At 40.3% G+C, this 144,179-nt stretch overlaps 2 protein-coding genes and 4 pseudogenes across 3 annotated transcripts; 1 reads left to right on the top strand and 5 right to left on the bottom strand.

Moving 5' to 3' along the window:
- Window positions 1-26,804: 26,804 nt before the first annotated feature.
- On the bottom strand, window positions 26,805-37,731 carry LOC139458722 (mucin-22-like). The gene is made up of 3 exons (XM_071240130.1): window positions 37,647-37,731; window positions 36,521-36,754; window positions 26,805-28,297 (listed from the first exon to the last, which is right to left on the bottom strand). Exons 1-3 carry the CDS (start codon window positions 37,729-37,731, stop codon window positions 26,805-26,807), a joined length of 1,812 nt encoding a protein of 603 aa, XP_071096231.1.
- Window positions 37,732-56,302: 18,571 nt separating this feature from the next.
- On the bottom strand, window positions 56,303-61,399 carry LOC139459941 (homeobox-like protein HDP1; annotated as a pseudogene).
- Window positions 61,400-63,062: 1,663 nt separating this feature from the next.
- Window positions 63,063-135,955, bottom strand: LOC139459940 (G-protein-signaling modulator 2-like). 2 transcript variants are annotated; one of them, XM_071241676.1, is made up of 15 exons: window positions 135,752-135,955; window positions 121,221-121,484; window positions 113,698-113,921; window positions 104,214-104,349; window positions 90,825-90,967; window positions 88,412-88,535; window positions 88,098-88,213; window positions 83,667-83,931; window positions 81,641-81,738; window positions 77,668-77,732; window positions 77,476-77,552; window positions 76,273-76,422; window positions 74,635-74,800; window positions 72,239-72,432; window positions 63,064-65,270 (listed from the first exon to the last, which is right to left on the bottom strand). In XM_071241676.1, exons 2-15 carry the CDS (start codon window positions 121,224-121,226, stop codon window positions 65,085-65,087), a joined length of 1,950 nt encoding a protein of 649 aa, XP_071097777.1. In that variant the 5' UTR covers window positions 121,227-121,484; window positions 135,752-135,955; the 3' UTR covers window positions 63,064-65,084. The 2 variants fall into 2 exon arrangements, with proteins under 2 accessions (XP_071097778.1, XP_071097777.1); XM_071241677.1 differs by lacking the exon at window positions 121,221-121,484 and having other exon boundaries at window positions 63,063-65,270.
- Window positions 66,861-69,181, top strand: LOC139459390 (E3 SUMO-protein ligase ZBED1-like; annotated as a pseudogene).
- On the bottom strand, window positions 77,845-79,008 carry LOC139459389 (mucin-4-like; annotated as a pseudogene).
- Window positions 79,039-80,076, bottom strand: LOC139459387 (NAD(+) hydrolase ApTIR-like; annotated as a pseudogene).
- Window positions 135,956-144,179: the final 8,224 nt, after the last annotated feature.

The following is a 144,179-nucleotide window of genomic DNA, read 5'->3' as shown; positions in this document are numbered from 1 at the left end:
ATTGATATACATATTCCCTCCATCTGCTGTACATATTCCGCAATGATATACATATTAAATACATCTGTGGTACATATTCCGTATTCATATACATATACACTCCATCTGTTGTACATATTCCGTATTGATATACATATTCCCTTCATCTGTTGTACATATTCCGTGTTGATATACATATTCCTTCCATCTGTTGTACATATTCCGCATTGATGTACATATTCCCTCCATCTGTTGTACATATTCCGCATTGATATACATATTCCCTCCATCTGTTGTACATATTCCGTATTGATATACATATTCCCTCCATCTGTTGTACATAATCCGCATTGATATACATATTAAATACATCTGTTGTACATATTCCGCATTGATATACATAGTCCCTCAATGTGTTGTACATATTCCGCATTAATATTCATATTCCCTACACCTGTTGTACATACACCGTATTGATATACATATTCCCCCCATCTGTTGTACATATTCCGTATTGATATACATATTCCCTCCATCTGTTGTACATATTCCGTATTGATATACATATTCCATACATCTGTTGTACATATTCCGTATTGATATACATATTAAATACATCTGTTGTACATATTCCGCATTGATATACATATTCCCTCCATCTGTTGTACATATTCCGTATTGATATACGTATTCCCTCCATCTGTTGTACATATTCCGTATTGATATACATATTCCCTCCATCTGTTGTACATATTCCGTATTGATATACATATTCCATACATCTGTTGTACATATTCCGTATTGATATACATATTAAATACATCTGTTGTACATATTCCGCATTGATATACATATTCCCTCCATCTGTTGTACATATTCCGTATTGATATACATATTCCCTCCATCTGTTGTACATATTCCGTATTGATATACATATTCCCTCCATCTGTTGTACATATTCCGTATTGATATACATATTCCCTCCATCTGTTGTACATATTCCGCATTGATATACATATTCCCTACATCTGTTGTACATATTCCGTATTGACATACATATTCCATACACTTGTTGTACATATTCCAGATTGAATACATATTAAATCAATCTGTTGAACATTTTCCGTATTGATATACATATAAGATCCATCTGTTGTACATATTCCGTATTCATATAAATATTCTATAAACCTGATGTACAAATTCCGTATTGAAATACATATTCCCTTCATCTGTTGTACAAATTCCGTATTGAAATACATATTCCTTCCATCTGTTGTACATATTCCGTATTGATATACATATTCCCTCCATCTGTTGTACATATTCCGCATTGATATACATGTTCCATACTAAATACATATTCCCTCCATCTGTTGTACATATTCCGTATTGATATACATATACGCTCCATCTGTTGTACATATTCCTTATTGATATACATATTCCATACTAAATACATATTAAATACATCTGTTGTACATATTCCGTATTGATATACATATACGCTCCATCTTTTGTACATATTCCGTATTGATATACATATTAGATACATCTGTTGTACATATTCCGTATTGATATACATATTCCCTCCATCTGTTGTACATATTCCGCATTGATATACATATTAAATACATTTTTTGTACACATTCCGTTTTGATATACATATTCCATACTCCTGTTGTACCTATTCCGTGATGATATACATATTCCCTCCATCTTTTGTACATATTCCGCATTGATATACATATTAAATACATCTGTTGTACATATTTCGTATTAATATACATATCCCATACATCTGTTGTACATATTCCGTATTGATATACATATCCCATACATCTGTTGTACATATTCCGCATTGATATACATATTCCCTCCATCTGTTGTACATATTCCGTATTGATATACATATCCCATACATCTGTTGTACATATTCCGTTTTGATATACATATTCCCTCCATCTATTGTACATATTCCGTGTTGATATACATATTCCCTCCATCTGTTGTACATATTCCGTGTTGATATACATATTCCCTCCATCTGTTGTACATATTCCGCATTGATATACATATTCCCTCCATCTGTTGTACATATTCCGTGTTGATATACATATTCCCTCCATCTGTTGTACATATTCCGCATTGATATACATATTCCCTCCATCTGTTGTACGTATTCCGCATTGATATACATATTCCATACATCTATGGTACATAATGCGTATTGATATACATATTCCATACATCTGTTGTACATATTCCGTGTTGATATACATATTCCCTCCATCTGTTGTACATATTCCGTGTTGATATACATATTCCCTCCATCTGTTGTACATATTCCGTGTTGATATACATATTCCCTCCATCTGTTGTACATATTCCGTGTTGATATACATATTCCCTCCATCTGTTGTACATATTCCGCATTGATATACATATTCCCTCCATCTGTTGTACATATTCCGTGTTGATATACATATTCCCTCCATCTGTTGTACATATTCCGTGTTGATATACACATTCCCTCCATCTGTTGTACATATTCCGCATTGATATACATATTCCATACATCTATGGTACATAATGCGTATTGATATACATATTCCCTCCATCTGTTGTACATATTCCGTCTTGATATACATATTCCCTCCATCTGTTGTACATATTCCGTATTGATATACATATACGCTCCATCTTTTGTACATATTCCGTATTGATATACATATTAAATACATCTGTTGTACATATTCCGTTTTGATATACATATTCCCTCCCTCTTTTGTACATATTCCGTATTGATATACATATTAAATACATCTGTTGTACATATTCCGTATTGATATACATATTCCCTCAATGTGTTGTACATATTCCGCATTGATATACATATTCCCTCCATCTGTTGTACATATTCCGTATTGATATACATATTCCATACATCTGTTGTACATATTCCGTATTGATATACATATTCCATACATCTGTTGTACATATTCCGTACTGATATCACACATATTCCATACATGTTATAAAGTCCATTACACCTTTTTTCTCCGAAAGGTGTCAAACTGATACTGTCTTGATATCACGTCGTCCTCTGAAGATATTCTATAAATTTGATACAGACATCATACACATTTTATGACGACGTTATGAATAATCAACATCGAGTAACATTTTTCCCCATAAAGCGTCCCTTTGCTGTATATTCCGTGTGTATAACCTAACGCTGGACTCATACAACCCCATGATCCTGCTACAAGTTATATTAGACTTACATGAGATACACTATTTTACGAGTAGAAATATAAATATTATGTTAGGCTTACATTAGATACATTATGTTAGACTTGCATTACATATTTCTGGTAAGAGTAACATTAGAGATATCATGTTTGACATACACATATTCGCCACAGCGATCCGCGTCAGTGGTTAGTCAACATAGTCTTGACAGCAGCGAAGAAAGCGAGGTTGATCTAACGAGTGGTGACGATCAGTCTAATGTCAACATGGAAACACCAGGAAAATAGTCTTGACAGCAGCGAAGAAAGCGAGGTTGATCTAACGAGTGACGACGATCAGTCTAATGTCAACATGGAAACACCAGGAAAATAGTCTTGACAGCAGCGATGAAAGCGAGGTTGATCTAACGAGTGTCGACAATCAGTCTAATGTCAACACGGAAACACCAGGAAAATAGTCTTGACAGCAGCGAAGAAAGCGAAATTGATCTAACGAGTGACGACGATCAGTCTAATGTCAACATGGAAACACCAGGAAAATAGTCTTGACAGCAGCGAAGAAAGCGAGGTTGATCTAACGAGTGATGACGATCAGTCTTATGTCAACATGGAAACACCAGGAAAATAGTCTTGACAGCAGCGAAGAAAGCGAGGTTGATCTAACGAGTGACGACGATCAGTCTAATGTCAACACGGTAACACCAGGGAACACAAGCTGATGTTAAACGGTATCCTGACATGTTTAAATAAAATGGATGTTTATCAATAATAAAATTCACGAGACCATTACTTGTGCCAGATATAGATTGACTCTTAGCATTGTCTTTATAATAAACCAAAAGCATGGGACTATTTCAGCTAACTTTGTTTTATGTATTTCATTAATAGGTATAGACAATGATGGTTCTACCGCAACCCCACTGCAGCCAGATTTATATACCTATACTGCTACTACAGAGGGAATTTTTTACTCGAAAATGATTATGTTAATTTACTAGAGCGCATTTTTGGTTAGGGCTACCCAATTTTCGGCTACTTTTCTTCTCCAACGAGTCCAAAAAACATTTCCTCTCGTATCTACAAAATAGGCAGGTTTAAAAGCAATGTATAGTGAAAAACAGACTACAATCACAATACTACGAAGAAAAAAGCTAGAGCAAACCCCAAAATAGAAGCAACAAGTAGCAATTTAAACATTTGGTAGCCCAAAGTATATAGAGCAACAAATTTCGAACACACACAATGGAGCAAAAAACAATGGAGACAACATACCAAAGTATGGGCCTACGAGCCGCAAAATCTGTAGCACCCCACCTATTGCTAGAACATGCGTACCAGAGCAATCTAGTACCAGATATCGCCAATGTCGACTATTTGGTAGGAAATCTTGGTAGAACAAATCTACAACCGCTAGAAGGCCTACCAACATTTGTAGACGATTTGTACACGTTTGGCTATCTACATCGCAAAGAATGTGTATACAGAAGGGGGAAATTGCTATGTAGGGAGAAAAACTGGATCTGTCTCTGATTATCAATGATCGATAATAAATATATATATCCAATAAGAGTTACACGCAGATACTTATTTTTACATTGACATGTATCGTAAAATCATTCCCAAAGCAAATACATGAACTTGATTTATATTTTTTCATTTTGCATGACTAAGACATCTTGATACATATCATCTATCCTGTTGTCATATAAAAAAGGGGTATGTAACGTACGTGGGTGTGTGTATTAACGTGTTTTATATTCTTTTTTTTAAATTTGGACTCAAATAATTTCAGGACTAACCGATACTGTGCATACAGAATATTCTCAACTTCAAGTCTTATTTATTACAGGCGTTCCAAATTAAGGCTGCTAACCCCTTGTTGGTGCGCACGATTCAGGGGTTTATTTATAGTTGCATTAGATATATTATGCTAGACTTCCATTCGATATACTTTGTTTAGAGTTGCAATATATATGTCATGTTAAGAGTTGCATTAGATATATTATGTTTGACTTGCATGAGATATATTATGTTAAGAGCTACATTAGATATAATATAAGAGTAGCATTAGATATATTATGCTAGACTTGCATTAGATATATTATGTTAAGAGTTACACTAGATATAAGAGGCGGTCGGGTAGCCTAGTGGTTAAAGCGGGTTAAGACCCGGGTTCGATTCCCGACATGGGTACAATGTGTGAAGCCCATTTCTGGTGTCCCCCGCCGTGATATTGCTGGAATATTGCTAAAAGCGGCGTAAAACCATACTCACTCACTCACTAGATATAATGTAAGAGTTGCAGGAGATATATTATGTTAAGAGTTTCATTAGGTATATTATGTTAAGAGTTGCATTATATATATAATGTTAGACTTGCATGAGGTATATTATTTTAAGAGTTACATTAGATATATTATGTTAGACTTGCATTAGGTATATTATTTTAAGAGTTACATTAGATATAATATAAGAGTTGCATTAGATATAATATGTTAGACTTTCATTAGGTATATATGTTAAGAGTTGCATTGTATATATTATCTTAGGAGTTGCATAATGTATATTAATTTTAGAGCTGTTTTAGATATATTATGTTACGGGTTACAATAGATATATAATGTTAAGAGTTCCATCATGTATATTATGCTAAGAGTTGCATTATCAATATATTGTTAAGAGTTACATTAGTTATATTTTGTTAAGGGTTGCATTAGATATATAATGTTAAGAGTTACATTAGATATATTGTCTTAAGAGTTACATTAGATATATAGTCTTAAGAGATGCATCATATATATTATGTAAAGCGTTACATTTGACATCATATCTTTGACTTACAGTGGATACATTATGTTAGACTTGCATAACATATGTTATGTTTCGAGCTCTTTACATATTTTATGTTAAGTGTTGCAATAGATATATATTGTTAAGAGTTACAGTAGATACACATTTGATTTGAAGACATGAACAGACACAGTTGATGTGAAGACACGAACAGACACAGTTCATGTGAAGACATAAACAGACACAGTTCATGTGAAGACAATTAACAGACACAGTTCATGTGAGTACATGAACAGACACAGTTCATGTGAAGACATAAACACAAACAGTTCATGTGAGGACATGCACACATACAGTTGATGTGATGACATGAAAACACACAGTTCATGTGGAGATATTAAATCACACAGATCATTTGAGGACATGAGACGATGGATTCGGGGACATGAACAGAAACAATTGATGTGAATACATGATCACACAGTTGATGTGAAGACATGAAAACACACAGTTCATGTGGAGATATGAACTCACACAGTTTACACAGACGATGGATTCAGGGACATGAACAGAAACAATTGATGCAAAGACGTGAACGCACACAGTTGATGTGAAGACATGAGCACACATGGTTGATATGATGACATTAACACAAATAGTTGATGTGAACACATGGACACACACAGTTCATGTGAAGACAAAAACAAACACATTTGATGTGAAGACATAAACACACACAGTTGATATGAAGACATGAACACACACAGTCCATGTGAAGACATTATCACACAGTCCATGTGAAGACATGAACACTTACAGTCCATGTGAAGACATGAACACTTACAGTACATGTGAAGACATGAACACACACAGTCCATGTGAAGACATGATCACACAGTCCATGTGAAGACATGAACACTTACAGTCCATGTGAAGACATGAACACTTACAGTACATGTGAAGACATGAACACACACAGTCCATGTGAAGACATTATCACACAGTCCATGTGAAGACATGAACACTTACAGTCCATGTGAAGACATGAACACTTACAGTCCATGTGAAGACATGAACACACACAGTCCATGTGAAGACATGAACACACACAGTCCATGTGAAGACATGAACACACACAGTTCATGTGAAGACAAAAACAAACACATTTAATGTGAAGACATAAACACACACAGTTGATATAAAGACATGAACACACACAGTCCATGTGAAGACATGAACACACACAGTTGATGTCAGGACATGAACACGCAGGGTTGATGTGAAGACATGAACACATACAGTTTATTTGCAGACTTGAACACACAGTTGATGTGAAGACATGAACACTTACAGTCCATGTGAAGACAAGAACACACACAGTACATGTGAAGACATGAACACTTACAGTACATGTGAAGACATGAACACTTACAGTACATGTGAAGACATGAACACTTACAGTCCATGTGAAGACATGAACACTTACAGTACATGTGAAGACATGAACACTTACAGTCCATGTGAAGACATGAACACTTACAGTCCATGTGAAGACATGAACACTTACAGTCCATGTGAAGACATGAACACACACAGTCCATGTGAAGACATGAACAGACACAGTCCATGTGAAGACATGAACACACTCAGTCCATGTGAAGACATGAACACACACAGTCCATGTGAAGACATGAACACACACAGTTCATGTGAAGACAAAAACAAACACATTTGATATGAAGACATAAACACACACAGTTGATATGAAGACATGAACACACACAGTCCATGTGAAGATATGAACACACACAGTTGATGTCAGGACATGAACACGCAGGGTTGATGTGAAGACATGAACACATACAGTTTATTTGCAGACTTGAACACACAGTTGATGTGAAGACATGAACACACACAGTTGATGTGAAGACATGAACACACACAGTTGACGTGAAGACATGAACACACATAGTTGATGTGAAGACATGAACACACAGTTGACGTGAAGACATGAACACACATAGTTGATGTGAAGACATGAACACACACAGTTGACGTGAAGACATGAACACACATAGTTGATGTGAAGACATGAACACACACAGTTGACGTGAAGACATGAACACACAGAGTACACGTGAAGACATGAACACTTACAGTCCATGTGAAGACATGAACACTTACAGTCCATGTGAAGACATGAACACTTACAGTCCATGTGAAGACATGAACACTTACAGTACATGTGAAGACATGAACACTTACAGTACATGTGAAGACATGAACACTTACAGTCCATGTGAAGACATGAACACACACAGTCCATGTGAAGACATGAACACTTACAGTCCATGTGAAGACATGAACACTTACAGTCCATGTGAAGACATGCACACTTACAGTACATGTGAAGACAAGAACACACACAGTACATGTGAAGACATGAACACTTACAGTACATGTGAAGACATGAACACTTACAGTACATGTGAAGACGAGAACACATAAGTCCATGTGAAGACATGAACACTTACAGTCCATGTGAAGACATGAACACTTACAGTCCATGTAAAGACATGAACACTTACAGTACATGTGAAGACAAGAACACATAAGTCCATGTGAAGACATGAACACTTACAGTATGTGTGAAGACATGAACACTTACAGTACATGTGAAGACAGGAACACTTACAGTACATGTGAAGACATGAACACTTACAGTACATGTGAAGACATGAACACACACAGTACATGTGAAGACATGAACACACACAGTACATGTGAAGACATGAACACACTCAGTACATGTGAAGACATGAACACACTCAGTACATGTGAAGACATGAACACAAAGTTGATGTCATGACATGAACACACTCAGTTCATTTGAGAACATGAAACCTTAGGAAACTATGTATCCTGAAACCTTTTATTGTCATTCTGTTATGAATACCTCCAGCAGCCATAACAGCACGAAACAGTAGCATTTACTTGAAGTGGTGGTATTTTGATTTTTGATATACTATTTTTGACTTGGAAACCCAATCTCTGTTGTGATATGCCTTCGCCAATAAGCAAGGTATGTGTTGATTGCATGCCGGGGAGCACTACACCGATCTGCTCACACATATGATGTGATGACACGATACTCTGCAACACAACTGACTGCTATTGTCCACACTTAATCGCTGTAACTGTACACCAAAAACATAGTACGCCAGTCCGACTGAACAGCGGCCTTCGACACTGGTTATGGTGTTGTTAATGGCAATTCAAAGGTTCAAGTATGCAGTAGTTAATGAAAAGCAAATTCATTAAGCTTTGACTTTGAGAGTAAGTTGTGGTTAGAGATGAGATCTTGCCACTAGGGGGCGCCTGGAGTTGTGGAATGTCGAATAGGGTAGCAGCATGGAGATTGCAGATAGCGGGCAAACGTCACTCTAGCACGGCTTGCCTTGAACACTGACACAGGAATATGGGGGTTTGGTTACAGAGCCCCTCCCCCTCATCCTGCCCAGAGTGAGTCATGACAGAGATGCCCCCCCCCCCCCCCCCCCCCCCCATCTCCTGCCTTGGAAGGGTGCTTTTAGGAGATGGGTGGGGGTTTATTCACACCTCCCCTCAGCCCCGACCCCTTCCTTTGTTTCTACCCGTATTGTGATTTGCAGCACACCTATTACCCCTCACAGGTATTTGTCGTGCATTGAAGCTGAAAACAGTCCGTCGGTCTCATTTGATGGCGCGCTGAAACGCTGGTCAGGATAGCGGGCTGCTTAAGGTTTGTAATTATGTAATCTAACGAAGCGAGCCTGGGAGATAAGCAATATGTTTATCTGTCCATCGGCGTTTCTGGTAGATCAGCATGCCATTGAGGGCTGGGAGGGAGTGAATAGCGGAGAGCAGACGAGCCTAGCACCAGGCGTCTGAACGGGTTCATTTCTTAAGCGTTAAAAGGCGGTTTTCAAGATCCTTTGTTACCAACAATGCCCTGCTTGTGGTCTAAGTATGTATAAGTTGGCCGTGACATCCACACTGACGGTGTCGTCACGCAACGTGGTAGCGCGCGGGGAAGGTGGGGAGTCGGGGAGGGGAGGGGCGGTTGTGGTGTTGAGTTAACTGTTTATTGAAACTAAACAAATAGTGTTGGATAGCTCCAGATCATCCGTGAAGACCCTTCAAGGTCTAGATGTCCGATCTGAGAGAATGCTTTAGGCCCTAGAAACTCTACCACATCTACCACGACCATCACGTCTACCACTTCTACCTTGTCTATATCGTCTACCACGATCACCACGTCTACCACGATCACCACGTCTACCACGTTCAACACGACCACTACGCCAACAACGTTTACCACGTATACGTCGTCTCCTCACCTCCTCACTGCTCCTAACGTTCTCTCTTTTCCGACTTTTGAAGTCTGAAGTCCTCTCCCTTGTCTGACGTCCCCCCACGTCTGGTGTTGCTCCTCATCCCGGCTCCTGACGTCCTTTCTCCCTGGTGTAGCTCCTCACTCCGATAGCTGACGCCCTGTCCCCCTGATGTAGCTTCTCACTCCGACTTCTGACGCCCTGTCCCCCTGATGTAGCTTCTCACTCCGACTTCTGACGTCCTGCATTCCTGGTGTAGCTTCTCACTCCGACTTCTGACGTCCTGCATTCCTGGTGTAGCTCCTCACTCCGACTTCTGACGTCCCCCCTTCCTGGTGTAGCTTCTCACTCCGACTTCTGACGTCCTGCATTCCTGGTGTAGCTTCTCACTCCGACTTCTGACGTCCTGCATTCCTGGTGTAGCTCCTCACTCCGACTTCTGACGTCCTGCATTCCTGGTGTAGCTCCTCACACCGACTTCTGGCGTCCTGCATTCCTGGTGTAGCTCCTCACTCCGACTTCTGACGTCCCCCCTTCCTGGTGTAGCTCCTCACTCCAACTTCTGATGTCCTGCATTCCTGGTGTAGCTACTCACTCTGACGTCCTGCATTCCTGGTGTAGCTCCTCACTCCGACTTCTGACGTCCCCCCTTCCTGGTGTAGCTCCTCACACCGACTTCTGACGTCCCCCCTTCCTGGAATCGCTCCTCACACCGACCTCTGACGTCCTCCTTTCCTGATGTAGCTGATCACACCGACTTCTGACGTCCTGCATTCCTCGTGTAGCTCCTCACACCGACTTCTGGCGTCCTGCATTCCTGGTGTAGCTCTTCACTCTGACGTCCTCCCCGTCTGGAGTAGCTCCTCACACCGACTTCTGACGTCCCCCCTTCCTGGTGTAGCTCCTCACACCGACTTCTGACGTCCCTCCTTCCTGGAGTAGCTCCTCACACCGACCTCTGACGTCCTCCTTTCCTGGTGTAGCTGATCACACCGACTTCTGACGTCCTGCATTCCTCGTGTAGCTCCTCACACCGACTTCTGGCGTCCTGCATTCCTGGTGTAGCTCTTCACTCTGACGTCCTCCCCGTCTGGAGTAGCTCCTCACACCGACTTCTGACGTCCTCCCTTCCTGGTGTAGCTCCTCACACCGACTTCTGACGTCCTGCATTCCTCGTGTAGCTCCTCACACCGACTTCTGGCGTCCTGCATTCCTGGTGTAGCTCTTCACTCTGACGTCCTCCCCGTCTGGAGTAGCTCCTCACACCGACTTCTGACGTCCCCCCTTCCTGGTGTAGCTCCTCACACCGACCTCTGACGTCCTCCTTTCCTGGTGTAGCTGATCACACCGACTTCTGACGTCCTGCATTCCTCGTGTAGCTCCTCACACCGACTTCTGTCGTCCTGCATTCCTGGTGTAGCTCCTCACACCGACTTCTGGCGTCCTGCATTCCTGGTGTAGCTCTTCACTCTGACGTCCTCCCCGTCTGGAGTAGCTCCTCACACCGACCTCTGACGTCCTCCCTTCCTGGTGTAGCTCCTCACACCGACTTCTGACGTCCTGCATTCCTCCTGTAGCTCCTCACACCGACTTCTGGCGTCCTGCATTCCTGGTGTAGCTCTTCACTCTGACGTCCTCCCCGTCTGGAGTAGCTCCTCACACCGACTTCTGACGTCCTCCCTTCCTGGTGTAGCTAATCACACCGACTTCTGACGTCCTCCCTTCCTGGTGTAGCCCCTCACACCGACTTCTGACGTCCTCCCTTCCTGGTGTAGCTCCTCACACCGACCTCTGAAGTCCTCCCTTCCTGGTGTAGCTGATCACACCGACTTCTGACGTCCTCCCTTCCTGGTGTAGCTCCTCACACCGACGTCTGACGTCCTCCCTTCCTGGTGTAGCTGATCACACCGACTTCTGACGTCCTGCATTCCTCGTGTAGCTCCTCACACCGACTTCTGTCGTCCTGCATTCCTGGTGTAGCTCCTCACACCGACCTCTGACGTCCTCCCTTCCTGGTGTAGCTCTTCACTTTGACGTCCTCCCTTCCTGGTGTAGCTCCTAACACCGACCTCTGACGTCCTCCCTTCCTGGTGTAGCTCCTCACACCGACTTCTGACGTCCTCCCTTCCTGGTCTAGCTCCTCACACCGACCTCTGACGTCCTCCCTTCCTGGTCTAGCTCCTCACACCGACCTCTGACGTCCTCCCTTCCAGGTGTAGCTCCTCACACCGACCTCTGACGTCCTCCCTTCCTGGTGTAGCTCCTCACACCGACCTCTGACGTCCTCCCTTCCTCGTATAGGTATCACCCTGACTTCTGACTTCCTCCCTTCCTCGTATAGCTATCACCCTGACTTCGTGCGGCCCACCCTGCCTGGAGCTGCGACCGGCTTGGTTTCATCACGTCCGCGATAACATCGAACTGTCCCGTACCTCTGTCTGGCCAGTCGAGTCGACGTGAGTAACGACGTCCCCTCACGGAGACGTTACTATGAGTCACTGGTGTGACATGCTTCACACTTACAAGGCTTTTGTCTCTTGTCTTGCTATACAGAAAACGCTGTATCATTATGTGATCATCAGTGCCTTTGTAACGTGACTTGTAAATTCCTCCAATATGACGGCTATGTGACTAACGCCAACGAAGCATTTGCAACCATTAAGTCAGGCAGATATTTCACTTAAAACTGCAAGATAATATTTCAACGTATCAAATGTGTAAATAACTGCCAGAAATACATTACCTGTGAATTGGTGAATTGTTGTTCAATGAGGTACTTAACCAAGTCGGCAATAACAGATTTAGAAGGCGGGGAGAACATGGGTTTGTTCATCATCCATATAAACAGCCACCAGAGTAACAAGACACCACCCCCACCCCCCCACCCCCCACCCACCCCCCCACCACCCCCAGTACAGAGGTAGGATATAGCGTGATAAACTATAACTCATTAGACATATCAATGATTTTCGGCGACATATATACGATATGTTAGGATAGTTCATATTTATCGAGACAGTGAAATAATAAAGTTATAAGTCATCTTGCCATAGAAGCCCATTTCCAGACATGAACTCAAACACGTGGGGAACAGAAACATGGCGTCACACTAGAGCGCCATGGATGACGTCACGCTCCCTTGATAACTTATATGCACATTGTGGAGAGACAAATGACAATATAATTGATGACCCTTCATAATTTATTTACGTGCTATCCGTTTGACCATCCCGAATAGCACGGATGTAATTACATTTTGGAATGAAAACAACCATAGTTATCAAGAAAAGTATTTTTACGCAGTGAATGATCGGAAGGTTTTCAGAAAACAGCCACTTCAGCAACGTGTTTCATCCAATCAGATTGCCAGACGCATCCCATTCATTTTACAATCCGTAATAGCCTATAATTTATGATGCATAATAATCTATCAGTGTATATTGGGAGTGTAATCTTCCATAAACTCGCATATATAGTCATGATTCTCGGTGACATATATTGTATAGTTGTAAAGTGCATTGAGGTCTGTGTTAGAGATTAGTATAATTGATCTCAGATATAAGTCAATGTGGTGAATGTAGAGAGGGTCACCAGAGGGTCTTGTCATATCAAATACAAGTGTATCAACACAGGTTGGTTAGATCAGGAACACTCTTTGTTGAAGATGTTTTCTCACTTGAATCGATGATTTCATTTATTCTACAACATCCTACTGAATCAATATTTACTGAACATTTAATTTTACCACAATCTCAAAGGGCACTTCTTCCATTCGAAATTTGATGTGGCCAAACCATTGAAGTACCATGTACGAAATCAATGTGAAACGTTATTAATATGTTTCGAAAACATAATCACTTGTACAAGATTCCTTTTGACTTTATTTTTGTGGTCTATCCGTGTCATTGAAATTGAAAGATCAATATAAATGCCAACTTGAATGTTGTGTTTGTGATTACTATACACACAGGTTGCACGCAATTCTTCGCATTTGTTCTGTACATATGGTGGCGTATCCTTCAACTCGCTGTCACGTTGTTACGTTCCTATGACGTCACAACTATATAGCGTTTGGCTCGTGCACTCACTAACCAACAAGTTTGAAATTCAATCATTATTATATTTCGTACGAAGGCCAAACACTCAAACACATCAAACACATCAAACAGGTACCGGTCACGACATCAATGAAATGTAAATTAATCTTTACAATGATATGTACATTTCAAGTTGTCTGGTGGCTCTAAATGAAATAATATGTCTAAAATCAATAACATTTACATCATAAATTTCTTTGGAATAGACCTTATTCTAAATTAATTGCATAGGACACGACAACAAGAAGTGGTTCTTGTCGTCTCGTCCTCAGTTCCACTATGGACGACACCTTCTAAGCACATCTCGATGCTATACATTGTGGATACTTGGAAGTCAGTATTGAATAACAACATTAAATGCATAGCTCCGAAATATACAGCCTACAAATGTTAAATGGAACAACCAGATACAGACGACAAATGTTAATTGTAACAACCAGATACAGCCTACAAATGTTAATTGTAACAACCAAATACAGACGACAAATGTTAATTGTAAAAACAAGATACAGACGAAAAATGTTAATAGGAACAACAAAATACAGCTGACAAATGTTAATTGGAACAACCAGATACAGCTGACAAATGTTAATTGGAACAACCACATACAGCCGACAAATGTTTATTGGAACAACCAGATACAGCCGACAAATGTTAAATGGAACAACCAGATACAGCATACAAATCTTAATTGGAACAACCAGATACAGCATAAAAACGTTAATTGTAACAACCAGATACAGCATACACATGTTAATTGGAACAACCAGATACCGACGACAAATGTTTATTGGGACAACCAGATACAGACGACAAATGTCAATTGTTACAACCAGATACAGACGACAAATGTTAATTGGAACATCCAGATACAGCCGACAAATGTTAATTGTAACAACCAGATACAGCATACACATGTTAATTGGAACAACCAGATACCGACGACAAATGTTTATTGGGACAACCAGATACAGACGACAAATGTCAATTGTTACAACCAGATACAGACGACAAATGTTAATTGGAACAACCAGATACAGCATACAATCTTAATTGGAACAACCAGATACAGCATACACATGTTAATTGGAACAACAAGATACCGACGACAAATGTTTGCTGGAACAACCAGCTACATACGACAAATGTCAATTGTTACAACCAGATACAGCATACACATGTTAATTGGAACAACCACATACAGCCGAAAATTGTTAATTGGAACAACCAGATACAGCATGCAAATCTTAATTGGAAAAACCAGAGACAGACGACAAATGTAAATTGGAACAACCACATACAGACGACAAATGTTAATTGTAACAACCAGATACAGCATACACATGTTAATAGGAACAACCAGATACCGACGACAAATGTTTATTTGAACAACCAGATACAGCATACACATGTTAATTAGAACAACCAGATACAGCATACAAATGTTAATTGGAACAACCAGATACAGACGACAAATGTTAATTGTTACAACCAGATGCAGCATGCAATCTTAATTGGAACAACCAGATACAGAAGACAAATGTTAATTTGAACAACCAGATACAGACGACAAATGTTAATTGGAACAACCAGATACAGACGACAAATCTTAATTGGAACAACCAAATACAGACGACAAACGTTAATTGTTACAACCAGATACAGCATACAAATCTTAATTGGAACAACCAGATACAGACGACAAATGTTAATTCGAACATCCAGATACAGAAGACAAATCTTAATTGGAACAACCAGATACAGACGACAAATCTTAATTGGAACAACCAGATACAGACGACAAATGTTAATTGTAACAATCAGAAGCAGCATAAAAATGTTAATTCATAAAACCAGATACATTCGACAAATCTTAATTGGAACAACCAGATACGGACGACAAATGTTTATTGGAACAACCAAATACAGCATACAAATCTTAATTTGAACAACCAGATACAGACGACAAATGTTAATTGAAACAACCAGATACAGACGACAAATGTTAATTCGAACATCCAGATACAGAAGACAAATCTTAATTGGAACAACCAGATACAGACGACAAATCTTAATTGGAACAACCAGATACAGACGACAAATGTTAATTGTAACAATCAGAAGCAGCATAAAAATGTTAATTCATAAAACCAGATACATTCGACAAATCTTAATTGGAACAACCAGATACGGACGACAAATGTTTATTGGAACAACCAAATACAGCATACAAATCTTAATTTGAACAACCAGATACAGACGACAAATGTTAATTGAAACAACCAGATATAGAAGACAAATGTTAATTGTAACAACCAGATACAGCATACACATGTTAATTGGAACAACTAGATACAGACGACAAATATTTTTTGGAACATCCAGATACAGACAAACAAAAGTTAATTGTTACAACCAGATACAGCATAAAAATCTTAATTGGAACAACCAGATACGGACGACAAATGTTAATTAGAACAATCAGATACAGACGGCAAAAGTTAATTGTTACAACCAGATACAGCCGACAAATCTTAATTGGAACAACCACATACAGACGACAAATGTTAAGTGATACAACCAGAAACAGAAGACAATTGTTAATTGGAGCAGCCAGATACAGACGGCAAATGTTAATTGGAACAACCAGATACAGACGACAAATGTTAATTGGAACAACCACATACAGACGACAAATGTTTATTAAAACAACCAGATACAGACGACAAATGGTAATTGTTACAACCAGATACAGCATACAAATGTTAATTGGAACAACCACATACAGACGACAAATGTTAATTGTAACAACCAGATACAGCATACACATGTTAATTGGAACAACTAGATACAGACGACAAATATTTATTGGAACAACCAGATACAGACAAACAAATGTTAATTGTTACAACCAGATACAGAAGACAAATGTTATTTGGAACAACTAGATACATTCGACAAATGTTAATTGGAACAACTAGATACATTCGACAAATGTTAATTGGAACAACCAGATACATTCGACAAATGTTAATTGGAACAACCAGATACAGACGACAAATGTTAATTGCAACAACCAAATACAGACGACAAATGTTAATTGGAACAACCAGATACAGACATCAAATGTTAATTGGAACAACCAGATACAGAAGACAAATGTTAATTGGAACAACCAGATACAGACGATAAATGTTAAGTGTAACAACCAGATCCGGACGACAAATGTTAATTGCAACAACCAAATACAGACGACAAACGTTAATTGTTACAACCAGATACAGCATACAAATCTTAATTGGGACAACCAGATAGAGACATCAAATGTTAATTGGAACAACCAGATGCAGAAGACAAATGTTAATTGGAACAACCAGATACAGACGACAAATGTTAATTGCAACAACCAAATACAGACGACAAACGTTAATTGTTACAACCAGATACAGCATACAAATCTTAATTGGAACAACCAGATAGAGACATCAAATGTTAATTGGAACAACCAGATACATTCGACAAATGTTAATTGGAACAACCAGATACAGACGACAAATGTTAATTGCAACAACCAAATACAGACGACAAACGTTAATTGTTACAACCAGATACAGCATACAAATCTTAATTGGAACAACCAGATACAGACATCAAATGTTAATTGGAACAACCAAATACAGAAGACAAATGTTAATTGGATCAACCAGATACAGCATACTAATGTTAATTGGAACAACCAGATAGAGACATCAAATGTTAATTGGAACAACCAGATACAGAAGACAAATGTTAATTGGATCAACCAGATACAGCCGATAAATGTTAAGTGTAACAACCAGATACAGCATACACATGTTAATTGGAAGAACCAGATACAGACGACAAATGTTATTTGTTACAACCAGATACAGCATACAAATCTTAAATGGAACAACCACATATAGCCGACAAATGTAAATTGTAACAACCAGATACAGCATACACATGTTAATTCGATTAACCAGATACAGACGACAAATGTTAATTGGAACAACCAGATACAGACGATAAATGTTAATTGTTACAACCTGATACCGCATAAAAATCTTAATTGGAACAATCAGATACAGCCGACAAATGTTTATTGGAACAACGAGATACAGCCGACAAATGTTAATTGTTACAACCAGATGCAGCATACAAATCTTAATTGGAACAACCAGATACAGATGAGAAATGTTAATTGGAACAACCGGATACAGCCGACGAATGTTAATTGTAACAACCAGATACAGCATACAAATCTTAATTGGAACAACCAGATACAGATGAGAAATGTTAATTGGAACAACCGGATACAGCCGACAAATGTTAATTGTAACGACCAGATACAGCATACACATGTTAATTGGAACAACCAGATACATTCGACAAATGTTAATTTGAACAAACAAATACAGACGACAAATGTTAATTGTTAGAACCAGATACAGCCGACAAATGTTAATTGTAACAACCAGATACAGACGACAAATGTTAATTGTAACAACCAGATAAGCCTACAAATGTTAATTGTAACAACCAGATACAGCCTACAAATGATAATTGGAAAAACCAAATACAGACGACAAATGTTAATTGTAACAACCACATACAGCCGACAAATGTTAATTGGAACAACCAAATACAGTTTATAATGTTACTGGTAACAAAGAACCAGAAACAAATGTGAAGAAACCATAGATCATTTTACGTTAAATTTGAATCAATTTTCAATTTTCATTTCTTTTGTCCAATCTCAAAATTTGGTGACAATTGGGCAGATGATAAACAAAACATAATGCCAACTGGGGAAGTTTCCCACAGGTTCACAAAACGCTGTTCATTTGTGTTTGGCGTATTACGTCATCAGTGTTGTGTTTAGATGGGACACAGGCTTATCAGTTTCAGTAGGAACACTATCACCCTCAGCCGATTGTTACTCCTTCAGTTGTTAGGGGGATATTATTAACTTTATGTGTGCTTCTGAACACGTGGTAGCAGTTCTACGACACACAACTGCTACCTTAAATTGCAATTTAACAACAATAGAGACGTAAATTTAAAGAAAATAATTATGCGGTGTATCTTGAAGGACAAACTATCTGCAGGACCATGTTTATTGTGTTAATGACACCATTGTAGGGCGGGGCGAGTCGACAACAGGAAGAACTAACATGTGTAAAACAGGCTGGAACGAATGCTTTAAAAGCCGCCTTTGTAACAGATGTTTCCAAATCACGACCAATCAACACTGCTTTTTAATGACTTAATTGAAGCTTTCGTCTCATTGTAATGGCCAAGGCCTTCTCAACGGTGTGTGCTTGACCTCTTAACGGCTCTCATCAGCGATATAAAACCTTCCAATGTGATGGTTTGGCAGCGGGCAGTAGAAAATTGATCTGATTAAAATCTTAAGAAAAACTTTCTTTAGATTGAAACTGTCAACACGCGGTGTAAAGATTAGGTTGGGAGACCGGATAACACTATTTTATCCCCTTGTTAGTGGCCGCATGATTGCCCAGTGGTCATCGCCAGAGTGGACTTGGGTGCGAGCTGGTCAAGCGTGGGTAGCCTGCGGACACGGCGAGAGAGGAGGGGTGGGGGGGATAACTCTGTTGACCGTGACGTCATCAACTGATTTGTTTATGCGGCACACACCGAGCACCTGACGCACTCGCGGGAGTCGTATATAGATAGCATGCACTGGTTTATATAGATAGCATGCACTGGTGTGTATAGATAGCATGCACTGGTTTATATAGATAGCATGCACTGGTGTGTATAGATAGCATGCACTGATTTATATAGATAGCATGCACTCGTGTGTATGCATAGCATGCACTGGTGTTTATACACAGCATGCACTGGTGTTCATATATAGAATACACTGAGGTTTACATAGCATGCACTGGTATTCATATATAGCATGCACTAGTATTCATATATAGCATGCACTGGTGTTTATACATAGCATTCACTGGTGTTCATACATAGCAAGCACTGGTGTTCATACATAGCATGCACTGGTGTTCATACAATAGCATGCACTGATGTTCATACATAGCATGCACTGGTGTTTATACATAGCATGCACTGGTGTTTATATACCATGCACTGGTATTCATATATAGCACGCACTGGTATTCATATATATCATGCACTGGTGTTAATACATAGCATGCACTGGTATTGTGAAACAAGTAAGATCTGAACAAATCAGCAGTTAGATGTATTCAGTTCAGTGTTGGGAGATTTGAGGATATCAACGTCGCATCATTTACCACCAAAAGGTAAACACATCTTTTATTCTTCGGCTTTTGTTATGTATGCCTGGAAACTGCAACATATATAAGTAACACTAATAACTTCATTCTGACTTTATTCTATAATAAAAAGCCTTTTTGAGAAATAAGCAGCCGATCATTAAATTAAAAATCATGTATAAATTCATCAGTGAAAATAAATTCTTGCTAAGAACTCTATTTGAAAAAAAGTATCCATTTGTAAATAGAGGACTGCACTTCCTCAGTTGAGATGTTGTTCCACCAGGACGATATATAAAGATATGAAAACATCACAGATTTGGTTTATTTGGTAAACAAAGTATTGTTGAAGATGAATATCTTTTTGTTCTTGTTTGTAATGGTTACTATCATCTAAGATGTAAATATATTCCACGGAAATACCATCTTTTCCCTAACTACATAGGCTTGATATGTTTATGCCATAAAATAATGTATTCATTAAACAAAACGGAGCTATGTACACTTATAAAGCAATGCGCCAGCGCTACTTTTATGTGAATGGATGTATTGCGAATGTTCTCTTTCGCCATGTAATTCTGTAATGTGGAATGGGCCTGAGGCCGACACTGCGAAATGAACCGAGATTGACGATTGATTGATTGGCCACCATCAAGGAACAGAAGGGCTGAACACAAGTAGTTGGGATTAATTATTCATAATATTCTAACTTGGCCAGTTACTCATATTTTTCAATGTTATACTGAACTGTGATATCTTTATCAACAAACAACACGCAAGTAAATGTTTTGTTTGTGAACTTGTAGTTTGCTGTACACTGTAGTGGTTGGAGTTTGGGGATAAACTCAATCAATCGATCGGATTTATATTTTTTTTAAACACAACACCACGATTTATTGATATAAACAATACCATGATTAATAGATATAAGTAATACTATGATTTATTGATATAAACAACACTATGATTTATTGGTATAAAGAATACCATGATTTATTGATAAAGACAATATAATGATTTATTGGTATAAAGAATACCATGATTTATGAATTTTAACAATACCATGATTTATTGATAAAAACAATATCATGATTTATTGGTATAAAGAATACTATGATTTATATATATAAACACTATTATGATTTATTGATGTAAACAATACCACTTTTGTATCATATCATAAAATGTATTTCTTATATCACAATAATTATTTCCACCCAAAAACTGAAAGAGATGTTGTTAAGACATCATATACGGATTACTGATAAATATATTCGATAGTAAAATAGCTCCGATTGCTTGTTATGGAAGTGAAATTTGGGGATTTACATTTAGAGAAAGTATAGAAAAAGTCCAAAGTTATTTTTTAAGAGATATTTGTCAATCAGTAATAAAGCATTATCTAATGCTGCTCTTGGTGAAGTTGGCCGTTATCATCTAAGTGTTATTGAGATAGATTGATGACCATGAATTCAAATAGACCCCACATGCTTGTTATAAAATGCTGAAAGTACAAGATGATAATGGTAGTGTTAATTGGGCATCTCATGTAAGAATGCGTTTGTTTGAATCTGGTTTTAGTTATGCGTGGATATCGAAGGAATGTGGACATATACATTGTTTTATGGAATTATTCAAGAGAAGATGTATTGACATTGTTGTGCAAAACTGGAGTCAAAAGAATAACAATTTCGATGTTTGGTACATGGTTTAAAAGTAATAAAACAGCTATCGTACTCATTTTATATGAAAGAAATTGTACTCTTGGCCACGAAGCCTTCAATACTGAATAAACTCTATCTCAGTGAATCAGAGGTTTGGAATCACTATAACTAACAAAATCAGTTTAAAACAGCTGATTTGACCTCCGCATCACCGCGGAAGCTAATATGTACAGAATTTGTTTCTAAATTCTCAATTATTATCGGAAGGCATTTTGAATCATGATTTTGCACCACTATGGGTTCGAAAATGAAGCGTTCACATTACTACAATATTAATCCTAATTGTAAACACGGATCAAATTGTAAAACATGAGACGTTTGACACTTGCTGACAGACTGAACCTTTGATCCACACGTGTAGCCGTCCTAATCAGATGTTAAGCATGTATCAATGTGGATGACAGGAGGATGGGCGTGTGTCTACCACACAGCTGCTGAAACCATTGACAGGCACAACCGGCAGACTGACGCCAAGCATGGGTATTTTACGCCCGCTTCGTGTACCCCCTTTCCAGCCACCACCACCACCACATCTACGACCTCCACCACCACTACCACCACGACAATAATCTCACACCGCCAAAGGTAAAAGCACCACTACGACTCCCGCCAGCCATGGTCCTTTTACGTCCGCTTTGTGTACATTCCCAGTTCCCGCCAACAGATCTTTTGTTTTGTTTGTTTGTTGTTTAACGTAGCATTCAGCTTTATTCCAGTTTTATGACGGCGGTGTGTAAATAATCGAGTCTGGATCCGACAATCCAGTCATGATTGTTGCTAGAACATAGATTGTTGCTCACAATATCACTCGACTAGTTAGAGGCCGCCGTCATAGAGTTGGATTATTAGTCTGTCGTTAAACAAAAAACAAAACTAAATCATGTAATTTTTATATCGAATTTATTCTGAACAATAAACACAAAACTATAGTTGTACATTGACGTGATAGTGACATGGGCTGACAAATGACATATGACATATACACCCATGAACTCACACATGGGAAATACATGACTTTCATGACTTGAATATCAAAGAAAGTAATCATGGGAATATCATGGGAATATCATGGGAATATCATGGGAATATTTACTATCAAGGCTGAACATGGGTCGAGATATATCAAAACAATTTCAACTGAAGGATTAATGTTGCCTGTTCAGCAATTATTATTACTGTGGATTGGGCAAGGTGCTTAGACCCGGGACATATAATGTTCCCTGACTTCCGGAATGCCTGACAAATCAATGCTCCCTGACACATCAATGTTCCCTAAGTTCCGGTAAAATAGACACTTCAATGTATCCTGACTTCTGGTATGATAGACACATCACTGTTTCCTGACTTCCGGTATGATAGATCGCATCACTGTATCCTGACTTCCGGTATGATAGACACATCAATGTATCCTGACTTCCTGTATGATAGACGCATCACTGTATCATGACTTCTGGTATGATAGACACATCAATGTATCCTGACTTCCGGTATGATAGACACATTGATGTATCCTGACTTCTGGAATGATAGATGCATCACTGTATCCTGACTTCCGGTATGATAGATCGCATCATTGTATCCTGACTTCCGGTATGATAGACACATCAATGTATCCTGACTTCTGGTATGATAGACGCATCACTGTATCCTGACTTCTGGTATGATAGACACATCAATGTATCCTGACTTCCGGTATGATAGACACATCGATGTATCCTGACTTCTGGAATGATAGATGCATCACTGTATCCTGACTTCCGGTATGATAGACGCATCACTGTATCCTGTCTTCCGGTATGATAGACACATCAATATATCCTGACGTCCGGTATGATAGACGCATCACTGTATCCTGTCTTCCGGTATGATAGACGCATCACTGTATCCTGACGTCTGGTATGATAGACGCATCACTGTATCCTGACTTCCGGTATGATAGACACATCGATGTATCCTGACGTCTGGTATGATAGATACATAAATGTATCCTGACTTCTGGTATGATAGACACATCAATGTATCCTGACGTCCGGTATGATAGACGCATCACTGTATCCTGTCTTCCGGTATGATAGACGCATCACTGTATCCTGACTTCTGGTATGATAGACACATCAATATATCCTGACTTCCGGTATGATAGACACATCACTGTATCCTGACGTCCGGTATGATAGACACATCACTGTATCCTGAATTCCAGTATGATAAACACATCGATGTATCCTGACTACTGGTATGATAGACGCATCACTGTATCCTGTCTTCCGGTATGATAGATCGCATCAATGTATCCTGACTTCCGGTATGATGGACACATCGATGTATCCTGACTTCCTGTATGATAGACGCATCACTATATCCTGACGTCCGGTATGATAGACGCATCACTGTATCCTGTTTTCAGGTATGATAGACACTTCAATGTATCCTGACTTCTGGTATGATAGACACATCAATGTTCCCTGACGTCCGGTATGATAGACGCAGTAATGTATCCTGACTTCCTGTATGATAGACACATCAATGTTCACTGACGTCCGGTATGATAGATACATCAATGTATCCGAATTTCCGATATGATGGACACAGCAATGTATCCTGACTTCCGGTATGATAGACGCATCAATGTATCCTGACTTCCAGTATGATAGACGCAGCAATGTATCCTGACTTCTGGTATGACAGACATATCAATGTATCCTGACGTCTGATGTGATAGACCCATCTATGTATCCTGACGTCCGGTATGATAGACGCATCACTGTATCCTGTCTTCCGGTATGATAGACACATCAATGTATCGTGACGTCTGATGTGATAGACCCATCTATGTATCCTGACGTCCGGTATGATAGACGCATCAATGAATGCTTACTTCCAGTATTAAAGACTCATCGATGTATCCTAACTTCCTGTATGATAGATCGCATCACTGTTTCCTGACGTCCGGTATGATAGACGCATCACTGTATCCTGTCTTCCGGTATAATAGACACTTCAATGTATCCTGACTTCCTGTATGATAGACACATCAATGTTCCCTGACGTCCGGTATGATAGACGCATCACTGTTTCCTGACGTCCGGTATGATAGATACATCAATGTATCCGAATTTCCGGTATGATGGACACAGCAATGTATCCTGACTTCCGGTATGATAGACATATCAATGAATGCTTACTTTCAGTATGATAGACACATCAATATATCCTGACTTAGAGTATGATAAACGCATCAATATATCCTGACTTCCGGTATGATAGACACATCATCTTGACTTCCGGCATTATAGACACATCAATGTATCCTGACTTCGCTTGAAATACACATTAATGTATACTGACTTCCAGTATGAAAGATACATCCATGTTCACTGACTTCAGGTATGATGGACGCATCAATGTGGCCTGCCTTCCAGTGTGCCTGATATATTGATGTTCCCTGACTCCCGGTACGCCTGATGTATCGATGTTCCCTGACTCCCGGTACGCCTGATATATTGATGTTCCCCGACTCCCGGTACGCCTGATATATTGATGTTCCCCGACTCCCGGTACGCCTGATGTATCGATGTTCCCCGACTCCCGGTACGCCTGATATATCGATGTTCCCCGACTCCCGGTACGCCTTATATATTGATGTTCACTGATATACGGTGCATGTCCCGGATAGACATATATGAGGGTGAAGTAGAAGCTTAACAGATTGACGTAAGTGCTGTTGGTGCTTGTCACGTGACACTGCGGCGCTTCAATCTATGATAGTATAGATGTTTCGCGACATACCTGCAGATAGACGGTTAGGCCTAGCGAAGAAGCAGGCATAACACTGATGTACTGTTGTGAAGGCCATGATACATTAAGAATTTGAAATGTTTTCTCTGGAATAGTCGAGAGGTTCAAGATGTTTAGTACAGACACAACGACCTGATCCAGGTGGAAAGAAAGACACTGTACAGACAACACGATAAAATGATTGGTTTATATGCCACGTAATTCCATCATGTGTTTGCCGAGAAGCTTGGTTGCTTGACTGTCCAAGAACTAATGGATCCTGCTGATGTTGTGGTTGTTTGATGTACTGATCAAATAACATGTTGGAATGAAAGATATAAAAAAGGTTTCTTGATGCCTCAATGTGATCTGCACTGCGTCACGATAGGTCACCACAGTCGCCATGTGATCTGCATTACAATACGTTCGATAAGTCACATGACTGATATCCTTGACTGATATGTTCAATAGGTCACGTGACCGGCATCAAAATGAGATTATTGTGAAATAAGGAGGCATGTTCTCATTATCTTTGTTGAGAGACGAGAATTAAACTCGACCAGATGTTGTTAATGTCAATGAGAACGAGGATGGTGATTGCGACGCCGATGACGAGAGCGCCAGTGTAACCAATGCTGCGGGCACTGACACGGTCGTCGGATGCACTGGTTTTTCCTCGAACTCTGTTTGACAACGCCTGGTAATCGAGAGAGAGGCTGCGCCGGATGTCGCTTGTGAGGAGCATGAGCTCCACTTGCGAGATGTTCCACACGTAGACGTCTTGGCAGTCGCAAACACAGACGGCAGTATCGGTCTGGTAAGTGATGTTGAACACAGGGGATCCAGTTTGGTTTGTGGATGACACTGATGTAGCGAAGGTCGTGGCCGATGCAGTCGATGTGGATGACGCTGATGCAGCGAAGGTCGTGGCCGATGTAGTCGTGGTGGATGACGCTGATGCAGCGAAGGTCGTGGCCGATGCAGTCGGTGTGGATGACGCTGATGCAGCGAAGGTCGTGGCCGATGCAGTCGGTGTGGATGACGCTGATGTAGCGAAGGTCGTGGTCGATGCAGTCGGTGTGGATGACGCTGATGTAGCGAAGGTCGTGGCCGATGCAGTCGATGTGGATGACGCTGATGCAGCGAAGGTCGTGGCCGATGTAGTCGTGGTGGATGACGCTGATGCAGCGAAGGTCGTGGCCGATGCAGTCGGTGTGGATGACGCTGATGCAGCGAAGGTCGTGGCCGATGCAGTCGGTGTGGATGACGCTGATGCAGCGAAGGTCGTGGTCGATGCAGTCGGTGTGGATGACGCTGATGCAGCGAAGGTCGTGGCCGATGCAGTCGGTGTGGATGACGCTGATGCAGCGAAGGTCGTGGCCGATGCAGTCGGTGTGGATGACGCTGATGTAGCGAAGGTCGTGGTCGATGCAGTCGGTGTGGATGACGCTGATGCAGCGAAGGTCGTGGCTGATGCAGTCGGTGTGGATGAAGCTGATGTAGCGAAGGTCGTGGTCGATGCAGACGGTGTGGATGAAGCTGATATAGCGAAGGTCGTGGCCGATGCAGACGGTGTGGATGAAGCTGATATAGCGAAGGTCGTGGCCGATGCAGTTGGTGTGGATGAAGCTGATGTAGCGAAGGTCGTGGTCGATGCAGTCGGTGTGGATGAAGCTGATATAGCGAAGGTCGTGGCTGATGCAGTCGGTGTGGATGACGCTGATGTAGCGAAGGTCGTGGTCGATGCAGACGGTGTGGATGAAGCTGATATAGCGAAGGTCGTGGCCGATGCAGTTGGTGTGGATGAAGCTGATATAGCGAAGGTCGTGGCCGATGCGGTTGGTGTGGATGAAGCTGATATAGCGAAGGTCGTGGCCGATGCAGACGGTGTGGATGAGGCTGATATAGCGAAGGTCGTGGCCGATGCAGTCGGTGTGGATGAAGCTGATAAAGCGAAGGTCGTGGCCGATGCAGACGGTGTGGATGACGGTATCCATTGGCCTGCAGTCTGGGAAACACCTGCAATGTCACAAACTGTCTTGACAAAAACAGCATACTGACACAGTCATACAATCGTATAAGCATTTGCATGGAACACCCCTAACCCAAAGCTTAATCCTAACACTAATGATATCACTAACCCTAACCCTAACCAGCCTGGATATTAACCTACATGACAGAATCGTAAATAGTGGTGACAAAACATTAATACAGACACAGTTGTGAAATCAAATACACGTGTATACAGAACATAGGGATCCTATCACAACTGTCGTCATGATTGCGACAACGTAATAATTTTTTAATTTGAAGTTTACACGATATACGGCTTTTCCATTGGATGAGAGGTCGGTCACATGACCGCGAAATTGACGTTCATAAGTGTATGAACGACACAATTTGACGTTCATACGTTTTTGACGAGATCATGTTCTTGAAATGACGTAAACACTGACGGACTACTTACACATTCCTGGGGAAACCCCTGGGAATTCCTTAGCACGAAAACATACATAAGCGTTCTTTCTTATCATTTAGAACCTTTATTCTTGGTCTCAGCGTTTCAGTATACATTGAGAAATGCCAGAGAGCGTGACTGCATAATTGTTCACGAATATCCTCGCTACGGTCTATCCTAATGAACAAACGCAGAAATGCACTTCTAAACCATCGTAGTATCGACTCAATACGTGCCTTGGCTGACATTGACCGTCTCCAGCAATCTATGAATTTACCTTAGTGTCTGTTTGACGCATCTTTATTCACCTTTCAATGATCGGCTAGTTGATCAATGATGACTAACACATGTAACCGCCACAGATTCATTAACAACTTAGGAAATCTCTCCAGTCACGTTTATCGTGTCGGCAATTTTGACGTCTTGATGTAAATGTATTACGACGCGCTGTCATTGTGACTGACTTACTGAGGTAGTTCTTTACAGACCTTTCTCATCTAATGAGGATATGATTTGAACACATGTGCTGCGTAAGATTTTTCTGAAGAGCAAGTTGTGAATCCATACGCCCATGTCACCTCTCTTTTTTAGGAACTATTTTACTCCGCGATATAGCTGGTTGTTGTATGGCTGGTTGTTCATGTAAACATGATGTCACACGTACTAAATAAAATTGTATTTAGATCCTTGCCTAAAGAAATTGGTAAGAGGTAAGAAATTGTGATACAAAATTCTTAAATAAACTCAGTGGTGTTGAGACAGCCTTATAAACTCAGTGGTGTTGAGACAACGTAATACAATCATTGGTGTTGAGACAACGTTATAAAATCAGTGGTGTTTCGATAGCGTAATAAACTTAGTGGTGTTGAGATAACGTAATGAACTCAATGGTGTTGAGACAACGTAATGAACTCAGTGGCGTTGAGACAACGTAATGAACTCAGTGGTGTTGAGACAACGTAATAAACTCAGTGGTGTTGAGACAACGTAATACAATCATTGGTGTTGAGACCACGTTATAAAATCAGTGGTGTTTTGATAGCGAAATAAACTCAGTGGTGTTGAGATAACGTAATGAACTCAGTGGTGTTGAGACAACGTAATAAACTCAGTGGTGTTTTGACAGCGTAATAAACTCAGTGGTGTTGAGACAACGTTATAAACAAAGTGGTGTTGAGACAACGTAATACAATCATTGGTGTTGAGACATCGTTATAAAATCAGTGGTGTTTTGACAGCGTAATAAACTCAGTGGTGTTGAGACAATGTTATAAACAAAGTGGTGTTGAGACAGCCTTATAAACTCAGTGGTGTTGAGACAACGTAATACAATCATTGGTGTTGAGACAACGTTATAAAATCAGTGGTGTTTTGATAGCGTAATAAACTCAGTGGTGTTGAGATAAGGTAATGAACTCAATGGTGTTGAGACAACGTAATGAACTCAGTGGTGTTGAGACAACGTAATAACCTCAGTGGTGCTGAGACAACGTAATACACTCAGTGATGTTGAGACAACGTTATAAAATCAGTGGTGTTGAGACAACGTAATAAACTCAGTGGTGTTGAGACAACGTAATACTCTCAGTGGTGTTGAGACAACGTTATAAACTCAGTGGTGTTGAGACAACGTAATAAACTCAGTGGTGTTGAGACAACGTTATAAAATCAGTGGTGTTGAGACAACGTAATAAACTCAGTGGTGTTGAGACAACGTTATAAACTCTGTGGTGTTGAGACAACGTAATAAACTCAGTGGTGTTGAGACAACGTTATAAAATCAGTGGTGTTGAGACAACGTTATAAACTCAGTAGTGTTGAGACAACGTTATAACCTCTGTGGTGTTGAGACAACGTAATACTCTCAGTGGTGTTGAGACAACGTTATAAAATCAGTGGTGTTGAGACAACGTTATAAACTCAGTAGTGTTGAGACAACGTTATAAACTCTGTGGTGTCGAGACAACGTAATACTCTCAGTGGTGTTGACACAACATGATACATTCAGTGGTGTTGAGACAACGTAAAACACTCATTGGTGTTCAGACAATGTAATACACTCAGTGGTGTTGAGACAACGTAATACACTCATTGGTGCTGAGACAACGTAATACTCTCAGTGGTGTTGAGACAACGTTATAGAATCAGTGGTGTTGAGACAACGTAATAAACTCAATGGTGTTGAGACAACGTAATACTCTCAGTGGTGTTGAGACAACGTTATAAACTCAGTGGTGTTGAGACAACGTTATAAAATCAGTGGTGTTGAGACAACGTAATAAACTCAGTGGTGTTGAGACAACGTTATAAACTCTGTGGTGTTGAGACAACGTAATACTCTCAGTGGTGTTGAGACAACGTTATAAAATCAGTGGTGTTGAGACAACGTTATAAACTCAGTAGTGTTGAGACAGTGTTATAAACTCAGTAGTGTTGAGACAACGTTATAAACTCTGTGGTGTTGAGACAACGTTATAAACTCAGATGTGTTGAGACAACGTTATAAACTCAGCGGTGTTGAGACAATGTAATACTCTCAGTGGTGTTGAGACAACGTTATACACTCAATGGTGTTTAGACAACGTAATACTCTCAGTGGTGTTGAGACAACATGATACATTCAGTGTTGTTGAGACAACGTTATAAACTCAGTGGTGTTGAGACAACGTTATAAAATCAGTGGTGTTGAGATAACGTAATAAACTCAGTGGTGTTGAGACAACGTAATGAACTCAGTGGTGTTGAGACAACGTTATTAACTCTGTGGTGTTGAGACAACGTTATAAACTCAGTAGTGTTGAGACAACGTAATACTCTCAGTGGTGTTGAGACAACATGATACATTCAGTGGTGTTGAGACAACGTAAAACACTCAGTGGTGTTGAAACAACGTTATAAAATCAGTGGTGTTGAGACAACGTTATTAACTCTGTGGTGTTGAGACAACGTTACAAACTCAGTGGTGTTGAGACAACATGATACATTCAGTGGTGTTGATACAACGTTAGAAACTAAGTAGTGTTGAGACAACGTTATAAACTCAGTGGTGTTGAGACAATGTAATACTCTCAGTGGTGTTGAGACAACATGATACATTCAGTGGTGTTGAGACAACGTAAAACACTCAGTGGTGTTGAAACAGCGTTATAAAATCAGTGGTGTTGAGACAACGTTACAAACTCAGTGGTGTTGAGACAACATGATACATTCAGTGGTGTTGAGACAACGTTAGAAACTAAGTAGTGTTGAGACAACGTTATAAACTCAGTGGTGTTGAGACAATGTAATACACTCAGTGGTGTTGAGACAACGTCATACACTCAGTGGTGTTGATACAACGTTATAAACTCAGTGGTGTTGAGACAACGTAATACACTCATCGGTGTTGAGACAACGTAATAAACTCAGTGTTGTTGAGACAACCTTATAAACACAGTGGTGTTGAGACAATGTAATACACTCATCGGTGTTGAGACAGCGTTATAAACTCAGTGTTGTTGAGTCAACGTTATAAACTCAGTGGTGTTGAGTGAGTGAGTGAGTTAATATTTAACGTCACATCGGCAATATTTCAGCCATATCGTGACGAGAATTAATACATTAATAACAAATAAGTATATATAATTTATAAAAAACCTGTCAGCAAAGGACAGTACAATAACTAGAATATCACAGAGTGTATTAAAACTAGTTGAGGAACATATAAAAGCAGAAAGAATTAACAACACAATATAAAAATGGGCTAGAGATCGTCAGTAACTAAAGGGAGAACACCATACCAGGGACCATGGGGACTTACAGTACCTTTGCTTCCTGCATGGACCCTGGCTGGATTTATATCAGTCCTTCAGTCACTGGCGATAGTTGACCAGTTAAGCCTTAGATTAAAATGACAAAAATACTACGTTTTAAAATTCTGGTATGCATAACAATACATTGAATGATGTGGGACTTACATACCCTCTTAGGGGGACAATAATTTTACGCTACTTCAACCCCCCTCGAGGGTACAGCCACTAACTATCTAAGTTATATATTAGCACTACCAATATATAAAAACATATTATGTACATCAAAATTTATGTATTAAATCAATTTCCTTTAAAAAGTGCAATACTAAATGAGAATTAACTTGACTAAAAAGGTCCTTGACTGTTTTGACACTATAATATTTATCCCTTGTGATGGAAAAATCAATACAATCAAGCAGGACATGCTTGACTGTGATTCTTTCATCACAAGGGATGCAAAACGGAGGATCCTCACCATTTAAAAGATACTCATGTGTATATCTTGAATGGCCAATACGACATCGTCGCATAATGACCTCTTCAAATCTGGACTGACAGCCCAAGTAGGTGTAACCGATATTTGGTTTAATTTCATGTAATTTATTGATACCTACTTGGGTGTCCCACTTCTGTTGCATAATATCTCTGATGTAAGATCGAATCATGGGTTTAAAATCAGTGTATGGGATCAGAAGTGGTGTCACAGATTTGTTGAGGGCTGCTTTTGCAGCAGCATCGGCCATTGTGTTACCAATGATACCAACATGGCTTGGTAACCAACGAAAGACGATGTCACATTGGCCAGTAGCAAGATCATTAAATAATTCGAGAATTTCGATTAAAAGTGGATGTTTGGATGACATATTTTTAATCGCCTGAAGGCATGAAAGAGAATCTGAAAACAGTATGAATTGTTTATGTTTAGCTTGATTACTGATATATTTAAGTGCTGTAAAAATGGCGTTTGCTTCTGCAGTGAATATGGAACTGTTATCAGGTAAACGTGAAGATATTGTTCTGGATCCAATGACGGTGGCACTAGCAACTGCGCCACCATCCTTGGATCCATCTGTAAATATAGATTTATAAGTGTCGTAAGTGTTTCTTAGTTGAAGGTATTCTTGTTGGTAAATTAATTGGTTTGTAGCTGATTTCTTTAATTTTGTTAATGTAAGGTCAACCTCTGGCCGTACCATTTGCCAAGGAGGTGTTGAAAACAGTTGAGTTGGAGCTATATCTTGCAGTTTAATATTGAAAGCAAACAAGGCAGACTGGATTCTGATTCCGAGTGGTGGAACAAGAGATGACTTTTTATTGTAAATATCTTGGTAAAGAGGATTGAAGACGCAATTAAAAGCTGGATTGGACTGAATAGAATATAATTTAGTGACATATTGTAAAGATAATTTTAGACGGCGTTGTTTAAGAGAGGGTTCATCCGCTTCTACATACAGACTGTGAATTGGAGACGTCCTGAAGGCACCAAGGCAAAGCCTCAGGCCCTGATGATGTATCGTATCAAGTTTTTTTAAATTACTTTTACAGGCTCCACCATAGACGATGGAGCCATAATCAAGTTTTGAACGGATGAGTGACCTGTATAAATGTAAGAGGGTTGTTTGATCCCCTCCCCACTTTGAATTAGAAACAACTTTCAATAGATCGAGTGCCTTCAGGCATTTAGCTTTTAGGTATTTAATATGCGGGAGGAAAGTTAAGTGATGATCAAAAATAAGTCCCAAGAACTTGGCTTCCTTAACAACTTTGATAGGTGTGCCATTCAGAAATAGTTCAGGGTCCTTATGTGGCTTATATTTTCTGCAGAAATGTATACAATTAGTTTTTGATTTGGAAAATTTAAACCCGTTTTCTAGACACCACTTGTTAATTTTATTAAGACATAATTGTAATTGCCTTTCGATTGTGCGCATATTTTTACCACGACAAGATAGATTAAAATCATCCACAAAAAGTGATCCATCAACTGAATCATTTAAAACCTTTGACAAACTGTTAATTTTTATACTGAATAAAGTGACAGACAAAATACTGCCTTGTGGGACACCCTGATCCTGATTATAATGATCAGACAGGGTTGTACCCACTCGGACTTGAAATTGCCTGTCTGTTAAAAACTGGGATATAAAATGAGGCAGACGGCCTCTTAATCCAAAATCATGAAGATCTTTTAAAATACCATGTTTCCATGTTGTATCGTAAGCTTTTTCTAAATCGAAAAAGATCGATACAGCATGTTGTCTATTTACAATGGAATTTTTAATGAACGATTCTAAACGCACTAAATGATCGATAGTACTTCTGTTCTTCCGGAAACCACATCGTATATTGGTAAGAAGATTATTTGTTTCCAAGTACCACACTAATCGATTATTTACCATGCGTTCCATAGTTATACAAACACAGCTAGTGAGAGATTTAGGTCGGTAATTAGATGGATCAGAATGATCCCTCCCAGGTTTGGGTATGGGGATAACAATGGCTTTATGCCATGAAGGTGGAAATGTCCCTGCTGTCCAAATATCATCGAATATATTCAACATAGTTTCAAGACATGATTCTGGCAAGTGTTTAAGTAGCTGATAATGAATATTATCAGCGCCTGCTGCTGTATCATGAGCTTGCCCTAAGGCAGTATGTATCTCATGTAGTGAAAATACCTCATTGTAATCTTCACCATTATCAGATGTAAAATTTACTTTTTTCTTTTCCTGTTGAAGCTGATATTTTTGAAATTCGGGAACGTAATTTGATGAAGACGAATGTTGAGATAAAGTTTTCCCAAGTCTATTGGCAATAGCAGATTTATCCGTTAGCAAAGTGTCACCATCCTTTAAATGGTTTACTGTAGAATTTGATCCCTTGCCTTTGATCTTTTTGATCATGTTCCATACCTTAGACATAGGGGTACGAGTGTTTATTTTGGAGACATAGTTCCTCCATGATTGACGTTTATTTTGCTTAAATAGACGTCTTGCCTTAGCATTTGAAATTTTGACAGTGTTTAAATTATGGACAGTAGGATGTTTACGGAAGTATTTCTCCGCCTTCTTACGACATTTCCTAGCTTGTTTGCACGTGTCATCAAACCATGGTTTACGAACACGTGGGTTGATAGAGGACTTAGGTATTGAATCATCAGCAATTTCATTCAGTTGATCTGAGAACAACTGAATGGGGTCAATAACATTCTGAAAAGACGTAGGTTGTAATTTATCTTTGCATAAAGATTGAAATAAAGGCCAATCAGCCTTCACAAAATTCCATCGAGGTGAGGGTGGATCATCAGTGGGATTAATTGGTTTAAGCACCGTGGGGAAATGGTCACTCCCACATAGGTCGTCATGGACGGACCATGAGAATTCATTTAACAAAACTGAATCCGTCAAAGACAGATCTAAAGATGAATAGGTACCAGTAGCAGGGTGTAAGTAAGTGTCTGAGTCATCATTAAAAATGCAAAGATCATTATCGGAAACAAAATCTTCGATCACTTTTCCCTTTTGATTAATAGTTGAACTTCCCCATAAAGGATTATGCCCATTTAGATCACCCATGATGACACAGGGCTTTGGGAGCTGGTCGTATAGTTTTTGTAGATCATTACGCTGAAGATTTGAAGATGGAGGAATGTATAAGGAGCAAAGTGTGAAGGCAATATGCAGTGTAAGTCTAACTGCAACTGCTTGCAAATTCGTGTCAAGCGGAACAGGACTGTGAACAACGCCCCGCCGCACCAACATAGAAGCACCTCCAGTAGCTTTATCTCCCGGAGGAGAAAAAGAATGATAGGAACTATACTGCCTTAATTCAAATTTATCTGTATTTTTTAAGTACGTCTCTTGTAAACAAATTGCTGATGGACTTAAATCTGTTGTTAATAATTGCAGCTCGTTAAAATTGTGCCTAAGTCCTCTGCAATTCCATTGAAAAATATTTGAATGGTTCATGGCGGTTCTATAGGAGATCGCTCACGTGAACGTGAAGAAGAGTCACCACTCATAGTAGATGGAGTAACATCCATCTCGAGAGGATCAAAGAAATTCTGAACATCAACAGATGTTTCAGTGACAGTAGGGATCTTAGTAGTAATTTTCTTGTTTTGTTTCTTCTTTTGTTTTTTGGGCATTTCAGTCGATGGTTTGTTAGTTGCTGGTAATTCAGGAGTCGGTTTAGGTTGGGCCATAGTCTGAGTCACAACCTGAGATGCTGGAGAGATGCCACATGATTGAGTATCTGAATCATCTGTCTGACTCTCAGATGTTGTAACCACAGGCACAGGGTGTTCAGAGTGTGCCCATGTCAAGTCAGTTTGACATTCTATAGATCTTGTGGTAGAAGGTCGAGAGACAGCAGCAGCATAAGTGTGCACTGATGGAGGTGACCGGCTAGCAATGACTTTTTTTGCTTCCTGAAAAGAAATGTTGTTTTGACATTTGACTGTCAAGATATCTTTCTCATGTTGCCAAAGGGGACATGATTTTGAAGATGCAACATGTTTACCCTTACAATTCACACATTTGGGGTCAGCTGTACAATCTGAGGCGTCATGATTTGCACCACAACGGTGACAAACAATCGGCCGATCGCATGATTTGGAACCGTGTCCAAACTTCTGACACTTGTAACATCGGAGTGGATTGGGGACATACACCTCCACTCCGATGTTAAAATATCCTGCCTTTATAGATTGTGGTATGGTCGACAGTGAAAAGGTGAACAAATAAGTATTTGTTGGGACAATGTTATCTCCATCCTTTCTTGTGAAACGTTTCACTGACGTGACATGTTGATCATTGAGTTCATCAAGAATTTCCTCTTCTGTCATTTCTACCAGACAACGGGCTCTGTCGCGGATGATGCCTCGACTTGAGTTTAACGTTCTGTGCGCAGAGACAGCAACTTCAGTGTTTGCGAATGTAGTACATTTCAAAAGATTGATAGCTTGCTGTCTCCGTGCACACTCTACCAAAAGAGAACCGGTCCGGAGGCGTGAAACATTCTTGACTTCACCACAAATACCTGCAATGGCTTTAGAGATAGCAAAAGGATTAATTTTCAAGGGTAGTTGATTTCGTGATTCAACAACTATAAAACGTGCCCAAGAATTTATCAGATGATAAAATCTCAGCTTCGAGTCGTCTCTTCTTTTCATTGCGGTTGGAACCAGAATGATTGTGAGCCATGATGAAAGTAATTTATTCAGCACCCCTGCTCCCCACCCACCATGGAGTGCTACAAAGAGCGATGTTTAATTGCACCGGATCTCCAACATGCAAACATCAGGGATACAGAGGTGGTATACTCCAGTAAAAACAACATGAATAGCTGCATTTGTCTAACAAATAAAATGCCAGGCTGGTCCGGCCCATGGCAAGAAATTGAAGACATACAGAACACAGAGGTCGAAAGTACCAGATTGGCCCATGAGCCACCGCCTTCTGGCGTAAGACTCTAGGCAATTTATACAATCCAAAATTGAGAATATACACAAGGTATGCATGGCCAAGACCAAAATATACATTACAATACAACACATGTGTGCATATACAATATTACGCACAGGGCCTGGCATGACCAGCCGATTGATAAGACCGGGCCCATCTTACCACCCGTCTAGGCGAAGTAAGGGTCGAAGTAGTGTGTTGGGCAAAGGAACACAGTTCCAGGAACCAGTGCCCTCAACTACCAGAATCCCGTCCTCCGCCGACACAGGGACGCAACCCACGGCAAACGGGCTGCCCACTTTGGTCGCCTCTTACGACCAGCAATGGGGTGCTGTGGAAATATTCTACCCCGGTTCCACACGGGGGAAGAGCTATTAGCGCTACCCAGCACTCACCACGAGGAGGTTGCTCTTCACGAGTGCCCAGTGGTGTTGAGACAACCTAATAAACTCAGTGGTGTTGAGACAATGTAATACACTCAGTGGTGTTGAGACAACGTAATACACTCAGTGGTGTTGAGACAATGTAATACACTCAGTGGTGTTGAGACAACGTAATAAACTCAGTGGTGTTGAGACAATGTAAAAAACTCAGTGGTGTTGAGACAACGTAATAAACTCAGTGGTGTTGAGACAACGCAATGAACTCAGTGGTGTTGAGACAACGTCATACACTCAGTGGTGTTGATACAACGTTATAAACTTAGGGGTGTTGAGACAACGTAGTACACTCAGTGGTGTTGAGACAACATATTTCATCTAGTGGTGTTGAGACAACATAATACACTCGGTGGTTTTGAGAGAACGTACTACATTCAGTGGTGTTGAGACAATGTAAGAAACTCAGTGGTGTTGAGACAACGTAATAAACTCAGTGGTGTTGAGACAATGTTATAAAATCAGTGGTGTTTTGATAGCGTAATAAACTCAGTGGTGTTGAGACAACGTAATGAACTCAGTGGTGTTGAGACAACGTAATAACCTCAGTGGTGCTGAGACAACGTAATACACTCAGTGATGTTGAGACAATGTTATAAAATCAGTTGTGTTTTGATAGTGTAATAAACTGAGTGGTGTTGAGACAACGTAATGAACTCAGTGGTGTTGAGACAACGTAATGAACTCAGTGGTGTTGTGACAATGTAATAAACTCAGTGGTGTTGATACAACGTAATCAACTCAGGGGTGTTGAGATAACGTCATACACTCAGTGGTGTTGAGACATCGTCATACACTCAGTGGTGTTGATACAACGTTATAAACTTAGGGGTGTTGAGACAACGTAATCCAATCATTGGTGTTGAGACAACGTTATACACTCAGTGGTGTTAAGACAACGTAATGAACTCAATGGTGTTGAGAGAACGTAATGAACTCAGTGGTGTTGAAACAACGTAATGAACTCAGTGGTGTTGTGACAACGTAATGAACTCAGTGGTGTTGAGACAATGTCATACACTCAGTGGTGTTGAGACATCGTCATACACTCAGTGGTGTTGATACAACGTTATAAACTTAGGGGTGTTGAGACAACGTAATACACTCAGTGGTGTTGAGACAACATGATTCATTCAGTGGTGTTGAGACAATGTAATACACTCGGTGGTTTTGAGAGAACGTACTAAATTCAGTGGTGTTGAGACAATGTAAGAAACTCAGTGGTGTTGAGACAATGTATTAAACTTAGTGGTGTTGAGACAATGTAATAAACTCAGTGGTGTTGAGACAATGTATTAAACTCAGTGGTGTTGAGACAATGTAATAAACTCAGTGGTGTTGAGACAACGTAATGAACTCAGTGGTGTTGAGACAACGTAATGAACTCAGTGGTGTTGAGACAACGTAATGAACTCAGTGGTGTTGTGACAACGTAATGAACTCAGTGGTGTTGAGACAATGTCATACACTCAGTGGTGTTGAGACATCGTCATACACTCAGTGGTGTTGATACAACGTTATAAACTTAGGGGTGTTGAGACAACGTAATACACTCAGTGGTGTTGAGACAACATGATTCATTCAGTTGTGTTGAGACAATGTAATACACTCGGTGGTTTTGAGAGAACGTACTAAATTCAGTGGTGTTGAGACAATGTAAGAAGTGAGTGAGTGAGTGAGTTGGGTTTAAGGCCGCTTTTAACAGTATTCCAGTTATATCACGGCGTGTCAGCTTAATGTGGGAGGAAAGCCCGGAGTGATGCAGGTCTAAGACGGTTACCATTTGGGTGAAACCCACGAGCACGGGTATGGTGCTGACAAATCTAGAAACATAATCGGGGCGAACCGGGATTCGAACCCACAATCATAGGTTTCTGGCGTGTCCAAGGGACGCAACTCTGCACAGCGAATCGCGGCGCTTTAGACGACTGGGCCACCCGTGCCCCCGACAATGTAAGAGACTCAGTGGTGTTGAGACAATGTATTAAACTTAGTGGTGTTGAGACAATGTAATAAACTCAGTGGTGTTGAGACAATGTATTAAACTCAGTGGCGTTGAGACAATGTATTAAACTTAGTGGTGTTGAGACAACGTAATGAACTCAGTGGTGTTGAGACAATGTTATAAACTCAGTGGTGTTGAGACAATGTAATAAACTCAGTAGTGTTGAGACAACGTTATAAACTCAGTGGTGTTGAGACAACGTAATGAACTCAGTGGTGTTGAGACAACGTTATAAACTCAGTGGTGTTGAGACAATGTAATAAACTCAGTGGTGTTGAGACAACGTAATGAACTCAGTTGTGTTGAGACAACGTAATCAGTTTTGGTGCGATAACATATTAAACTCAGTGTTGTTGAGACTTAATCGTGTTGAGAAAATGTTATAAACTCAGTGGTGTTGAGACAGACATGATGAAAGGAAATGATTACCTGTGCAGCTGCTGAGGAATAACATCAATAAGGTGCGTGCAATCTGGAACAAATAGATAATGTATTCACCATATTTACCATAAGGGATCTACAATTGAAAAGAATCATTATGCGTCATATCTTTCACACAAAAAGAAAATGCCTGCCACAAATATTACTTTGTTGCATGGAGCTCATGGTTTGAATTTAAAAAGTCTGGTTTTGCAGCTAAAGCGGAAAAAATATAGCCTCGATAGAAAATCCGAAAGTGAACATCTGAATGTGACCAAACAGCAGACTCCAGGTCATCATGAATCACGGGGACGCTTGTGTCCGAGTGTTTTGACTTTAATAATAGTTCAGGGCAAAACTATACTTTATTACACTACACATGTTGCTTGAGAAAATTTTATTTCTCTTCTGAGATGCCGAATTATGTTTTGTTGGAGCTGATTTCAAAATTAAATTTGTAATGAACTGTGACGTAAATTGAAAATCCTCGAAAAGGGCTAACTGACGCACTTTTCCAACGAATTACCTGCACCCTTATTATGAGGGACATATTTAGTCAGTGTGCGGCTATCCGTGGTCCGATGTACCAATGAGTAGGATTTTTTAAATTTTAAGATTTTAAATAATTTGCCTCAAATTAATCACGTGCCTCCAAACATTACACATGTGCATTGTGGGGTCGAGCTAAGAAATGTAAACAAAGCCAGCCGAAGTTCGGTGTCGCTGGTTATTGAAGGGTTTTCTTGTTGGACGAAACAACATACTTTTTTTGTTTTGGAATTTCAATCAGAGTGAGTGAGTGAGTTGGGTTTAACGCCGCTTTTAACAGTATTCCAGTTATATCGCGGCGTGTCAGCTTAATGTGGGAGGAAAGCCCGAAGTGACGCAGGTCTCAGACGTTTACCACTTCGGTGAAACCCACGAGCACGGGTATGGTGCTGACAAACCTAGAAACATAATCGGGGCGAACAGGGATTCGAACCCACAATCATAGATTTCTGGCGTGTCCAGGGGACGCAACTCTGCACAGCGAATCGCGGCGCCTTAGACGACTGGGCCACCCGTGCCCCCTTCAATCAGAAGTTTGATAGTATCGAAGATCAGTTATGTGTACCTCTCGATGATCATCGTGTTTCAATGTATCTAGGAGTAGTAAAATAATGATAAGTAACATGAATAATATAATTTGTGCATAAGAATACAATATATACTCCTAAAGTAGGGGATCAGGAAATATGAATGTTAATATAAAGTATGTAAATATTTCAACAATTTAAGGAGAAAAAAGGATAATAACTCATTATATGAGTATAATCATATTAGAAATAAATATAATAGTGTATGCAGAGAAAAGAAAGCGAATTTTTTCAAAGAGAAACAGGAAAAACTTGAACATTGTATACGCGATTCTAAAAAAAATTGGGCCACTCTTAAAGGGCTAAATACTAATCGTTATACACAAAACAATATTCCAATTGATGATTGGTTTAACTATTTCAGGGATCTGTTTTCAACTTCTACAGAGAACGAGGAAAGATGTTTTGATATCGACGAATAGAATGCATTTGATGACACTTTTTCTCAGTTAACTTCAGATATTCTTGATTCACCTATAATAAGAAATGAAATCTCAGAAAGCATCGAAAACTTAAAAAGCAATAAAGCAGCTGGTGAAGATAGTTTGATTCCTGATTTTTTTTAATATTCGTCCGAAATGCTCCTCCCCTACCTTGAAATCCTTTTTAACGTTATGCTTGAGAAGACTTATTTTCCAGAAGAGTGGACTTTGGGGATTGTAATACCTTTGCACAAACAGGGATCAACTAATGTCACCAACAACTATAGGGGTATAACTCTTTTGAGTGTTTTCAGTAAGATTTTGACCAGTATTATACACAAACGTTTAGTATTTTGGACAGATTCCTTTAATAAGATATATGAAGCACAAGCCGGTTTCAGGCATGGATACTCTACAACTGATAATGTAATTGTGTTGCAGACACTTGTACAGAGATATTTAGCACGAAAAGGAGAAAAAATGTATGCTATATTTGTTGATTTTGCTAAGGCGTTTGCCTGAATTAACAGAAACATGTGGTGGTCCCTTTGCAAATCTCAAGGTATCAGTACTAAAATTGGTAAATTACTATGTTGCATATATCACAATGTGAAAGTCTGTGATCGAAACAATAACACCTTATCTGATTCCTTCTACTGTAATATTGGGGTTAGGCAAGGATGTATTCTATGTCTATTTCTGTTTTCGTTTTTCATAAATGAACTTTCGATACAAATATCTGAAAATTGTAACGAGGGTATCCAACTCCATCCAGAACTATTAAACTTTTTCTACTCCTTTTTGCTGATGATATAGTTATGTTCTCGGGCACAGTACCTGGACTTCAAAAGTTAATAAATGAACTTGAGTATTATTGTAACAAATGGAAATTGAAGGTCAATATCGATAAAACAAAGGTTATAATTTTCAAAAATGGAGGAAAATTATCAAAACGAGAAAAATGGCTATATAAAGGTGAAAAACTTAAGTATGTAAGAAGTTACAAATATTTGGGGGTGCATTTTACAAATCGACTAACTTGGTCACTGCATTGCAACAACGCCGCACTGCAAGCCAAAAAGGTTTTAATTGGCATTTTACAAAACCTAAAACCCCTTGGAAATATTAGCTATGAAACATTCTCTAAGATTTTCGACACTAAGATCAGTCCTATTCTACACTATGGTGCTGAAGTCTGGGGCCTAGAGAACTATGATACAATAGAGAAGGTACATCTATTTGCGTATAAAAGATTTGTAGGAGTAAATTCCAACACTCCAAATGTTACAGTTTACGGGGAATGTGGGAGATACCCAATGTATATATTTAGTTACATAAAAGTAATAAAATATTGGATAAAATTGCTTAAAATGCCAAATACCAGATTCCCAAAGAAATGCTAGAACATGATGATTCTTTACGATAGCAAAGGTAAAAATAACTGGGCCTCTGGTGTCAAAAAGATACTCCAATCTTTCGGGTATGAGTACATTTGGAGAGAGCAACATGTAACAGTACCAGATCGTTTCATATATGACTTAAGACAAAGGCTAAAAGATGTGTATTTTCAAAAGTTGTACTCTTCACTAGGTTTACACAATAAGTTAAAGCATTACACCTGTTTGAGATCAATCATTCTGACCGAAAAATATCTTTTGGCTATAAATGTTAAGAAATTACGAACAGCACTATCCCGTTTCAGATGTAGTTCTCATCACCTTCTAATAGAAAAAGGTAGACATTTAGCGATACCAAGGGAAAACAGATTGTGTAAATATTGTACTTGCCAAGAGATAGAAGATGAATACAATTTTTTTGCTAGTCTGGCCATTGTATGCAAATATCAGAAAATAATACATACATAAATATTCTTATCTGAATCCTAGAATAGACAATTTTGATATCCTCATTTCATCTCAAAATGAAACAGTCACAAAATATCTTTCAATGTATATATATCATACAATGAACATCAGATCCTCTGCATTATAGATGTGATATTTTGTTACGATATAAGTAATTCCTATTGCACCCATTGCTACTGTATGTATATATGTACTTTAGGCCTATGGCCTTTTCAGTACTTGAAATAAAGATTGATTGATTGATATAAAGTATTAGAAGAAAGATGAGCGTTGTCGACAAACATCCTTTGCTAGGACGTCTGTAAAACGTAACGCCAAAACACAGACGTGGGTATTTTAGCGTTCCTATCAATATCCGTGGACAATTATTTATGCCACTTTTATTCATTCTGCTTATCATACAGTTGTGATTTACTTGATTTCATTCGTTGTTTATGTATGAACTAGCAATGCGTCGTCTCCTTCGCTGAGCGTCTATGGGCGATTGGCATGCTGGAAGCTGGCAGAAGCAAGCCTTCAGAGGCCCACACGTTCAGTGTTTCACAGTATTTGATTAGCAGACTATGGAACAGGCACCAACAAACCCAAAATGTTGACGATCAACCCCATCCAGGGCGTCCCAGGTCAACGACAAAAGTACAAGATCACTTGATCTGAAACCAGGTTCTACGAAATCGAGCTCAAACTGCGATTCAAGTTGCTGCAAACTTTCATCGAGCTCTTGGAGTACGAGCTACGGGTCAGACGATTATGTATCGTCTCCATGCAGCTCATATCCATGCTCGACGGACACGTGTTGTGCTGCCCCTCACAAGTTGTCATTTTGCCAAAAGACGTGGATGGTGTAGAGGTCGTCGAAACTGGGGTAATCGTTGCTGGTCACTTGGCATGATTTCAGATGATTCCCGATTAAGTATGCACTTCCTTGATAGGCGTGGTCGTGTCTAGCGATGACAAAATGAACGCCTGGCCAATTTCATCGTGAGACCTCATGACAGATGTGGCGAATGATCGGTTATGAGGCGACATCCCTATGACTGACCGAAACCCACTCCACATTGTGCAAGCAAGGATAACTGGACAGTTCTATCCGGACGAAGTACTAGCACCCTTAGCTGTCCCGTTTGCAAGGCGTGTGCACTAAATCGTCAATCCCACATCAAGCAGCACATCATACATGACTAGCAAAGAGACCCAAGTATCCCCTACTTTATACATGTCATACTACTATTGTCTTTCAAAGTAACTGTCAGGTAACGCCATGTTTCACAAATTCTCTCTCGGTTTAACGTTATATTTTCTCTGCCAGATTATCACTTTGTCTGACAAATTAAATGTAAGTTGAACGCCATGTTTAGCAAAGTCTCTGTCCGGTTATCGCAATGTCTCACGAAGAAAATGTTAGGTTGACACCATGTTTCACAATACCTCTGTCAGGTTAACGCCATGATTCACAAAGTAACTGTCAGATTAATGCCATGTTTTACACATTAACTGGCAGATTAATGCCATGTTTTACACATTAACTGTAAGATTAATCAGATAAATGCCATGTCTCACAATGTAACTGTCAGGTTAATGCAGTGTTTCACAAAGTCTCTGACAGATTAACGCCATGTTTCACAAAGTAACTATTAGATTAATGCCACGATGTCACTGTCAGTTCACTGTCAGGTTGATACAATGTTTCACAATGTCACTGTCAGGTTGATACAATGTTTCACAATGTCACTGTCAGGTTAATACCATGTTTTACAATGTCAATGTCAACTTAATACCATCTTTCACAATGTTTCTGTCAAGTGAATGCCACATTTCACAATGTCTCTGTCAGGTTAATGCAATGTTTTACATTCTAACTGTCAGGTTAATACCATGTTTTACAATGTCTCTGTCAGTTTAATACCATGTTTCACAATGTCTCTGTCAGTTTAATACCATGCCCCAGAATGTCTCTGTCATGTTATTACCATCTTTCACAATGTCTCTGTCAGGTTAATACAACGTCTCACAATGTAACTGTCAGCTTAATACTATGTTTCGCGGGGCGGTCGGGTAGTCTAGTGGTTTAAGCGTTCGCTCGTCACGCCGAAGACCCGGGTTCGATTCCCAACATAATTACAATGTGTGAAGCCCATTCCTGGTGTCCCCCGCCGTGATATTGCTTGAATATTGCTAAAAGTGTCGTAAAACCATACTCACTCACTCACTATGTTTCGCAACGTCTCTGTCAGGCCAAAACCATGTCTCACAATGTAACTGTCTGGTTAATGCCGTGTTTCACATTATAACTGTCAGGTTAATACCATGTTTCACAATGTCTCTGTCAAGTTAATGCAATGTTTTACATTGGAACTGTTAGCTTAATACTATGTTTCGCAATGTCTCTGTCAGGGTGATAACGTGTCTCACAATGTAACTATCAGGTTAAGGCCGTGTGTCACAATGTCTCTGACCGTTTAATATGCCATGTCTCACAATGTAACTGTATGGTTTATGCCGTGTTTCACAATATAACTGTCAGGTTAATAACTTGTTTGAGAATGCTCTATCAGGTAAATGCAGTGTTTTTCATTGTATCTGTCAGGTTAATACTATGTTACGCAATGTCTCTGTCAGGTTTATGTCGTGTTTCACAATGTCTCTGCCATTTTAATGCCATGTTACAAAATGTAACTGTCAGTTTAATACACACAATATAACTGTCAGGTTAATAACTTGTTTGAGAATGCTCTATCAGGTAAATGCAGTGTTTTTCATTGTATCTGTCAGGTTAATACTATGTTACGCAATGTCTCTGTCAGGTTTATGTCGTGTTTCACAATGTCTCTGCCATTTTAATGCCATGTTACAAAATGTAACTGTCAGTTTAATACACACAATATAACTGTCGGGTTAATACCATGCTTTTATTGTAACTGTCAGGTTAATACCATGGTTTAGAATATAACTGTCAGGTTAACGCCATGTTTTACAATGTTACTGTCAGGTTAATAAAATGTTTTACAATGTAACTGGTTCCTTAAGAAAGCTTACCATGATGGAGTCACGTTGTTTTGAAGACTTTGTGAGAGACAGTGATACATCAGTTAGCCCACGTTGACATCGGTCTGTTGTTGAGAAGGCTGTATTAGAAACGCGAAATCTTCACTCAATGTCGTATATAATTAGTTAGGCATACTTCTCCAAATCAATCCATCTCTCAATTGGGTGACCTATTATCTCTGCTCAGGCAATACAAATGTATGACGCGCTTAACGAGACGATTGCTGCCATGACAATGGCGACATCAAACACAATCAAACACTGTCAATCAGTCCGCGTGATATTGCTACTTGTTTCCCAGTGCATTAAGTAAGACTGAGTAGTGTCCGTGTGTGTGTCGGAGAGTATTGTAAGACTGAATGTTAACGAAGCACTAATCCTTGACAATGGATGTCCCGGCAACGCTGGACGTGTTTACATTCGCTTTACGACTTCGGCTGCTTCCAGAAGGGTTCTTTAAGTATAACTAAAATTACCAACAGACAAATATGTATTCAAATGAGTTGAATGTGTGCCCATGGTCCCTATCTCTTACACTCAGTCTATAGGAAAGTGTTCAATGTCACATAATTATAGTGATCCCAAACGTTTAATATATATATATAGCTACTCACCGCCAGCAGAAAGACGAATACCATACATGTTGGTTGATATATGAAGATATACTCTTATTCAAGAGATATTAGATTGACTCGATGCACAAACGAACATACTGGTATGTTGTGTGAACCAATGCTCTTGAACACATCACATGTGACGTCATAAATCCATGACTCGAGTTGCGCCATTTCTCTGGTGTAGGATTAGCGTGTAAAGTTTGGAAATCACATGCAGCATATCACGATAAGAATACAGACACTGGTAACACTTGACTGATTGTTAGTTTTTTATTAATTTATACGCATTTGAAACATCTCCTCGTAACCTCAAACTTCTCTATATATTTCTATGATTCGCGTTTCTTTCGGCGGGGAGAGACATTATGTAGGTGTTCAATATCTGTTGACAGTTACTATTATATAAACTGACGTCCAAAAGAAACTTTACCAACTGAAAATATAAATTTCAGACAAAGTATAAATTTTTGTTCGATGAAGTCTGTGTATTATCTAAAACACATAACCTAAATACAACAATAGTGTATGCAGAAAATGTTAATCGTCTGTTACATGTTTGCGAGATAACACGCGAAAAGGTGAAAAACACGTGCACCACGGACAACTTCTAATGCACGTGCGGGTAAGGGTATAAAACGATTGCAACGGCAAGTCAGACATCCACAGTGATAAAAAAAAAACACAAAAGAAATGCCACGACTCACAGTCGAACAACGTGAACGAGCCTTGGGTATGGTACAGATGGGAGCCACCCACTCCCATATTGCACGAACCTTCGGTTGCTCCCGTGTTGCCGTTACCAACTTGATGCAACGTTACAGACAGACAGGGCGGGCCGTTGACAGGCCAAGAACAGGCAGAACCAGGGTGACCACGCCACATGATGACCGGTACTTGCGTACCTTGCACCTCCGAAATCGCTTCCTGACACTGACGTCATCGGTGACAAATGCCTTAGGTCACAGGGTTAGTCGACAGACAGTGGCCAGGAGACTCAGGGCTCATGGAATCAGGTCTTTTAGACCATACAGAGGACAGCTATTGACAGCGCAACATCGTCGTCTGCGATTGAGATGGGCCCGGACTGTGCGACGTTGGCAACTATATCTATGTTGAGTTATGTTCCTTCTTATACTGTATCAACATGTTCACTGTGTGTTCAGTCATCGTGTTTCTTCTTATACTACATCAATATGTTCAATGCGTGTTCAGTTATCATGTTTCTTCTTATACTGTATCAACACGTTCAATTCGTGTTCAGTTATGTTCTGTCTTATACTGTATCAACATGTTCACTGTATGTTCAGTCATCATGTTTCTTCTTATACTATATCAATATGTTCAATGCGTGTTCAGTTATCATGTTTCTTCTTATAATATATCTACATGTTCAATGCATGTTCAGATATGTTCCTTCAGTCATCATGTTTCTTCTTATACTTTATTTTCATGTTCAATGCGTGTTCAGTTATCATGTTTCTTCTTATACTATATCAACACGTTCAATGCCTGTTCAGATATGTTCCTTCTTATACCATACCTACATGTGCAATGCGTGTTCAGTCATCATGTTCCTTCTTATACTATATCTACATGTTCCTTCTTATACTATATCTACATGTTCCTTCTTATACTATATCTACATGTTCAATGCGTGTTCAGTCATCATGTTTCTTCTTATACTGTTCAGATATGTTCCTTCTTATACCATACCTACATGTGCAATGCGTGTTCAGTCATCATGTTCCTTCTTATACTATATCTACATGTTCCTTCTTATACTATATCTACATGTTCCTTCTTATACTATATCAACACGTTCAATTCGTGTTCAGTTATGTTCCGTCTTATACTATATCAATATGTTCAATGCTTGTTCAGTTATGTTCCTTCTTATACTATATCTACATGTTCAATGCGTGTTCAGATATGTTCCTTCTTATACTATATCAATATGTTCAATGCGTGTTCAGTTATGTTCCTTCTTATACTATATCTACATGTTCAATGCATGTTCAGATATGTTCCTTCTTAAACTATATCAATATGTTCAATGCGTGTTCAGTTATCATGTTTCTTCTTATACTATATCAACACGTACAATGCCTGTTCAGATATGTTCCTTCTTATACCATATCTACATGTCCAATGCATGTTCAGTCATCATGTTCCTTCTTATACTATATCTACATGTTTCTTCTTATACTATATCTACATGTTCAATGCGTGTTCAGTTATCATGTTTCTTCTTATAATATATCTACATGTTCAATGCATGTTCAGATATGGTCCTTCTTATACTATATAGATATGTTCAATGCGTGTTCAGTCATCATGTTTCTTCTTATACTATATCAACACGTTCAACTTGTGTTCAGTTATGTTCCTTCTTATTATATCAATATGTTCATTGCATGTTCAGTTATCATGTCTCTTCTTTTACTATATCTACATGTTCAATGCATGTTCAATCTTCATGTTTCTTCTTATAATATATCTACATGTTCAATGCATGTTCAGATATGTTCCTTCTGATGCTATATCTCCATGTTCAATGCGTGTTCAGTTTTGTTTCTTCTTATACTATATCTACATGTTCAATGTGTGTTCAGTTATGTTCCTTCTGATAGTATATCTCCATGTTCAATGCGTGTTCAGTTATCATCTTTCTTCTTATAATATATCTACATGTTCAATGCATGTTCAGATATGTTCCTTCTGATGCTATATCTCCATGTTCAATGCGTGTTCAGTATTGTTCCTTCTTATACTATATCTACATGTTCAATGCGTGTTCAGTTATATTTCTTCTTATACTATATATACATATTCAATGCGTGTTCAGTCATCATGTTCCTTGGTATACTTTTTCTACATGTTCAATGCGTGTTCAGTCATCATGTTTCTTCTTATACTGTATTTTCATGTTCAATGCGTGTTCAGTTATCATGTTTCTTCTTATACTATATCAATATGTTCAATGCGTGTTCAGTCATCATGTTTCTTCTTATACTATATCAACACGTTCAATTCGTGTTCAGATATGTTCCGTCTTATACTATATCAATATGTTCAATGCGTGTTCAGTTATGTTCCTTCTTATAATATATCTACATGTTCAATGCGTGTTCAGATATGTTCCTTCTTATAATATATAGATATGTTCAATGCGTGTTCAGTCATCATGTTTCTTCTTATACTATATCAACACGTTCAACTCGTGTTCAGTTATGTTCCTTCTTATGTTATATCAATATGTTCATTGCGTGTTCAGTTATCATGTCTCTTCTTTTACTATATCTACATGTTCAATGCGTGTTCAGATATGTTCCTTCTTATACTATATCTCCATGTTCAATGCGTGTTCAGTTATGTTCCTTCTTATACTATATCTACATGTTCACTGTGTGTTTAGTCATCATGTTGCTTCTTATACTGTATCAACACGTTCAATGCGTGTTCAGTCATCATGTTTCTTCTTATACTATATCAACACGTTCAATGCGTGTTCAGTTATATTTTTTCTTATACTATATATACATATTCAATGTGTGTTCAGTCATCATGTTTCTTCTTATACTGTATTTTCATGTTCAATGCGTGTTCAGTTATCATGTTTCTTCTTATAATATATCTACATGTTCAATGCATGTTCAGATATGTTCCTTCAGTCATCATGTTTCTTCTTATACTTTAATTTCATGTTCAATGCGTGTTCAGTCATCATGTTTCTTCTTATACTATATCAACACGTACAATGCCTGTTCAGATATGTTCCTTCTTATACCATATCTACATGTCCAATGCATGTTCAGTCATCATGTTCCTTCTTATACTATATCTACATGTTTCTTCTTATACTATATCTACATGTTCAATGCGTGTTCAGTTATCATGTTTCTTCTTATAATATATCTACATGTTCAATGCGTGTTCAGATATGTTCCTTCTTATACTATATCAATATGTTCAATGCGTGTTCAGTCATCATGTTTCTTCTTATACTATATCAACACGTTCAATTCGTGTTCAGATATGTTCCGTCTTATACTATATCAATATGTTCAATGCGTGTTCAGTTATGTTCCTTTTTATACTATATCTACATGTTCAATGCGTGTTCAGTTATATTCCTTCTTATACTATATCAATATGTTCAATGCGTGTTCAGTCATCATGTTTCTTCTTATACTATATAAATATGTTCAATGCGTGTTAAGATATGTTCCTTCATATACTATATCTACAAGTTCAATGCGTGTTCAGTTATGTTTCTTCTTACACTATATTAACACGTTTAATGCGTGTTCAGTTATGGGGATGACATTCACGTTGTTTTGTTGAAAGGAATCCTGAACAATTCGAGCAATATGAGACCGGGCGTTGTCATGTTAAAAGGTAATGCCTGGGCCATGACGACGCAAAAACGGTAGAACAACAGGGTCGATGATCTCGTCGCGGTAGCGCTGACCATTGAGATTTCCCTCTAGCACTATCAAACAGTTACTCTGTCTGGCAGTAATCCCACCCATACCATAACGCTGCCGCCCCCGAACCGATCTTCTTCCATGACACAATGATTGACGTAACGTTCACCTCGACGTCGGTACACTCGAATCCGTCAATCGCTGTGGCTGAGGTGAAAACGAGACTCGTCAGTGAATAGAACTTGTCCCCACTGCATGGCCGTCCAGCGTAGACGCTGTCTGCACCACTGTAGGAGTGCTTGACGGTGGTTTCCTGTCAAAATGGGACGTCTGGCGGGTCTTCTGGCGACAATCCCTGCACATCTGAGGCGACGACGTACGGTTTGTGAAGATATTCGTCGAAGGCCAGGGATGCTTATTGCAGTCACTGTTGCTGGCTGGAATAGATTTCGTAGGTGTTTTGTTCGAATCCAGTTGTCTTGTCGATTATTGGTTACGCGTGGCATGCCACTCTAGAATGGTCTCTGACTGCATTCGTCTGTTGAAAACGATGCCATAAACATCAAATGGTGTTTCTGTGGAAGTTAAATTGTCTTGCAACATCTAACAATAGTTATCATTGTGTATAATTCTAAGAATACTACCTCTATTACTTCATAGCCATAAATTCCTGTTTATGCTGAGAACCACACTACAAATATAAAGAGATATTCAACAGACGTCCTCTTCAGTGCCAACATATCTAATAGTTGTGAGGGAAAACCTATCCCTCGTCAGTGACCCCACTGCGCATGCGAAAGGCGGGAAACACCTCACTTCTTTCAACCACAGACTATTATATGGTCTCTGTTTCAACCCATGACCCTCATCAACTAGATGCAGATATTTGGGGAGGTGGGAGGGATTAATTCCTGGTGTAACGAAGGTAGTATTCTTAGAATTATAACAATGATAACTATTGTTAGATAATTCTTGTGAATACCCTACCTCTATTACATCATAGCCAGAATACACCAGAGGGACCGGTGGGATCTGGTATCTAGCATCCATTACATATTTGGCTTTTGTGAAGTGGGAATACAAGGATTGTATACAAAAGGGACCAAACGGTATATGTCTAATGACCTAACTTCAAGGCTGGTCATAGAGAAAACGTCATATTATGAACATAATATACATATATTTACTTACCACAATTGTGATACATCGACATATTATGATGTCGCTTCCGGTGATGACATCACCAGTGACGTCACTTCCGGTTGTCATTCAATGACCTCGTTTGCGATATATGTCTTCTATGATTTCATATCACCTTATGACGTAGTTTCCGTTATGCCATTTTGGATAGTGATATTTCACGTATTTTGACGTTAGTCCGAACGTGAGGTCTCCCATGACGTCACTTCCGGTGGTAGTACATCATACATCCTAGATTATCATTTAGAAACCGTATATCACTTGTATCCTTTCGATCTATGAGTTCAGTGTTGCCACTTGACTGTCTACTATCCAATAGCAAACTAAGTACAAAGGTCAACTTACGCTGAATTCGTGAGGTATTCTGAAATCTTCACCTCCCCGTGTATCCTTGCTTATGTACTTTTCTGACGAGGGTTTGCAAGAGATAGAAAGGCGTTTTCTCTGCTTTCTGTGGGGTTCAGTATCTGTAATGAGGTATCTCAAGGCTCTTTTTGGACAAAGTAATCTGTCCGGATAGTCCACACTTTTACTTACGGCTGGTATCGTATATTGCCTGGCTCCGAGTGGGCCGAAAGTCGATGACTGGTTTTTGGCAATATGATCCGGAAGTGATCTGAACCACACTGATTTCAATATTTGGGTATGAGTTACGGTGGACATGTCAGATAGCATGTAATTCTGATACACGAGCCGCAGTAGCCATGGCTAGGAGCGAAAGACGGTTTTCCTGGAAACTTATAGTAATGTCGCACTACTCATGGGCTCATAAGGTGGTTTCATCAATGCTGACAATACTATAGATAGATCCCATTTTGGAAATATACGTGGTGTTTTAATGTCTTCCAGTGCAAAAGACTTCTTGAGTCGATTCAGTACTGGGTGTGTACCTATTGATAGGCCATCGTGTTGTAATACTGATGCCAGGGCGGATCTATAGCCTTCGATAATGCCATGTTGAAATGTCTTGTCGTTTCTGAGATAGGACAAGAATTCCGCAACTATAGGTATCGTTATCTCCACGTCTAAATAATTATTATTCTCCAGTCGACGAACTATGCTGGTCTCCCATGAGCTTGCCACTCTTTGTGCAGCCGATTAGAGTAACCGGCGGTTTGCATTTTATTAGAGATAATTTTCAAGCGTGGAGGTGGAGATGTCCCATTTCGGTTGTCTCATTAAATCGTGACGTCGGGGCCATGTCGGGGCGATTAGAATTATGACGCAGTCTGTGTCTTCTATTTTCTTCAGAACTCTGTCTAGAAGAATCCATGGGGGAAATGCGTAAGCGAACATTCCTCCCAGTCCACAGAAAAGCGTCGACCTGGAGAGCTAGCGTGTCTGGTACAGGGCTGATGAAGACTGGTAGTTTGTTGTTGAGTGAGTGGGTTTGATTTTACGCATCTTTTAGCAATATTCCAACATCAGAGGACATCAGAAATGGGTTTCATACATTGTACCCATGTCGGGAGAACAACCCGGTTCTTGGGCGTGACGAGGGAACGCTTTAAACCACCAGGTTACCCGCCGTTCCATTTTGTTGTTGAGATATGTGGTGAATAGGTCTAGCTTTGGAGTATTCTATAGTGAGATTATCAACTTGAATATCTCGAGATGTAGTGACCATATGCATTCCGTGGGTACGATCTTGTTTTTCCCGGGATAGGTAATCTGCTAGGATATTCAACTTGCTCGGTTTGCGTCTTGCTTCGATCTTGCAACTCACTGAGTCTATCAAGGCAAATAAACGTGTAGCCTCCTACAACAAAGGCTGAGACTTTGTGCCCCCTGGTGCTTATGTAAGCAACCACGGTCGAGTTGTCTGTAGCAATCTTACTGACGAGTGGTACAGACGATCTAGTCATGCCTCTAGAGCTAGATATATCGCTCTCATTTCTAGGCAGTTGATGTACAACTACTTTTCTTGGGTGGACCATTTTCCCTGTACTATAATATCGACCACATGGGCACCCCAAACTCTCCTGACGTGTCTGTGTAGAGTTGATGTAGAGAGGGGATGGATATGAGAGTGGAATACCGGGCATGACGTTCTGACGAGTTAGCCATCAATGTAGTTCTGAGATTCGAACTGGTGGAGATTGAATGTGTTTCTCGCTCTAGGATTTGGTGGTGTTCATCCAGTTTTGCAGGGGTCATAACTGCAGTCTGCCCCTGTAGGTTCGATCTTGGATGGAGGTGAGCGTGCCTACACGAGCATATGGAATCCAGTTAACGCACGATTTATACCCATTTTTTTCGGTAGTGAAATGCATGAGGCTTGCATTAAAGTCAACTTGTGCATGGAATGTTTTTCTGTAGCATGTACTACAATATTGAAAACCAAACTTTACTTGTTTGAAAAATACACTAAAATATTGGTTTCACAGGAACTTTTGTTGTTGAGTATATATCTACATGTTCAATGCATGTTCAGTTATCATATTACCTCTTATACTAGAGCCATATGAAGGTGATAAATGCACTCAGTTACCATAATCCCAATCATATCTATCTGTATAGGTTTGACACGTGTGTTTACAGGAACTACATGATTATAACTCATTACAACTGTATGTAGGTGCTATGAACCAAGTCCATAGTCTCACCATTCATTACATGCCTTAGCCTTCTGTCGTCAAAGTTCTGATTGTGAATTCTAACATTTGTATTGTCTCCGTAATTCCAACAAATAAGAGATATAATTTGCAAAATCAACTTTATTCATTGAGAGGCGAGATGAAAACACCTCTATTCCAGTTGAAATATACTATTGTTTGATGTTCTACAAGGATACAAAGATGTTCTACTAGTATTGACTGATGCTTCTGGAAACCCACCAGGTGTTCATCTGTCGACCTGATGCAGACACCAGGTGTTATGTCTGATGCAGACACATGCAAAGTTCAAATTTTTGACAGAGACACCAGATGTTCTCGTGTCTGACAGAGACAACTGTAGGCGTTCATCTGTCCAGTTCAGACAGCACATCCAGCAGAGGAACAGGTGCCATTAACTCCATAGTGAGCACAACAATGACATCTCAATCCCCACCCATGTCAATACGACCTGCACATTAATACCACCATGTTGAAAAGGACTGTCCATGTGACTATTACCATATATCGGTGAGACCATCACATCAAAATGACCATCACATCAACATGACCATCACATCAACATGAGTATCACATCAATATGACCATCATGTCTATATGACCATAACATCAATATGACCAGAGTTCATGTCTACATGACCATCACATCAATATGACCATCACGTCAATATGACCATCACGTCAACATGACCATCACGTCAACAAGACCATCACATCAACATGACCATCATGTCTACATGACTATCACGTCAATAAGACCATCACGTCAACATGACCATCACATCAATATGACCATCATGTAACAAAGACCATCACATCAATATGACTATTATGTCTACATGACCATCAAATCAATATGACCAGTGTTCATGTCTACATGACCATCACATCAACATGACCATCACATCAATATGACCATCACATCAACATGACAATCAAGTCAATATGACCATCACTTAAATATGACCAGTGTTCATGTCTACATGACCATCACATCAACATGACCATCACATCAATATGACCATCACATCAATATGATCATCACATCAATATGTCTATCATGTCTACATGACCATCACATCAACATGACCATCACATCAATATGACCATCACATCAATATGATCATCACATCAATATGACCATCACATCAACATGACAATCAAGTCAATATGACCATCACTTAAATATGACCAGTGTTCATGTCTACATGACCATCACATCAACATGACCATCACATCAACATGACCATCACATCAATATGTCTATCATGTCTACATGACCATCACATCAATATGACCATCATGTCAACATGACCAGTGTTCATGTCAATATGATCCCAACACACATACAAAAGCAGCAGGTGCCCTATGTATCATGGATACAGTCAACACCTTGGTCTTCACCCTACATTAACTACAGTAACACATGTCCAATAAGCTGGAAGGGCAAGTCTTGCATAGCCTCACCATCCCTGGCTGGCCATACCCGGCATTGAGCGAAGCACTGGCACAACAAGCACTGATCAAATCTGCTTCAAGTATGTGAAAATCATCTGCATACATCATGACAACAGATTCAACATAGCCCAAAGTAAGATAGTAACTGATTCTGCTGATTACCATGGTAACAGATTCTTTGGAATACCCTAACAACTGGATCCTGAATGGATACATATTTAAAGAAAAATATACCATTGTGTTGAAACAATGAATCTGAAATATGAATATTGGTCTGAGGCACTTCTTTACTTATCTTAACATACATATGTGGCACTGACACCAGTGGCGCCAGGACAAGTGGCTCCTAACTTGTAATTTGGCATGCTGGAAAACATCATCTTGTACAAATGATTTCACAAAAATATTGTACATCATTAAAACAAGTTTGATTGTAAGTTACTATGACAACAATGACTGGCTAGGTCTAATTAGTTACATCAGTGTTCTCTGTGCTTTGGCAATCATATGATCCAACAAACTTCTCTTGCAGCAAGTTTACAACAGTGAAGTTGAGGATTATAAATAAAAAGAAATTATGTCTGAACATGACCCTGTCTAAGTGCTTGTGACGCATGCTTGTCACCATTCTTCATTGTATCAGGAGATACTAATGCACATAACATTATGATTAATCAACACTGGAATTGAACACATCTTCATATGTATTTGACAAAAGAAGAAATGTTGGGAAAATCTACAACCAAAGGCTTCTCAAGAACTGCATAAAACTTCCCTCTGAAACACCAGGGAATGTTGTCTCTCATCCTTGCTATCACTACAGTCTTGTACTTCCCACTGTATTGAAGGCAATCACATGAAAGAAACACACTTTACAATCTTTTCAAAAACTGTCATAAAAAGTAGCTAAACTGCTCTCAGTACCATGGCAAATTCATCATTGCTTGTAGGAGAGAGTTTAGTTGCCCTCGTGAACAGAATATCAGTCACATCAAGGCATGTCAGTTTAATGTGTAAAACACTTCAATGAGACCCAAGAGTATGGGTTGGTACTAACAAACCAAGGATTATAACTATCATCAATCTGGAATTCAAACCGAACTGATCGGGACCTCTGACCTGGGGAACACGATGTCAGACAGCCAAGTGTGGCACATCAGATAACTGATCGGGCCCTCTGACCTGGGGAACAAGATGTCAGACAGCCAAGTGTGGCAACTCAGAAAAACTGGGCGTCTGACCTCAGCCTGGGGAACACGATGTCAGACATCCAAGTGTGGCACCTCAGATAACTGGGCGTCTGACCTCAGCCTGGGGAACACGATGTCAGACAGCCAAGTGTGGCACCTCAGATAACTGATCGGGCCCTCTGACCTGGGGAACAAGATGTCAGACAGCCAAGTGTGGCACCTCAGATAACTGGGTGTCTGACCTCAGCCTGGGAAACACGATGGCAAACAACAGCCAAGTTGTCTTGCATGAAGCTTCTTTTTCCAAACCTATGAGTCTAACCTAACCCTGTATGATCCCAGGTCTATGTGTTTAACCTAGCCCAGTCTGTTTTAAACCAAACTGACCAAGTCTGACTTGAAGAAGATCTTGATGAATTGATTTTTCTCTGATTTCTTACAGTTTGGCACACTACATATTGGGACTTCATACACCATATTCGGTCAAACATAGTTATTCGATTCTGGCAATAAAACTTAACAGAAACAAAATCAAAGTTGTATCTAAAATGCATAAGTTACAGTCAATGCTTTATATTTACAAATGTAACGAGATACAGTATGAAATACACCAACAACATGTACAAATAAAACAACCCTAACCCAACCCATCCCATTCCAAGATGTATGTCACTGGGTGAAGCCGGGCCTTCATTGGGTGTATTGACAGCCAGGACTTCATTTGGTGGAGCTCCAGCCAGGACTTCATTGGGTGTATCTACAGCCAGGCCTTCATTGGGGGGATCGACAGCCAGGCCTTCATTGGGTGGATCGACAGCCAGGCCTTCATTGGGTGTATTGACAGCCAGGCCTTCATTGGGTGGATCGACAGCCAGACCTTCATTGGGGGCATCGACAGCCAGGCCTTCATTGGGTGTATTGACAGCCAGGCATTCATTGGGTGTATTGACAGCCAGGACTTCATTGGGTGTATTGACAGCCAGGCCTTCATTGGGTGGATCGACAGCCAGACCTTCATTGGGTGGATCGACAGCCAGGCCTTCATTGGGGGCATCGACAGCCAGGCCTTCATTGGGTGTATTGACAGCCAGGCATTCATTGGGGGCATCGACAGCCAGGACTTCATTGGGTGGATCGACAGCCAGGCATTCATTGGGTGTATTGACAGCCAGGACTTCATTGGGTGTATTGACAGCCAGGCCTTCATTGGGTGTATTGACAGCCAGGCCTTCATTGGTTGTATCGACAGCCAGGCCTTCATTGAGCGTATCGACAGCCAGGCCTTCATTGAGCGTATCGACAGCCAGGCCTTCATTGGGTGTATCAACAGCCAGGCCTTCATTGGGTGTATCAACAGCCAGGCCTTCATTGGTTGTGGCGACAGCCAGGCCTTCATTGAGTGGATCGACAGCCAGGCCTTCATTGAGTGGATCTACAGCTAGGCCTTCATTAGGTGTATCAACAGCCAGGCCTTCATTGGGCTTATCGAAAGCCAGGCCTTCATTGGGTGTATCTACAGCCATGCCTTCATTGGGTTGATCTACAGCCATGCCTTCATTGGTTGTATCGACAGCCAGGCCTTCATTGGTTGTATCGACAGCCAGGCCTTCATTGGATGTATTGACAGCCAGTCCTTTATTGGGTGTATTGACAGCCAGTCCTTCAGTACTTAGTGTAGGCTGGATCACCCAGTACTTAGTGTAGGCTGGGTCACCCATGCAGGCAGTACTTAGTGTAGACTGGTTCACCCATGCAGGCAGTTCTTAGTGTAGGCTGGGTCAACCATGCAGGCAGTACTTAGTGTAGACTGGTTCACCCAATGCAGGCAGTTCTTAGTGTAGGCTGGTTCACCCATGGAGGCAGTACTTAGTGTAGACTGGGTCACCCATGCAGGCAGTACGTAGTGTAGACTGGGTCACTCAGTACTTAGTGTAGACTGGGTCACCAATGCAGGCAGTACTTAGTGTAGGCTGGGTCACTCAGTACTTAATGTAGACTGGGTCACCAATGCAGGCAGTACTTAGTGTAGACTGGGTCACTCAGTACTTAGTGTAGGCTAGGTCACTCAGTACTTAGTGTAGACTGGGTCTTCCAGTGCAAACAGTACTTAGTATAAACTTGGTCACCCATGCAGGCAGTACTTAGTGTAGACTGGTTCACCCATGCAGGCAGTACTTAGTGTAGGCTGGTTCCCCCAGGCAGGCAGTACTTAGTGTATGCTGGGTCACCCATTCAGGCAGTACTTAGTGTAGACTGGGTCACCAAGTACTTAGTGTAGACTGGGTCACCCATGCAGGCAGTACTTAGTGTAGACTGGATCAACCAGTACTTAGTGTAGGCTGGTTCACCCATGCAGGCAGTACTTAGTGTATGCTGGTTCCCCCAGGCAGGCAGTACTTAGTGTATGCTGGGTCACCCATGCAGGCAGTACTTAGTGTAGACTGGGTCACCCATTCACCCCGTACTTAGTGTAGACTGGGTCACCCATGCAGGCAGTACTTAGTGTAGGCTGGGTCACCCATGCAGGCAGTACTTAGTGTAGGCTGGTTCACCCATGCAGGCAGTACTTAGTGTAGACTGGGTCACCCATTCACCCAGTACTTAGTGTAGACTGGGTCACCCATGCAGGCAGTACTTAGTGTAGGCTGGTTCACCCATGCAGGCAGTACTTAGTGTAGGCTGGGTCACCCATGCAGGCAGTACTTAGTGTAGACTGGTTCACCCAATGCAGGCAGTACTTAGTGTAGGCTGGGTCACCCATGCAGGCAGTACTTAGTGTAGACTGGATCACCCAGTACTTAGTGTAGACTGGATCACCCATGCAGGCAGTACTTAGTGTAGACTGGGTCACCCATGCAGGCAGTACTTAGTGTAGACTGGATCACCCAGTACTTAGTGTAGACTGGTTCACCCAATGCAGGCAGTACTTAGTGTAGACTGGTTCACCCATGCAGGCAGTACTTAGTGTAGACTGGTTCACCCAATGCAGGCAGTACTTAGTGTAGGCTGGGTCACCCATGCAGGCAGTACTTAGTGTAGGCTGGGTCACCCATGCAGGCAGTACTTAGTGTAGGCTGGCTCACCCAGTACCTAGTGTAGGCTGGGTCACCCAGTGGAGGCAGTACTTAGTGTAGGCTGGGTCACCCATGCAGGCAGTACTTAGTGTAGGCTGGGTCACCCATGCAGGCAGTACTTAGTGTAGGCTGGGTCACCCAGTGGAGGCAACCCATACTTAGCCAACCTGTTCATCTCTGGCAGGACTCAGGTTTGCACAATGTGTCGTGAGTATAAAGCAGAGCACATTTTCAGTCCCAATCAAATACAATGAAGAACATCATTCAGCCCTAAAAGTAAAATGAAGTCCTTCAAATATCTTAAAATACCTTCAGCATAGAATCTTATTAAAAAAATGATCTTTCTAATTGAGCCAATGTAAACTCTGGGTAATGCACTTTACATGCATGGTAAATGTTTCAACATTAAATTTAACGAATTGCAAGGCATCACACATATTTACACCTGTTTGTCCTCTATGCAAGCACCTGCAGCCTGGCAAGCTCCGCCCCCCTCTCCACATCCTCCTTCCACTCATTCGCTCTCACCCCTGCAGACAACAGTGCCAGGCAAACTGCAACCTCGGACCATCACTCATTCACATGTGCAGGAAATCATTGCATGGAGGCTATCACAGACATGGATTTCAGCCCTGTCCATAGCAATATACACATCCACATCATACAGTGTCGGTGAGACGGTCTCAACCCACAGCATACAGTGTCTGTGAGACAGTCTCAACCCATAGTATACTGTGTCAGTGAGACGGTCTCAACCCATAGTATACAGTGTCAGTGAGACGGTCTCAACCCACAGTATACAGTGTCAGTGAGACGGTCTCAACCCACAGCATACAGTGTCTGTGAGATGGTCTCAACCCATAGTATACAGTGTCAGTGAGAGGGTCTCAACCCACAGCATACAGTTTCTGTGAGACAGTCTCAACCCACAGCATACAGTGTCAGTAAGATGATATCAACCCACAGCATACAGTGTTAGAAAGACGGCCTCAACCAAGAGTAAACAGTGTCAGTGAGACAGTCTCAACCCACAGCATACAGTGTCAGTGAGACGGTCTCAACCCACAGTATACAGTGTCAGTGAGATGATATCAACCCACAGCATACAGTGTCAGTGAGACAGTCTCAACCCACAGTATACAGTGTCAGTGAGATGATATCAACCCACAGTATACAGTGTCGGTGAGACAGTCTCAACCCACAGCATTCAGTGTCGGTGAGACAGTCTCAACCCACAGCATACAGAGTTAGAAAGACGGCCTCAACCAAGAGTAAACAGTGTCAGTGAGACAGTCTCAACCCACAGCATACAGTGTCAGTGAGACGGTCTCAACCCACAGTATACAGTGTCAGTGAGATGATATCAACCCACAGCATACAGTGTCAGTGAGAAGGTCACAACCCATAGTATACAGTGTCAGTGAGATGATATTAACCCATAGTATACAGTGTCAGTGAGATGATATCAACCCACAGTATACAGTGTCGGTGAGACAGTCTCAACCCACAGCATACAGTGTCAGTGAGAGGGTCTAAACCCACAGCATACAGTGTCGGTGAGACGGTCTCAACCCACAGCATACAGTGTCAGTGAGAAGGTCACAACCCATAGTATACAGTGTCAGTGAGATGATATCAACCCATAGCATACAGTGTCATTGAGATGATATCAACCCATAGTATACAGTGTCAGTGAGACAGTCTCAACCAGCAGTATACAGTGTCAAGAGAAAGTTTCAACCCACAGCATACAGTGTCAGTGAGAGGGTCTCAACCCACAGTATACAATGTCAGTGAGAGTGTCTCAACCCACAGTATACAGTGTCAGTGAGGTGATATCAACCCATAGTATACAGTGTCATTGAGATGATATCAACCCTAAGTATACAATGTCAGTGAGAGGGTCTCAACCCACAGCATACAGTGTCAGTGAGACGGTCTCAACCCACAGTATACAGTGTCTGTGAGACAGTCTCAACCCATAGTATACAGTGTCAGTGAGATGGTCTCAACCCATAGTATACAGTGTCAGTGAGAGGGTCTCAACCCACAGTATACAGTGTCAGTGAGAGGGTCTCAACCCACAGTATACAGTGTCAGTGAGACGGTCTCCAACCACAGTATACAGTGTCAGAAAGACGGTCTCAACCCACAGTATACAGTGTCAGTGAAACGGTCTCCAACCACAGTATACAGTGTCAGAAAGACGGTCTCAACCCACAGCATACAGTGTCAGTGAAACGGTCTCCACCCACAATATACAGTGTCAGTGAGATGATATCAAACCACAGCATACAGTGTGAGTGAGATGATATCAACCCTAAAGAGCATGTGCTGCCACAGGAGTCAGAGAGCTTGTGCTTCACTGTTTTGAATTTATAGACAGCAAAACATATTTTTTCTCAAGTTAAAGGTAATCACTGGCTGTGAGTCCTGTTGAATATCTAAAACCTTCCATAAGAATTAGCTTCCTGAATTTTTTCAAGCAGTGTTAAACATGGCTTTGGCTTTGCAGACCCAAATCTGTTTGGGCAGTCTGTAGGAGGTAATCTATCCATACCCTGCAACAAGTGATATCTTGGGCACTGCTATACGTCTGTCCATACACTGCTCAGCCACCCGGAAGGACAATGAAAGGTCTCACCGCTCAGACCAGCAAGTCTGCAGAAGCCTGTGGAGTACACGCAAACACCCACGACTCTCACAGCATTGATGTCCAGGATATATACAATAAGCATCTTCATCAGCTGGCAGGGGGAGGTAACTATTTGTTGTCTGAAGAAGGGAGGTAACTGTCATCTAAGGGAGGTAACGCAACAAGCAGATGTATATGGGCAGACCTGTTTGAGCCATGTTTTACTCCCACTAACCAAGCTGCTAGAGATAAATGGCATAGTATATCAGAAGTGACTTTTGAACTCCACATGTAAGGTAACACTGTATGCTAAGATTGCAGATAATATGTTCAGCTGGCAGAAAACGACATGTAGTCAAATTGTTTATGGGTACAATATGCACATCTGTTTGTTAACTGGCACACAATGAGGCAGGCTAGGACATATTTGTCTCTTGTAAACTGTCCGGCAATGGCTGATGTGTTCAGGTGCCTCGAGGCAGTGTTGAGCATGACCGCCAACTGCATGAGCCAGCCTTGCAGTCCCACACACAACCTTCAACTCGGTCACTTCTTCTTACTTTTCCTGGATGAGTTTGAGTTTGGTTTTGAGTCCGCCGGCATGGATGTGCGTTGCTCCTCCAGCCGACTCGACTGCACACGCTGGATGAGGTTGAAGAAGTCTTCGTCGGGCACAGTGGGAGCAGCTGGCCGCTGGGGCAGAGCACTCCTCTGGTCCTCCAAGCGAGATGCCTGTTGATAGAGGTACACACAAATGCATTAGTAATGCTGTTCCCACTCAACCTTAACCCTAACCACATACATTGGTAATGGGGAGCCTACAAACATTTCACCTGTAATGCACGACATGTTTAGCAATAAACATAATGTTCCTAATCCAGTGTTGCCATTCACATTACCTGCAGTACAGATATGAGGTTTTATTTCTCTGCCCATGTCATATATTGCCCTAGACTAGTAGAGTTTTTAAAGACACATACATGTCTCACATGGCATCTCTATGTAATTACAGGTAACACAGATATGTCTCACCTAGTCTCTCTATGTAATTACAGGTATAAGACATGTCTCAGATGGCTTCTCTATGTAATTACAGGTAACACAGATATGTCTCACCTGGTCTCTCTATGTAATTACAGGTAACACAGATATGTCTCACCTGGTCTCTCTATGTAATTACAGGTATCAGACATGTTTCACATGGCATCTCTATGTAATTACAGTTATCACAGATATGTCTCACCTGGTCTCTCTATGTAATTACAGGTAACACAGATATTAGGGGTGTAACAATACATCGGACTATCGATGTATTGCAATAGTAAGTGCCCCGATATCAATTTATCGATGTGAGTCACGTTTTGCAATCGATAGTATCGATGTAAGTGTCCAATATTGATAGTTTCGATAGTGTACGGACTTGTTTTATTTTGTACCACTTTAGTGTTGTCTTTATGCGTTGAAAACGTATTCTGATTGAATATGAGACATGTTTCACCTGGTCTCTCTATGTAATTACAGGTATCAAACATGTCTCACCTGGTCTCTCTATGTAATTACAGGTATCAAACATGTCTCACCTGGTCTCTCTATGTAATTACAGTTATCACAGATAATGTCTCACCTGGTCTATGTAATTACAGGTAACACAGATATGTCTCACCTGGTCTCTCTATGTAATTACAGGTAAAACAGATATTAGGGGTGTAACAATACATCGGACTATCGATGTATTGCAATAGTAAGTGCCCCGATATCAATTTATCGATGTGAGTCACGTTTTGCAATCGATAGTATCGATGTAAGTGTCCAATATTGATAGTTTCGATAGTGTACGGACTTGTTTTATTTTGTACCACTTTAGTGTTGTCTTTATGCGTTGAAAACGTATCTCTTCAGCGAATTCAGATGAATAAACAGGTATAACAAACTTTGTCAATAAAAGATTACCGTGTGAATATTTTCTCGTAAACTAAGCCGGAAATAGCCATTAGCTGCGCACACGTTTCCTCCAAATCTACCGGTGATTAAGTTAAAAGATTCAACTTCAAAGAATTTTGAAGCAATGGTCGGAAGAAAATGTGTCTGAATTCATTATTTTATCACAAATAATATATTCCAATCGTATTATTTTAGTTGCAGCTACTTCTATATATACTTAATATTATTAGAACCATAAGCGTAGCACTTTGGTACAGGTGGTATGCAGGATATTTTTTTACGTATAGAACAATCTGACCATTCACCGTAGGTACTTAGCTTGAAAACTGGTATGTCGGTTAGAGTTATTTGCCCCTCCTGTCTCTTAGCAACCCTTCCATCATGGCGGCAGACAAAGTTGAATTTGTCACAAATCCGTCCGCCAAATCAAAAGTTTGGCTTTGTTAAAGAGGACAACAATGTCGACAAAAAGCGCATTGGTTGTAGAATTTGTGGAACAATCCTTAGATATAGTGGAAACACGACAGATTCGTACGATCACATGCGAAGAAAGCACTGTTCCACTGGTGCAACGAGTTGTGCCAGCGCCAGCGGCGAAACACGTGGTAAGACATCGCCACCTAAGAAAAAACAAATACAATTGACATACACAATGAACTCTAAGAAACTTCCTGCAAATTCACATCGTGCCCTTGCAATATCCGATGCCATTCTTGATTTCATCATCATGGATTTGCGGCTCTTCAGTGTCGTGAGTAATCCAGGTTTCAGAAAACTTATTCAAGTGTTGGAACCAACCTATACGATACCCTCACGTCAGTATTTTTCTGAGATATCTACAAATATGAACAAACCAAGAAGCAAGTGACATCTGACCTTTGTAAAGCTACACATGTATCTCTGACGACAGATGGCTGGACCAGCCGTGCAACACAGTCATACATAACTCTTACAGGAACTCTGATTGATGACAACTGGAACCTTCAAAATCATGTTCTGCAGGTAAATCTTAAGCTAAAGTTTGAACAAGATATTTTAATTTACAAATGTTGTGATGATATATAATTTATCAAATTTTGGATAGACCTAATATATATTTGATCAGATATGAATAACAATTAATTAAAAGAAAAAAAATAGAAAACAATTTAAACATTTTATAAATATTTGATGTAAATTGATTTTAAATATCAATAAAAGTTAATGAATTCAAATGAAGTGATTTTGTAAATAAGAAAATGAATTCAATAGGTATATTCAGTATTATTCACCATTTTGCTAAATTAGACAATATACATTGTCAATATAATAAATATATTTCAGACTAGAGCTTTGCCAGAGGCCCACACTGGACTAAACATAGCTGCCGTCCTGAAACAAGGGATAGAAGAATGGCACCTTGATCGTAATTCTTCACCATCACTTGTAACTGATAATGCTGCGAACATGTATGTGGCGGCACGAGAGGGGGAATTCAAGGACCACATTGGCTGTTTTGCGCACACTCTGAACTTGTCAAGTGGAAAAGCCTAGAAAATTGACACAGTTTCAAAACTACTTGCCCGTATGAGAAAGATTGTTGGATTTTTTCACAGGAGCACAACAGCAGCTGCTTTGCTTACAGAAAAACAGCTCTCACTCAACCTTCCTAAGCATAAACTCATCATTGATTGTGCAACAAGATAGAACTCTGCAGTGGATATGACAGATAGGTTCCTTGAACAACAATCTGCCATCATTGCTTCGATGACCTCCAAAGAGTTGAGAGGTAAATGTGATGAGTCCTATTTGTCCGACAAAGACATCACTTCTGCTGAAGAACTATTGTCTGTGCTTACACCACTGAAAACTGCCACAGTGGCACTATGTGAGGAGAAGGTTCCTACCCTCTCAATCGTGCTACCTCTTCAACAGCAGTTGTTGAATAACACTCTTGCAGCAAATGATGATGACACCAAATTCATCAAAGATGTCAAGAAAGCTGTATCCCAAGACTTGGGAAGACGCTATGTAGATGAAAAAGTCAAAAGCACTTTACTCACTGCAACACTTTTGGATCCTAGGTTTAAGTCTGTACCATTCCTAAAGGACAACAAGAAGTTGGCAACATACCAGTCTATGACATTTGAAGCAGTCAAAATGCTAGAACACTTTGAAACAAAGGCCAACACACCTGCAGAAGTAAAGAGTGAGCCATTACCTGATCTGCCAACTCTACTTGATCTTCCCTCACATGAGAACTCAGGCAATCAGACTGATAACATGGAGGTCGACCTTCCCCCGGTAGTCAAAATAAAATCACCAAACAGAAGTTCTGACGAGGAGCGTGTCTTAGCAACAAGTGATAAGTGTGATTACAGACCTACAGCCATGTCAAGTTTGTTTGGTGATGTGTTCATAGTGAAAACCGAACCTGCCAAACCAGCCCTTGAGAGGAGGAAGAAATCACTAAGTACAAGAAGGTAGAACCAATACCTTTGTCTATGAACCCACTCACATGGTGGCGCCAAAGCCAAGGAGAATATCCATCCTTGGCACTCCTAGCAAGGAAATATCTTGCCATACCGGCTACATCAGTGCCCTCTGAGAGGGTTTTTTCAACTGCTGGAGACATAGTTACTGCACAGAGATCTGCATTAAATCCTGAGCATGTTGATCAACTCTTATTTTTGAAGAAGAATATGAGTTCTGATGCTATTTGACTTTCCAAACATGACATTCTGAAGTTATAAGAATGTGATGACAAAGTTTTATATCAGTTTAAGTGTTCTTTCAGTATTGTGTGTGGCAGAAGTATTTTTAAACTGAACGTGAGCATTACCTTTTATTGTTCTATTTCTTGTGAAAAGGTATTTCACAATCCACATTCATTATGAAACAAAGTCCATAATGTCTTCACATTGTCTTGGCTCATTTTAATTTATTTGATGTAAACTGAAAACGTATTATAGTTCAAAGCACATTTTCAATGTAATATTGATAATTGTTGAGTGCTTGTAAGTTTTCCCATGTATTGAAAAAATCAAGAGATATGAGGTGCTGGAACTGAAACTTAATGACTTAAGTTGGCTATTTACTCTCATGTGGAGCTTTTTCCTCAATTCTAGTCAGAGTTCAAGATTTATCTTTTTGATAAACTTGTTGTTCAAAGTGTTCATGCCATGGCAGTATGTCTGCTGACCGTTCTAGTCAAAGTTTAAAAGTTGTTTATGTTATCAAGTTTTGTTTGTGATAAATGGTTCTGTTTTCAAAGATAAGAAGTATATTGTTACAGACTGACTGAAAGAAATTCTCTTTGTCAGTGAGGTTCTTATCTAATTGTTAGGTATTGTTTTGATATACAGAAAAACACAATACATTGAGTTTATTGAGCATAAGACATGGAGAAGTTTCTCGATTACTTGATATTATTGATATAGTGCTAACTAGTGCTAACATTGTTTCGTTAATTTAAATCCGCAGTGAAATAAGATCTTATTCTACCATGATTCCATGAAAGGGTTTTGTTTCACATTTTGGTATGGTTGGTATTGTTTACTGCTTGAAAATAAAACAAAACTGGTAAAGTTTCAAATGTATAATTGTTTGTTAAAATATTTTATCTTAAAAGTATGAAGTAATGTTTGCCAATAGTTATTGCAATAGTATTGCAATAATACCTCTCAATATCAATAGTTATTGCAATAGTTGTTTGCAATAGTTATTGATATCGCAATAGTTTTTTTGGCTCAATAGTCACCCCTAACAGATATGTCTCACCTGGTCTCTCTATGTAATTACAGGTAACAAACATGTCTCACCTGGTCTCTCCATGTAATTACAGGTAACACAGATATGTCTCACCTGGTCTCTCTATGTAATTACAGGTATCAAACATGTCTCACCTGGTCTCTCTATGTAATTACAGGTATCAAACATGTCTCACCTGGTCTCTCTATGTAATTACAGGTAACACAGATATGTCTCACCTGGTCTATGTAATTACAGGTAACACAGATATGTCTCACCTGGTCTCTCTATGTAATTACAGGTATAAGACATGTCTCACATGGCATCTCTATGTAATTACAGTTATCACAGATAATGTCACACCTGGTCTCTCTATGTTATGACAGGTAACACATATATGTCTCACCTGGTCTATGTAATTACAGGTAACACAGATATGTCTCACCTGGTCTCTCTATGTAATTACAGGTATAAGACATGTCTCACATGGCATCTCTATGTAATTACAGTTATCACAGATAATGTCTCACCTGGTCTCTCTATGTAATTACAGGTAACACAGATATGTCTCACCTGGTCTCTACATGTAATTACAGGTAACACAGATATGTCTCACCTGGTCTCTCTATGTAATTACAGGTATCAAACATATCTCACCTGGTCTCTCTATGTAATTACAGGTAACACAGATATGTCTCACCTGGTCTCTACATGTAATTACAGGTAACACAGATATGTCTCACCTGGTCTCTACATGTAATTACAGGTAACACAGATATGTCTCACCTGGTCTCTCTATGTAATTACAAGTATCAGACATGTCTCACCTGGCCTCTCTATGTAATTACAGTTATCACAGATGATGTCTCACCTGGTCTCTCTATGTAATTACAGGTATAAGACATGTTTCACATGGCATCTCTATGTAATTACAGGTAACACAGATATGTCTCACCTGGTCTCTACATGTTATTACAGGTATAAGACATGTCTCACCTGGTCTCTCTATGTAATTACAGGTAACACAGATATGTCTCACCTGGCCTCTCTATGTAATTACAGGTATCAGACATGTCTCACTTGGCATGTCTGTGTGATTACAGTTAGGGTTTAGGAAAACATGTATCAAAAGACAACTTTAAAGGAAAAATCCCATGTCTTTAACAATATTGATAAGAAAATGATATGCTCTTTTGAACATCATAGGAAGAAACACATACACATGCCATACACAGTGCAACCATAAAGCAGAACGTCAGATTTCTCGAGCAGCTTCAACAAATTGACAAGATATTACTAGCACTTTTGTCTTTATGACCTTGACCTTCAATTTCAGCCGAACACATACTTGATGTTTTTTGGTGGAAAACATCAGACATAGATCTACATACGCTGAGAATTGGCTCAGAGGACACAAGAAGCCGAACTACCTCACATATGACCATTCCAGTGACCTTGATCTTCAATAAAGGTCATTGAAAAGATTCCCAAATCAATGCCCCACAATAGGGATGATACATGCCAAATTTCATCCTATTGCAGAGAAATGTTCTTTACTTTTCTTGAGCATACTGCATTTGTGTATGACCTTGAGAGAGAATTTGAATATAAGGTATATCAAGAAGTTCCCAAAAGGTTATCCAGCATATAAACCATGATGTCCCTTGGTGGAATTCAAAGTAACCTTCTAATATCAAAATATTGTCAACACTTGTACAAAGGTATTCAAATAATATAATGATTACATCATGAAACCTTTTCAAAAAAAGTCTGCAGAGAAAGGCATTTTACTGAAAATGTCAAACACACATTTGAAATAACTTTCGTTTTGACCTTATATGTAGGTCTCCTCCTCCTCAGATCACGGCCATGTCCAAAGGATGACATGTACCAAGTTTCATTGACAGACTAAATGCTTCTTGAGTCAGAGTTAAAAGAAACTTTTCTTCAGGCTTTGACCTATTGGATGACCTATTCAGAGAAAACCTGAATGCAGCTGCTTCAACACAGGAATAAAAGACAGGTCTCACCTGGCATCTCATCAGCATCTCGAAGAAGTTGTCGTCCGGGACAGTGTCATCTGACTTCTGCTGAAGCAGCTGACCAATGACGGCCTGTGAACTGAGCCCGGGGAAGGAAGGACACTCAGCTCGCTGATCATTCATGCGTGAACCCTGGATACCAGCCACCATGTCCAGGAAGTCATCTGTGCCAGGAGAGGCAACTGCAATGGGAAAGTTCACATCATGTGGCAGAACATTGCTGTAACAACTAAAATGACAACTGCATAATATGCAAAACTGGATTCCGATTAAAAATGCTCAAGATATTGTGTACACGCTTTTAGGGATGAGTGTTTATTTGTTTGTTGTTTAACGCCGCACTAAGCAATATTCCAGCTATATTACAGCGGTCTTTAAACAATCGAGTCTGGACCAGACAATCTAGTGACTGACATCGTAAGCATCGGCTTACGCAATACGGATACGATGACATGCATCAACCAAGTCAGCGAGTCTGACCACCTGACCAAATTAGTCGCCTCTTATTACAAGCATAGTCAATATTTACACCAAGAATGGGTTACTGAAGACCTATTGTAACCCAGATCTTTAATCTTCATCTTAATCCAATTACATTCAAGAACATTACTAGTTGCAAACTTGTTTTTTATAATTTATGTTATATTTGTATTTACATTTCCAGGTTCTACATAATAGAATAACACCAGGTGATTTAAGCATGTACATCACATGGACAAAGTGATCCAAGTAAACAATAAATGACATGAAGACCGGAATTTGTAAACAATATCCAGTCTTGAGCTTAAAATTGCAGCACATGTAATTATACAGTATTGGGACTTTGATTGACACAGTCAGATTTGTCAGTGGTCTGAAGAACCAGCTCATAGAAACATGTACTGGTCCTATTGGATCTCTACTAGACACAATGGTCCTGACCAAAATTGTTTTGAAAAGGTATTACTTTGTTGCGCAATTACAATGAAAAACATGCCAAGAAGGCAACCACTGTACCACGCTGGTGTTGCTGAGAGTTACTGATTTCAAAAGTTGTACAAACTTAAATTACTTTGTTCAAGCCCAAAATAACACTAAACCACCGGACCAGCATTTATTGAATTTTACTGGACAATAAAAATATATGCTAGACTTGGACTAGTTGACCAATGTTAGTGTCGACACTGCGATACAACTCCTGCTGTAGGAATTTGAAAGTCTTGGTTTATGATGCCATATTTGAATATTACCGGTAGTTGTTTGAAGCACAGCAGGATCACACATGATCCTTGTTTCTTTGTAGGAATCCAAGCAAAAAATGTTTGGGTAAGTTGTATTCGGACAACAGTTCCTGCCAGATAGTAACCAGCCAGCCGAGTACCTCGGTCACAGCGTCACACTGGCCATGTCAAGTCAACACAAGTAGATAAACAGATCTTTTTGTTAGAAAACTATCAAAAACATGAAAAACTTTTTCCATTTGGGTATCTTTGCTCTACGTGCTGTCATCAAAGCCCTGCACAGCCATATTTAAGCACACCGAAAGGCTTGCAGTTCACCTGTTTGTTGTTATTTCGGAATTTCAGAATAAGTGGGTTTGTTTACAAACAAAAGAATATAGCGTGCAGTTACTTCCTTTTACATGTGCACTGCTTTACTTCGCGTCTCATGTTGCGGTCATGGAGGCTGTTGGAGTTTATATGTGTGCTTGTTTTGCCATTTGAGAATTTCGTAAATGCAAACATGAAATTTACGATAAAACAACACTAGACATGATGATTTCCAAATTCAATGGTATTTGTGTACTGTTTGCTGGACAAAGTTTTATATGCAGAGATTAAGATTACGTGTGAATGTGTCCATGTGTGCTTTACTTAAAAAAATACTTAAATTAATGTCAACAAAATTGAATGAAATCTTGGATAAAGTAATACAATGGCACCAAGATGATCGTCCCTTTCATACTTTAACACGACCATCCTTAGCGCAATGACATTCGTAAGCCTGTAAGTCCCGTACTTTAACACTGGCTTACGACAGTCATAGCGCTAAGGGTGATCCTAACTCCTATTACTTTAATACTGGCTTACGATAGTCATTGCGCTAAGGGTGATCGTAACTCCTATACTTTAACACTGGCTTACGATAGTCATACAGCTAAAGTGATCGTACATCCCATGCTTTAACACTGGCTAACGAGTCATAGCCCTAAGAACACTTTGTTGAATCGGGCCCAGGGGAACATAGTAGGTGTATCAGATATGAATTATAACAACATATGTCATAAGCACGTGGTTGAGAGAACTGATTACAGCAACAGAGGAACTAAAATCCTTCCAAACACATAATTCAAGTGTCCAGTTGAAAAAGATGCTCTGTTTTGTAGTAGAGATATATGTCCTCACCTTGTGAGGAGAGAGTCTGACCATTGGGTTGAGGTGGGGTGGCGGTTGGAGGAGGGGTGGCAGGTGTCGGTTCGGACAGTCGAAACGAACATCTCTGGTCATCGATCCTGCGACTCTGGAACCGACTCAGGAGATCAAAGAAGTTGTCGTCATCAGAAGCCTCATCCTGAAACACATCAATAATGGAGAGAGTGAGTGATTGAGAGAGAGAGCGAGGGCGCGAATGAGGGAACAAGGAGGTTGTGAAGTTGTGATACTGTGGTCACACCTTCAGAACACCGGGTGGTCACATCTTAAGGACACCTGGTGGTCATTCCTTTGGGACACCAGGGTGGTCACACCTTTAGGACACCGGTGGTCACAAATTCAGGACACTGGGTGGTCACACCTTCAGGACACTGGGTGGTCACACCTTCAGGACACTGGGTGGTCACACCTTCAGGACACTGGGTGGTCACACCTTTAGGACACTGGGTGGTTACACCTTCAGGACACTGGGTGGTCACACCTTCAGGACACTGGGTGGTCAAACCTTCAGGACACTGGGTGGTTACACCTTCAGGACACTGGGTGGTTACACCTTCAGGACACTGGGTTGTCACACCTTCAGGACACCGGTGGTTACACCTTCAGGACACTGGGTGGTTACACCTTCAAGACACTGGTGGTCACACCTTCAGGACACCGGTGGTCACACCTTCAGGACACTGGGTGGTCACACCTTCAGGACACTGGGTGGTTACACCTTCAGGACACTGGTGGTCACACCTTCAGGACACCGGGTGGTCACACCTTCAGGACACTGGGTGGTCACACCTTCAGGACACCGGTGGTCACACCTTCAGGACACCGGTGGTCACACCTTCAGGACACTGGGTGGTCACACCTTCAGGACAACGGTGTTGACACCTTCAGGACACTTTGTGGTGACACCTTCAGGACACTGGGTGGTGACACCTTCAGGACAATGGGTGGTCTCACCTTCAGGACACTGGTGGTCACACCTTCAGGACACTGGGTGGTCACACCTTCAGGACAACGGTGTTGACACCTTCAGGACACTTCGTGGTGACACCTTCAGGACACTAGGTGGTTACACCTTCAGGACACTGGGTGGTTACACCTTCAGGACACTGGGTTGTCACACCTTCAGTACACCGGTGGTCACACCTTCAGGACACCGGGTGGTCACACCTTCAGGACACTGGGTGGTCACACCTTCAGGACACCGGGGTGGTCACACCTTCAGGACACTGGGTGGTCACACCTTCAGGACACCGGTGGTCACACCTTCAGGACACTGGGTGGTCACACCTTCAGGACACTGGGTGGTCACACCTTCAGGACAACGGTGGTCACACCTTCAGGACAACGGTGGTCACACCTTCAGGACACTGGGTGGTCACACCTTCAGGACAACGGTGGTCACACCTTCAGGACACCGGTGGTCACACCTTCAGGACACTGGGTGGTCACACCTTCAGGACACCGGGTGGTCACACCTTCAGGACACTAGGCATCTAAACTTTCAAGCCATCAGATATTCACACAGTCAAGCAACCAGGAATACACAGAGTCAAATGACACCTAGTGTTTACACCTACATGACAGTTAACCAGACAACTTGTGTATTTTCACCTTTTCTTCCTGGAGAGCAGAATCGGCAGTTTTGGGTCGGACAATGGCTGCTTTTTGCCTGGGCGTGTCCATGGACATCTCCGTGGCGATGCTGGCGGACTTCTGCACCTTGGGACGTGCACCTCCCCCACCCTTAGTGTCATTCTGCTGCTGTGTGACAGAAGTCATGTGACAAGGATTAAAGAACTTCTGCCATGTTCCTGCCAATCTGACAAACAAACCTACATCAATTATGCACTTGGCAGCACATGCGGTAAACTTACTCAGTTAAATGAAGCAACCGATATTCAGCCCTGTCCCTTCTCCACCTGCCGGCTTGTTGTTTAAACGAATAGCCACTGAGGTTAACACAATCAGTCAACTATCTTGCTAACACAGGTTAACACAATCAGTCAACTACCTTGCTAACACAGGTTAACACAATCAGTCAACTATCTTGCTAACACAGGTTAACACAATCAGTCAACTATCTTGCTAACACAGGTTAACACAATCAGTCAACTACCTTGCTAACACAGGTTAACACAATCAGCCAACTACCATGCTAACACAGGTTAACACAATCAGTCAACTATCTTGCTAACACAGGTTAACACAATCAGCCAACTACCTTGATAACACAGGTTAACACAATCAGCCAACTACCATGCTAACACAGGTTAACACAATCAGTCAACTATCTTGCTAACACATGTTAACACAATCGGACAACTACCATGCTAACACAGATTAACACAATCAGCCAACTATCTTGCCTACACAGGTTAAGACAACCAGCAACTACCTCACTAATACAGGTTTACACAATCAGTCAACTACCTTGCTAACACATGTTAACACAATCGGACAACTACCATGCTAACACAGGTTAACACAATCAGCCAACTACCATGCTAACACAGGTTAACACAATCAGCCAACTACCATGCTAACACAGGTTAACACAATCAGTCAACTATCTTGCTAACACATGTTAACACAATCGGACAACTACCATGCTAACACAGATTAACACAATCAGCCAACTATCTTGCCTACACAGGTTAAGACAACCAGCAACTACCTCACTAATACAGGTTTACACAATCAGTCAACTACCTTGCTAACACATGTTAACACAATCGGACAACTACCATGCTAACACAGGTTAACACAATCGGACAACTACCATGCTAACACAGGTTAACGCAACCAGCCAACTACCTTGTTTTTATCTGGTGTCAGTTTCATCAGTTCCATGTTCTCCATACTGAATCTTCGCGCCCGATTTGGGCGTCGTCCTGGAACACAGACAGAGAAGAAACATAAATAGGAAGTGACTGTTATAATAGAGACCACATTACAAGATGTTTACAGACCAGGTAGGTTCCATGTAACAAGTGACTCTTCTCTTACCTAGAGCCACGTCACTGACGTCCTTCCCACCTCCATCTCTCAACTCCGTCAACACACCATGGGAACTGGAACACCAAAAGGCTATTGTCAGAACATAACCAGTATCAGTACCAATATCAGTTAGGTAAATACATTCGGACAATGTTCACCCCACGTCTAGAGGTATAGTGTTACCAGTCACTGTCCCATGTCAAGAGGTATATTGTTACCAGTCAGTGTCTCCATGTCTAGAGGTATAGCGTTACCAGTCAGTGTCCCCACGTCTAGAGGTATAGTGTTACCAGTCAGTGTCTCCATGTCTTGAGGTATAGTGTTACCAGTCAGTGTCCCCACGTCTAGAGGTATATTGTTACCAGTCAATGTCTACACGTCTAGAGGTATATTGTTACCAGTCAATGTCTCCACGTCTAGGGGCATAGTGTTACCAGTCAGTGTCTCTAGGTAAAGAGGTATATTGTGACCAGTCAGTGTCTCCACGTCTAGAGGTGTAGTGTTACCAGTCAGTGTCCCCACGTCTAGAGGTATAGTGTTACCAGTCAGTGTCTCCACGTCTAGAGGTGTAGTATTACCAGTCAGTGTCTCCATGTCTAGAGGTATAGTGTTACCAGTCAGTGTCCCCACGTCTAGAGGTATAGTGTTACCAGTCAGTGTCTCCATGTCTAGAGGTATATTGTTACAAGTCAGTGTCCCCACGTCTAGAGGTATAGTGTTACCAGTCAGTGTCTCCACGTCTAGAGGTATAGTGTTACCAGTCAATGTCTCCACGTCTAGAGGTATAGCATTACCAGTCAGTGTTCCCATGTCTAGAGGTGTAGTGTTACCAGTCAGTGTCTCCATGTCTAGAGGTATAGTGTTACCAGTCAGTGTCTTTATGTCTAGAGGTATAGCGTTACCAGTCAGTGTCCCCACGTCAAGAGGTATATTGTTACCAGTCAGTGTCTCCACGTCTAGAGGTGTAGTGTTACCAGTCAGTGTCTCCACGTCTAGAGGTATAGCGTTACCAGTCAATGTCTCCACGTCTAGAGGTATAGTGTTACCAGTCAGTGTTCCCACGTCTAGAGGTGTAGTGTTACCAGTCAGTGTCTCCATGTCTAGAGGTATAGTGTTACCAGTCAATGTCTCCACATCTAGAGGTGTAGTGTTACCAGACAGTGTCTCCATGTCTAGAGGTATAGTGTTACCAGTCAGTGTCCCCATGTCAAGAGGTATATTGTTACCAGTCAGTGTCTCCACGTCTAGAGGTGTAGTGTTACCAGTCAGTGTCTCCATGTCTAGGGGCATAGTGTTACCAGTCAATGTCCCCACGTCTAGGGGCATAGTGTCACCAGTCAGTGTCTCCATGTCTAGGGGCATAGTGTTACCAGTCAGTGTCTCCATGTCTAGAGGTATAGTGTTACCAGTCAGTGTCCCCACGTCTAGAGGTATAGTGTTACAAGTCAGTGTCTCCATGTCTAGAGGTATAGTGTTACAAGTCAGTGTCTCCATGTCTAGAGGTGTAGTGTCACCAGTCAGTGTCTCCATGTCTAGAGGTATAGTGTTACCAGTCAGTGTCTCCATGTCTAGGGGTATAGTGTTACCAGTCAGTGTCTTCATGTCTAGGGGCATAGTGTTACCAATCAGTGTCTCCATGTCTAGAGGTATAGTGTTACCAGTCAATGTCTCCACGTCTAGAGGTGTAGTTTAACCAGTAAGTGTCCCCACGTCTAGAGGTGTAGTGTCACCAGTCAGTGTCTCCGTGTCTAGGGGCATAGTGTCACCAGTCAGTGTCTCCATGTCTAGGGGCATAGTGTTACCAGTCAGTGTCTCCACGTCTAGGGGCATAGTGTTACCAGTCAGTGTCTCCACGTCTAGAAGCATAGTGTTACCAGTCAGTGTCTCCACGTCTAGAGGCATAGTGTTACCAGTCAGTGTCCCCACGTCTAGAGGTATAGTGTTACCAGTCAGTGTCTCCACGTCTAGAGGTGTAGTGTTACCAGTCAGTGTCTCCATGTCTAGAGGTATAGTGTTACCAGTCAGTGTCTCCACGTCTAGAGGTGTAGTGTTACCAGTCAGTGTCCCCATGTCAAGAGGTATAGTGTTACCAGTCAGTGTCTCCACGTCTAGATGTATAGTGTTACCAGTCACTGTCCCCATGTCTAGGGGCATAGTGTTACCAGTCAATGTCTCCACGTCTAGGGGCATAGTGTTACCAGTCAGTGTTTCTAGGTCTAGAGGTATATTGTTACCAGTCAGTGTCCCCATGTCTTGAGGCATAGTGTTACCAGTCACAGAGGTGTAGTGGTGTAGTGTGTCTAGAGGTGTAGTTTAACCAGTCAGAGTCCCCACGTCTAGAGGTATAGTGTTACCAGTCAGTGTCTCCATGTCTAGAGGTGTAGTTTAACCAGTCAGAGTTCCCACATCTAGAGGCATATAGTTTACGAAATGAGCTCCCGTGTAATACCAATTTTATGAAACGAGTGAATAGTTGTGGTATCTGACGAGCCTTGCACCTCAAAGTTTACAATAACCTCACAATACCCGATGACGTAATTTGTGGAATATTGTTGCAAGATCCATCGGCGAGAGTACATAAGCAAGCGTTTTGGTATTACACAATATGAAATACAGCTGTATGTTTATTAAACTGGTGATCTCTTCACGGGCAAGTGAGTGAGTGAGTGAGTTGGGTTTAACGCCGCTTTTAACAGTATACCAGTTATATCACGGCGTGTCAGCTTAATGTGGGAGGAAAGCCTGAAGTGATGCAGGTATCAGACGTTTACCACTTCGGTGAAACCCATAAGCACAGGTATGGTGCTGACAAACCTAGAAACATAATCGGAGCTAACTGGGATTCGAACCCAAGATCATAGGTTTCTGGCGTGTCCAAGGGACACAACTCTGCACAGTGAATCGCGGCGCTTTACTCAACTGGGCCACCCATGCCCCCCTTCACTGGCAAGTAATAAATAGTGTCACTAGTCAGTTTTTCTGTCTTAAGACATATATTGTTGGCAGTCAGTGTCCTTGTGTCTAGAGGCATAGTGTTACAAGTCAGTGTCCCTGTGTCAGTGTATATTGTTACCTGATAATGTTACCTGTGTTCTCCTTGCTGTGGTCTGTTAGTATGTAGTGTTACCTGTGTATGTTCTCCTTGCTGTGGTCTGTCAGTATGTAGTGTTATCTGTGTATGTTCTCCTTGCTGTGGTCTGTCAGTGTGTAGTGTTACCTGTGTATGTTCTCCTTGCTGTGGTCTGTCAGTATGTAGTGTTACCTGTGTATGTTCTCCTTGCTGTGGTCTGTCAGTATGTAGTGTTACCTGTGTATGTTCTCCTTGCTGTGGTCTGTTAGTATGTAGTGTTACCTGTGTATGTTTTCCTTGCTGTGGTCTGTCAGTGTGTAGTGTTACCTGTGTATGTTCTCCTTGCTGTGGTCTGTTAGTATGTAGTGTTACCTGTGTATGTTCTCCTTGCTGTGGTCTGTCAGTATGTAGTGTTACCTGTGTATTTTCTCCTTGCTGTGGTCTGTCAGTGTGTAGTGTTACCTGTGTATGTTCTCCTTGCTGTGGTCTGTCAGTATGTAGTGTTACCTGTGTATGTTCTCCTTGCTGTGGTCTGTCAGTGTGTAGTGTTACCTGTGTATGTTCTCCTTGCTGTGGTCTGTCAGTGTGTAGTGTTACCTGTGTATGTTCTCCTTGCTGTGGTCTGTCAGTGTGTAGTGTTACCTGTGTATGTTCTCCTTGCTGTGGTCTGTCAGTATGTAGTGTTACCTGTGTATGTTTTCCTTGCTGTGGTCTGTCAGTGTGTAGTGTTACCTGTGTATGTTCTCCTTGCTGTGGTCTGTTAGTATGTAGTGTTACCTGTGTATGTTCTCCTTGCTGTGGTCTGTCAGTATGTAGTGTTACCTGTGTATGTTTTCCTTGCTGTGGTCTGTCAGTGTGTAGTGTTACCTGTGTATGTTCTCCTTGCTGTGGTCTGTCAGTATGTAGTGTTACCTGTTAATGTTCTCCTTGCTGTGGTCTGTCATTCCCAGAGCAGAGCGGAGGTCAACAAGGTTCATCTTTGCAGTCATCTGTCCTGTTTCATCTCCGATCTAAAAACAACATTGAATATGTCTGTTCGTTTTGGGTTTTTTACACCGCATTCAGCAATATTCAAGCTATATGACGGCAATATAAATAATCAAGACTGAATCAGACAATCCAGTGATTGACATTATGAGCATCAATCCACACAATTGGGTGAGGTGAGGTGAAAAGGGGTTTAACGTTGCATCCAAGATTATTGCATTTATATAGGGACGAGCTAACAACTGACCTTTCTAGAGATGTCCAGGTAAGCTGACAACTCAACGCTGCAGATACAATTAGGTGAGCTAACAACTGACCTCTCTAGAGATGTCCAGGTAAGCTGACAACTCAACGCTGCAGATATGTTCAGGTGAGCTGACAACTTAACTCTCTCAGATATGTCCAGGTAAGCTGACAACTCAACTCTCTCAGATATGTCCAGGTAAGCTGACAAATCAACTCTCTCAGATATGTCCAGGTAAGCTGACAACTCAACTCTCTCAGATATGTCCAGGTAAGCTGACAACTCAACTCTCTCAGATATGTCCAGGTAAGGTAACAACTCAACGCTACAGATATGTTCAGGTGAGCTGACAACTCACCTCTCTAGATATGTTCAGGTAAGCTGACAACTCACCTCTCTAGATATGTCCAGGTAAGGTAACAACTCAACGCTACAGATATGTTCAGGTGAGTTAACGGTTTAGAGATGTTCAGGTAAGGTGACAACTCAACGCTACAGATATGTTCAGGTGAGCTAACAACTCCTGTATAGAGATGTTCAGGTAAGCTGACAACTCAACTCTCTCAGATATGTCCAGGTAAGCTGACAACTCACCTCTCTTAGATATGTCCAGGTAAGCTGACAACTCATCTCTCTACAGATGTCAAGGTAAGCTGACAAATCACCTCTCTAGATATGTTCAGGTAAGCTGACAACTCAACTCTCTCAGATATGTCCAGGTAAGCTGACAACTCAACTCTCTCATATATGTTCAGGTAAGCTGACAACTCAACTCTCTCAGATATGTTCAGGTAAGTTAACAACTCAACTCTCTCAGATATGTCCAGGTAAGGTAACAACTCAACGCTACAGATATGTTCAGGTGAGCTGACAACTCACCTCTCTAGATATGTTCAGGTAAGCTGACAACTCACCTCAGTAGATATGTCCAGGTAAGGTAACAACTCAACGCTACAGATATGTTCAGGTGAGTTAACGGTTTAGAGATGTTCAGGTAAGGTGACAACTCAATGCTACAGATATGTTCAGGTGAGCTAACAACTCCTGTATAGAGATGTTCAGGTAAGCTGACAACTCAACTCTCTCAGATATGTCCAGGTAAGCTGACAACTCACCTCTCTTAGATATGTCCAGGTAAGCTGACAACTCATCTCTCTACAGATGTCAAGGTAAGCTGACAAATCATCTCTCTAGATATGTTCAGGTAAGCTGACAACTCAACTCTCTCAGATATGTCCAGGTAAGCTGACAACTCAACTCTCTCAGATATGTCCAGGTAAGCTGACAACTCAACTCTCTCAGATATGTCCAGGTAAGTTAACAACTCAACTCTCTCAGATATGTCCAGGTAAGGTAACAACTCAACGCTACAGATATGTTCAGGTGAGCTGACAACTCACCTCTCTAGATATGTTCAGGTAAGCTGACAACTCACCTCTCTAGATATGTCCAGGTAAGGTAACAACTCAACGCTACAGATATGTTCAGGTGAGTTAACGGTATAGAGATGTTCAGGTAAGGTAACAACTCAACGCTACAGATATGTTCAGGTGAGCTAACAACTCCTGTATAGAGATGTTCAGGTAAGCTGACAACTCAACTCTCTCAGATATGTCCAGGTAAGCTGACAACTCACCTCTCTAAGATATGTCCAGGTAAGCTGACAACTCACCTCTCTAGATATGTTCAGGTAAGCTAACAACTCACCTCTCTAGAGATGTCCAGGTGTTTAGTGGCAAACTTGAGTGCTGCCTCATGTTCACCTAAGGCTGAGTGGGCATTGCCCAGGCTCCAGCATGCACGCCCCTCCCCGACTCGGTCGTGTAATTCTTGAGCAATGCGTAGATGCCTCATGTGGTACTCAATGGCCTTTTCATAGTCACGCAGCAAGGTGTACGTGTTCCCTAGGCTGTAGCAAGCCTGTGCCTCCAGAGCCTTGTCTTCTAGTTGTGTCGCAATTTGCAAACTTTTCCTGAAACATAGGATCATTTGTACTGGAGACGATTGTGTTGGAAATTGTACCGGAGTAGGTGGTAGTGGAGAAGGTTGTAGTGGAGTAGATTGTAGTGTAGTAGATGGAAGTGTAGTAGATGGTAGTGGAGTAGACTGTAGTGGAGTAGACTGTAGTGGAGTAGATTGTAGTGGAGTAGGTTGTAGTGGAGAAGGTGGTAGTGTAGTAGATTGTAGTGGAGTAGATTGTAGTGTAGTAGATTGTAGTGTAGTAGATTGTAGTGGAGTAGGTTGTAGTGGAGTAGGTTGTAGTGTAGTAGATTGTAGTGTAGTAGATTGTAGTGGAGTAGGTTGTAGTGTAGTAGATTGTAGTGGAGTAGGTTGTAGTGGAGTAGGTTGTAGTGTAGTAGATTGTAGTGGAGTAGATTGTAGTGGAGTAGATTGTAGTGTAGTAGATTGTAGTGGAGTAGATTGTAGTGGAGTAGATTGTAGTGGAGTAGATTGTAGTGGAGTAGGTTGTAGTGTAGTAGATTGTAGTGTAGTAGATGGCAGTGTAGTAGATTGTAGTGTAGTAGGTTGTAGTGCAGTAGATTGTAGTGTAGTAGATTGTAGTGGAGTAGATTGTAGTGGAGTAGATTGTAGTGTAGTAGATTGTAGTGGAGTAGGTTGTAGTGTAGTAGATTGTAGTGTAGTAGATTGTAGTGGAGTAGATTGTAGTGGAGTAGGTTGTAGTGTAGTAGATTGTAGTGGAGTAGGTTGTAGTGTAGTAGGTTGTAGTGGAGTAGATTGTAGTGGAGTAGATTGTAGTGTAGTAGATTGTAGTGGAGTAGGTTGTAGTGTAGTAGGTTGTAGTGTAGTAGATTGTAGTGTAGTAGATGGCAGTGTAGTAGATTGTAGTGTAGTAGATTTTTGTGGAGTAGATTTTTGTGGAGTAGGTTGTAGTGGAGTAGATTGTAGTGTAGTAGATTGTAGTGGAGTAGATTGTAGTGGAGTGGATGGCAGTGTAGTAGATTGTAGTGTAGTAGATTGTAGTGTAGTAGGTTGTAGTGGAGTAGATTGTAGTGGAGTAGATTGTAGTGTAGTAGGTTGTAGTGGAGTAGATTGTAGTGTAGTAGATTGTAGTGGAGTAGATTGTAGTGTAGTAGGTTGTAGTGGAGTAGATTGTAGTGGAGTAGATTGTAGTGTAGTAGGTTGTAGTGGAGTAGATTGTAGTGGAGTAGATTGTAGTGTAGTAGGTTGTAGTGTAGTAGGTTGTAGTGGAGTAGATTGTAGTGTAGTAGATTGTAGTGTAGTAGGTTGTAGTGGAGTAGATTGTAGTGGAGTAGATTGTAGTGTAGTAGGTTGTAGTGTAGTAGATTGTAGTGGAGTAGATTGTAGTGTAGTAGATTGTAGTGGAGTAGATTGTAGTGGAGTAGATTGTAGTGTAGTAGATTGTAGTGTAGTAGATTGTAGTAGATTGTAGTGGAGTAGATGGCAGTGGAGTAGGTTGTAGTGTAGTAGGTTGTAGTGGAGTAGATTGTAGTGTAGTAGATTGTAGTGTAGTAGGTTGTAGTGGAGTAGATTGTAGTGGAGTAGATTGTAGTGTAGTAGGTTGTAGTGGAGTAGATTGTAGTGTAGTAGATTGTAGTGGAGTAGGTTGTAGTGTAGTAGATTGTAGTGGAGTAGATGGCAGTGGAGTAGGTTGTAGTGGAGTAGATTGTAGTGAAGTAGATTGTAGTGGAGTAGGTTGTAGTGTAGTAGATTGTAGTGTAGTAGATTGTAGTGGAGTAGATTGTAGTGGAGTAGGTTGTAGTGGAGTAGGTTGTAGTGGAGTAGGTTGTAGTGTAGTAGATTGTAGTGTAGTAGATTGTAGTGGAGTAGATTGTAGTGGAGTAGGTTGTAGTGGAGTAGATGGCAGTGTAGTAGATTGTAGTGGAGTAGGTTGTAGTGGAGTAGATTGTAGTGTAGTAGATTGTAGTGTAGTAGATTGTAGTGTAGTAGATTGTAGTGTAGTAGATTGTAGTGGAGTAGGTTGTAGTGTAGTAGATTGTAGTGTAGTAGATTGTAGTGTAGTAGATGGCAGTGTAGTAGATTGTAGTGTAGTAGATGGCAGTGGAGTAGGTTCTAGTGGAGTAGGTTGTAGTGCAGTAGATTGTAGTGGAGTAGATTGTAGTGTAGTAGATTGTAGTGGAGTAGGTTGTAGTGGAGTAGATTGTAGTGGAGTAGGTTGTAGTGTAGTAGATTGTAGTGGAGTAGATTGTAGTGTAGTAGATTGTAGTGTAGTAGATTGTAGTGTAGTATATGGCAGTGTAGTAGATTGTAGTGTAGTAGATTGTAGTGGAGTAGATGGCAGTGGAGTAGGTTGTAGTGGAGTAGGTTGTAGTGCAGTAGATTGTAGTGGAGTAGATTGTAGTGTTGTAGATTGTAGTGGAGTAGGTTGTAGTGGAGTAGATTGTAGTGTAGTAGATTGTAGTGTAGTAGATTGTAGTGGAGTAGGTTGTAGTGTAGTAGGTTGTAGTGTAGTAGGTTGTAGTGGAGTAGATTGTAGTGTAGTAGATTGTAGTGGAGTAGGTTGTAGTGTAGTAGATTGTAGTGGAGTAGATTGTAGTGTAGTAGATTGTAGTGGAGTAGGTTGTAGTGTAGTAGATTATAGTGGAGTAGGTTGTAGTGTAGTAGATTGTAGTGGAGTAGGTTGTAGTGTAGTAGATTGTAGTGGAGTAGATTGTAGTGTAGTAGATTGTAGTGTAGTAGATTGTAGTGGAGTAGATTGTAGTGTAGTAGGTTGTAGTGGAGTAGGTTGTAGTGTAGTAGATTGTAGTGGAGTAGATTGTAGTGGAGTAGATTGTAGTGTAGTAGATTGTAGTGTAGTAGATTGTAGTGTAGTAGATTGTAGTGTAGTAGGTTGTAGTGTAGTAGATTGTAGTGTAGTAGATGGCAGTGTAGTAGATTGTAGTGTAGTAGATTGTAGTGGAGTAGGTTGTAGTGTAGTAGATTGTAGTGGAGTAGATTGTAGTGTAGTAGGTTGTAGTGTAGTAGATTGTAGTGTAGTAGATTGTAGTGGAGTAGGTTGTAGTGTAGTAGGTTGTAGTGGAGTAGATTGTAGTGTAGTAGGTTGTAGTGGAGTAGATTGTAGTGTAGTAGATGGCAGTGTAGTAGATTGTAGTGTAGTAGATTGTAGTGGAGTAGGTTGTAGTGTAGTAGATTGTAGTGGAGTAGATTGTAGTGTAGTAGATTGTAGTGTAGTAGATTGTAGTGGAGTAGATTGTAGTGTAGTAGGTTGTAGTGGAGTAGGTTGTAGTGTAGTAGATTGTAGTGGAGTAGGTTGTAGTGTAGTAGATTGTAGTGGAGTAGATTGTAGTGTAGTAGATTGTAGTGGAGTAGATTGTAGTGGAGTAGATTGTAGTGGAGTAGATTGTAGTGTAGTAGATTGTAGTGTAGTAGATTGTAGTGTAGTAGATTGTAGTGTAGTAGGTTGTAGTGTAGTAGATTGTAGTGTAGTAGATGGCAGTGTAGTAGATTGTAGTGTAGTAGATTGTAGTGGAGTAGGTTGTAGTGTAGTAGGTTGTAGTGGAGTAGGTTGTAGTGGAGTAGGTTGTAGTGGAGTAGATTGTAGTGTAGTAGATTGTAGTGGAGTAGACTGTAGTGGAGTAGGTTGTAGTGTAGTAGATTGTAGTGTAGTAGGTTGTAGTGGAGTAGGTTGTAGTGTAGTAGATTGTAGTGTAGTAGGTTGTAGTGTAGTAGATTGTAGTGGAGTAGATTGTAGTGTAGTAGGTTGTAGTGTAGTAGGTTGTAGTGTAGTAGATTGTAGTGTAGTAGATTGTAGTGGAGTAGATTGTAGTGGAGTAGATTGTAGTGGAGTAGGTTGTAGTGTAGTAGATTGTAGTGGAGTAGATTGTAGTGGAGTAGGTTGTAGTGTAGTAGGTTGTAGTGGAGTAGATTGTAGTGGAGTAGGTTGTAGTTGAGTAGGTTGTAGTTGAGTAGATTGTAGTGGAGTAGATTGTAGTGGAGTAGATTGTAGTGGAGTAGGTTGTAGTGTAGTAGATTGTAGTGGAGTAGGTTGTAGTGTAGTAGATTGTAGTGTAGTAGATTGTAGTGGAGTAGGTTGTAGTGTAGTAGATTGTAGTGGAGTAGGTTGAAATGAAACAACCGTGGGAACCCAATAAACCGCCCCGTGCAGCAGAGACATGTCACTTCAACATGAAAACATACTTATAATGTTCTGCTGCAATCTCAAACTCTCCCAGGAAGATGTGGGCATTCCCGAGGTTGGTGTATGCCCGCCTCTCAGCTGCCTTGTCTCCAAACTCCTTAGCTATTGCCAGTCTCTGCAACAGATACAATTTAGCAGGTATATAGACAGCGTAACAAAGCAATACATTAGTAACACACAGTAACACACAGTAACACACAGTAACAGACATTCTAAGATGTTGAGCTAAAAGATGAAAGGCTCTCTTTTTGAGTTCTGACCAAAAGGCTGACATCCTGGTGGATCTGACTGGTGACCCAGTGCACTCACTCACCTCCTCATGGAACTTTATGGCCTGGCTGAAGTTCCCCAGGAGGTAGTGGGTGTTGCCGAGGTTCCCACACGCACGACCCTGAGCCGCCCGGTCACCCAGTTCCCGGACAATGGTCAGGTTCTCTCTGTTGAAATATCACAATGTCAAAATAGCAATCCTAAATTTGCGTCTGAAAGATAGACATCATCTGACTACATCGGAACAGTGACTCAAACTCTACATCTTACAGTGAGTCACAAGTACACTCTACATCTCACAGTGAGTCACAGGTACACTCTACATCTCACAGTGAGTCACAGGTACACTCTACATCTCACAGTGAGTCACAGGTACACTCTACATCTCACAGTGAGTCACAGGTACACTCTACATCTCATAGTGAGTCACAGGTACACTTTACATCTCACAGTGAGTCAAACTCTACATCTTACAGTGAGTCACACTCTACATCTCACAGTGAGTCACAGGTACGCTCTACATCTCACAGTGAGTCAAACTCTACATCTTACAGTGAGTCACACTCTACATCTCACAGTGAGTCATAGGTACACTCTACATCTCACAGTGAGTCACAGGTACACTCTACATCTCACAGTGAGTCACACTCTACATCTCACAGTGAGTCACAGGTACACTCTACATCTCACAGTGAGTCACAGGTACACTCTACATCTCACAGTGACTCACACTCTACATCTCACAGTGAGTCACAGGTACACTCTACATCTCACAGTGAGTCTCAGGTACACTCTACATCTCACAGTGAGTCACACTCTACATCTCACAGTGAGTGACAGGTACACTCTACATCTCACAGTGAGTGACAGGTACACTCTACATCTCACAATGAGTGACAGGTACACTCTACATCTCACAGTGAGTGACAGGTACACTCTACATCTAACAGTGAGTCACAGGTACACTCTACATCTCACAGTGAGTGACAGGTACACTCTACATCTCACAGTGAGTCACAGGTACACTCTACATCTCATAGTGAGTCACAGGTACACTCTTCATCTCACAGTGAGTCACACTCTACATCTCACAGTGAGTCACGCTCTACATCTCACAGTGAGTCACACTCTACATCTCACAGTGAGTCACAGGTACACTCTACATCTCACAGTGAGTCTCAGGTACACTCTACATCTCACAGTGAGTCACACTCTACATCTCACAGTGAGTCACGCTCTACATCTCACAGTGAGTCACACTCTACATCTCACAATGAGTAACAGGTACACTCTACATCTCACAGTGAGTCTCAGGTACACTCTACATCTCACAGTGAGTCTCGGGTACACTCTACATCTCACAGTGAGTCTCAGGTACACTCTACATCTCATAGTGAGTCTCAGGTACACTCTACATCTCACAGTAAGACACAGGTACACTCTACATCTCACAGTGAGCCACATTCTACATCTCACAGTGAGTCACAGGTACACTCTACATCTCACAGTGAGTCACAGGTACACTCTATATCTCACAGTGAGTCACAGGTACACTCTACATCTCACAGTGAGTCACGCTCTACATCTCACAGTGAGTCTCGGTACAGTCTATATCTCACAGTGAGTCTCAGGTACACTCTACATCTCACAGTGAGTCACACTCTATATCTCACAGTGAGTCACACTCTACATCTCACAGTGAGTCACAGGTACACTCTACATCTCATAGTGAGTCTCAGGTACACTCTACATCTCACAGTGAGTCACAGGTACACTCTACATCTCACAGTGAGTCACAGGTACACTCTACATCTCACAGTGAGTCACAGGTACACTCTACATCTCACAGTGAGTCATAGGTACACTCTACATCTCATAGTGAGTCTCAGGTACACTCTACATCTCACAGTGAGTCACACTCTACATCTCACAGTAAGTCACAGGTACACTCTACATCTCACAGTGAGTCACAGGTACACTCTACATCTCACAGTGAGTCACACTCTACATCTCACAGTGAGTCACAATCTACATCTCACAGTGAGTCTCGGTACACTCTACATCTCACAGTGAGTCACAGGGACACTCTACATCTCACAATGAGTCACAGGTACACTCTTCATCTCACAGGGAGCCACAGGTACACTCTACATCTCACAGTGAGTCACAGGTACACTCTACATCTCACAGTGAGTCACACTCTACATCTCAATGTGAGTCACAGGTACACTCTACATCTCAGTGAGACACACTCTACATCTCACAGTTAGTCACACTCTACATCTCAATGTGAGTCACAGGTACACTCTACATCTCACAGTGAGTCACAGGTACACTCTACATCTCACAGTGAGTCACACTCTTCATCTCAATGTGAGTCACAGGTACACTCTACATCTCACAGTGAGACACATTCTACATCTCACAGTGAGTCACAGAGACACTACATGACTTACTCATAGTATTTGGCAGCCTTCTGCAGACAATCCTTGACCTCTGGAGGGAATTCTCCCGGGTCTTGGTGTCCACTCCTCCCAACATGCTTCCCTTTTGCATGGTAAACATTGCCCAGATTGTACAGCGCCCGTGCCTCGCCCACCTACAACAGACGGAATTAATACAGTGTAACAGAGTAAGCATTGCCCAGATTGTACAGCGCCCGTGCCCCGCCCACCTACAACAGACAGAATAAATACAGTGTAACAGAGTAAACATTGCCCAGATTGTACAGCGCCCGTGCCTCGCCCACCTACAACAGACGGAATTAATACAGTGTAACAGAGTAAGCATTGCCCAGATTGTACAGCGCCCGTGCCCCGCCCACCTACAACAGACAGAATAAATACAGTGTAACAGAGTAAGCATTGCCCAGATTGTACAGCGCCCGTGCCCCGCCCACCTACAACAGACAGAATAAATACAGTGTAACAGAGTAAACATTGCCCAGATTGTACAGCGCCCGTGCCCCGCCCACCTACAACAGACAGAATAAATACAGTGTAACAGAGTAAACATTGCCCAGATTGTACAGCGCCCCTGCCTTGCCAACCTACAACAGACAGAATAAATACAGTGTAACAGAGCAAACATTGCCCAGATTGTACAGCGCCCCTGCCTTGCCCACCTACAACAGACAGAATTAATACAGTGTAACAGAGCAAACATTGCCCAGATTGTACAGCGCCCGTGCCTCCCCACCTACAACAGACAGAATAAATACAGTGTAACAGAGTAAACATTGCCCAGATTGTACAGCGCCCCTGCCTTGCCCACCTACAACAGACAGAATAAATACAGTGTAACAGAGTAAACATTGCCCAGATTGTACAGCGCCCGTGCCCCGCCCACCTACAACAGACAGAATAAATACAGTGTAACAGAGTAAACATTGTCCAGATTGCGCAGCGCCCGTACCTCCCCACCTACAACAGACGGAATTAATACAGTGTAACAGAGTAAGCATTGCCCAGATTGTACAGCGCCCCTGTCTTGCCCACCTACAACAGACAGAATAAATACAGTGTAACAGAGCAAACATTGCCCAGATTGTACAGCGCCCCTGCCTTGCCCACCTACAACAGACAGAATAAATACAGTGTAACAGAGTAAACATTACCAAGACTTGTTATCTCCAAAGTCTAAATGTAGCCCTCTGCAACACTCTTACAGACACTAAGTATTTGCAGTAGTGCTATTGACTGTGCCAAATGGCAAAAGTGTAGGTGCCTGTTACTTTCTGAACTCTGTCGTGGCTGGTGCACCGGCATCAATGACCACTGCGGGTTTGAACAAGTGAACCAACCTGAACTATCATAGGGGGAAGTCAATATCACTCCCACAACATTCAGTGTAGACTGACCTCCACACAAGTAAAGCCATGTTACACCCATGGTGCTTGGTATTCTAAGAGCACGGAAACAAAATGATCTGGTTTCTTGTAGGACATATACCTCTATGAGAATGATATTAACATGTGTCCTATTTTGAATTATCCATCTGTTATATGATATTGAGTATTATTGAGAATTACATACATGTAGGTGTGTGACCTCTCTTAATCGTCCACGTGTTATATACTACACTTAGAATGACTGAGCGTTACACAAAGGCAGGACTGCAAATTGCCCATGCTATGAGTCATATTGAGAATACGAGGAGCAGTGGGGTAGCCTAGTGGTTAAGGCGTTGGCTCGTCACGTGGAAGACCCGGGTGGGATTCCCCAAATGGGTACAATGTGTGAAGCCCATTTTCCAATGTCCCCCGACTGTGATATTGATAAACTATTGCCAGTTTATAGTTTAAACTATTGGTCAGATTGGCATGATATGTCATTGCAATAGGATGTACATTCAACAATTTTGTTCGATAGTTCGTCAAGGTAGGACATTGTAGAACATATTAGTTAAGATTCTTTTACATTTCCATTTGAACCAAAAGCTTTATTAGAATGGTATTTAGATATTAGATAGACAGCTTACACCAACTAAGTTGGAAACTGGAACAGATAGCCAGTGTAGGCTAAGTTCGTCAGAAACTGGAACAAATAGCCAGTGTAGGCCAAGTTCGTCAGACACTGGAACAGATAGCCAGTGTAGGCTAAGTTCGTCAGAAACTGGAACAAATAGCCAGTGTAGGCCAAGTTCGTCAGACACTGGAACAGATAGCCAGTGTAGGCTAAGTTCGTCAGAAACTGGAACAAATAGCCAGTGTAGGCCAAGTTCGTTGGAAACTGGAACAGATAGACAGCTTACACCAACTATGTCAGAAACTAGAACGAACTGGAACGAGTTCATGTGTTAAAACAACAAAAGGCAGCAACCAAATCTAGTTGTAGAAAAGCTAGAAATAAGCTTACCACTTTGATAGAAAATCATGATCAACCATCACTGAGCTAAGGGATGGTGTCGATCAAATGAATGCTGATTTTGTGAAAGCAATGGATGTTATGATAGAGCTTTAAGGGTTTATGTTAAACTGGAGGAACGTGACAATCTTAAAAAGATGGATCAAGAAATAGATCCTTTGGAGAAGGAAAACAACTTAGCTCTTGAATCTTGAAAAGGATATCTGCAAAGCAGATCTGAATCTAATAGTTTAGGAAATAAGATCCCAAATTATCAAACAACAAAGTATTGTATCTCAGCAGCAATCTCATGTTGCATCTCGGAAACAATCTGAAGTAGCCAACAGTGAACATTTTGTCTCAGAAAGACACAATCATGGTCAGAAGGATGAGCTAGCATTGCATGTTGGTATAACAAAATGCCCAGGTAAGTCTTATACTAAGGCCATATGGAACAACATGTGGAAACAGTTGAAACATGTGTCAATACCTGTATTCTCAGGTGGTATAAAAACATATCCAAGATGGAAGGCTGCCTTTATGACTTGCATTGATCAGTCCCCAGCCACACCTGAGTACAAGTTCTTACAATTGCGCAAATATCTCTCGGGCGAAGCGTTGAAATCAATTGAGTCTTTAGGTCACAGCTCAGTTGCTTATGAGTTGCTTGCACTAGAACGTCTTGACAGAAAGTTTGGTGGGAAGAGACAGCAGATTGCAGTCCAAAATGAGGAAATTAGTAATTTCAAGCCAATTCATGAAGGCCATTTTTAGGATCTCGAGAAATTTGCTAATATTTTGGATGTTGCAGTCGCAAACATCACAGAATCTGACATGGTGGAGGAGTTAGGTAATGGCTTGCTTTAGGCCACCTTGTTGAAAAAGATGACTGAATTTATGGTCGCTCAATATCAAAGGTGGGTGTATGAAAGGGACAGACAGGAGTCAGTAGAGACTCTCAGAGAATGGATAATGTTAGAATCAGAATTTCAGATTGTTGCAAAGGAATAAGCACATGGATTGACTACACCAGGTAAGAGATCACAGGCAAAACAGGAAATGTCTAGCACATTTGTTAGTGATGTTAGTATCTGTGGTGTATGTGCTGAAGAGCATGACATTTGGAACTGCAAAGTTTTCAAAGGTATGCTTGTTTCTGATTGATGAAACGAAGCCAAAAGATTTAAGCTTTATTTTCGTTGTCTTAGGGACAATCACCTTGGTAACAGCTGTTGTCAAAATAGGTTGTGTGGTATATCGGGTTGTTCAAGGAACCACAACAGACTATTACATAATGGAAACACTAGAAAGAATGAGTTCATTAACAAGACTTTGCGTGCCTACCAACACTGAGATACAGCAAACCACAAGTTGATGAGATTAATTTGGGTCACGATGCAGAAAACTCAAAATCTCCAAAACGTGATCGAACTGAAACATCTCATGTAACAATGCCACCGACATCAAATACTTTGATAGCTCTTCGCACTGTTCCAGTGCTTTTGAAAAATGGGACTCGGAGCATTACAGTAAATGCTTTGTTGGATGATGCGAGCACAAAGTCTTACATTAACAGCTGAGTCGGGTTTACAGGGCGGACCACAGAAGATCTTTGCAAATGTTCCAAATGTTCACACAGAATTGTTTGAGACAAAACCAGAGGAATTTAAGCTTGAAAGTATCAGTGGTGATCTTAGCATTCAGATGTCTGCAATAAAAACTACTGCTTGACTGGTAACTTGCATGCGATTGACTGGCAAAAACATAGAAACAAATGGACACATTTGCAAAATATACCATTCCCCAAAGTATCAAAGCCTTGCAAGGTTGAATTGCTTATCGGTGTTGATCATTTGGATTTGCAACAGTCATTTATAGAGCTGACTTGGCATCCTGGTGATCAAGTTGCAAGACTTACCCCACTTGGATGGACATGCATAGGTCGCTTATCTGATCAAGGTTAGTTTGAACAAAGTAACTTTGTTAGTTCATTCTTCACAGACAGCAACAATGTTGAGCTGAATGAGTTGCTGCAAAAGTTTTGGGAAATAGATCAAGGAAACACAATATCACAAATGAAGCCTGATGATGAAAAGGTTTTAAAGTATGCTCATGAAACACTCACTCATAAGGATGGCCGATATGAAATAGGTATTCCTTGGAATGTAAATGCTCATTCACTGACTGACAACTATCACATGGCTGTTAAACGTCTTAACGGTACTGAAAGGAAGTTGACTAAACATCCAGAAATAACCAAGGCTTATGATGATATAATCTCTGAGTACTTGTCAAAAGGATACCTTCACAAAGTTCCACAAGATGAGTCATTTAGTGAAACAAGATGGTATCTTCCTCACTTTCCCATTTTGCGTCCGGATAGGAGTACCACAAAGGTTTGTATTGTGTTTGATGCATCAGCTAAACATGATGTGTCTTTGAATGATGCAATACATGCAGGACCAGAGTTGCAAAGTGAATTGTTTGATGTCTTGCTCAGCTTCAGAAGACATCCAGTGGCACTTGTCTGTGACATAGTTCAAATGTTTCTTCAGATCAGTATATCACCATGTGATCGACCTTATCATAGATTCCTGTGGAGGTCAATGGATATGACTAGAAGTCCTGATGTGTATGAATTCAGTAGGGTTGTATTTGGAGTTACATCCTCTCCATTCTTGGCCCAATTCGTGGCACAGGAAAATGCACGAGTTTATATCAAAGAATTTCCAGTCTGCAGAAACTGTCATCAAATCAACATATATGGATGATTGTATGAATTCTGTTGAAGATGAGGAAAGGGTCTAGAACTCTATGAACAGCTGCAAGTCCTATGGTCTAAGGCAGGTATGCAAGCCAGAAAGTGGACATTAAATTGCCTTCAGGTACTAGATGGCATACCTGAGGGAGATAGAGTGAATTAGGTAGATCTCAACAAAGGGCACTTGCCATCAGTGAAAACTCTTGGCCTATTGTGAATAGCTGCAAATGGTCCCTATTACCGATGACAAAATCTCAAAAAGAGGTTTCCTTAGATATGTTGCCAAGCTTTTTGATCCGTTGGGTTTCCTTGCACCATTCATTGTCACTTTTAAAAAAAAAACCTACAAGAGATGTGGATTGCGGAGATGAGTCGTTGAGAAACAGAATAGAACAATGGTTAGGAGATCTGAATGGTCTAGACACAGTGCAGGCTCCCAGGCGTCTTTGCAGTGATAAAGATATCAGTTCTCTGACTTTGCATACCTATGTTAATGCCTCACAGATTGCATATGGAGCGGTTATATATGCAGTAACTGCCTAACCAAATGGTGACAAATTGAGTAGGATTGGAGTACGATTGGCACTAAATATCACGGAAGCACTTGATGTTGGCTTGAAAAAGGCGGTCTTCTGGTGAAACAACATGAATGTGTTATTCTGGATTAGAAATTACAGCACAGCAGAATTTTCAGATCTTTCGTGGCCAACAGGGTAGGGGAAATCCAGGATGCTAGAAGTCCCTCACAGTGGAGACATACTCCTACAGAAGCAAATCCTGCTGACTTGATTACCGTATTTTCTTGAGTATAGTGCGCACTTTTTTAAAAAAACAAAAAAAACACAGCTGTGTAGAAGGGGGTGCGTATTTTACACACCATATTGAGCTTTGATGTTTTTTTTCCTCCCATAGAAAGACATTCCCGTGAGCATGTAACACCGGAAATACCATGTCAACAAATCCATACTGAAGTATGCAAATTAATCATGTAATTACACTGTCTGGCTATAAAAAAACGTCTTTGTATATCTGGACTAATGTTTGCAACTAATTTCATTAATTTTATTCAAAATTCCTTTTAAAATTGTTTAAATTAATTTCGGATAAATCATGTGTGAAGCAATGAGAAGATCGCACAACTCACCGTTATGAACAGCAACCACGGTCAGATTACCACTACTGATGCCTTGAAAAAAATTTAGTTGACAGACAATGGATACATATATCATAAATGCCATACTTTTACATGTTAAAAGTCATATTTGTTATAGTTTGACAATTCTATGTCAACACGTAGTTCTCGCGATCACGTGCGCGAGAGCCTCGATGGTGACTGGTCAAACTGGTTCCATGTGAAATCTAACAATCGGCAATAGTGATCAGCTGCTATGCTTTAGGTTATTATTATTATTATTTTAAAAATATTTAGTACAAGCTGCAACTAAATTAACAAGATATTGGAATATATTATTCCTGATAAAAAAATTAGTTTCAGATACAATTTTTACCGATCCTTGCATTAAAATCCTGTAAAGTTATATCATTGGGTGTGTCGTGACCGAATCACCGGTAGATTCCAAGAAAACATGTGAACAGCTGATTGCTGTTTCTGGTTTAGTTTATGAGAAAATACACAAGGTAATCTTAATCCCTGATGTAAAACAATGTCTAGCAGAACAAAAAATACAATTTAAACGGTAAATCAACATTTTTATCTCAAATTTCAAATTTGTACTGACCAAATTTCTCACCAACCGTTCATTTACTGGAAATCGCTGAAGGGGTACGGTGTAATGTTTTTCTGCGCATAATATTCAAATTTTTTCTTTTTTCCAAAATACTGAATACTGGGGTGCACATTATACTTGGGTGCGCACTATACTCAAGAAAATACGGTAGTCGAGGAGCAACAGTTCAACAGTTGGTAGCTAGTTCATTGTGGTGGTCAGGTCCCTCTTATTTAATAAGAGATGAAACTGAATGGCCAGAAACTAAGCTGAAATCTATCAAGGTAGATGAGCAAATAGAGGTGAACAGAAATAGAATTCAATCTGCAAGTTTTCTTTCGGTGCCCTGTGAGTCATGGCGACTTGGACCCTCCAGATTCTCTCGTGGAGAAGACTCACACGAGTGAATGCATGGATTTACAGGTTCCTTCAAAACTGTATAGCATCAAAAGATGATAAAAGTTGAAGGAGAATTATCACCAGATGAGATAAGTGACGCTGAAAACAGAATCATCATGGATGTGCAGAGGGAATCTTATCCAAAATGAATATTCATCATTGATGTCCAGAAAGCCATTACCATCAGGGTTGAAAATCCTGAACCTTCATCCTCAGCTGGATGACAATGGGCTCACGAGGTTGAAGGGATGTTTGGAGTATGCTGAATAGTTACCTCTAGATACAAAATTCCCAATCATTCTGCCCCAAGCCCTGAAACAGCTGAGTGACAACACTTATCGTCAACCATTATCATGAGGAAGGTAAGCATGTCGTTGGAACTAATCAAACATTAGCTTCACTTTCAAAAAGATACTAGATTATCTCTGGTAGAGAAGCAATTCGGTCATGGGAAATGAATAAGGCAAGGTCAGTTCAACCAGTTATGGCTCCTTTGCCCAAAATGAGAGTTTAACTTCGAACCATTAAACAAACTGGGGTAGATTATGCTGGGCCATTCATGATCGTTCAGGGTCGAGGTAAACATCGACAGAAGCATTACCACTGTCTCTTTACATGCTTGTCGACCAGAGCCGTTCATTTGGAAATGGCCCATGGATTGGATACAGACTCTTTTCTAAACGCCTTTTATCGGATGACTAACAGAAGAGGTCTCCCTGAGTTGGTATTATCTGATAATGGTAACAACTTCGTTGGTTTGGTCAAGGAACTGAAGGAGCTGTTCCTGCTCCTTGGTGAGGATTCAGTGAGACGGTCACTTGCAATCTCATTAAAATCAGATCTTAGTTCTCGCTACCACTAAACAAAGATCTGAGGACATCCCATTACGGGTCATGTCAGACTGACCTTGCGCGAACTATGACCGACCAATGGAATGACCAATCAGAAGGTAGCTTTCTCATGCTTTACGGCACAAATTTCAAATTGGCGACTATGCTTCGAGACATATTTTGACAAATTCTCAATTACAAATTTGAAACCTGAACAAAAGAAATTCTGGAATGGCTAATAGATGGTCTAGATTGTATGGATTCAGTTGTTAAACCCATAACTATCATTCGGAATACCCCATGTTTAAGTTTTCAAGATTGCATGATTAGAAATCACATTCCGACTGTCACTTTCATAATCTGGTAAGCGACTCACTGATTGGTCGTGTGAAAGGTCGTTCTGACGTGACCCCTGATGGGATGTCTTCAGATCTTTGTTTAGCGGTAGCGAGAACTAGGGTTTTAATGAGATTGGGTCACTTGCAAGCAAGGGGCTGAAATGGGGTTTCAAGCCCTCCCATGCATCACATTTTGGAGGGATGTTTGAATCCATGATAAAAGCTGCCAAGCGTACCATTTTTGCAATCCTTTGTGCTGGTGATGTCACAGATGAAGAGTTGATGACAGCTTTCACTGGAGCAGAGGCTCTTATCAACTCTTGTCCGTTGACGTACCAATCTGCTCATCCACAAGACAGTACACCTCTCATGCCAAATCACTTCTTACATGGCCAGATTGGTGGCGTGTCGCACCTGACACAGTTGACAGAAAAGAGTTCATCCATGCAAACGTGGAGAAGAATTCAAGAGTTGGCTCGTTTCTTTTGGCGGCGGTGGATGAGAGAACGGTTACCAAGCCTCAACACCAGAAGAAAATGGCACACACCTCAGAGGGATTTACAAGTTGGAGATGGGCTTCTTCGAGTGAAACAAATGGTCTTGATTAGCATTCAAGATGATAGTTTTCAATCTATGATTGACAGAAGTCAAACATGGAAGGGGGTATGGATTGAAGACATCTTAAGCTTGAACAGATAGCTGGAATGCAGCTTGCTTCGCTTAGAAAACAGAAGAATGACATGGCACGTACTGTCCGAGCATGTGCAAAACGAGGTTAATCAGACTAACTTGAGTTGGGTTCAATTTGGGTTTGATATCTCGACTCAATAGGATGTACATTCGTCACATTGGCATGATACTGTAAATCTTGAAATTAACGCGAGCATGAATTAAATCCGAAAATTGTGAGTGGTCTTTGCTCGCAATATTAAACATCACATTTATATCAACAATAAGACATTTTGGATAGCAGAAATACCAACTTAGACAAACACTGAAAACAAACAACTATGTATTCCACATCACTGTTTATTGAGCAGCACTTGTAACAAGTATATAAACAATGCCATTCAAACACTAATTACAAGAGTGTGTGACCCCTTTGAACTGTCCATACTATTATTGATATTGTGTGTTATTCAGAATTACATAAGAGTGTGTGACACCTTTGAACTGTCTATACTATTATTGATATTGTGAATTATTCAGAATTACATAAGAGTGTGTGACCCCTTTGAACTGTCCATACTATTATTGATATTGTGAATTATCCAGAATTACATAAGAGTTTGTGACCCCTTTGAACTGTCCATACTGTTATTGATATTGTGTTATTCAGAATTACATAAGAGTGTGTGACCCCTTTGAACTGTCCATACTATTATTGATATTGTGAATTATTCAGAATTACATAAGAGTGTGTGACCCCTTTGAAATTGTAGTATTGACAACATTGCGCCTTACTGGAGGATTATGAACATGTGTGTAACTCCATGCCTCTCATTGTGCACGTGTGTGCCACTGTTGAACTCCATGCCTCTCATTGTGGACGTGTATGCCACTGTTGAACTCCATGCCTCTCATTGTGGACGTGTGTGCCACTGTTGAACTCCATGCCTCTCATTGTGGACGTGTATGCCACTGTTGAACTCCATGCCTCTCACTGTGGACGTGTGTGCCTCTGTTGAACTCCATGCATCTCATTGTGGACGTGTGTGCCACTGTTGAACTCCATGCCTCTCATTGTGGACGTGTATGCCACTGTTGAACTCCATGACTCTCACTGTGGACGTGTGTGCCACTGTTGAACTCCATGCATCTCATTGTGCACGTGTGTGCCACTGTTGAACTCCATGCCTCTCACTGTGGATGTGTGTGCCACTGTTGAACACCATGCCTCTCATTGTGGACGTGTGTGCCACTGTTGAACTCCATGACTCTCACTGTGGACGTGTGTGCCTCTGTTGAACTCCATGCCTCTCATTGTGGACGTGTGTGCCACTGTTGAACTCCATGACTCTCACTGTGGACGTGTGTGCCTCTGTTGAACTCCATGCCTCTCATTGTGGACGTGTGTGCCACTGTTGAACTCCATGCCTCTCATTGTGCACGTGTGTGCCAATGTTGAACTCCATGCCTCTCATTGTGCACGTGTGTGCCACTGTTGAACTCCATGCCTCTCATTGTGCACGTGTGTGCCACTGTTGATCTCCATGCCTCTCATTGTGGACGTGTGTGCCACTGTTGAACTCCATGCCTCTCATTGTGGACGTGTGTGCCACTGTTGAACTCCATGCCTCTCATTGTGCACGTGTGTGCCACTGTGGAACTCCATGACTCTCACTGTGGACGTGTGTGCCACTGTTGAACTCCATGCCTCTCACTGTGGATGTGTGTGCCACTGTTGAACTCCATGCATCTCATTGTGGACGTGTGTGCCACTGTTGAACTCCATGCATCTCATTGTGGACGTGTGTGCCACTGTTGAACTCCATGCATCTCATTGTGGACGTGTGTGCCACTGTTGAACTCCATGCCTCTCACTGTGGACGTGTGTGCCACTGTTGAACTCCATGCCTCTCACTGTGGATGTGTGTGCCACTGTTGAACTCCATGCATCTCATTGTGGACGTGTGTGCCACTGTTGAACTCCATGCCTCTCATTGTGGACGTGTGTGCCACTGTTGAACTCCATGCCTCTCATCATGGACGTGTACAGGTTACATTTTCCATGCAATTCACACTACCAAGAATTCCTGGAAATCATGCAAATCACCTAACAGGGGAAACTATTTTATGACCAGAAAAGTGGGAAGAATATTATTGGTTTAATAACCAAGGGCAGTTTCTGAGGTAGGAAGGTTGTGACGTAGGAATCCGGATTTTAACTTTAGAGCAGATCCGAGGTAAGTCAGTTTGTTGTGTGTCTGTCTTAATCTTGCTGTCACCAGGAACTACCATCAGCACTGGCATTTCGTCTGAGACTAAAGCCTTCTTGCTCTTAACTTAGTGGCAGATAGGGTTGGATGGTTGGACCAGACACACATGAGGGTATAAAATAAGGGTGTGCAGTATTACCGGTACACTGGTATATTGTGGTGCAAATTTTCAGCAATACGTATTGTGATATATTTGTAAATGTAGCAATAGCAATTGATCTGGAGATGGAAAATAGCATCTTTCTGATACAACTTGCATCTGACAATCTTTTTATTAATTAGCGTGTGCACATCACAGCCATCAATCTTCTCACAGCGGTAACCTTTTTGCAGAGCTCTCTATACCGAGAGTATAACAAAGGAGTCACACGCTGGGAAGGAGCTTGCTCTACCATGTGACCGTATTATCTCCCTTTATCGCTGCTGCAATACAAAATGGCAGATGATTTCGACATCGTCGTAAATAAGGGACACTGACTGATGGTATCTGACATTAATACAGAGTATAACTCTGATTAACTCATGGGCCTGACACTGTACGCCTTGCACATCCCCTACGGTAAGGAAGAGGGTTCACTGTAGGCCCTGCACATCCCCTACTGTAAGGAAGAGGGTTCACTGTACGCCCTGCACACCCCCTACTGTAAGGAAGAGGGTTCACTGTACGCCTTGCATATCCCCTACTGTAAGGAAGAGGGTCCATTGTACGCCCTGCACATCCCCTACTGTAAGGAAGAGGGTCCATTGTACGCCCTGCACATCCCCTACTGTAAGGAAGAGGGTTCACTGTACGCCCTGCACATCCCCTACTGTAAGGAAGAGGGTTCACTGTATGCCCTGCACATCCCCTACTGTAAGGAAGAGGGTTCACTGTACGCCCTGCACATCCCCTACTGTAAGGAAGAGGGTTCACTGTAGGCCCTGCACATCCCCTACTGTAAGGAAGAGGGTTCACTGTACGCCCTGCACACCCCCTACTGTAAGGAAGAGGGTTCACTGTACGCCTTGCATATCCCCTACTGTAAGGAAGAGGGTCCATTGTACGCCCTGCACATCCCCTACTGTAAGGAAGAGGGTCCATTGTACGCCCTGCACATCCCCTACTGTAAGGAAGAGGGTTCACTGTACGCCCTGCACATCCCCTACTGTAAGGAAGAGGGTTCACTGTATGCCCTGCACATCCCCTACTGTATGGAAGAGGGTTCACTGTACGCCCTGCACATCCCCTACTGTAAGGAAGAGGGTTCACTGTAGGGCTGGGTCAATGCACCAACTGTGATCCGATACGTATCACGATACCTTGTTCAGATCCGATGCGTAGCATGGTACCTTGTTCAAGATCCTATATGTATCACGATACTTGCATGTGCTCTTATCTGTGGTGCGTAAGCCATCTTTTTCATGGACCGATTTTCAGTTGGCAGTGTCAAGTATGGCGCAATGGATGAAAATATTTACTTTTTCACCACTAATTGGAGTTTCGTGCAACAGACATTAAAGTAAACATTTAAGGTATGAATACTTGTATCAGGAAGTTAAATATCACGATCCACTGATGCATCAGTCTATCATCCCACCACTAGTATACTGTAGCCAAGGTACAAGAACAGTAGTTAATCAAGGTGTCGGCTACATCTCAGCCAGAACACAAACGACTAGCAAAATACAGTAAAGTACCATATCCATGAACCTAGTGCCAAATTGATTTGCAAAATTACCTCATCCACAATAAATATTGAAACACATGTGGCCAGACAATCCAGTGATAGACATCATGAGCATCGATCAAAGCAATTGGGATGAAATGACATGCACAATAAAAGTCAGTCAGTCTGACCACCCGAACCTGTCAGTCGCCTCTTACGACAAGCATAGTTGCTTCTTACCGCAAGCATGGGTTGCTGAAGACCTATTCTATCCCTGATCTTCACGGGTCAAGGTGTTATGTGCCAGGTTCCCACAAGTTAAACAAAAGAAACAACAATTACAATATGTGCAGTGCCTCACCTTGTCTCTTATTTCTCGAGATATATCCAGGTGGCGGACACAGCACACAATGGCCTCATCAAACTTTCCCAGGACTTTGAGTGTATTTCCAAGGTTGCCGCTAGCTTTGGCTTCCCCCATCCTGTCAGCAAGAGCTCTGAAACACCAGTCAACGGGAAGTCAACAGTAAGTCCATACTACGTCTACAGTAAGTCAACAGTAATTGAGTGAGTGAGTGAGTGAGTGGGTGGGTGGGTGGGTGGGTGAGTGAGTGAGTGAGTGGGTGGGTGGGTGGGTGAGTGAGTGAGTGAGTGAGTGAGTGAGTGAGTGAGTGGGTGGGTGGGTGGGTGAGTGAGTGAGTGAGTGAGTGAGTGAGTGGGTGGGTGGGTGAGTGAGTGAGTAATTGAGTGAGTGAGTGAGTGAGTGAGTGAGTGAGTGAGTGAGTGGGTGGGTGAGTGAGTGAGTGAGTGAGTGAGTGAGTGAGTGAGTGAGTGAGTGAGTGAGTGAGTGAGTGAGTGAGTGAGTATGGTTTTATGGTGCTTTTAGCAATATTCCAGCAATATCACAACGGGGACAACATAAATGGGCTTTACATATTGTACCCCTGAAGAGAATCGAATCTGGGTCCGCGGCATGACAAGCAAACTCTTTAACCACGAGGCTACCTCACCGCCCCCAAAATTAGTAAACAGTTGGTCCATAGAAGTCCACAGTAGGTCTGTAGTAAGTCTTTTACATATCAGGTCATTCAGTTCCCAAATCACTTTTCATCATTAATGACCGATTAATTTCCTGCTTCTTTAGACAAAGCCTAAAGCAGAGCTACAGATAGGCTGCATATTTGCGTAAAATACCCCATCCCCACCCCAAACTATTCAAAACACAATTACTTTCAATTAACTTGCATACAGAAAAGCATGCATTAATGGAAAACTCAATTGTCAGAAAACAGCACACGTAAATACCCAATGAAGATTTTTCAGCATGCATACAAGAGAGGTAATATTGGGCCTACTGACATAACAACAGACATGCTGGAACAGATTGTTAGTGGAAGAAGTTGTAGGGTCAGACAGTGCCAGCTTTTGGATAAACTTCTTTATTTTCTATGTAACAGGTTGCTACAGATGCCATTTGTTTGATAGAAGTACAAGCACCTTTAGCAAACATCACATTGCAAGAATATAAAACCTGACATCCTTAAAAGTCAAGTCAGTCTCCATCGATGATGTTGTTGACCCACATGATGCCAGAGACCCTGGTGTTCCTGGCTGATGGGTTTGAGTACAACCAAAAACATGTCAACGTCATAATTATCAAGTCGTACCAATTGACCAACTGACCAACATAAATCAATAATTATCAAACATTAATGGTGGTTGCTATGGTTACATGTTGCACAAACACATACTATGACCTACTCCAGCACAGCAACATAGTTTTGACATGCGCCTTCAATGAAATACATCCCTTTTGCTGAACACTACAATGAAATACATCCCTTTTGCTGAACACTACAATGAAATACATCCCTTTTGCTGGACACTACAATGAAATACATCCCTTTTGCTGGACACTACAATGAAATACATCCCTTTTGCTGGACACTACAATGAAATACATCCCTTTTGCTGAACACTACAATGGGAACAGTAACCGTTATGATTGACCCTGTAACTCTTCAATGTTTCAATCCATGCATTTTGTAAATAGTCACCTTCGTCCATCTAACATATATACATGAAACAATAGGATACCATCATGACTGCCACAGACTGTAATATGTTTAATGCATTGTCACCTCACTGTGGGATATATAGACAAGAGCTCCAGATAAGCTTTTGGTGCTGTGGGTATTTTACCCATGCATTTTAAAATCATTGGGTATCAGTAATTCTATCTGGGTATTCAAATTTCTGTTACCCACTAGTTTTTACACATGTGGGTATTTAAGTTAAATATTTAAAAACACTATTCATCTAGTCCCTGCAAACTGGTGTTGTGTGGGTTGGAGAGCTTTACAGAACTCAAAAATACCACCATACTTCCACAAGAAAGTGTGATGGCAAATGATCATGATGTAACTGTCATCGTTGAGTTTGGCAAGGTTGACGGAATGCCCGTTTATAATTTGAAAATAAGTTGCTGATTTGCTAATCGAATACGCAGGGTTACTTCACAATATTTTGATAATACACACAAGTTTTAATTTTGTAGCGTATCTGTAATGTTCGTTGCACATTTGATACGCTTGGATTTTATTTTACTGCATATTTCTGCATTTCTGATGCATATTTTACGCAGATACGCAGCTTATCTAGAGCTCTGTAGACTGTAACAGGTTGTATACATTGTTCTGAATAGAACACCTCACTGTGGGATATATAGACTCTAAATGTGTTGTATACATTGTCAAACACAGATCACCTCATTGTGGGCCATAGAGACTGTAACAGGTTGTATACATTGTTCTGAATAGAATAGAACACCTCACTGTGGGATATATAGACTCTAAATGTGTTGTATACATTGTCAAACATAGATCACCTCATTGTGGGCCATAGAGACTGTAACAGGTTGTATACATTGTTCTGAATAGAATAGAACACCTCACTGTGGGATATATAGACTCTAAATGTGTTGTATACATTGTCCAACATAAAACACCTCACTGTAGGATGTACAGACTGTCATTGACTGTAACATGTTGTATACAATGTTCTATATAGCACACCTCACTGTGAGATGTATAGACTGTCATTGATTGGAACATCTATACATTATTCTATATGGAACACATCAGAGTGGAATCTGCACACTGTAACATGTTGTATACAATGTTCTATATAGAAGACCTCACTGTGAGATGCATAGACTATCACTGACTGTAACATGTTGTATACAATGTTCTATATAGAACACCTCACTGTGAGATGCATAGACTAGTATTCCAGTTATATCATGGCGTGTCAGCTTAATGTGGGAGGAAAGCCCGAAGTGATGCAGGTTTCAGATGTTTACCACTTCGGTGAAACCCACGAGGATGGGTATGGTGCTGACAAACCTTGAAACATAACCGGGATTCGAACCCACAATCATAGGTTTCTGGCGTGCCCCAGGGATGCAACTCTGCACAACGAATCACGGCACCTTAGACAACCTGGCCCCCTATACTACATAGAACACATCAGAGTGGGATACTTACACTGTAACATGTTGTATACATTGTTCTATATAGAACACCTCACTGTGGGATATATGCACTGTAACATGTTGTATACATTGTTCTATATAGAACACCTCACTGTGGGATATATGCACTGTAACATGTTGTATACATTGTTCTATATAGAACACCTCACTGTGGGATATATTCACTGTAATATGTTGTATACATTGTTCTTTATAGAACACCTCACTGTGAGGTAGACTGTCGAAATGTTTGATAGGCATTACTTAGAAGTTGACGAATGACAAAGTAGACACAATCTATGGATAACAACTTCTTTAATACTGTGAAGGTGACGTTTCTGTAAAGATCCTTATACCGTTGTCAAGCAAGACTGTCTAAGACTGTATAAGGTTCTATACTGAAATGTCGCCTTTACAGTATTAAAGAAGATGATATCCATAAATTGTGTCTACTTTGATATAGACTGTCATTATTCTAGACATTATTCTATACAGTTTATTTTTTATTTTGTTGTTTAACACCGCAATCAGGATTATTCCAGCTGTATGACAGCGTCTATAAATAATAGAGTCTGGACCACACAATCCAGTGATTGACATCATGTGCATCGAGCCACACAATTGGGATCAATGACATGCATCTACCAAGTCAGCGAGCCTGACCACCTGATCCCATTAGTCGCCTCTTACAACAAGTATAGTCGCCTTATGTATACATTGTTCTACATAGACCACCTCACATTACTGACATAGATTATAACATGTATACATTGCTCTATATAGAACACCTCACATCACTGTCACAGATTATAACATGTATACATTGCTCCATATAGAACACCTCACATCACTGTCACAGATTATAACATGTATACATTGTTCTATATAGAACATCTCACATCACTGTCACAGATTATAACATGTATACATTGTTCTATATAGAACACCTCACATCACTGTCACAGATTATAACATGTATACATTGCTCTATATAGAACACCTTACATCACTGTCACAGATTATAACATGTATACATTGCTCTATATAGAACACCTCACATCACTGTCACAGATTATAACATGTATACATTGCTCCATATAGAACACCTCACATCACTGTCACAGATTATAACATGTATACATTGTTCTATATAGAACACCTCACATCACTGTCACAGATTATAACATGTATATATTGTTCTATATAGAACATCTCACATCACTGTCACAGATTATAACATGTATACATTGCTCTATATAGAACACCTCACATCACTGTCACAGATTATAACATGTATACATTGTTCTATATAGAACACCTCACATCACTGTCACAGATTATAACATGTATACATTGCTCTATATAGAACACCTCACATCACTGTCACAGATTATAACATGTATACATCGCTCTCTATAGAACACCTCACATCACTGTCACAGATTATAACATGTATACATTGTTCTATATAGAACACCTCACATCACTGTCACAGATTATAACATGTATACATTGTTCTATATAGAACACCTCACATCACTGTCACAGATTATAACATGTATACATTGCTCTATATAGAACACCTCACATCACTGTCACAGATCATAACATGTATACATTGTTCTATATAGAACACCTCACATCACTGTCACAGATTATAACATGTATACATTGTTCTATATAGAACACCTCACATCACTGTCACAGATCATAACATGTATACATTGCTCTATATAGAACACTTCACATCACTGTCACAGATTATAACATGTACATATTGTTCTATATAGAACACCTCACATCACTGTCACAGATTATAACATGTATACATTGCTCTATATAGAACACCTCACATCACTGTCACAGATTATAACATGTATTCATTGCTCTATATAGAACACCTCACATCACTGTCACAGATTATAACATGTATACATTGTTCTATATAGAACACCTCACATCACTGTCACAGATTATAACATGTATACATTGTTCTATATAGAACACCTCACATCACTGTCACAGATTATAACATGTATACATTGTTCTATATAGAACACCTTACATCACTGTCACAGATTATAACATGTATACATTGTTCTATATAGAACACCTTACATCACTGTCACAGATTATAACATGTATACATTGTTCTATATAGAACACCTCACATCACTGTCACAGATCATAACATGTATACATTGTTCTATATAGAACACCTCACATCACTGTCACAGATTATAACATGTATACATTGTTCTATATAGAACACCTCACATCACTGTCACAGATTATAACATGTATACATTGTTCTATATAGAACACCTCACATCACTGTCACAGATTATAACATGTATACATTGTTCTATATAGAACACCTCACATCACTGTCACAGATCATAACATGTATACATTGCTCTATATAGAACACTTCACATCACTGTCACAGATTATAACATGTACATATTGTTCTATATAGAACACCTCACATCACTGTCACAGATTATAACATGTATACATTGCTCTATATAGAACACCTCACATCACTGTCACAGATTATAACATGTATACATTGTTCTATATAGAACACCTCACATCACTGTCACAGATTATAACATGTATACATTGTTCTATATAGAACACCTCACATCACTGTCACAGATTATAACATGTATACATTGTTCTATATAGAACACCTTACATCACTGTCACAGATTATAACATGTATACATTGTTCTATATAGAACACCTTACATCACTGTCACAGATCATAACATGTATACATTGTTCTATATAGAACACCTCACATCACTGTCACAGATCATAACATGTATACATTGTTCTATATAGAACACCTCACATCACTGTCACAGATTATAACATGTATACATTGCTCTATATAGAACACCTCACATCACTGTCACAGATTATAACATGTATACATTGTTCTATATAGAACACCTCACATCACTGTCACAGATTATAACATGTATACATTGTTCTATATAGAACACCTCACATCACTGTCACAGATTATAACATGTATTCATTGTTCTATATAGAACACCTCACATCACTGTCACAGATTATAACATGTATACATTGTTCTATATAGAACACCTCACATCACTGTCACAGATTATAACATGTATTCATTGTTCTATATAGAACATCTCACATCACTGTCACAGATTATAACATGTATACATTGCTCTATATAGAACACCTCACATCACTGTCACAGATTATAACATGTATACATTGTTCTATATTGAACACCTCACATCACTGTCACAGATTATAACATGTATACATTGTTCTATATAGAACATCTCACATCACTGTCACAGATTATAACATGTATACATTGTTCTATATAGAACACCTTACATCACTGACATAGATGATAAGAAGTAGTGGATATTGCACAAACTTGCATACAGGGATTTACAATGGACTATTTATTTGCCTGTTTCCTTGTCTTTACCATATAAAATTACACTTCCTATTGTGCTTGGCATTGTTTTATATGGAGAGATTAAGATTTTGTTGTAAACTAACCTGGAAATAGCAAACAGCTGTACACATGTTTTCTCCCAATCTACCAGTGATTCAGTTAAAAAATACCCAAGAATATAACTTTACTGCAACAATTGCACGAAATTGTATCTGAAACTATCAGAAATAATATATTCCAATACTGTGTTATTTTAGTTGCAGCTTTGACATTATAAATTTAAAATAATAATACCATTAGGCGACACTTTTTTTATTTCTTGGTTTACGGATGCGGCCCTCTTTCAAAGTCCAAATGTTAAAAAAAAATAAAATTACCCTTTTTGTCATTATCGCCAATCTTTTCATAAAAAAGTTCAAACAAGAAAAGATTTCATTTCCTCGTCGAGCGTATAGCAAAGGGAAGTCACTCTGATATTTCTCGCTGGGATCCTTCTCTAATACCATCAAAGCTTGTCAACGCAAGCACAGTGGTGACCAGTTTAACTCTTTCAACACAGTTGGCCGGTCAAGAAGCCACACCGCTGGGTAGACCGACCAAGTCACATCAAAATGGTTTAAAATTTTATTAATCTACTTGTCATATCATTCATTTATTAAATCTATCACATTTCACAATGTCTGAAATACGTATTCCATTTGATTTTATCATTTTATATCTATAGATTAAAAATATATTCACTTGACACTATTTCCCGCAATGTTATTGAAAATATAATTCTGGGACATACTTTGACAACAGGTCCTCATCAAACATGTCAACAGCAAAATAAAGACGTTTCAAGCAAATCTTTGAATATATTATACAAAGTAATAAAATCAACAAAAATATATCTAAAAGACGTCTGTGTTATTCATACGAAGCTTTGAAAACGGGGGTATTTCCTCATGTTTGTGAACGGACAGCCACTATCATCGGGGAAATAGGTGATGACAGATATTATTTGTAATTCTTTTTAAAATAATGTTCCGACTACGTAAACAAATGAAAATAAAAAAGAATTAGGTAAGTGGATTTCATCAAATCTTATATTTGCCGAAAATTGTTAAATTTTCGCTTCAATGGTCTTTAATCAGGACAAAATGAATGTTTTAGCTTACAATATTTTTATTTAAAACAAACTTTATTAAGTTGTTAATGAATATCTAAATTATGTTACACACATAACTTTCATATCAATAAACAATAGGATTAATTAGACCTTTCAAATAGTGTCTGGCCAAACATGTAGTAGCAAAGATGTTTTACAAGCAGATAATCTCCTTGATAAATGTTGGCTTCATCTATCCCAGAAAAGTCTCTGGGAACTTGGTGTCACAGCAGTAATCTTCTGGTTGGCTGGTGTTGAAAGAGTTAAACATTGCCCGTGCTGCCAAAATAGCAGCGTCCTTCAGCAGGTATAGAACTTTGGTACAGCTGATTGCTATTGCTGGATTCTTTTACCTATGGAACAATGTGAAAGGTCACCACTGAGTCTTCTCGTGGCTATTTCGATCGTGAAAAGATTTTGTTGACATAAAATAGAAAAACTACAACTAATATGAGCTAGTCATAGAAGTGGTTTCCTTGATTGAATTGAAACTTACTGATTTACAGAAAACTGTCAGAACACTGAATGGATTTGTTATCAGAACAGGAACATCCCCCACGTGCCTTGATTTAACTGACTTCAATCATTCTCAATTTGTATGCAAATAGTATGCAATATATATTGTGTGGTAAAATCCTGACTTGTTGTACATGGAGAAGTGGACACAACAGTGATTCTAACCAGGAATAGGTAGGACACAGAACCAGCCAGTCAGTGTGTTAGATGTAGAGGGGGGGGGAGGTGTGTGCTACAGAATCTTGGACTCCCATATCATTCATTCTCAACACGAGGGGCATGTAAAGCTTTTCAGTTAATTCTTAATTTAGGCAAGCCCAAGACATGTGGCATGTATGCAGGAGACTGTGACAATGTATGTAACCTTGAGCCTACTGTTGCCGATCAACACCGTCATTAACAGCTTAGCCTCTGCTCATTGACTTCTCAAGCCATCAGTTGCCTGTCAGTGGCTTGGATTAAATCTATTCCTTATCAAACGCCAAACTCAATTGCTCCTACAAGCATTTCTTCACAAACCAATTATATTAAGGGGATAAATTATGCCTGTGGCATATCCAGTGGTTTCTGCCCAAGTGGTGGTTTGTCTCAGCACAGGCAGGCTAGCCCCAACACAGTGTCACCTGATCTAGTCACACCTACTTACTGCACACAACAAACATCTACTCTACTGACCATGCACAGCTGCTAGTCAGTCTGTACAAGCCAAGGTCACAGTGTTATTATTAACATAAGCTAGACACCACAGTTGGACAGCATGCTTGGCGGAGGGAAAAGCTATCACCAATAGGGCATTTAAATCAGTCTCGGCTACGACAGTGCCAGTCAGAGTGCCCGCTAGGAATCCATTAATCCCAATGTGCTTGTTCTCATGAAAGTACCCTTTCTACCTCTAAATATTCACTGATGTCAGTAAACAGAAAATTATTAAAATTAAATGATTATGAAAATCTGGTGAGAATGAATTACATGCCTGCTTGCATGAAGCAATTACAGTGCCGTTACTGACATCAAAGTTGCACCCAGATGGATGCACACAGACAGAAGGTTAAACACGGTGCTTTACAAATGACAGGACTGCCAAAAAGACAATCCCATGCCACACAGCTGACGTCCACTAGTACATTTCCACGATGTCCACACACTGGGATGGCTATCACATGGAAGACAGAGGCACAACACACACCCACCTGGCCAGATTCAGGTCATGTTTGTGGTACTCCAAGGCCTTGACATACTCCTGCAGGTAGAAGTACGCGTTGCCCAACTGACTGTAGATGGCGCTCAGGGTCTTTAGATCGTCGGTGCCGGCTTGCACGGCCGCCTCGAAGAACTGTACTCCTGTGTGGCAGTCCCCTGCCTTGCAGAGTCTCTCCCCTTCCAGGGCTAGTTCCATACAACTACACTCCAGCCTCTGCAACACAGAACAATCAATATTCCAGGGCAGTCGGCGCCATCACCGCCGCCTCACTTCGGGAGAAGGAGGAGGACTCTATAATAACTTTACATGCATGCACGACACACTGCTTCGTTAGCTGACGCACTGTTCATATACACTGTACAAACTGTACACTGTACTCACTGTACACCAGTCATTATACACCACACTACACCAGTCATTATACACCAAACTACATCGGTCATTATACACCACACTACACCAGTCATTATACACCACACTAAACCAGTCATTATACACCACACTACACCAGTCATTATACACCACACTACACCAGTCATTATACACCACAATACACCAGTGATTATACACCACACTACACCAGTCATTAAACACCACACTACACCAGTCATTAAACACCACACTACACCAGTCATTATACACCACACTACATCAGTCATTATACACCACACTAAACTAGTCATTATACACAACACTACACCAGTCATGAAACACCATACTGTACACCAGTCATTATACATCACACTACACATGTCATTATACACCATACTAAACCAGTCATGAAACACCATACTGTACACCAGTCATTATACACAACACTATACCAGTCATTATACACCATACTGTACACCAGTCATTATACACCACACTACACCAGTCATTATACACCATACTGTACAGTAGTCATTATACACCATACTATACACCAGTCATTATACACAATACTGTACAGCAGCCATTATACACCACACTACACCAGTCATTAAACACCATACTGTACACAAGTCATTATACACCATACTGTACAGCAGCCATTATATACAATACTGTACACCAGTCATTATACACCATACTGTACACCAGTCATTATACACCATACTGTACAGCAGCCATTATACACCATACTGTACACCAGTCATTATACACCATACTGAACAGCAGCCATTATACACCACACTACATCAGTCATTATACACTATACTGTACACCAGTCATTATACACCATACTGTACACCAGTCATTATACACCATACTATACACCAGTCATTATACACCATACTGTACAGCAGCCATTATACACCATACTGTACACCAGTCATTATACACCACACTACACTAGTCATTATACACCATACTGTACACCAGTCATTATACACCATACTGAACAGCAGCCATTATACACCACACTACACCAGTCATTATACACCATACTGTACACAAGTCATTATACACCATACTGTACAGCAGCCATTATACACCATACTATACACCAGTCATTATACACCATACTGTACACCAGTCATTATACACCATACTGTACACCAGTCATTATACACCATACTGTACACCAGTCATTATACACCACACTACACCAGTCATTATACACCATACTATACACCAGTCATTTTACACCATACTATACACCAGTCATTATACACCATACTGTACACCAGTCATTATACACCACACTACACCAGTCATTATACACCATACTGTACACCAGTCATTATACACCATACTCTACACCAGTCATTATACACCATACTATACACCAGTCATTATACACCATACTACACCAGTCATTATACACCACACTACACCAGTCATTATACACCTTACTGTACACCAGTCATTATACACCACACTACACCAGTCATAATACACAATACTGTACACATGTCATTTTACACCATACAGTACAGCATTGTCATTATACACCATAAAGTACAGCATTCATTATACACCACACTACACCAGTCATAACAAGCATGAAATACTCACATCCCCCGCCAGTATGACATGTCGGGTGTGTGCAATGCATTAGCTCCTGTGAACTATGTTCACTGGGCCTTTTTGTAAATGGCCTAATTGCAGCACTAAAAAAAAGTGATTACTGGTGTTGTTTTTCCATCTGCAGTTTATGATAGAATATGTTACTGAGTTTGTAATGAGTAAGGATGAGACATATGGACGAACAAGTTCTTTATTACAATTATGAGCGATGGTTTCGGTGTAGGTTCTATCAAGCAAGTGAAGTACAGAGTATGGTTGACAAGAATATATATTGTTTATACAGTTGAGTAGGTTTAAGATCAGTTACACTGTTTTATTTGTAATGAGTTGTGTTTCTGTATGAAGTTATGCAGCAGTCAGTGAATGCAACAACTGTGTCCATGACACTTTTGGAGGAACATACACTCAAGCAATGCAGAACTTACCAACAAGAAAGGAAAAGTATTCAATACTGTGAGATGACATTATGTGCCAAGTTTGATGAAGAAATATAGTACTGTTTTCAAGATCTGCTCCGGAAACGAGGACTACCACCATTTTCTGTCTAAATCAAAGTCGTTGCCATGGAAACTCAAAAAATAACTTTTTTTAAAATCCCAAACTATCAAAAGGCACCAGTTCACCACTAGATCTATCCATGTGCCAAGTTTGGTGAAGGAATATGGTACGGTTTTCAAGATCTGTTCCGGAAACAAGGACTACCGCCATTTTCAGTCTAAATCAAAGTCGTTGCCATGGAAACTCGAAAAATAACTTTTTTTAAAATCCCAAACTATCAAAAGGCACCAGATCACCACTAGATCTATCCATGTGCCAAGTTTGGTGAAGAAATATGGTACGGTTTTCAAGATCTGTTTCGGAAATGAAATGTGACGGCCGGACGGACAGACGGCACCCATTCCTATATCCCCCTTCCACTTCGTGACGGGGAATAATAAACGATACTGTACAGCAGCCATTATACAGCATACTGTACACCAGTCATTATATACCATAAAGTACAGTAGTCATGATACACAACACTGCATACCTGTCATTATACACCATAAAGTACAGCATTGTCATAATACACCATAAAGTAAAGAAGTTATAATGCATCATACTGTACACAAGCCATTATACACCATACTGTGCGCCAGTCATTATACACCATACTGTGCGCCAGTCATTATACACAACACTGTACACCAGTCATTATAAACCATACAGTACAGCATTGTCATTATACGCTATAAAGTACAGTAGTCATAATGCACCATACTGTACACAAGTCAGTATACACCATACTGTACACCAGTCATTATACACCATACTGTACACCAGCCATTATACACAACACTATTCACCAGTCATTATACACCAAACAGTACAGCATTGTCATTATACACTATAAAGTACAGTAGTCATAATGCACAATACTGTACACCGGTCATTATACACCATACTGTACACCAGTCATTATTCACAACACTATTCACCAGTTATTATACACAACACTATTCACCAGTTATTATACACAACACTATTCACCAGTCATTATACACCAAACAGTACAGCATTGTCATTATCGCCATAAAGTACAGTAGTCATAATGCACCATACTGTACACAAGCCATTATACACCATACTGTACACCAGTCATTATACACAATACTGAACACCAGTCATTATATACCACACTACACCTGTCATTATACACCATACTTTACAGCATTGTCATTATACACCATAATGTACAGCATTGTCATTATACACCATACTGTACATAAGCCATTATACACAATACCATACACAAGCCATTATACACCATACTGTACACCAGTCATTATACACCATACTGAACACCAGTCATTATACACCATACTGTACACCTGTCATTATACACCATACTGTACAGCATTGTCATTATACACCATACTGTACATAAGCTGTTATACACAATACTGTACACAAGCCATTATACACCATACTGTACACCAGTCATTATACACCATAATGTACACCACTCATTATACTCCATACTGAACACCAGTCATTATATATACCACACTACACCTGTCATTATACACCATACTGTACACCTGTTATTATACACCATACAGTACAGCATTGTCATTATACACCATCAGGTTAAGAAGTCAGAATGCACCATACTGTACACAAGCCATTATACACCATACTGTACACCAGTCATTACACACATTACTGTACACCAGTCATTATACACCATACAGTACAGCATTGTCATTATACACCATGAAGTACCGAAGTCATAATACAAAATACTGTACACAAGCCATTATACACCATACTGTACACCAGTCATTACACAAATTACTGTACACCGGTCATTATAAACCATACTGTCAACCAGCCATTAAAAACCATACTGTACACCAGTCATTGTTATCCATCCTGTACACCAGTCATTTTACACCATATAGTACAGTAGTCATAATGCACCATACTGTACACAAGCCATTATACACCATACTGTCAAACAGCCATTAAACACCATACTGTACACCAGTCATTACACACATTACTGTACACCAGTCATTACACACATTACTATACACCAGTCATTATATACCATAAAGTAAAGTAGTCATTATACACAACACTGTACACCTGTCATTATACACCATACAGTACAGCATTGTCATTATACACCATATAGTACAGTAGTCATTATACACCATACCGTACAGCAGTCATTGTACACCATAATGTACACTTGTCATTATACACTATACTGTATAGCAGTCATTATATACTGTACTGTAAAGTAGTCAATATACATAATACTCTATAACATTGCCACTATACATCATACTTAAAGTAGTCATTATACACCAAACGGTACAGTAGTCATTATGCATCATACTGAAGACAATCCTGCGATTAGTTCTTGGAAAACTCAACTCCAAAAGCAGATTTGGTGTCAAGGTCACCAAAACTGACTGGTGTCTGCGGTGTCTGTATATACACCATAGTTCCAAATATGAAGACAATCAAGTGTTTAGTTCTTGAGATATCGCGGCAACACCGTTTTCCAACTCAAAAAGCAGATTTGCCTGCTGTGACAAACCAGTATCTAGAAGGGTTATTTTGTCATCTACACGATAGTAAACTTGCCTTGAGTCTTACATTACTGTAACTTGAGATTTTATTGGTTTCTAATAATGCTTTCTTGCTGAAATCTGCTACAAGATTCTTGATTTGTCAAATTTGAGCATGTGACCTAAAGCAGCCAATCAAATTACAGCAATGGAAAAGTCCTCATGTATGATGAATTTCAGGTTTTGACAAAAGTTTTTGTTAATTTGTGTTATTCTGAACGTATTAAGCAGGAAATCGCAATCGATATAAAAAAAATATGTACATGCGTGGATGTATCGTGCCAGATTACGAGCTGTGACAAATATGTTTTATGCATATATTTTAGCATTAAACATTGTGTCCGTGCAGAGAAATCGAGGCGACAAAAGATGTAATTTGACTCACATTACACGTGATCGCACGAAAAGATGAAAATAATAACTCAGATGTAAGTTTGGCAACTTTAAGAAGTATTTTTGTTTTTTTTAATCACATAGGAAGCGTGTAGGGACGGGTTGTTTTTGTGTCACATGCAGACATCTGTAATCCATTGACAGGCAGTCACGCCTACAAGTGACTCTCTCTCACTCTCTCAGGCTGTCTTTCACTCGCTTGTTCGGAGAGCTGTCTCTTGTACGCGTAACCGGGCTGTGGGACGACTTGTTTACCAGTTGCAAGCAGTTTGAGGAATGTAGACATGTTTCAAGGTGCTGGCACACAGGTATGCGTTCGTGTGCCCGAAAAAGTATATATATGTTGTTTCACTACGACGAATAAGCTTTAAGAAAATACTGAAATTATATTTCTGAGAAATATACACATAGGAGAAAATCGCTGTCCAAAATCGGCAAATTTGGCTCCAATTTCGTACATTTCTCTCCAAATTTGACTCTTATAATTGATTTTTCTACATTTTATATCTTCCACCATATAATATATTACCCATTTCAAAATTGTTTTCGTTATACGTGATCAAAATACATTTCTTCCTTGTTCTAACCACGAAACTACGCGCTAAATAAATATTGTGCATATTATACACGCACCATTCTGATTCAGACACATTTAGTGTAACAAGAAGGATGTTCCAATTGTATATTTTAGTCAGGCGTCGGTTACCTCCCTTTATCGGCTTGTCGACCAGTCACTTGTACACGAGACGGTTTGCCCAGTTTCGAAGAAAGTAAACATGTTTCAACGCGATGGCAAATGGGTGTGCGTTGGTGTGCGTGAAATAATTCATATATTTTGTAACTCTACGATGAATAAGCTTTTAGAAAATACTACATGTTAGTTTCTGAAAAATATGTACATAGGAGAAAATCGCTGTCAAAACCAGAACATTTTGCTCGATTTTTCTCCGAATTTGACTGTTTTTTTTTTTTCTTATGACATTTTTTTCATGTCATTCGATAACTAGTAGAATGATCAATAACTGTACTTAATTTTGTTTTATTATTTTCACAAATAACGCTTGTAGAGACATTTATGTGCAACATGGAGAAATCCATGATCCACTGACAGGCCGTCACACATACGAGTGACCCTCTCTCAGGTGGTCACTTATACGCGAGACGGGAGAGCCGTCTTGCGTACACGTTACATCCTCTACTGTAACATGGAGGTATACTGATGTTGTAACAAAGTCCCGGACAAATCTGATAACCAATAAAGTCATGTATAACTGGGCCAGTCATATGTAACTACGATCTTAAATTATGGAGAAATATACACGCTAAGAACATGAAGAGTACCTTTCAGGGTCGCGAATTTGGGAACAGATCAGGAGGTATTTTGTAACACTACGATGAATAAGCTTTTAGAAAATACTACGTTAGTTTCTGAAAAATATGTACATAGGAGAAAATCGCTGTCAAAAACAGAACATTTTGCTCAATTTTTTCACATTTTTCTCTGAATTTGACCGTTTATTATTTTTCTTATGACATTTTTTTCATGTCATATGATAACTAGTATGATTATCAATGACTCTACGTAATTTTGTTTTATTATTTTCACAAATAACACTTGTAGAGACATTTATGTGCAACATGCAGAATTCCAAGGTTCACTGACAGACCGTCATGCATACGAGTGACCCTTCTCAGGTCGAGATAGAAATTATTTTTAAATACGAAATATGATTATCAACAGAAATACTCATCAGTCAGTTTCATCGATAAATAAACTGTGCCTAAGGGGCACGCAGGTAAGTAATTCACTGTGCCATTACAGTTTTAGGTGTGTCCTCTGCACGATGCCACTAATAATTTGGAACCCTGCACTAGATACACACAGTGTTCCAGTAATTCTGTATATAAATTTCATCATGACACATCACAATGATAGATACAAACTTCATGACAGTGTTACAGACATTTTAACAATTGTCCTGACCTGCATTGTGTGAGAGTCCTCCCGTCTTCCGTTCTACTGAACTTCTTGTAAAGGTGAAGGTCGTATGCCCGTTGACCTAAGTGAAGGTCTGTAGCAGTTAGAAGGCGGAGTTCAGCGACAACATTAAGGCGAAGGTCAATGACATCATTAAACGAAGGTCCTTGAAAGGCTATAGGTGAAAGTCATTTGCAGTACGAATGTGAAGGTCATTGCAGCATGAAGGTGAAGGTCTGAAGGGACTATCAAGTCCAAGGAGTGAAGTCACTGCAACAGATAAGTCACAGATCATCTAGACAGCTGGAGGACCAAGCAGTTAGGTATTCGAAACCTGAACTATCACATCTCAACACAGCCAAGGCAATGCGGCACACGTGGGAATGTACTCAACATTTAAAAAAAAAACCAGCCACTGAACAACATTATGAATATTGCAAAAAGAAAATCGGAAGATGTATGTTAAATGTTCCTGATGATTACACATGCAGAGCTCCAGATAACTTTTTGAGCAATTGAGTTTTCACTCTAGGGTTTCTATTTTAATTTGGTTATTACATTTTACATTCCCATTCTTTCACAACACGTCAGGGTACATCTTCCCGATGCAAGAAAGTTAACTGACTTTAAAAGTCCAGTTTCCCTCCTTGCGGAACTAGGCTGGAATTCTTGGGCTCAATCGTAGCGCCACCAGTGGCTATTACGAGTTATGTCCCTCCTCAGATTCCACCTCTCAGTATCACTTGCATTTGTTTAAAACAAAATGGCAGCGCCCAGTCAAGACGATCTGATCGATAATCAATATCTATATTGTGATCAAATGGTTCTTTCGTGAAGTGCATCAAATCACGTGAGCACCTTGATTAAAAACATGAAAAGATTTGGAAAATATTTGTTGACAACAAGTTGGCGGTACACCTGCTTTGCAAATCCTGCAATCGACTGAAATCTGCATGACAGTTTATGAACCAGATTTCAATTTCATTGCACGATTTTGATTGGACTATGCATAGACTCGTTAGTCCAGCCAAATTCTAACTCCATAATACCAGCCTAGTTCGGCAAGGGGGGAAACTGGACTTTTATAGTCAGTTAACTCTCTCTTACATTAGTACCACATTTCAGGACATTTGGACAGAAAATAGCTGAGGACATAAATGATCATAGGACAGTTTCAGCTTGCAGGAAGTACAAAGGTCGAGTCAACTTCAAAATGTAAAAACTGCAAATATCTTAAAAGATCTTTCAGTGATCGGCCAATTGATCAGTGATGACTAAAACTTGTAATAGCCACAGGTTCATTAAAACTTCAGAAATCTCGACCATCACGTTTATCGTGTCGTCCATTTTGACGTCTTGTACTTGGAGTGAATATATTATGACGCACTGTCATTGTGACTTACTTACTGAGGTAGTTCTTAACCGACCTTTCTCATCTAACGAGGAAATTATTTGAGTACATTTGTTGTACAGAAACTACAAAAGTTATTCCTGTTGAACATGTTGGGCATACAAAAGCTCATGTCACCTTTTGCTTTGAGGAACAATTTTATTCCACGATACAGCTGGTTGTTGTACGGCTGTCCAATTTTTTATTTCAGTATAAAGGCCATAGGCCCACGTACAAATACTCATTGAAAAATACAGTATGAGGCAGATGACAGAGGGTATTAAGTGACAGTATTTCGGATTGCAAGTGCTTCCCGTATATACTTAACACAATTAGTTACAATACTAGTGCGGTTACAAGATAATAGAGTATTATATTTAAATAAGGTAGGATTGGAAGAGTAATAAATAGGTAAATACTTATTTCTTAAATATCTGTAACATGGGCAGACAAGCATAAAATGAAACTCATCTTCAATTTCCTGTAAATTACAATATCTGCACTGCCTATTACAGTACTCTATACCGCATCTTCTACCTAAATTTACCATCAATGGCAACTCGCCAATTCTTAACAAACAAAACATACGTCTATAATGACGGCTTGTGATTTCACAGAGATACTTTTCAACTGTTAGCAATGACTTATATTCCTTATACATTGATAATTTACGTATTTCACAAACTTTACAATACCAGTCTTGTTGGTTACAGTCTTTTACCCTTTGAATAAATGCATTAATAAAGAGGGTCTCATTACCAACTTCCTGCGAAATCCACACGTGGCCAAATCCATAACTGAATAATAGTCTTTTGACACAAGTTACCCATGTAGTGCGATTAACTTCATCTAAAGATTTCAGCATTAAATAACATTGCTTAGGGTATCTATAACAGGGTAAAGATAACAATTTCAACCAATATTTAATACATTTCTTGTGATAATCAATAAATAAGCCATATCTACCACATTCGCCAAGGGCAGCAACATTTGTAACATGACTTCCAATTCCAATAGTAAATTTACAGAATTTAATCTGAAATTTTTCAATTGCTGCAATTTTTGAATAGCCTCATATTTCTGAAGTGTATAATAATACAGGCTTAATTTGAATGTCAAATATTTTAAAAAGTATATGTACGGGTATGTTCTTCAAACAATGCTGTAATTTCTTAACGACGAACAGAGCCTTATTTGCCTTCTGAACAAGAGAGTTGATACCAGTCGTCCAACACAGCCGATTTTGAAAATAACAAACCTAGATAATTATAATAGGTAGATACATTAACATTAACATCTCCAAACCTCCATTTCTCAGTACTCCTAAGTTTTCCACCATTTCTGAAAACTAAAATTTCAGTCTTACTATGGTTAACTTCTAAACCCCATTTAGTACAGAACGATTTAAGGATATTAAGTTTTCGTTGGAGACCAACTACAGTATCATCAATTATGCACAAATCATCGGCATATAATAACAACAAAATGTCTAGAGATTCTTGACTCACAAATATTCCCCTCTCGCCGGAGGAGTGCAACATTGATTCTAATTCAACAATAAGCAAAGAGAACAATATAGGGCTAAGGGTGCAGCCTTGGCGTACACCACTTAGCGTTTCAAAGTAGCATGTTGCTGTGCTATTTGATAACTTTACAGCCGATTTCACTTTTAAATACATATCTTTAATGACATAAAATAACTTTCCATGTATACCCTTATTTAACATGACATACCACAACAATTTTCTATTTACACAATCAAAGGCTTTTCTAAAATCAACAAATAAACAGTAAAATCTGCCATTAGCTTTAGATAAGTATAAGTAAGACGGCTGTCAGGTAAACAATAAGTCCTAAGTACAAAACATAACTGTGTACAGATCAAGGTCTACGTACTTTGAGGTAAAAACAGTGATATATAAATTGTTAGAATTGACTTTCATACCGTTTGGCTCTCACTCCATGAGGGGTCATTCTTCAATGAACTCACAAAGATAAAGTCAGCTCTCATATGAATGAGTGAGTATGGTTGTACCATGCTTTTAGCAATATTCCAGCAATATCACGGCGGGCGACGCCAGAAATGGGCTTCACACATTGTACCCATGTCAGGAATCAAACCCGGGTCTTCGGCGTGACAAGCGAACACTTTAACCTCTAGGCTACCCAACCGCCCCAATTCTCATATGAACAAAACCGACTGTGGCAGCCATATTTGAACCTCAGCTTTATCAGTCATTGATGATTTCAGTGCAAAGAAACGCATTTAGAGAGAATTTTAGACGACAGTCTAAACTGCAACGGTCTAATAAAGGCCAAAATGTAAGATTTCATAAAAAACAGCCCATACCACTGAATACAAATATACTTAAATTTTCAAATCCAAAAAATAGCTAAATGTATGGCCATTTGAACTTTCAGCTTTCAGTACATGATCGATTTGCCAAGGTCAAATCAAAGTCAAAATCTAAATTATTATAAACATAAAGCCAGAAGAAATATGTTAAAAGCGAGAGTTAGCTACACACAGGGCTAGATTTAGCTGTACATAACATGCACAAGTGCAGCCTATTTTGACACATGCAACTGGATATTAATGTCTACATGCACCAAGTGTATCTGGACTAAACCATACTTGCCCACACAACACCCATCCTTAGATATATTCAATACCTCTCAGCTATTATTTACCAGAGCTCCATCCTTAGATATATTCAATACCTCTAAGCTATTATTTACCAGTGTTCCATCCTTAGACATATTCAATACCTCTCAGCTATTATTTACCAGAGCTCCATCCTATATATATTCAATACCTCTCAGCTATTATTTACCAGAGCTCCATCCTATATATATTCAATACCTCTCAGCTATTATTTACCAGAGTTCCATCCTTAGATATATTCAATACCTCTAAGCTATTATTTACCAGAGTTCCATCCTTAGATATATTCAATACCTCTAAGCTATTATTTACCAGAGTTCCATCCTTAGACATATTCAATACCTCTAAGCTATTATTTACCAGAGTTCCATCCTTAGATATATTCAATACCTCTCAGCTATTATTTACCAGAGTTCCATCCTTAGATATATTCAATACCTCTAAGCTATTATTTACCAGAGCTCCATCCTTAGATATATTCAATACCTCTAAGCTATTATTTACCAGAGCTCCAGATCATTTTTTTAACAATTGAGGTTTCACTCCATGGTTTCTGTTTTAATTGGGTTTTTACATTTTTCATTGAGTAACCAATATTTTGTCACTCACCCATTCATCACTCTATTGGGTTTTCCCCCAAATTAGGGAACATTTTAAATTAGCTCATAACTGTGTTTCAGAAATTAGCTCTGTTGTACGCATTCTGAAAAAGCTTCATTGGGTATTTACATGTGCTGTTTTTTATACATTTCAGTTTTTAATTTAATGCATGTGTTTCTGTACGCAAGATAATCTAAAGTAATTGGGTTTTGAATACTTTTGGGGAGTATTTTACGCAAACAGCTTTTCTGTAGCTCTGTTTACCATACCTCGTCACTAATCCCTGTGTTACGCGTAATTTGTCGTGCTTTCTTGGGCTTGATGTTATCAAACTGTGGGTACTTCAAGATGATGTACTGTAGCATCGTCTACCACTGAAGTCGCCCACGCGTCATGATACTTAGATTATCCAACATGCCCAACCAACGATAATAATTCTAAATATTTTTTACATTTGTATACTTATCCTGCATAACTCCTGCATTTACTGCTTACCTTACGACAAGGAAACAGTAGTATAGGTAATGGTGATTCTGGACTATTCAACATTTTTACTAAGTTCTTCATTCAGTTTACTAGGAGACCAGACTATATACTCTTCTTGTTAATTGGAAAGAAATAATTGATGACCGTATTTGGTTGGTTTCACATCACTGATATAAGATATACCTTGTGGTAATTCTCTCCATTTGATAATTTTGTCCCTGAGCATAAATGCTTCGATAGCTTTTTCGAGTTCTTCCTTTGTTGGTTTGTAATTCTCCATTTATACTTATGTAAGCATTCGTTTAAATGTGATCAAGCAATCTATTTTTAATCTCCGACCAGTTCTTTTGGCACGGAATAATTGACGCGCTTGTTGTCTCCCCTGATCTATGAAATATTTTTTCTCGTCTTCGCTAATACCACTGGTCTTACGAGAATTTGATCGAATCTCTTGCTTCATTACGTTGTATCTGGTAAGTTCTGACAGCACTAAACGAAACTCCTCCTCGGATATCTTACAATCAGCCATTGCTGTTGAGATATGGTCCTTAATGCTGTGCAACTTTGCTTCGGTGAGTATCCGAATATCATCATGTTTTAATGCTTTCATTTGCAACCTACGAGAAATAAATTTTATCGCTATTCCTGCCAGTCCTGAGACTCCGGCGGCTATTTCAATGCCAAATACGATAGGCTCCGCAATTATAGTTGATAATAAACCCACACCGGCTAAACCGAATCCCATGCCAGCTGTTACAAGCACGGTGTCAACTCAGTCGAGAGCATTCACGGCTCTGCGATACTTTTTATACAATCCAAGTCTCAACTCCCTCTCCTTCTCTTTTTAATGTTTTATGTCGCTTATTAAATATTTGATGTAATCAAAATCCATCAAACAGTATCCATCTTTTCAGATGCTTCATCGAGTGTCGGATATTTATAAACCCATAGTGTATATTATTGTATCATATAATAGTCTTTAATTGGTCTTGCTTCAATGTTTTGAGAGTATACATCAGCCTTATTAAATGTATATTATACGGCATAAATATCTTAACAAGAGAAATGCTATCACTTTTAATAATTGCAACGGGTGACGCTCCTACATAAATAATACTACAACGTTGACGCCCATGTTGCTTGTTTAATTGATAGACCTGGTATTATTTTGAAGGCATCTTCCGGTACATCTCCAAACAAGACTTCAATAATAAGCGTAGGGGGATTATGTATTGCACTCAAGTTCTGTTTTATATCATTGAACTCAATAACCAAATTTAAACTAACATTTTTTACTGCCGGACGACTGTATAACATATGACCTGGGTTTTCTAGCAGGGGAGTGACTAACACACTTTTTCGTTTTGAAGGGATATAAGCCGCGAGTACAATCCCACTACTTATTATCTTAGTTAATTGATGTCCCTTACCCATCATCACATATGGTGGGGTAATGACGATATTCAATAGCCACTAGATTTTTTCTTCGATCATAGTCCATTTATTATCATCATTGCGAGTAAGATTGTATGAAGTGTTTTTATTGAGTCCACTAACGTCTACATCTCTTAAATCTCCTAGATTACCTATGAATGCAACTTCTTTCCGCTTGTATACATTATCTTGTAAGTGTAAAGCGTATAACTTGCCATCGATACCACATTACCGAACCCTTCTGTGTCTCTGAGATCGGAAAGCACAATTGTATTACGTTCCAGGGCTTGATGAATCAACCATTATTTATAATATGGTGTGTTACACTCAAGTATCCTATATGTACAGGTTGATGTTTTACATCTAATACAGACATTTTAGGTCTGAAATAATACACCACTTTAATTTTTTATATTGTAATGATGAGATAGATTCCGTTCTACCGCTATCGTATTTTTTATCTTTGACTGGAATAGCTCTCAGCAGAGTAGAAGGAGTTAAATATTATCTGTCGAACTGATCTGATCAAGACGGATACACAACTCTTTATAGGGAACTAAATCGGGTAATTTAATTCCAATCTGTGTTTCGTTGTGTTGTAATAATACTCCTCTTTCTCCATATGGTTCGAATGAAAATCCAAGTGTATATGTTAATCTAAGATCATCTTTATAGATATATGCAAAAAATGTCTGACAAAAACTAATTTTGTATTAAAATTGAATATCATGAAGTTGGGCCATCAGACTTGCGAAAAGCCAGAATGGGCAAAAGGTGACCCTTCAAAGTCATTTTTTGGTGCTTAACTATAATTTATAGCTATTTTTTAAGTGGCAGTATGTGCAGACATATATTAGATACAATTTAAGATAAAAACACATTTTTAGAATAACATGATTAATGAGATACTAACATATAACAGAAAATCTTACAAATTTTGGAAATGACTCATATATTGCACCATTTTTCGCTCGAGATATCTGATGCCATTTTGGACAGGCAATTTGGATGCTATGTCATTTTGTGAGCACACATTGACAGCTGTGTTTACAGGCCTGCCAACCCCTCATCATGACAATGGGGGAGATTTACCTCCAAAGGGGGAAATTCTTGATACAGTGAAGACAAGATAAAATATACATAATTTATTTCTATATATTTTATTATGGAAACAAAATATTATAAAACAATAAATAGTAATTTTCTTGTACGTACAGCTAGCTTAAATTCTTTTTGCATTTTCCTCCTCCAAGAACAAACCTAGCACAATCTACCCATATCACTTTCATTCAAAGATCATCTCAGATAAATGCAAACAGCTATTGAAAACAAACCATCTGTAGCTTGACCAGTTGACGACATGTAAAATCTGACCAATAGTCGTGGTTTGTCATGGCACAGATTTTCTGAGCATTTGCCGCAAACTTATACCCCCATCATACAATTAGCCTTCAATATGTTCGTGAAAATGTTGTCAAACGGGCTCCAACTGTGTATGAACATAGCGGACGTACGTAGTAGCAACTACTGACAGTCTTTTTACGAACTTCATGGATGGGCTCGGACGGGGAGGGTGCTCTAGAACTTTGAGTCTGCTCAAAATTTTACCCCGTCCATCCCGTTCTGCAATTAGTCAGATTGGCAACGTACTTAAAACGAATTGCTGTACTTCGAACGGAATTGTCGTACTTCGAACCCTCTACGGACTTGTTACGATGTGGTGCAGTCGGACATAAATTTCAGTACGTGTGCACACCGACCGGGTCAACCTGTCTTTGGAGGCATGATGTGTACAGCTCGGAGCCCTGAACTTGAATGAAGACTGGCTACAACGCGCTCGGTATCCATATAGGTCGGGCCAGAACAGACAAAGACTCGAATACACACGCACTTTGGACAAGATGAGGACGTACTGCGAACGAGTTGGTCCGGTTAAGAATTAGTTAGAACTGGCTTGGACGTATTGTGAACGAGGTAGAACAAGGTTGAACTGGTTAAGAACGGGTTGAGAACAGCTATGGACGTGCTCGATCGGCTTCGAAACGTCGGGATGAGGTGAACGGGCACTTTTACACAATCTGAACTGGATACAAACAAACTGCAGACTGGCCAAGAACGAGATAGACATATTGAAGATTGCTTATGAACAAACTAGCATCGTATTTTACGCCAAACTACCCTTTCTACCGTGATCACAGCCCGTTCTAGTATTTCTTTTAGAACCGGGTACAAGGAGATAAAACTACTTTGGTGTGATGGTAGCATTACAAAATAAGCTGAAGAAATATCAAGTGCATTTATCCTGATGCAACATGATCGTCCCTAATTTCATCAAAAGTAAAAAGTAACGTAAGTTTACTTAAACTTTGACATTAAAACCCTGAGAGAAACCCTGACCATGTAACTCAATCATTGTTATTTCCACTACTCAATCAACTAATCACCGACAGTGTTGTTTCTGAACACAGCGCTGGCTGGTCTTATCTTGTATTCTGAGAGTTTAATGGCATAACCATTTTACTTCCACCTAAAAATATATTACCCACTGCAAAATTGTTTTCCTAATACGTGATCAAAATACATTTCTTCCTTGTTCTAACCACGAAACTACGCGCTAAATAAATATCGTGCATATTATACGCATCATTCTGATTCAGACACATTTAGTGTAACAAGACGGATGTTACGATTGAACATTTTAGTCAGGCATCGGTTACCTCCCTTTATCGGCTTGTCGACCAGTTACTTGTCCGCAAGACGGTTCGCGCAGTTTTGAAGAAAGTAAACATGTTTCAACGCGATGGAAAATGGGTGTGCGTTGGTGTGCGTGAAATAATTTATATATTTTGTAACTCTATGATGAATAAGCTTTTGGAAAATACTACATGTTAGTTTCTGAAAAATATGTACATAGGAGAAAATCGCTGTCAAAACCAGAACATTTTGCTCGATTTTTCTCCGAATTTGACTGTTTATTATTTTTCTTATAACTAGTAGAATGATCAATAACTGTACTTAATTTTGTTTTATTATTTTCACAAATAACGCTTGTAGAGACATTTTAGTGCAACATGGAGAAATCCATGATCCACTGACAGGCCGTCACACATACGAGTGACCCCCTCTCAGGTGGTCACTTATACGCGAGACGGGAGAGCCGTCTCGCGTACACGTTACATCCTCTACTGTAACATGGAGGTATACTGATGTTGTAACAAAGTCCCGGACAAATCTGATAACCAATAAAGTCACGTATAACTGGGCCAGTCATATGTAACTACGATCTTAAATTATGGGGAAATATACACGCTCGCGAATTTGGGAACAGATCAGGAGGTATCACATGCAGGAATGGATACAGATTTAATCGGAAAACCTACTTGTAGATGTCCGTAATATTAACTTCAGATTATTGTTTTACTCACAGACAAAGGAGGCGAATTTTTAAATAAATGAAATATGCTACTTTGCAGGAGAAATAGTCTCTCATATGGCAGACTTATTCAAAATGCGGGAGGGGAATGTGACTGGATTTATACATTGTGTTGGGTTCATGAATGAATTAGGTTGTATTAATTAGGCCTTCCCAACATGTGTTCATGGAAGTCAAATGCAGATAGTTTTCGCTCATTTGGGAGCCTTCGAAACAGATCGGGAGGTATTACATGCAGGAATGCCTACACATTTAATAGGGAAAACTTACAAGTAACTTAATAGTAAACTTTGGATTATTGTGTTTACTCACAAGACAATGGGACCCATGAAGACCCGGGGTAGGATAGCTCTTCAGCAACCAATGCTTGCTGTAAAAGGCGACTAACGGGATCAGGTGGTCAGACTTGCTGACTTGGTTTACGCATGTCATCGTATCCAAATTGCGTGGATTAATGCTCATGATGTCAATCACTGGATTGTCTGGATTATTTACAGACCACCGTCACATAGCTGGAATATCACCGAGTGCGGAGTTAAACAACAAACAAACAAACATAGGACAATGGAGGCAAATTATTTCAATTGATGAAAAATGCTGTTTTGCAGGAGAAATTTCTTCCCATGAGGGTTGACAGGTCTGATAATGATCCTGAATGTGACTGGATTTACATATTGTGTTGGGTTTCTGAATGATTAAGGTTGTATTAAATTAACAGGCCTTCCCAACATCATAGGGAGTCAAATGAGGCAAGTTTTTTTATATATATGCCTATATGCTGAATTTCAGGGCTAACCTCTGGTTTTTTTTTCTGACACACATTTTCCTAAGATCGGAAAAGTGAAGGTTGTGCGAGAATTGCGCTCACGCAGCACCGGATCTACCTCTGGCTATAAAATTACGCAGTGGTGGAGAATATTAAATTTCCTATTTGATGGTGTAAATTTAACTGCAAATATTAAACAGGTTTAAAAAAAAAACACTTCTAAGTGATGTCTGAGAATTTATTCTGCGTTGAAAAAAGTAAATTTCTCCGCTTTTTATCGTACACTGATAAAAGTACTGTGCGATGACTTTTTTTTTATTTAGAAGCTTTACGGAAACAGAGCTAACAAAATACTGCCTGATATCTGAACGACATAACTATATATCAAATGGAGTTATATGTGTATGTATAATGACATACATTCAATGCCAAAAATAGCATGCCTTAAGAGAAGGAATACTGATTTTTCTCTATGACGTCAAAAGGCGACAGAGAGGTTACACACGTACATGGAAAAGGGGGCATAACTCCGCTATGCTTAGCACTAGTTCATTGTAATTCAGGTCACTTGGTGAGAATTACTTGTGTGTAAGGACAATATATTTTCGTGGAGTTTTGTTCAAAGGAACCAAACTATTCCAACACAAATATCGATATTGAAACTGTATACATTTAATTATAATAGAGAAATGGATGGCCCTATCTAACCTATAACTTAGTCCTTAGATTCCAACATTCTCCTGAATGTGTAAGTGTAATTTGACTAATGTTGCACCATTATTAATGGAGCACTAGCCTTATCATCAAATGTAATGAAATACCAAAAACAATTACACCATTCTATTTGACGTCATGGTTGGTTTTATGTCTTTGAAACGTTGGAGAAAGACAACACTGGTATTTTGATTAATATATATCTCCTCTAATTTTCGTACATGGTATGGAAAATCTTGATGTGTAAAACAAAATTTGATGCTTTTTCGACACAACATAAAATGATTGCTTTCACCAAGTAAATAATGTCTTAAATATATAAACAATTAGATAGTTTATCGTGTATCTTAACTGGACAAGACACGCACCTGTTTGGCATCAATTTACGTAATAAAATACCAAAAAAAATATTTCAAAACAACCAAAAGTATATTCAATATTGGACATATTGTTCATTATTATGTTATTATTTCTCTTCATCTTGTCTCAGAATTACACAATAACAGATGCGAATAAAGCTCTATTGGTATAGAATTATCAGGATAATCTTATAAAGTTGAACCAACGGGATACATGGCATGGGTTTTCCTTTTTTAAGTTTTACAATTGCAGGAGAAATAAAGTAAACTGTGTAAATATCCTGTGATCACAATATTGAAAAAAAAATGAACCCATTGATTATATAATGCAAAATTCGTAAATTGTTTGTGTTTAACGCGCACCTGGCGAATCGTTAGATATCACAGTTCTGTGTATCATACGACATAAAAAATTATAAACATAAATTCCTAGACCAAGGCAATTCTTTCAGAAATATGTATTTTGGTGAAAAAAAAACAGAGTTGAAAGATATATTTCGTGGTTTATGCTGACAGCCTGAAAAGTTTATATACAACAGATATATTTTTCCAGAATTTAATTGCCCATAATTAAGGGTGCATATAACACACAAGTGCGGATTATACACGAATAAATAAGTCTTATGTACATTTATCAATTGGAAGGGGTGCTAACTGGGATTGTTCACTAGCCAATATATTAACAAATATTGCCGTGGGCGCTTATTAGAGTGCTTATTACGTCGAATACGGTATTTATTAAAATAAAACGAAATGTCTATTCAAGTACACAGGTTATATGAACTTATAGTATTGACTATTGCACATCCCAAGAAATATGTACATGCTGCAGTTACATTTAGACTTCATCTTGTAGCACTTGTCCAAAGGAAGAAACATCGTATTCGACATTATAAATCTATCAATTCTTATGTAAACAATGTTCAAACAAACAGGAGATTATCGAAGGTTCGTTCATACATGTTTAGGCCTATATTTACGTATGATATCATTTTGAACACTGACAGATATCCAAAGTGAAATTAATTGTGTGAAAAAATGTATAAAAGATATGCAAAATCTACATTATAAATGAAACTGGAAACAGCATGGTACAATGATCGTGTGCATTCTCATTCAAGGACCTTCACCTCAAAGAAATTACCAAATATGTAAAACAATGTTGACATATGACATCACTACCGGTGACTGACTTTTACAAAATGGCCTGTCAACAGTATGCAGGATTCTACGAGGGGACTTTCGTTGATTCAGGTATCGTATATACATAAATGTGACCTGGAAGTAATCAGAAACATTCTGACAATCTATGTACTGTTCTTTGTTATTATATTTTTCGCTGAAACTAACGGAAATAGTCAGAAATTCCAATAAATAATGTTGTCGCTGTGTGTGATTTTGCGTCAGTCATGGCGTCACACAGGACTGTAACTTTGACAATTTCTGTTGAAAATATCAAATCACTGCAATGTATCTATTTCAAAGTCCCTAATTCTTCCTACAATTCTCTTCCAAAATTTTGAGCCAATATCTTGAACGAATAGACAAATGGATAGCTCAAAATAGGAGAAAATGCAACAATGTGTAAAATCTGTATTTTGCTTTGTTTACATTTCAAACAAATTCAGTTTTTCAAGCACAACGTTCGTTTTCACACCTAACTTATGTTACTTGATTTCATCCAGCCACTTTGTATTGGTGACAATGACCATTGGTCAGTTAAATTGATTCTAAAATGTATGAGGAATTCAAGGATATGAGTATCGCAGCTAAGTTTGAAATATACGTGATGTTACAGGCGCCTCATAACCGGTGTACCTGAAACGTGATTTTGTAAACACTATCCAATATGGCAGAAGGTTCATTTCGGTGTTCGTGTTTGCGTATTTTCCAGAACATTAAAGATTCTAGGGTTATCGGAGACGTTTTGGAATGATCATTGGTGATTTGAGAAAAGACAGATACCAGTGATCACTAATATGCTATTTTTGAAATTCATTTCTCAGAGTAAATATCCGAAATTTAGACTTCAAAACATGTTGTAAATAACGCCATTAGTGGTGATTTAGTAATGTGTAAAATATGGCGACATTTACAATGTACCTAATTTTCAGAGGTCATTTTCAGTACTTTGGCTTGGCCTAGAATGCCAGTGGATGATATCACAGAACAGGGAATTTCCCACCTTATTCAAAACTGTGAAGAGTATTTGTGTGGGTGATGTATTTTGAATTTTATTCGACTTCAAAGTGAGGGTTGTAGAGGTTGTCCCAGGGGGTTAAAGTCGCAATTTGCCGTGTTCGTGGTGATCCTAATGTCGCTTTCATGTTAGGTACGTAGGTGTTCTCCGAGTTGAAAAGTTTCCTGAGATGGTGTGAGCTGGACATGGCGATGTTATAAACCCATGAATGCTGCTTGCAGTGCGATGTGCTAGAATATGCTGTGTTTAGGAGCGAGCCGATATGCAGATGCAATAGTGATTTGCATAGCGGTTCGTTTGCGCTAAGTAAATGATTGTGACAGTAAGGTGCATTCAGAATGACGAAGGCATGCCGGTTTGAATCTACAATCGATTGAAACATGGAAAATAATCATTTTTGACAGGTGAGATGTTAGCAATGCATAATAGCTTGGTGGGGATAGCGTATATTTTGAAGAGGTCCTTCTAGAATAATATAATAACAACTCACCATATTCCGCGATTCATTGTTCAGTTTGAGTTACACAACCACAGATAAGAATCAAATTCACTTAGTAAACATTGTCATGACTTATCCTTCGAGCGGAAGACCGTTTGTTGGCGACGTACTATTATCCTCACGCAATATTACAGTGGTGTCTTTCTGTTCTAGCTCCTGGCGTCCCGGTTAATGTGAGGTGACCAAATATGGCCCACGTGTGATTGCCTTCGTTATAGAAGGAATACACTGTTAATTTAACCCTCCTCTTTCTTAATAAACCTCTTATACTCGTAAGTTAGTGACGTCATGAGCAATGGATGAGGTTATTATACCTGTATTGTTCGCGATGCAGTTATATGACGTCATATGACTCCTGCTGGCCAATCAGCCCCGAGAAGCACTGAACTGCACAGGAAATATAGAAACCATACCTCACTCTTTGAACCCTTGTTGGTAAACACTTATATCAACTCACTCTTACTTAATATCGATTTTAACATAAGATAATTAATAATAAATTGATATCAATGCGCACATTCAATCTTTCAGCCATAAGAATGTTTGCTGCACAAAACTATACGGGAGGGCTCGGGGCTAAAGCAAACAGATGCAGACAAGGCCCGTGTCCCCCATGAACCTCACCACACGCATCTCAAGGCCCTTTTTCACGAACAACCTCACCACACGCATCTCAAGGTCCCTTTTCACGAACAACCTCACCACACGCATCTCAAGGCCCCTTTTCACGAACAACCTCACCACACGCATCTCAAGGCCCCTTTTCACGAACAACCTCACCACACGCATCTCAAGGCCCCTTTTCACGAACAACCTCACCACACGCATCTCAAGCAGTGCTCGAAACAGACAGCGGCCCGAAGACCCGAGGCCGACAGATTTGTTTAAATTTCAGCAGTAACTTACGGCCTTGTTTTAGTTATTATTTATTAAGCTTTATTAAGTAATGTATAAACATAACTTTCATATTTATTAACAGAAGGATTAGACCTTTCAAATGACATGTAGTCGCAAAGATGTTTAACAAGCTGATAATTTCCTGATAAATTTGTATTGCAAGAGCATGTCTCCCTGCTTCGGCTAAAATGTTTGGGCCTACAGCTTTTACACTGGGCCTACAGTTTCCCATTGGGCCTACAGTTTCCCACTGGGCCTACAGTTTTTACACTGGGACAACAGTTTTTTTAGATGTGCTGGCCCTTAGGCTCTCGGTTTACTCTGCTGAGGTTCAGACACTGATCCAGAGGCCTATGTCCGTCAACAACCTCACCGCATTTATCTCAAGGCCAATGGCACCCAAAAGAATCACCCTATTTATTTCAAGGCCATTGACATCTAAGGCCCGTGTCCACTAATAACCCCACCGCACTTATCTCAAGGCCAATGTCATCCAACAACCTCACCACAATTATTTTAGGCCCGTGTCCATTAACAATCCCGCCACACTACAACCTCACTACGCATATCTCATGGCCCATGCCTTCCACCAACCCCACTACGTTTATCTCAAGGCCCATGTCCTCCAACAACCTCATCACGTTTATCTCAAGACATGCGTGCATCAACAGCCTCACCACACCTTTCTCAAGGCCCGTGACACCCAACAACCTCACCACGTTTATCTCAAGGCCCGTGACACCCAACAACCTCACCACGTTTATCTCAAGGCCCGTGACACCCAACAACCTCACCACGTTTATCTCAAGGCCCATGACACCCAACAACCTCACCACGTTTATCTCAAGGCCCATGATACACAACAACCTCACCACGTGTATCTCAAGGCCCATGATACACAACAAACTCACCACGTTTATCTCAAGGCCCGTGGCCTTCAACAACTTAAGTATGCTTAGGTCAACGTTGCCAGCGTGCATTGATAAATGGTAACACCATACCCGTGATAACAAAGCTATGTGACTTCACAGATTTCAGTCCATGCAATAAGTGATGTTTTCCACACTCGCCGAGAGGCAATTTACTAATGACGAGTTACCCTTTCCCACGCCCGTTCTTCATGTAGGTCACGGACACATACGAACTGTGAAGATATATGATGTGTGCGGTCGACACCGGAGATAACAGGAAAGAAGAGAAACAGTTTAACAAGGAAATAAATCTGTATAATGTATTTGGACGCCCGTACCCCGTCAGTGGTGGTGGATCAGTATATGGTAGAATATAGTATGGTGTGTGGAAACTAGTTCCCTCTACCGAGATCGCGGGAGAAAAACACAAGCTCAACTCTATGGCATGCTACCGCTGGCTTGATTATCGATGCCTGTAGCTGGTAGGTTAGTCGCTGTTAGGAGCTTTCTTAAAGGACGCGCCAACGTTAAAAAAAACCTATTTCGTATGAATAAGACCTACATTAAAGACTACCGTGGTACGCACCTGCCCTCATTAGCCACCCAGGAGCTGTCCGTTTGACTGCTGACGTGTTATTTTGGTATCAAATAATACCGAAAGGTGAACATGGAAGTGTGTATGTGTTTTTTCCCACAAATTTGTTCTAATCAGCACAGTGTGATGACCTTCATGCACTTACTAAGGTCACTTATCGATGTACTCGTTAACTATTCTGATTCACCACGTGAATCGGTTCCCCAGCATCACCATGGAAACACGACGCTACTGTCGCACTAGGTCACAGAATCATCCTAGGATCTAGGTAATCCCGTTTATATATGATAAATGACGCGTCAATGTCCGACTGACACGCCAAGACAGGCCCGTAGGAACAGGACGGGGCTTGTCCCGTTTTTATTAGTATTTCATATGAGCTGTTCTTGGAATTTTTGCAGATGAGCTATTTATAGACAGACCATGCCCCATTACACAAAATAACCCTAGCTAAGGTTAACCCACTAAGGTAATAATTAGGGTTTTACCTAACCTCCATTCACATGGACAAAATTTACTCATGTAATCAAATTTACTCATGGAGTATATTTACTCATGTAAGCAAAAAAGTATATTTACATTGCGTTCACATGAAGTTTATGCAAGGCAGAAGTGAACATCATTTCATAAATAAATTGTGGACTTTTATCATTTGAGGCCATGTGGCTGTCGAAGATAGTCAACCAGAGGCGAAAGAGAGACTTTCCATACTTTCTTAGTATGGGATTAGTCTTAGGATTATGCCAGGGAAGAGAGAACGTTCTCAAAACTGGTGGAACAATGTCGTCAAACGATCATTTGATGATAAACTGTGGATCGATAACTTTCGCATGACATTTTATGTACTTTGCAAGGAACTACTGCCGTATTTTCCTGCACAGGAAATGTATGCGAGGGAACCATTGGAGCTGGATCACAAGGTGGCCATAACAATTTACTGGCTTGCCTCCTCTGCGGAGTTTAGAACAATAGAGAATCTGTTCACATGACCAGAAATACTCCAGGAGCATTTATACTTATGAGTAAATATACTTTTACTAGACCTCATCAGGTGTAGCAAATATGCATTTACTCATGTCTATTTACTCCTGGAGTATGTTTACTCACGTAAGCAAATGCGTTCACATGCCACCATAAGTAAATTTACTTATGTAACTTGTATATATATTCACGTAAGTAAAAGTGTCCTTGTGAATGGGGCTTTAGCGTACTACGAAACATGTACTATCAATCTTCCATAGCTGTCAACCCAAAATGTATTCAGTGAGTAGGATGTACATTAGCAAGGATTCAGGACAAACATGCAGTACAATTCATAATCCTTTTGCTCAGTATTGTTGAGCCCCTCTGGTCGAAAGTATTCTTGTAAGTTGTCTTAACAGAGAGACGTACGTAGACATAATGCCAGAAGCACTGCGGCACTTACAATGAGAAACAAGGCAATCCCGCGTGAGGTGGCAGTGGCATTGCGTGAGAGAGTTGACGGGTATCGATCGTCTCTTTCTTTCTGTTACACCAAAGACGTATTTACATATACCCTTATTTTATACTTTTGTCATTTCTAACGAGACAGCAGTACATTCACTGGCACTAACACTTGTGTAAGTCACTTCATTTATGAAATATTGGATACCGTTTTCATTGGGTAAAACATGTTCCCCTCCAAAACAATGTATGTGGCTTCACGGGTTTTATAAAAAAATGATATAGTTTAATTCTAAGGTTTTGCCCAAAGAATTCTTTTCTATGCTACCTGTCATTAATTGGTATGTTTTGTCAACACACATGCCTCTGAAATTATGCGCAGATGAAACTTTAGCGTCCTCATGTTTCTTGAGTTACGCGTCCTTCATTGGCAAGAGGTGTGTTCGCGTCGAGAGGGAGACTTCACAACAATCAAACGAAACTTATTATTATGAAGAATAAAGAAGTGGTTTATTAACCGTCAGTGATACTTTCAACTTGGAAATTATATCGATCGACGTATACAGAGCGAGAATTGGACTGTTTTCTCAACCAAAAGGTACGAAGCAAATATCTCTTGACAAACATGGCATGTACTCGCATACAGTATCGGGATCAGATACCCCCCCCCCCCCCCCCCCCCCCCCCAGACTATTGATCTGCTGTGTGTTGCTTAGCCTACATGTTTATCTGGCCTATACTCTTGTGGATATATAAAAAGATGCAAATTTCCAATCATACCTACCAAAAGATCACATTTGTAAATTTGTGTGTACAAATGACGTCACGACATGATGTGATTTGTTGTCATGTCCCGCCCGTGACGCACGAGCGATTCATTAGTGCCTACAAGATGTGGACCCCGTGCCTACAAGATAGGGACCCGGTTCCTACAAGATGGGGACCCCGTGCCTACAAGATGGGGACCCGGTGCCTACAAGATGGGGACCCCGTGCCTACAAGATGGGGACCCGGTTCCTACAAGATGGGGACCCCGTGCCTACAAGATGGGGACCCGGTGCCTACAAGATGGGGACCCCGTGCCTACAAGATGGGGACCCGGTTCCTACAAGATGGGGACCCCGTGCCTACAAGATGGGGACCCCGTGCCTACTAGGGTGATCACCCAATAAATGATAAAGAAACCGCCATGAAGGAATTACATAGTGTTAAAACTGATCTCAGCGTGGTGATCGAATTCCCCGGGGTGACGTTCGCAGTGAAAAAATCAACCACCTCGAAATTAAATTCACAACTCTCCAGAGCGATATGGAATCTGTTCGCCATATCCAAGATATTGTGCATGTACATGTCGGTTAGTTAACTACCAAGATGTTGTGCATGCAGATGTCGGCTAGTTAACTACCAAGATGTTGTGCCTGCAGATGTCGGTTAGTTAACTACCAAGATGTTGTGCCTGCAGATGTCGGTTAGTTAACTACCAAGATGTTGTGCCTGCAGATGTCGGTTAGTTAACTACCAAGATGATGTGCCTGCAGATGTCGGTTTGTTAACTACCAAGATGTTGTGCATGCAGGTGTCGGTTAGTTAACTACCAAGATGTTGTGCATGCAGATGTGGGTTAGTTAACTACCAAGATGTTGTGCATGCAGATGTGGGTTAGTTAACTACCAAGATGTTGTGCCTGCAGATGTCGGTTGGTTAACTACCAAGATGTTGTGCATGCAGATAACGGTTTGTTAACTACCAAGATGTTGTGCATGCAGATGTGGGTTAGTTAACTACCAAGATGTTGTGCATGCAGATGTCGGTTAGTTAACTACCAAGATGTTGTGCATGCAGATGTCGGTTGGTTAACTACCAAGATGTTGTGCCTGTACATGTCGGTAAGTTAACTACCAAGATGTTGTGCATGCAGATGTGGGTTAGTTAACTACCAAGATGTTGTGCATGCAGATAACGGTTTGTTAACTACCAAGATGTTGTACATGCAGATGTCGATTAGTTAACTACCAAGATGTTGTGCCTGTACATGTTGGTTTGTTAACTACCAAGATGTTGTGCATGCAGATGTGGGTTAGTTAACTACCATGATGTTGACCATGCAGATGTGGGTTAGTTAACTCCCAGGATGTTGTGCGTGCATGTGTCAGTTAGTTAACTACCAAGATGTTGTGCATGCAGATGTGGGTTAGTTAACTACCAAGATGTTGTGCATGCAGATGTCGATTAGTTAACTACCAAGATGTTGTGCATGCAGATGTCGGTTAGTTAACTACCAAGATGTTGTGCATGCAGATAACGGTTTGTTAACTACCAAGATGTTGTGCCTGCAGATGTCGGTTAGTTAACTACCAAGATGTTGTGCATGCAGATGTCGGTTAGTTAACTACCAAGATGTTGTGCATGCAGATGTCGGTTGGTTAACTACCAAGATGTTGTGCATGTACATGTCGGTTAGTTAACTACCAAGATGTTGTGCATGCAGATGTGGGTTAGTTAACTACCAAGATGTTGTGCATGCAGATAACGGTTTGTTAACTACCAAGATGTTGTGCATGTACATGTCGGTTTGTCAACTACCAAGATGTTGTGCATGCAGATGTCGGTTAGTTAACTACCAAAATGTTGTGCATGCAGATGTCGGTTAGATAACTACCAAGATGTTGTGCATGCAGATGTCGGTTTGTTAACTACCAAGATGTTGTGCCTGTACATGTTGGTTTGTTAACTACCAAGATGTTGTGCATGCAGATGTGGGTTAGTTAACTACCATGATGTTGTGCATGCAGATGTGGGTTAGTTAACTCCCAGGATGTTGTGCGTGCATGTGTCAGTTAGTTAACTACCAAGATGTTGTGCATGCAGATGTGGGTTAGTTAACTACCAAGATGTTGTGCATGCAGATGTGGGCTAGTTAACTACCAAGATGTTGTGCATGCAGATGTCGATTACTTAACTACCAAGATGTTGTGCATGTACATGTCGGTTAGTTAACTACCAAGATGATGTGCCTGCAGATAACGGTTAGTTAACTACCAAGATGTTGTGCATGCAGATGTGGGTTAGTTAACTACCAAGATGTTGTGCATGCAGATGTCGGTTGGTTAACTACCAAGATGTTGTGCATGCAGATGTCGGTTGGTTAACTACCAAGATGTTGTGCCTGTACATGTCGGTTAGTTAACTACCAAGATGTTGTGCATGCAGATGTGGGTTAGTTAACTACCAAGATGTTGTGCATGCAGATAACGGTTTGTTAACTACCAAGATGTTGTGCATGCAGATGTCGATTAGTTAACTACCAAGATGTTGTGCATGTACATGTCGGTTAGTTAACTACCAAGATGATGTGCCTGCAGATGTCGGTTAGTTAACTACCAAGATGTTGTGCATGCAGATGTCGGTGAGTTAACTACCAAGATGTTGTGCATGCAGATGTGGGTTAGTTAACTACCAAGATGTTGTGCCTGTACATGTTGGTTTGTTAACTACCAAGATGTTGTGCATGCAGATGTCGGTTAGTTAACTACCAAGATGTTGTGCATGCAGATGTCGGTTAGTTAACTACCAAGATGTTGTGCCTGCAGATTTCGGTTTGTTAACTACCATGATGTTGTGCATGTACATGTCGGTTAGTTAAATACCAAGATGTTGTGCATGCAGATGTCGGTTAGTTAAATACCAAGATGTTGTGCCTGCAGATGTCGGTTAGTTAACTACCAAGATGTTGTGCATGCAGATGTCGGTTAGTTAACTACCAAGATGTTGTGCCTGCAGATGTCGGTTAGTTAACTTCCAAGATGTTGTGCATGCAGATGTCGGTTAGTTAACTACCAAGATGGAGAGAGTAGAGGGGAAGATGGAACAGTTTGACAGCAAGATAGACAGACTTGAAGCATTCAGTAGACGTGATAACGTCATCATGTACAACGTGTCAGAAACAGGTGGTGACTCTCTTGAGCACTGTAAAACCAACGTAATATCTATCTTAAACGAAAACGTCTGCTTGAAGACATGACGTGATACAGACGTTATGGGTTTCGCAAGGTGCTACTAACCCAAGGCCAATAATAGCAACATTGAGGTCCTGGTGACGTCCAGCCTACACGTGACAGAGACGTGCCAGAGGGAGCAAGGAGACATCTCAGGAGTAACACGCAACGAAATGGAAACACCCGTTTGTAGCAATCTGACCAAGGCTCAGAACCTCTCCCACAGGAGCCAGAGGACATGTCCACCAGTGACTGTCAGAACTTCTCCCACAGGAGACAGAGGACATGTCCACCAGTGACTGTCAGAACTTCTCCCACAGGAGACAGAGGACATGTCCACCAGTGACTGTCAGAACTTCTCCCACAGGAGACAGAGGACATGTGTACCAGTGACTGTCAGAACTTCTCCCACAGGAGACAGAGGACATGTCCACCAGTGACTGTCAGAACTTCTCCCACAGGAGACAGAGGACATGTCCACCAGTGACTGTCAGAACTTCTCCCACAGGAGACAGAGGACATGTCCACCAGTGACTGTCAGAACTTCTCCCACAGGAGACAGAGGACATGTGTACCAGTGACTGTCAGAACTTCTC

Source organism: Haliotis cracherodii, unplaced genomic scaffold, assembly GCF_022045235.1.
Source record: "Haliotis cracherodii isolate W230 unplaced genomic scaffold, xgHalCrac1.p SCAF_13, whole genome shotgun sequence".
NCBI classification, from domain to species: domain Eukaryota; kingdom Metazoa; phylum Mollusca; class Gastropoda; order Lepetellida; family Haliotidae; genus Haliotis; species Haliotis cracherodii.
This window is presented reverse-complemented; position numbering and strand designations above follow the sequence as displayed.

Excerpts from the sequence above, each read along its gene's own strand:
- LOC139458722 (XM_071240130.1), bottom strand. The coding sequence starts at position 37,731 with ATGGCTCACAATCATTCTGGTTCCAACCGCAATGAAAAGAAGAGACGA. Across the intron at positions 36,755-37,646 it reads ATCATCTGATAAATTCTTGG|CATCTCAGGTTGTGACTCAG; the intron begins GCACGTTTTATA and ends GCATCTCTCCAG. Across the intron at positions 28,298-36,520 it reads TGACTCTTCTTCACGTTCAC|GTGTTTCCCAGACTGCAGGC; the intron begins GTGAGCGATCTC and ends GTGACATTGCAG.
- LOC139459940 (XM_071241676.1), bottom strand. Across the intron at positions 76,423-77,475 it reads TGACACCAGATAAAAACAAG|CAGCAGAATGACACTAAGGG; the intron begins GTAGTTGGCTGG and ends TCTGTCACACAG. Across the intron at positions 74,801-76,272 it reads CTGCTCTCCAGGAAGAAAAG|GATGAGGCTTCTGATGACGA; the intron begins GTGAAAATACAC and ends GATGTGTTTCAG.